Source organism: Eleutherodactylus coqui, chromosome 2 (genome assembly GCF_035609145.1).
Source record: "Eleutherodactylus coqui strain aEleCoq1 chromosome 2, aEleCoq1.hap1, whole genome shotgun sequence".
In the NCBI taxonomy this organism is placed as follows: domain Eukaryota; kingdom Metazoa; phylum Chordata; class Amphibia; order Anura; family Eleutherodactylidae; genus Eleutherodactylus; species Eleutherodactylus coqui.
In genome coordinates, this window is record NC_089838.1 from 328,638,977 (window position 1) to 328,755,902 (window position 116,926).

The 116,926-nt window shown below is 46.8% G+C and overlaps 7 protein-coding genes and 1 long non-coding RNA gene across 11 annotated transcripts; 4 read left to right on the forward strand and 4 right to left on the reverse strand.

Annotated features, from left to right (window-relative positions):
• Positions 1 to 1,621: 1,621 nt before the first annotated feature.
• Positions 1,622 to 31,975, reverse strand: LOC136610316 (uncharacterized; the record flags this gene model as incomplete). Its single annotated transcript, XM_066589547.1, has 23 exons — positions 1,622 to 1,734; positions 1,814 to 1,906; positions 1,978 to 2,068; positions 2,236 to 2,335; positions 2,512 to 2,692; positions 2,825 to 2,875; positions 3,127 to 3,230; positions 3,305 to 3,402; positions 3,713 to 3,882; positions 3,955 to 4,069; positions 4,415 to 4,620; positions 4,694 to 4,811; positions 5,224 to 5,432; positions 5,553 to 5,709; positions 6,338 to 6,555; positions 6,647 to 6,743; positions 6,886 to 7,041; positions 7,463 to 7,525; positions 7,677 to 7,817; positions 7,917 to 8,044; positions 8,116 to 8,208; positions 9,483 to 9,544; positions 31,953 to 31,975. Coding segments are annotated over 23 exons (2,787 nt in total), but the record flags the coding sequence as incomplete, so codon positions are not given.
• RANGRF (RAN guanine nucleotide release factor) lies at positions 13,132 to 20,738 on the forward strand. Its single transcript, XM_066593832.1, has 5 exons — positions 13,132 to 13,452; positions 16,182 to 16,298; positions 17,825 to 17,981; positions 18,114 to 18,208; positions 20,372 to 20,738. The coding sequence occupies exons 1-5, from the start codon at positions 13,373 to 13,375 to the stop codon at positions 20,487 to 20,489; spliced, it is 567 nt and encodes a 188-aa protein (XP_066449929.1). The 5' UTR covers positions 13,132 to 13,372; the 3' UTR covers positions 20,490 to 20,738.
• An 82-nt stretch (positions 31,976 to 32,057) lies between the features above and the next one.
• SLC25A11 (solute carrier family 25 member 11) lies at positions 32,058 to 44,213 on the forward strand. The gene is made up of 8 exons (XM_066593833.1): positions 32,058 to 32,202; positions 35,413 to 35,565; positions 37,492 to 37,698; positions 38,617 to 38,707; positions 38,789 to 38,879; positions 38,981 to 39,080; positions 41,847 to 41,898; positions 42,649 to 44,213. Exons 1-8 carry the CDS (start codon positions 32,132 to 32,134, stop codon positions 42,802 to 42,804), a joined length of 921 nt encoding a protein of 306 aa, XP_066449930.1. The 5' UTR covers positions 32,058 to 32,131; the 3' UTR covers positions 42,805 to 44,213.
• Positions 44,214 to 47,078: 2,865 nt separating this feature from the next.
• Positions 47,079 to 65,750, reverse strand: GP1BA (glycoprotein Ib platelet subunit alpha). 2 transcript variants are annotated; one of them, XM_066593835.1, is made up of 3 exons: positions 62,712 to 65,750; positions 60,180 to 60,693; positions 47,079 to 49,858 (listed from the first exon to the last, which is right to left on the reverse strand). In XM_066593835.1, exons 2-3 carry the CDS (start codon positions 60,675 to 60,677, stop codon positions 48,503 to 48,505), a joined length of 1,854 nt encoding a protein of 617 aa, XP_066449932.1. In that variant the 5' UTR covers positions 60,678 to 60,693; positions 62,712 to 65,750; the 3' UTR covers positions 47,079 to 48,502. The 2 variants fall into 2 exon arrangements, with proteins under 2 accessions (XP_066449932.1, XP_066449931.1); XM_066593834.1 differs by lacking the exon at positions 62,712 to 65,750 and having other exon boundaries at positions 60,180 to 60,845.
• LOC136610317 (antifreeze protein Maxi-like) lies at positions 61,888 to 63,577 on the forward strand. Its single transcript, XM_066589548.1, has 2 exons — positions 61,888 to 61,918; positions 62,721 to 63,577. The coding sequence occupies exons 1-2, from the start codon at positions 61,888 to 61,890 to the stop codon at positions 63,575 to 63,577; spliced, it is 888 nt and encodes a 295-aa protein (XP_066445645.1).
• Positions 65,708 to 100,058, forward strand: LOC136613032 (acetylcholine receptor subunit epsilon-like). 3 transcript variants are annotated; one of them, XM_066593838.1, is made up of 12 exons: positions 65,708 to 65,797; positions 74,131 to 74,267; positions 74,654 to 74,698; positions 87,085 to 87,194; positions 87,691 to 87,846; positions 88,485 to 88,585; positions 88,827 to 89,027; positions 89,854 to 89,968; positions 90,163 to 90,277; positions 91,220 to 91,478; positions 96,499 to 96,632; positions 98,078 to 100,058. In XM_066593838.1, exons 2-12 carry the CDS (start codon positions 74,190 to 74,192, stop codon positions 98,258 to 98,260), a joined length of 1,497 nt encoding a protein of 498 aa, XP_066449935.1. In that variant the 5' UTR covers positions 65,708 to 65,797; positions 74,131 to 74,189; the 3' UTR covers positions 98,261 to 100,058. The 3 variants fall into 3 exon arrangements, with proteins under 3 accessions (XP_066449935.1, XP_066449933.1, XP_066449934.1); XM_066593836.1 differs by lacking the exon at positions 65,708 to 65,797 and adding an exon at positions 70,707 to 70,828; XM_066593837.1 differs by lacking the exon at positions 65,708 to 65,797 and adding an exon at positions 70,707 to 70,828 and having other exon boundaries at positions 91,220 to 91,427.
• On the reverse strand, positions 65,792 to 70,826 carry LOC136613035 (uncharacterized). The gene is made up of 2 exons (XR_010790434.1): positions 70,154 to 70,826; positions 65,792 to 66,135 (listed from the first exon to the last, which is right to left on the reverse strand). It is a non-coding gene; the product is annotated as an uncharacterized lncRNA (long non-coding RNA).
• Positions 98,332 to 106,444, reverse strand: LOC136613034 (eukaryotic translation initiation factor 4E type 2-like). The gene is made up of 6 exons (XM_066593839.1): positions 106,273 to 106,444; positions 102,913 to 103,047; positions 102,732 to 102,836; positions 101,131 to 101,283; positions 100,789 to 100,925; positions 98,332 to 98,587 (listed from the first exon to the last, which is right to left on the reverse strand). The coding sequence occupies exons 1-6, from the start codon at positions 106,339 to 106,341 to the stop codon at positions 98,548 to 98,550; spliced, it is 639 nt and encodes a 212-aa protein (XP_066449936.1). The 5' UTR covers positions 106,342 to 106,444; the 3' UTR covers positions 98,332 to 98,547.
• Positions 106,445 to 116,926: the final 10,482 nt, after the last annotated feature.

Here is a 116,926-nt window from a genome sequence, read left to right on the forward strand (position 1 = left end):
GTGAAGAGAGGTGGACTTTTCAGCGCCAGATCAGGAATTTAAATACACGCACGTCTGAGCAGCATTATAATTTAGTTTATGGTTCTGTGGAGAATGACGGGTTCCCCTCAACCTGTGCCAGCCTCCTTTAACCCCTTGAGTGGCACGCCCAGAAATTTTCCGGGATGAGCTCCACTGCTCATAGCGACATAGTCCGGAAGATTTCCGGGCTATGTATCATCATGGGAGCTGCAGAGCACAATGCCACAAGCTGTGACAGTGTGCTCTGCCTGCACAGACCCACAGAGAACAAAGCAAGGGCTTTGAAAAACCAGCAGAAGATGTCCCCGATATGCCGGCAATCTCCTGCTTTGTTTACAGGTTGCCATAGAGACCATCGGCTTGTCAGAAGCAAGCCAATGGTCTCTGTGGCAGGGAGAGCTTGGTGCTTGGCTGTCAGACGACAGCTAGGTACCAGCGCTTACAGCAGAGATCAGAGAAAACCTCCGATCTCTGCTGTGTTAACCCTTTACATGCTGCAGTCTATGTCACTGCGGCATGTAAAGGGCTGTCACCATCAAACCCCTGGAATGTGATCAGGGGGTCCTGATGGGTCCCTGTGGAAGTCCCCTAAAGGGAAAAAAAAAAAAAATTAAAAAAAAATTATAAAAATACTTGTCTCCCTTTACTTTGTAAAAAAAAATCAAAAATACAATCACACATGTGGTATCCATGCGTCGTAATGACCCAGAGAAGGAAGTTAATACATTATTTAACCCCTTAATGACATGGCCTACGCTCCCCGGGATAACATCATGCAGAAGGGTCCACAAGGACTAACTGCAGCCTGTGTGAAAGTCCCCAAATCCTCCTTGCTTTCAGGTTCTTATGTGGCAGATCTGCTATTAATTTTTCTGCTGCAGGTCAGTCATTGGGAGCAGATCCCTTGGGTTGAGCGGCACACCATAAAACTCTTCACAGCAGGAAGCAGAGTACTGGTACAGTGGGAGGAAGCCCATTGGTGGTGAGCACCAGCAGAACTACTGCTGCTCCCCGCGTCCACCAGCCAGCGGTACTGATTGGCAGCAGTGCAGAGGAGAAACTGCTCCTCCCCTACTATGGCAGCTGTGTGATCAGGATGTGTAATCAAAGCTATTCAATATGGTAAGAAGCAACCCAGAGCCATTCCTCCACAGCTGAAGGCTTGCTGCCGTCCCAATCACATCAGCAGCACAAGACTTGGACCTCCGGTGGTTTCACAACTTGTGTTCGGGAAATGAACCAGGGCCAGATGTTAGTGTTGGCATTATGGCTATTAATGCAAACAATGCCCCTCCAAACAGAATATTTAGCATTTTTCTTTCCATAGACTTGTTTTGGGAGGTGGCAGACACCCCGACATGTGGGATACAACTAAACACCCCACTTCTGGGACTACTGCAGCTCCAATAAGGAGTCCTATAGTTTGACTCTAGCACTATTGCTCTTCCTATAAACAGCCTTTATTCTGCGTTATAGGATAACACCAGTGGGGCCAGTCCTACATGAACGCCATCCAACTCTAGTTCTTAAACCCCCCCCAGCCGATCTCCACTGTAGCAATAAACCCACCAAGTCATTCATTTTAGAAATCATATTTTATTCACTGTATAAAGTTGCGAACAGCAAGGAATACGGCTGCAACAGTAAAAGCAGAGATTATGGCCAGTCCAAGCGACAGCACCCAGGTCCATGTGGACCAAGAGGTTTCTTTGTCTGTAGGGGAAAAGAGAAAGGATGCATTAACCCAATGAGAACTGATGCCTCCAGTGGTGAACTATGGTATGACACGCACCAACTTCCTGATAGACCACACCAGTGTGTCTGGCCATGATTTGGATGGGACCAGCAGATACCACTTCAGTTGGCAGGTGAGCAGATCTCTTACCTTAAAAGCAGAGAATACCTCATTAACATATCAACACTAACATAACGATTCCACAAACTCCCTCCACGTACCCATGAGGCGCTCTGTCTGGTTGCAGGTTTGGGGACAGCCCTCAGGCTGTGTGGTGGCATCACAGACTATGACGGTACAGTGTATCAAGAGCTGAAGAGGAAGGTGGAAACCATTTATGTTACTCAAAAATAAACAAAAGGACTGCAGAAATGAAAGAAAAAAAAAAGTGAATAGCAAAATAAGCATTAAAGACAGAATATGAAGAAAATGCAGCATCAATACAAGGGAAATCCATCACCCCTGCCCCTTTTCCTTACTTGACTGGTTGGGGCTTCATGAAGAGTCACAATGAATCTGGGCGACTGATCAGGAGATGTCTGGACTTCAGAGGAAAAGGTCTCTGCCAGTACACCACATCTAAGGAGTGGAACACAGTAGCGGATTAATATGTCATGAGGGAGGGGAAATCTTTTTAAAGGTCCACATGGAGTTAGCTCCAAGTTACATCATCTTGTTGAGACACACCAGGCAGTATGGAGGCACCAAGTTCAAGTACACACGCTAGAGGTTCTGCACCCTGCAGGTCTACTCACCCATCCACTATCAGATCCCACTGTGTGATCCCATCTTGGCCTGAGGAAGTTGAAGCCCAACAGTCCTTGAGTACAGCAGTAGGTTCAGGACTCTGGACATCTGCCTGGAAGTAGAGAACATCAGCAGGCTGCACCAATACTGGGAAGTCTTCATTCTGGTAAAAGGCTTTGAAGCTTGTATCTGTGGGTAGAGATGACTTATGTAATGTTGACGGACTAGAGATAGTGAAATGGAGGATCCCTCCCAATAAGGTCTATAGCATAACCCAGCGACCATGTGCAAATGCAGAGGCCCTCTACCACTATACCCTACCTTTAGCAAGTTTCAGCTCAGCAACATGAGCCCTGGTCCTTCTCCGCAACACTGGAAGACAAAGCAGTAGTCAAGCCATCTGTTATGTAGGATTAAGTTATGTTAGAAGTTTAACTATTCAGCACCTTTAATTTAAAGAGAGTATGTGGGTTGTAGACCAGTTATGGTTAGTGACCCAGGAACTGATGACCCAGTTAGTTCTATCTCCTTGAAATCTAAGGGCAAGGATGACCAGAAGCCATGAAGATACCAAGAACCCAGAAGAACCAACCCCAGACAGGACACAGGAGATATTTAGTCACCTCTTGATCGGGTCTCTGTAAATCCCGACTTGACAACCCCACTTCTATACTGACCACTCAGCCATAGAGTGTCTCTGATGGGGTATCTGCAGCGCACAGTCAACCTACAATGTGATGGCAAATGTTAGAAGCTGTCTCTGCAAGTTTGAGAGCCATCAGATATGAGAAGTCAGATCACCTGTATGAAGAATCCCTGGAGATGATCGGTTGTTGTGGAAACAGAACCTGACGGTCAAATGTCACTTCATTCTCATATATCAGGTAGTCACTGTCAAACTGGAAGTAGGGAGGTTAGATTTTAGACATCTTGAAGTAGCTTGTTACACAGCACCTTAAACTAAGGGTCCTTAACAGCCTATAACTTTAGATAGTTGGTTAAACTATAGGGACTGGTAGACTACCAGGAGGACTGACTTCACCCCACACCAGGAATCTAGGAACCACTAAAGACCTTCCACCCCGTTTTGGGAGTGGGTGTTAAGTCGATGGTAGTGGCTTATTACAGGACGCTTTGGGAATTCCCTAAAAAGTAATTAACTCTTTAAGACTACTTTACATCAAATTGCAGAAGAAACAAAGTTCTTACCTGGCGTGTGGTCCCACATGTGTAGGCTGCAAAGTTAAAGAGTGCCCTCTTGTTAGTAGCCTCCTGAGGAGTGCAGGTGGGATCCCTTAAATGGGCCATACGGGCATCAAATGCAGGTTTTGTAACTGTGCTGTTGACCACAGCGATCATTGTACCATTGGAGAGGCAGACTAGGATGAAGAGTCAAGTTAGACATTTAGCATTTGATAGGCAATGTGGTCATAAAGTGAAAAGCTACTCACGCAGACTCCTTGTAGGGAATTTGCATCTTAAGGTATGTGAGGCCATCATTTCTTGAGTTTGGTTGTTCCTTAAGGTGAAGTTTAAGCTCACAAGAGAGCCTGACAACTTGACTGCCTGAAGAGTGAATGAAAGTGCAAATCAATGTTGTAAGTTATGATGCTATCTACTCAACCTCCCTAGTGGTTGACCAGGCCAATCTATTGGAAACCCAAACAGGCCATTCATAAGAGCCCATTCATGCGATGCACCTGCTGTGGGGGGACTGATGGCTGGCAGAGTCTACATTTAGAAAGCCCCAACTAGCTACCAGAGGCAGATATTCTACTGCAAGGTCTAAGTGTCTGCTTTTGGACTGGAGGCCAGAAGAACCCTTCCAAATGCATACAAACCCTGATGTATGACCCCCACAAGTCAGTGGTAGTCTGCAAAAATGAGCTGCATCTCTGGGGAGGGGGTTACCTCGTAGATCAAGCCAACAGATGTATAAGGCACCATGATGTTGAGGGAGGTTTCTGAGTTCTGCACAGTGATCCCCTGAGAGGCAATAAGGGCGTTGTTCAGGGGAAGGTCACGGATGTATGGAAGCCAGTAGTAGTCCACGTTTCCTCTTTTCACAGTCACGATTAGCTGGTCCTTTGTACAGGAACTGGTGATGACTGGGGGTACTAGGAGAAACCACAAGTTTGTAGGGTGTCCATACATGAAGTATATAGTTGTACATGGGGGAACAAGACTCACCAACATCCTCGATCTCACATTCCACCACATCTGTGTATGTGAAGTCCTTGTTTTTGTGTATGAGGGTCATGATGTAGGTCACGTAGAGTCTATACCTTCTTTTAAAGCCACCAAGATACTAGAAAGTATTAAGAACATGAATTAGGATATGGTGATCTAAAGTGCCACTATTTAAGGTGTTGTCCCATCAACTGATGGGTGTTCAACTACAAGTTATGAGATTAGAGGATCCTGAAGGTCTCCCATATGACTGGAGAGTTGGACATACATACCACTGGTCTATACATTTGGGGACCTTTGAGATCCCCTGTGAAGATAGAAGAGAGCTGCCTCAACAAATGCAACTTCTTGGTTTGACATCCCTTTTAAGCTCTACAATAGGATGTAATTCTGTATCAGTTGGTTAACTTTTTTTGGTGTTGAGGGGGATGAGATTCCTCCCATGCCAGACTGCACCACACTTGTCCACAGATTGTGAGTTACTGCAGCCCCATTGAATTTAACCCCAGTGGTGACAGTCCAGTTCTTACCATCTGTTCCACGACAGGATCCGAGAATGGTACTGTAAGGTAAAAGACTTGGGTATTGTTGGGATTTATAGCAGTTGCCGTGGTCATCTGTCTTGGCATTAATTCATTAAGGGCGAGTGGTACACCACGGATGATAAAGGACTTCATGTTCACATCAGGATAGAAGTTGCCCAGGGACACGTTAAAGTAGCGGTCGTCTTTTAAGGTGTCTGGAAGAGTTAAAGAGGTAAACAGTCTCATGACTGCAGTAGGTAGACATCCTGTGCCAGGAGTTTATCCAAGCACCACTTCCACCTTGTAACCAATCTAGATTTAAGGCTCATACTTACGGTCCAGAAAGAAAGGACTATGAATAGTCAGTGGGGCAACAATGGGTTTGTAAGAGGTATGTGTGGTGGAGTCATCTTCATTGATGCCCAGCCATTGGCGCTTCAGGAAGAGGTGGATGCTGTATACAGTTGTGTAAGTGTTATTCACAATGTCACTCTGCAAATACAAGACAAGGCCTGGGATAAGTATAAGAGCAATATGATACCCAGGTGGCACTTCCTCTGTAGAAAGTGAGGTATGAAGGCAGGTGGGTTTTTAACTTTAAGTGTCAAAGCAGGAAGGAGAGGGAGGAAGCAAATTTCTATAGACTGCTAAGCAAATTGTGGAGCATTACGATTATGGGGTGGAGTATGTATGACTGCCTTCCAATAGCTTCAGGTTAATAGGAAACTGGCAGAGAGCAAGGCCACCATCGATGAGCCAAAGACTTTATTTAGGGAAGTTAACCCGAGTTAAAGGTCTATGCATCACCTGCATTGATCAATTTGGAGAAAGTATGGGCAAGTTCATCTTTTTTTGCCCCAGGAAAGAAACATGCCTAATACTTGACGTGTCCTGGACTCCTAGAGATAGACAAGCCTAGTTGAAAGGTGTCTTAGTTCCTTATAATCTGGGCTTATCTAATAGTCTAGGGTGGAACCAGTTGAGTACAGCGGTTTATCTCCAGGACTTTAGACCATGTGGCCAACTATCAGAAAACTGGAGGGGGCGCTTACCACTGATTCCAAGAATATTAATTACCCCCCCCCCCTTCCTTGAAAAACTGCATTTTATGTCCACCAACCTCTAGATAGCCACCAGGAGCTCCGTATGGAATGGTCACCTCCACTTCATTCAAGTCATTCTGAAATATGTAGGAGTTTTCCTCAATTACGGATTCGTTTAGGATTTTTCCATTGATCCCCATATCAAGTTTGTTATTACTGACATGTCCACTGACTAGAGTGCTGAGGACTGTCGGAGACAACCAGGAGAGCGCAGAAGCTGTAAACACTGGAGGATCTGCCCAGGATGGAGATCAGTGATTTAGACGCGTATTACGGCACACTTCGAGAAATTGTAGACTCCAACAGGTTTATTTTAGGACACTTACCGTTAGGACAGGCAACTGTCGTGTCCACAATGATCCGAAGTAGTGTTTGAGAATACCACATATTGCTTTCAACAACATCAAGGTGGAATTTACCAACCTAGGAAGAAGTTACGAAGGCAACATGGCCAACATTAGTTCACAGTGGAGTCAAACTCCTGCAGTCATCCCAAGCTTTTAGCTGTACTAGACCAACATCCAGATGATAAAGTTAACCCACCAGTATCACTGGTGCCCCTTACCTCCACAACCTTGGATTCTGAGGTGTTGTATGGGGCCCTGAAGACCACTCTAGTCACCGTTGCATTAACCCCATAGCCCTTGTTGATGGCATCTTTAGCTGAGATAGGTGCATTAGAATTGTTGAACCAAACTTGCCACTTCTGAGGGATACCTTGCTATGATTGTAAAGACAAGTTTCAGAAAAGGTTACTGAGCAGAAGAGATTTCTATGCAAGATAGAGCCATATTCAGTGATAAGAATCCAAGTAGCACCCAATTGGCTTGGGCATCAGTTTGAGAACTAGCAGATGTCTTAAGACCACACTTTGCATAAGGAAACCCAGGAAAAAAAAATAAAAAAAATTTAGAGTGCTGTCTACTTTGGACATTCCCTTGCAACTAGAAATACCAGAATATAGGCCACATCTATAGATCACAAAGTGAATGAGCATTAGACCCTACCCAAGAAAGTCACTAGGTAGCTACATACATCTCCATGGATAGGGTGGCCAGGCAGGTCTCAACCCAAAGTGAGCGCATAGGATTTTTTGCATGCCGTGTTTTTTTTTTGGTCTCCATTCAGGACCCAAGACTCACCACAGGTCCAGTCAGATAAAGACTCTTTAACAAGAAAGGTGGTATAACCCTAGTGACAGACACCTAGATAGAAGGGGGGGGGGGGGGGGGGGGAGAAAAAAAAAAAAAAAAGTTTGGTTAGAACTGTAAATCTGTTAAAACCCAACAGCTGATTTGGGGGATGGTTGAGCAGATAAAGGGCAATTGTGGGATATATAACGTTTATAGACCTCACCTCCATGTAGTTCTCTTCACAGACAATCTCCCTCACATCCCAGGGCTCAACAGGGGTGCAGGACATGGATACTGGATAGATGATGATTAGACCATCTTGGTTAACCCTAAATTGCAACTTCACATCGAACTGCTTATCATTCTAAAGTCAATCCAGAAGAGTAATGGATCAGAAATGGTCAGCGAGGACTTCCCAACCTCATGTAGATAACCTAGGTTCAAGCGTTTTGGGGGAACTTACCGTATTTCTCACCCAGCAGCCAAAGATGGATATCCTGATTTCAACATTGCCATAGACATCTTCAGTAATTGTGTAGCCACATTGTGCGGCCCGGTTTGTCTGCATCACATCTGCAAATCCAGTATCATCTGCAACAAAGAAGCTCATAAGATAACATGGAGATGTCTCCCAGACACAACAGCATGAATGCTTTACTTACTCAGTGCCTCCAGCTGCCATGGCCCAGCTCCAAAGAAAGTTTTGTCCACCCAGATCCAAAACAATCGCGGCCGACATTCTGTACTGTAGACATCTGGTCAACAGGAGTAGAGAAGACCCTCAAAAGCAACTCTGGACAAGTAGAGTCACTCAGATAGTGGTAGTTGTCCTCATACAGAAGAGACAGTTATGGTACTCTAAGAAGGTCTTCCAAGCCTCAGCACTAAGGTGATATCCCCATCTACCCCACTAGACACCCATGGCCAAAACCAACTCAAAAGGTCACCACATGATGTATGCTAGGCCACTAGATGGTTAGTGTTAAAGACATGCCAACCCAATACAAGTTACATGGGGGACATCTACACCAATTCAGATTATGAGGAAGAGCATTTAGAGTGTGCAATGCAAGTCAGTTGATGACATCCTCAGGTTAGGTCATCAATAATTAATCACTGGCGACCCAGCACTCAGGATCCTATAGCTGTCAGTGTAGTGGGGCTGGGAGCATTAGCACCATAGCCAACTACACTCCCATTTCAGTTAATGGAGGTTAAATCTGCTATGTGACCGCCTTCAACTCCGGGGTGGACATTGCTGAAATCACTGGCACTATTCCACTTCAAAGTGAAGCCTGCTATGTGATTTCCACTCCCGATGACTACAGCTAGCCCCACTGATTGTCAAGGATCCCAAGTGGTAGGTCATCAATAGTTAATTGCTGGGGACCCATCAGCAATTTTTGTTCATAAAACCCCTTTAGTTAAAAATTGAGAATAAGGTTTTATTTAAAAAAAACAAAAAACAAACTACTTAGCATTTCCCACTAATGGCAGAGATGGATTCTTAGGTCGCAGTCAGGATGCCCTTTGCAGGCTGAAACCCTGACCAGACCATAATGAGATCTGAACATGCACCAAGTCTGTTGCATGGTATGGAAGGTGGGTATAGTTTTGCAAACTGGACAGTAGAAGGAAGGGGGGGGGATAAGTCATCAGTGGTTGATGGTGGGGATCCATTATCAAGCAGCTATTTGTTGGGCCAGTGCACTGAACTGCATTCTACAGGAAACAGGCAACTCTGTTCCTACCGTAGTGGCCAGACATAGTATTGCAGTCATTGAAATGACTGCGTACTTCGGCTGCAATACCAAGCCTGGCCGCTACACCAAGAACAGAGCTGTCTGCTTCCTACAAAAATCAGCTAAAGTCATGAGCAGGTTGGCCTGGCATATAGCTGCCTGGCAGGGCATACCAGGCAATAGACCACCAATCTAATACTGATTATCCAAGGATAAACCATGAGTAGTTAATAGCTGGACAACTCCTTTGAATAAAAAAAAAAAAAAAAAGAAGAAGAGTCGCTTACCCGGAGGAAGAGTCCGGAGTTGTTGTGCCAAACAGGGGGCGCTCAGACACAGCAAGGCCACTCTGAAAACAAGATAGCCACATGAAGTAACTTGTATATCTAATGTTACAGTGTATCTGCAAAAAGTTGTACTGTGCACCAGAAGAGTCACCAAGAAGTAGTCATGGGGTTATGAGAAGTGGTACTACATATGAACTACAAGTCAAGAGGAAACCTCAGAGGAGGACCAGCACCCCCTATAGACAGCAATGGAAGTTGTACTGTGCAGAGTATACCACATCAAGACAGAAGAACTACTGAACTTGGGGTGGAAGTTGTACCAGGCACCAGCTATATAAACCCAGGATAGAGCGCAAGTAGTATTGGGCACCAGCAAAACCTGAAGGTAGTCAATCAGTGTTAGAAGGACAAGCTAGCCATAGCAGCACTGTCCACCATCCGTATAGGCTCAGAGGAAGAAGCAGTCCAACCTCAAGCTAGGAGAAGTTGTACTAGGCACCAGCTGTATGGGCTCAGGGTACAACACCATGCCAGGCCTGGTGGCACCAAGACAAAACCAAACCTCACAGACCAAGAAAAACTACACTGCTGGAACTTGTAGTACCAGATAAGTAATACAGCCACCCAATATAACCTACCCAGTGAGGAGTGCGGCATACATGGCTAGGGCACCTGGTCCAACAGGAGCTCAGCCAGGCAGGATGGAGCAGGGAGCGCCCGGGCGGCTCTTATAACGGGGCGGCAGGTGGCGGCAATTATAATCACTAATTACTAATCAGGGCCTCCCAGTGGGGCTGCTGTATGGACTGCTGTGGGGTGCTATGTTCCTATAGGATAATGTGTCGTGTCATGTGATACGATCGCCAAAATCCGTACAATGTTGGATTCTTCGTGCTCATCGTGAATTGCGCGCGTCTAAGGCCATGTTCACACCGGGCGGATTTGCAGTGGATTTTCCATGCGGACCCTCTACACAAACAGCAAAGTGGAGGAGATTTTCGAAATCTCATCCACACGCTGCAGAAGAAAGATGCGCAAAACCTGTGCTGGAACTGACATGCGGTGCGGAATTTAATCCCCCAGTATGCCAAATGGTGGCGGTTTTTTGGCCGACTTTCAGCTGCGGATGTCCCTCGTAGACATTCTGCAGAGCATCCTTCCCATGTGACGTGCGCTCGGGTGCGTTCACACGGCGTATTTAACGGGGCGGAAAAAACCTTCATCAGAATACGCTCCTGTGAACTCTTGGTTTTGAGCCGCGGATACGTGTCAAGATAGACGTCTCGCAGGTAAGAACACAGCCAAAGCCGCGCCATTTAGGTGTTGTGGAATCGCTATAGGATTCCATTGTGGAATGCCTGCAGTGATCCCGCCATGTGAGAAGGCGGCCTTATTCACACGAACGCCATGAAATGTCGGCCGACAATCGCGACCATCTGAAGCGTTGGATTCCAATGCACTTCTTCACATGGGCGATTTTCTGGCGCGTAAAATTGGCCGGCCGGATGAGATAGCATATACGGTGCCGATTCCGGCCGGCTGCCTTTACGCGGGCCGGAAAAGATAGGTCTTGCCCATATTTTGGCTGTGATCACGCTCGTGCTGCTAGACTCCCCCCACCTCCCTCTACCAGCAGCTCCTATAGGCTTCTATAGGAGCTTCTATCACCGCGATCAGCCGGCCAGGGGAGGGGGAGACAGCGTAGCTGCGCTAAACTGTCCCCCAGCTGACGGAATACAAGGCTGTGGTGTATACATGCCGCGCTGAACCGTCTGAATAGGCGACGAAACGCGAGATTTAGTTGTGATGTGGTTGCAGCTTTCCCTCATTCATGTGATTTTTCCAAAAATCGCAACGTCCGTGTGAATGAGCCCCGTGCCTGCAGGACCGGTATGGCAATTGTTGGGCAAATACAAGCGCTGGTGGCCGCTGCCAACACGTGTATAATCGCACTATAAAGACTCGTATCCTCACCGCGGCCGAGCGTATTTGCGCACGAACATGTCAAAAACAGTTTTTTTACCATTTAAACTTTGCAATATGGCGCGCGGTAAAGAACGGAAAAGGAAAGATGGGTCCCGCCCATATACCAACTACTGGGCGCGTCCGGCTTCCTCCCGCGTAGTGATATCACGCCAGAATCCCGCTAGTCAAAACGAAACCAGTGAAATCAACGATTTTGTTTCATGATGTTCTGCGGGCGTGATTAAGGACACGCGGTCATGTGTTTACGCCCGGAGGCCGGCTACACGCGGATGTATTTGTGGCCTACTGTGCAGAGAATAGATCCCTTTCATTTCAATGGCGTTGCTTACATTTCCGTATTTTGTGTGCGCATTTTGGTTGCGCAAAAGAAAAATAGAACATGTATTTTTCTGAGTATTTGCGCACCAAGGTTCCCATAGAAGTCAATGAGGGTGCGCAATACGCAAGAAGATGTATGAAACACTGCAAAATTGCGCAGGAAAAAGAACACACCCGGAATTCATTAAGACTAATTAGCCACTTCAATCGGCGCATCTTTGTTTGCCTCACGTAGATGAACATGTCTTGGGGTGCAAAAAGTACAGTAAAATACGCCGATGCGTGCGCAATAAACCACAGCTCATTCTCCAGAAATGCCACGCTCATTAACGAGCAAATTCGCGTACGCGCCTGTGGAGTCGGCTTACGGCTGCGTTCACACATGGCGATTTTGATGCATTTGTGAGCCGCAGTGGGAAAAAAAACTCATTAAAAACCACGTGCTTTTTTAATGCCTGCGTTTACTACAATAGCACGCGATTTTAATGGCCGCACACGATTTTTAGAAACTACATCTTTTTGATTGCATTTTTTGTGCTGCGGTTCACAAACGCATCAAACTGACAGCCGAAACGCCATGTTTTTACCTTAAACAAGGCTTGTTTGTAAATAGCAGAGAATCGCGATGTGCTAATGGCGAGCACTTGATAATTCGCCCAATCAGAACTAACCCCCAGCGCTGCCGTAGCAATGCGGCCGACAACAGATTCCCGTATCACGAAGGAGATCCCACTGTGTCACCTGGTCGCCGCAGCGTCTGTTGCTAAGCAACAACCCGCTCGTGCTGGCGGAGCCCCCTGCTAAACCACAATGGAGGGGAAAATATACGTTTTTTATTGGACTCTCCCCATAATAACAAACAGCGGCGCCGCGACAACGCGACCTGTTTATCCGGGAGACGCGCCGTTCTGTGGGCTGAGATGCTGCTTGGGTAAAATGTGTATGAAAAAAGCAGCTCATCGTAACCATGACGATCACGAAGACGCAAACGTAAATGGCGAGATTGTATGAAGGCAAGCCTCCCTTACAGTGGGCCCGCCCCTGCGGTCTCCTTACAAGTACACCACTACTTTATTGATTGGTGGGAAAAAATGGCGTAAACCAAGTGAAATTATTTAATTTTGTTGCATTGTTTTGGTTAAAAAAATTATGACAAGAAATGGCAACGGCGGTGCAAAAAATAAAGGACATAAAACAGCGACATTTTTGGGAACAAATCTACAATACTATTATAGTAACTGTGATGAAAGGGTTAATCGGCGAAGAGTTGTAACTGCGCATGTGCAGTGCCCTTACAGTTATATCCGGGTGTTAAACCGTTGCAAACGCGCATGCGTACAGTCCACACTCGCTATGGCAGCACGTGACCTCGTCTCCACGTGACTTAGTGATTCCTTAGTTCTCCATAATTGTAAATTCCAATTCTACACAATTGTATCAGAAGTCGGAGAAGAGATCTGAACACGTTCTAGGACCGGAAGTAGCCAGACCTCTTCCCGATGCATGACGGGAAATGTAGTTTTATGTCACTTCTCTGCTTGTAGAAGTCGTGCGGGCTTCTGCTGGCTCCAATCACCGGTATAGCAATGGCAGGAGGTGCTGATCGGCGGCCTCTGTTTGGGGGAGCGTTCTCTGCTGTTCTGCCCACCAATATACAGGATATCAGGTATGGATAGTCAGCTCCTATGGTTCTATAAGTGATGGGTATATATCTCCTGTGGGGTCACTCCTGCATTAGATGGTCAGCTCCTATGGTTCTATAGGTGATGGGTATATATCTCCTGTGGGGTCACTCCTGTATTAGATGGTCAGCTCCTATGGTTCTATAGGTGATGGGTATATAAATTATGTGGGGTCACTCCTGTATTAGATAGTCAGCTCTTGTGGTTCTATAGGTGATGGGTATATATAATTACTGTGGGGTCACTCCTGCATTAGATGGTCAGCTCTTGCGGTTCTATAGGTGATGAGTATATATCTCCTGTGGGGTCACTCCTATATTAGATGGACAGCTCTTGTGGTTCTATAGGTGATGGGTATATATCTCCTGTGGGGTCACTCCTGTATTAGATAGTCAGCTCGTGTGGTTCTATAGGTGATCGGTATATATAATTACTGTGAGGTCACTCCTGTATTAGATGGTCAGCTCTTGTGGTTCTATAGGTGATGGGTATATATCTCCTGTGGGGTCACTCCTGCATTAGATGGTCAGCTCCTATGGTTCTATAGGTGATGGGTATATATCTCCTGTGGGGTCACTCATGCATTAGATGGTCAGCTCTTGTGCTTCTATAGGTAATGGGTATATATAATTACTGTGGGGTCACTCCTGTGTTAGATGGTTAGCTCTTGTGCTTCTATAGGTGATGGGTATATATCTCCTGTGGGGTCACTCCTGTGTTAGATGGTCAGCTCTTGTGGTTCTATAGGTGATGGGTATATATAATTACTGTGGGGTCACTCCTGCATTACATGGTCAGTTCTTGCGGTTCTATAGGTGATGGGTATATATAATTACTGTTGGGTCACTTCTATATTACATGGTTAGCTCTTGCGATTCTATAGGTGATGAGTATATATCTCCTGTGGGGTCACTCCTATATTAGATAGTCAGCTCTTGTGGTTCTATAGGTGATGGGTATATATCTCCTGTGGGGTCACTCCTGTATTAGATGGTCAGCTCCTATGGTTCTATAGGTGATGGGTATATAAATTATGTGGGGTCACTCCTGTATTAGATAGTCAGCTCTTGTGGTTCTATAGGTGATGGGTATATATAATTACTGTGGGGTCACTCCTGCATTACATGGTCAGTTCTTGCGGTTCTATAGGTGATGGGTATATATCTCCTGTGGGGTCACTCCTATATTAGATGGTCAGCTCTTGTGGTTCTATAGGTGATGGGTATATATCTCCTGTGGGGTCATTCCTGCATTAGATCGTCAGCTCCTGTGGTTCTATAGGTGATGGGTATATATCTCCTGTGGGGTCACGCCTGTGTTAGATGGTCAGCTCTTGTGGTTCTATAGGTGATGGGTATATATAATTACTGTGGGGTCACTCCTGCATTACATGGTCAGTTCTTGCGGTTCTATAGGTGATGGGTATATATCTCCTGTGGGGTCACTCCTATATTAGATGGTCAGCTCTTGTGGTTCTATAGGTGATGGGTATATATCTCCTGTGGGGTCATTCCTGCATTAGATCGTCAGCTCCTGTGGTTCTATAGGTGATGGGTATATATCTCCTGTGGGGTCACGCCTGTGTTAGATGGTCAGCTCTTGTGGTTCTATAGGTGATGGGTATATATCTCCTGTGGGGTCACTACTGTGTTAGATGGTCAGCTCTTGCGGTTCTATAGGTGATGGGTATATATCTCCTGTGGGGTCACTCCTATATTAGATGGTCAGCTCTTGCGGTTCTATAGGTGATGAGTATATATCCCCTGTGGGGTCACTCCTGTATTAGATGGCCAGTTCTTGTGCTTCTATAGGTAATGGGTATATATAATTACTGTGGGGTCACTCCTGTGTTAGATGGTCAGCTCTTGTGGTTCTATAGGTGATGGGTATATATCTCCTGTGGGGTCACTCCTATATTAGATGGTCAGCTCTTGCGGTTCTATAGGTGATGAGTATATATCCCCTGTGGGGTCACTCCTGTATTAGATGGCCAGTTCTTGTGCTTCTATAGGTAATGGGTATATATAATTACTGTGGGGTCACTCCTGTGTTAGATGGTCAGCTCTTGTGGTTCTATAGGTGATGGGTATATATCTCCTGTGGGGTCACTCCTATATTAGATGGTCAGCTCTTGCGGTTCTATAGGTGATGAGTATATATCCCCTGTGGGGTCACTCCTGTATTAGATGGCCAGTTCTTGTGGTTCTATAGGTGATGGGTATATATAATTACTGTGGGGTCACTCCTGTATTAGATGGTCAGCTCTTGTGGTTCTATAGGTGATGAGTATATATCTCCTGTGGGGTCACTCCTATATTAGATGGTCAGCTCTTGCGGTTCTATAGGTGATGAGTATATATCTCCTGTGGGGTCACTCCTATATTAGATGGTCACCTCTTGTGGTTCTATAGGTGATGGGTATATATAATTACTGTTGGGTCACTTCTATATTACATGGTCAGCTCTTGCGGTTCTATAGGTGATGTGTATATATGTCCTGTGGGGTCACTCCTGTATTAGATGGTCAGCTCTTGTGGTTCTATAGGTGATGGGTATATATCTCATGTGGGGGTCACTCCTGTATGAGATGGTCAGCTCTTGTGGTTCTATAGGTGATGAGTATATATCTCCTGTGGGGTCACTCCCTCATTAGATTGTCAGCTCCTGTGGCTCCCAATCAGATAATGGCCATTTTTGCCTTGTTTCCGCTCAGCGACCTCCGGGAGATCCCCGACAACCAGGAGGTGTTCGCACACGCTGCCACTGACCAGAGCATCATCGTGGAGCTGCTGGAGTATCAGGAGGGGATGTCGGACCCAGAAGCTGCCAGGTGAGCTATTTGAGGTTTGCCACTGATTGCAGTTCTCACATTGGCCACTAGATGTCAGTGCAGCCTCATAGACGGACACATTTTGCGCTCCTAATACGCAGTGAATAGAACCCTCTGCTTTCAATGGGTTCGTTCACATGAGTGTTTTTGTTTATTCATTGTAGAACCTCATGGAGTGAAGGGGCGGGTGCAGATACAGAGTGCATCATGAAAACACTCCAGAGCGGCCCAAAACGGGTGTGATTCCTGGTTGTGTGAATGCGCAGCGTAGTTTTACGACAGACCTCTTCCACCCCTGTGAACCGGCCTTAATTCTGACCCCCATAGTGCAGAATTAGCTGCAGTAGTAATGGTGTCCACTATAGTAGCCCCGGGCAGCTGCACCCCCTACTGGCCAGGCAGCATCCCTACAACCTTTGGGCCTCTCTCACACAGGCGACAGCGATATCGCAGTTGTGTTCTGTGTAATATTACTGCATTTTCTCATGGCGATATCGCAATTTTGTGTTGCTACAAACTCACACGACTTTGTAGGGCTCTTTTTTTTTGGGGGGGGGGGGGTGAGCCTTGAAATATAAACCCAGACCCCAAAATAAGCCCTATCTGCCATTAAAGAAATATATAAAAGTAATGCATGACCTAACAGGCGCTGTCCGCTCCGCCGCACTTCTTCCTCTGAACCTCCTGCACTTGCTTGTAGTTTTCAGCCAGCGCTTTCTGGTTTGGGGGTTCAAAATTCCAGGCCTCCAGGAAGCGCTGGCTGTGATTGGTGCTCGAGAGCTGCAGCTAAGCCAATCACTGCAGTGCTTGATAAACCAATCACAGCCAATCAATGCAATGGCTGTGATTGGTACATCAAGTGGTGCAATGATTGGTTCTCAAGCTCCACAGCTCAGCCAATCAGAGCCACTGTTTCCTGGAGGTGGGGTTTTAAACGTCTCACCAGGAAGCGCTGGCTGAAGACTACAGACAAGTGCCGGAGCTGCGGAGGAGGAGTGCGGCAGAGCGGTCAACAAATGCGATGCAACAAAAAGGAAGCCTCTATTGGGAAACATGGGCTACAGAATGCTGCAAATTGCGGCAGTATAGAGCATACCACAATTCTGTATTCTCTCAGTGTAGCAGCCTACAAAACATCGCTCAGCAGTCACTGACTTTGCACTGTGCCGCCACACCAGAGAAGAAGCAGCGCCCCCTGTAATACATCAGGGTCACAGCGAAGGCAGCAGCTCCAACCCCTGTATAGCGGGCGGCACTCGTAATTGCAAGCGCAGGTCTCACAGCGAGTGCAGCACCTGCAGTTACAAGCGCTGGCCACTACCATCTCTCACCCCGATGTATCCCGGGGGGCACTGCCGGGATAGCCCCTCAACTAAGTAAGGCCGTGGACACACATAAAATGAGGCAGCGGACCTTGTTTTTTGACTCACCTCCACATTACAGGATGGCTGGGTGTAATGATCGGGCCCCCCCCACGGGTACTTGTTGCCCCCTCCGCACCCAAACCTCCCCATTCTCAATTGCAGATATCACTTTGAAGATGTTGCTGCAAGCAATGATGCTCAGAGCGCAGCGGAGGTGGTGAGCGTGGAGCCCCTTCCCCTGGCACAGCTGTCCCTCACCAGCTGCTCCAGCGCCTGGGCACTTACAGGGCACCAGCGAGTCTCCAAGTTCAATGAGGAGGTAAGTACTGTACACTGTATATACTACCACAACCCCAGCAGGCACTGACATATGTAGTAGACCCAAGCTGCAGGTGACTGACGTGCCGTACGGGAGAAGCTCCCACTTATATACTAATGTCCTCCTCCGCAGGCGCAGAATACCGTGATGATGCATATGGCGCTACTCCGTATACAGCAGCACGCCACCGACCTCCTGGTTACCTTCAATGACCCTGTTGCTATCCAGTAAGTGATGTATACAGAAGGGGGCTATGAGTCTGCTCCTCCCCCTGCAGGGTGATATATACAGAAGGGGGCTATGAGTCTGCTCCTCCCCCTGCAGGGTGACATATACTGAAGGGTGCTATGAGTCTGCCCCTCCCCCCTGCAGGGTGATATATACAGAAGGGGGCTATGAGTCTGCTCCTCCTCCTGCAGGGTGATATATACAGAAGGGAGCTATGAGTCTGCTCCTCCTCCTGCAGGGTGATATATACAGAAGGGGGCTATGAGTCTGCTCCTCCTCCTGCAGGGTGATATATACAGAAGGGAGCTATGAGTCTGCTCCTCCTGCAGGGTGATATATACAGAAGGGAGCTATGAGTCTGCTCCTCCTCCTGCAGGGTGATATATACAGAAGGGGGCTATGAGTCTGCTTCTCCCCCTGCAAGGTGATATATACAGAAGGGGCTATGAGTCTGCTCCTCCTCCTGCAGGGTGATATATACAGAAGGGGGCTATGAGTCTGCTCCTCCTCCCCCTGCAGAGTGATATATACAGAAGGGGGCTATGAGTCTGCTCCTCCTCCTGCAGGGTGATATATACAGAAGGGAGCTATGAGTCTGCTCCTCCTCCTGCAGGGTGATATATACAGAAGGGAGCTATGAGTCTGCTCCTCCCCCTGCAGTGTGATATATACAGAAGGGGGCTATGAGTCTGCCCCTCCTCCTGCAGGGTGATATATACAGAAGGGAGCTATGAGTCTGCTCCTCCTCCTGCAGGGTGATATATACAGAAGGGGCTATGAGTCTGCTCCACCCCCTGCAGGGTGATATATACAGAAGGGGGCTATGAGTCTGCTCCTCCTCCTGCAGGGTGATATATACAGAAGGGAGCTATGAGTCTGCTCCTCCCCCTGCAGGGTGATATATACAGAAGGGAGCTATGAGTCTGCTCCTCCTCTTGCAGGGTGATATATACAGAAGGGGGCTATGAGTCTGCTCCTCCTCCTGCAGGGTGATATATACAGAAGGGAGCTATGAGTCTGCTCCTCCTCCTGCAGGGTGATATATACAGAAGGGAGCTATGAGTCTGCTCCTCCTCCTGCGGGTGATATATACAAAAGGGGGCTATGAGTCTGCTCCTCCTCCTGCAGGGTGATATATACAGAAGGTGGCTATGAGTCTGCTCCTCCTCCTGCAGGGTGATATATACAGAAGGTGGCTATGAGTCTGCTCCTCCTCCTGCAGGGTGATATATACAGAAGGGAGCTATGAGTCTGCTCCTCCCTCTGCAGGGTGATATATACAGAAGGGAGCTATGAGTCTGCTCCTCCTCTGCAGGATGATATATACAGAAGGGGGCTATGAGTCTGCTCCTCCCCCTGCAGGGTGATATATACAGAAGGGGGCTATGAGTCTGCTCCTCCTCCTGCAGGGTGATATATACAGAAGGGAGCTTTGAGTCTGCCCCTCCCCCTGCAGGGCGATATATACAGAAGGGAGCTATGAGTCTGCTCCTCCCCCTGCAGTGTGATATATACAGAAGGGGGCTATGAGTCTGCTCCTCCTCCTGCAGGGTGATATATACAGAAGGGAGCTATGAGTCTGCTCCTCCCCCTGCAGTGTGATATATACAGAAGGGGGCTATGAGTCTGCTCCTCCTCCTGCAGGGTGATATATACAGAAGGGGGCTATGAGTCTGCTCCTCCTCCTGCAGGGTGATATATACAGAAGGGAGCTATGAGTCTGCTCCCCCTCGTGCAGGGTGATATATACAGAAGGGGGCTATGAGTCTGCTCCTCCCCCTGCAGGGTGATCTATACAGAAGGGGGCTATGAGTCTGCTCCTCCTCCTGCAGGGTGATATATACAGAAGGGGGCTATGAGTCTGCTCCTCCCCCTGCAGGGTGATCTATACAGAAGGGGGCTATGAGTCTGGTCCTCCTCCTGCAGGGTGATATATACAGAAGGGAGCTATGAGTCTGCTCCTCCTGCAGGGTGATATATACAGAAGGGGGCTATGAGTCTGCTCCCCCTCGTGCAGGGTGATATATACAGAAGGGGGCTATGAGTCTGCTCCTCCCCCTGCAGGGTGATCTATACAGAAGGGGGCTATGAGTCTGCTCCCCCTCGTGCAGGGTGATATATAGATATGATATGAGTATAATCTATATTGTCTCCTCTTGCAGTCCGGCCAGCAGCAGTACGGGTGCTGAGACTTCTGGGAACACTTCTGCTTGGACCCTTGATGATTTCCATCGTCTTCTGTTGAGTTTCCAGCTCCACGATCCGGGTGTGTTTGGATGATGATGATGATGATGATGATGACGACTACTGGTCTCCCATTCTGCTCTAGCATGTTGGCACCAGCTATTTGCCCCTCCATTGTCCGTCGTCAGTAACTGGGTGGCTTGCACTGGGTGATGTCAGACAGGAGGCTGCAGCGCATGATGTGTGATGGGCGCTTCTAGAACTGACCTAGAGCGCAGCAGAGGACCCGGATATAAAGCTTCATCTACCGACCGAGAGAGTGTAATAATAAAAGATTTAACAGACCTGTTATGGCATGGAATGATGATGTATAAAAAGTATTCACACCGCAGCTAATACAAGGGACAGCGGGCAGTAATATAGTAGTTATATTCTTGTACATAGTGGGCAGTATTATACTAGTTATATTCTTGTACATAGGGGGCAGTATTATAGTAGTTATATTCTTGTACATAGGGGGCAGTATTATAGTAGTTATATTCTTGTACATAGTGGGCAGTATTATAGTAGTTATATTCTTGTACATAGGGGGCAGTATTATAGTAGTTATATTCTTGTACATAGGAAGCAGTATTATAGTAGTTATATTCTTGTACATAGGGGCAGTATTATAGTAGTTATATTCTTGTACATAGGGGGCAGTATTATAGTAGTTATATTCTTGTACATAGGGGCCAGTATTATAGTAGTTATATTCTTGTACATAGGGGGCAGTATTATAGTAGTTATATTCTTGTACATAGGGGGCAGTATTATAGTAGTTATATTCTTGTACATAGGGGGCAGTATTATAGTAGTTATATTCTTGTACATAGGGGGCAGTATTATAGTAGTTATATTCTTGTACATAGGAGGCAGTATTATAGTATTTATATTCTTGTACATAGGGGCAGTATTACAGTAGTTCTATTCTTGTACATAGGGGGCAGTATTATAGTAGTCATATACTTGTACATAGGGGGCAGTATTATAGTAGTTATATTCTTGTACATAGGGAGCAGTATTATAGTAGTTATATTCTTGTACATAGGGGGCAGTATTATAGTAGTTATATTCTAGTACATAGGGAGCAGTATTACAGTAGTTATATTCTTGTGCATAGGGGCAGTATTATAGTAGTTATATTCTTGTACATAGGGGGCAGTATTATAGTAGTTATATTCTTGTACATAGGGGGCAGTATTATAGTAGTTATATTCTTGTACATAGGGGGCAGTATTATAGTAGTTATATTCTAGTACATAGGGGGCAGTATTATAGTAGTTATATTCTTGTGCATAGGGGCAGTATTATAGTAGTTATATTCTTGTACATAGGGGGCAGTATTATAGTAGTTATATTCTTGTACATAGGGGCAGTATTATAGTAGTTATATTCTTGTACATAGGGGCAGTATTACAGTAGTTCTATTCTTGTACATAGGGGGCAGTATTATAGTAGTCATATACTTGTACATAGGGGGCAGTATTATAGTAGTTATATTCTTGTACATAGGGGGCAGTATTATAGTAGTTATATTCTAGTACATAGGGGGCAGTATTATAGTAGTTATATTCTTGTGCATAGGGGCAGTATTATAGTAGTTATATTCTTGTACATAGGGGCAGTATTATAGTAGTTATATTCTTGTACATAGGGGGCAGTATTATAGTAGTTATATTCTAGTACATAGGGAGCAGTATTACAGTAGTTATATTCTTGTGCATAGGGGCAGTATTATAGTAGTTATATTCTTGTACATAGGGGGCAGTATTATAGTAGTTATATTCTTGTACATAGGGGGCAGTATTATAGTAGTTATATTCTTGTACATAGGGGGCAGTATTATAGTAGTTATATTCTAGTACATAGGGGGCAGTATTATAGTAGTTATATTCTTGTGCATAGGGGCAGTATTATAGTAGTTATATTCTTGTACATAGGGGGCAGTATTATAGTAGTTATATTCTTGTACATAGGGGCAGTATTATAGTAGTTATATTCTTGTACATAGGGGCAGTATTATAGTAGTTATATTCTTGTACATAGGGGCAGTATTACAGTAGTTCTATTCTTGTACATAGGGGGCAGTATTATAGTAGTCATATACTTGTACATAGGGGGCAGTATTATAGTAGTTATATTCTTGTACATAGGGGGCAGTATTATAGTAGTTATATTCTAGTACATAGGGGGCAGTATTATAGTAGTTATATTCTTGTGCATAGGGGCAGTATTATAGTAGTTATATTCTTGTACATAGGGGCAGTATTATAGTAGTTATATTCTTGTACATAGGGGCAGTATTACAGTAGTTCTATTCTTGTACATAGGGGGCAGTATTATAGTAGTCATATACTTGTACATAGGGGGCAGTATTATAGTAGTTATATTCTTGTACATAGGGAGCAGTATTATAGTAGTTATATTCTTGTACATAGGAGGCAGTATTATAGTAGTTATATTCTTGTACATAGGGGCAGTATTATAGTAGTTATATTCTTGTACATAGGAGCAGTATTATAGTAGTTATATTCTTGTACATAGGGGCAGTATTATAGTAGTTATATTCTTGTACATAGGGGCAGTATTACAGTAGTTCTATTCTTGTACATAGGGGGCAGTATTATAGTAGTTATATTCTTGTACATAGGGGCAGTATTATAGTAGTTATATTCTTGTGCATAGGGGCAGTATTATAGTAGTTATATTCTTGTACATAGGGGGCAGTATTATAGTAGTTATATTCTTGTACATAGGGGCAGTATTATAGTAGTTATATTCTTGTATATAGGGAGCAGTATTATGGTAGTTATATTCTTGTACATAGGAGGCAGTATTATAGTAGTTATATTCTTGTACATAGGAGCAGTATTATAGTAGTTATATTCTTGAACATAGTGGGCAGTATTATAGTAGTTATATTCTTGTACATAGGGGCAGTATTATAGTAGTTATATTCTTGTACATAGGGGGCAGTATTATAGTAGTTATATGCTTGTACATAGGAGGCAGTATTATAGTAGTTATATACTTGTACATAGGAGGCAGTATTATAGTAGTTATATTCTTGTACATAGGGAGCAGTATTATAGTAGTTATATTCTTGTACATAGCGGACAGTATTATAGTAGTTATATTCTTGTACATAGGGGGCAGCATTATAGTAGTTATATTCTTGTACACAGGGAGCAGTATTATAGTAGTTATATTCTTGTACATAGGAGGCAGGATTATAGTAGTTATATTCTTGTACATAGGGGCAGTATTATAGTAGTTATATTCTTGTATATAGGGAGCAGTATTATGGTAGTTATATTCTTGTACATAGGAGGCAGTATTATAGTAGTTATATTCTTGTACATAGGAGGCAGTATTATAGTAGTTATATTCTTGTACATAGGAGCAGTATTATAGTAGTTATATTCTTGAACATAGTGGGCAGTATTATAGTAGTTATATTCTTGTACATAGGGGCAGTATTATAGTAGTTATATTCTTGTACATAGGGGCAGTATTATAGTAGTTATATTCTTGTACATAGGGGCAGTATTATAGTAGTTATATTCTTGTATATAGGGAGCAGTATTATGGTAGTTATATTCTTGTACATAGGAGGCAGTATTATAGTAGTTATATTCTTGTACATAGGAGGCAGTATTATAGTAGTTATATTCTTGTACATAGGAGCAGTATTATAGTAGTTATATTCTTGAACATAGTGGGCAGTATTATAGTAGTTATATTCTTGTACATAGGGGCAGTATTATAGTAGTTATATTCTTGTACATAGGGGGCAGTATTATAGTAGTTATATGCTTGTACATAGGAGGCAGTATTATAGTAGTTATATTCTTGTACATAGGAGGCAGTATTATAGTAGTTATATTCTTGTACATAGGGAGCAGTATTATAGTAGTTATATTCTTGTACATAGCGGACAGTATTATAGTAGTTATATTCTTGTACATAGGGGGCAGCATTATAGTAGTTATATTCTTGTACACAGGGAGCAGTATTATAGTAGTTATATTCTTGTACATAGGAGGCAGGATTATAGTAGTTATATTCTTGTACATAGGGGGCAGTATTATAGTAGTTATATTCTTGTACATAGGAGCAGTATTATAGTAGTTATATTCTTGAACATAGTGGGCAGTATTATAGTAGTTATATTCTTGTACATAGGAGCAGTATTATAGTAGTTATATTCTTGTACATAGGGAGCAGTATTATAGTAGTTATATTCTTGTACATAGGGGGCAGCATTATAGTAGTTATATTCTTGTACACAGGGAGCAGTATTATAGTAGTTATATTCTTGTACATAGGAGGCAGGATTATAGTAGTTATATTCTTGTACATAGGGGGCAGTATTATAGTAGTTATATTCTTGTACATAGGAGCAGTATTATAGTAGTTATATTCTTGTACATAGGGGGCAGTATTATAGTAGTTATATTCTTCTACATAGGAGGCAGTATTATAGTAGTTATATTCTTGTACATAGGGGGCAGTATTATAGTAGTTATATTCTTCTACATAGGTGGTAGTATTATAGTAGTTATATTTTTGTACATAGGAGGCAGTATTATAGTAGTTATATTCTTGTACATAGGGGGCAGTATTATAGTAGTTATATTCTTCTACATAGGTGGTAGTATTATAGTAGTTATATTTTTGTACATAGGAGGCAGTATTATAGTAGTTATATTCTTGTACATAGGGGGCAGTATTATAGTAGTTATATTTTTGTACATAGGAGGCAGTATTATAGTAGTTATATACTTGTACATAGGGAGCAGTATTATAGTAGTTATATTCTTGTACATAGGAGGCAGTATTATAGTAGTTATATTCTTGTACATAGGGGGCAATATTATAGTAGTTATATTCTTGTACATAGGGGGCAGTATTATAGTAGTTATATTCTTGTACATTGGGGGCAGTATTATAGTAGTTATATTCTTGTACATAGGGGGCAGTATTATAGTAGTTATATTCTTGTACATTGGGGGCAGTATTATAGTAGTTATATTCTTGTACATAGGAGGCAGTATTATAGTAGTTATATTCTTGTACATTGGGGGCAGTATTATAGTAGTTATATTCTTGTACATAGGAGGCAGTATTATAGTAGTTATATTCTTGTACATTGGGGGCAGTATTATAGTAGTTATATTCTTGGACATAGGGGGCAGTAATATAGTAGTTATATTCTTGTACATTGGGGGCAGTATTATAGTAGTTATATTCTTGTACATAGGAGGCAGTATTATAGTAGTTATATTCTTACTCATAGGGGCAGTATTATAGTAGTTATATTCTTGTACATAGGGGGCAGTATTATAGTAGTTATATTCTTGTACATAGGGGGCAGTATTATAGTAGTTATATTCTTGTACATAGGGGGCAGTAATATAGTAGTTATATTCTTGTACATAGGGGGCAGTATTATAGTAGTTATATTTTTGTACATAGGAGGCAGTATTATAGTAGTTATATTCTTGTATATAGGGGACAGTATTATAGTAGTTATATTCTTGTACATAGGAGGCAGTATTATAGTAGTTATATTCTTGTACATAGGGGGCAGTATTATAGTAGTTATATTCTTGGACATAGGGGGCAGTATTATAGTAGTTATATTCTTGTACATTGGGGGCAGTATTATAGTAGTTATATTCTTGTACATAGGAGGCAGTATTATAGTAGTTATATTCTTACTCATAGGGGCAGTATTATAGTAGTTATATTCTTGTACATAGGAGGCAGTATTATAATAGTTATATTCTTGTATATAGGGGGCAGTATTATAGTAGTTATATTCTTGTACATAGGGGGCAGTATTATAGTAGTTATATTCTTGTACATAGGGGGCAGTATTATAGTAGTTATATTCTTGTACATAGGGGGCAGTATTATAGTGGTTATATTCTTGTACATAGGGGCAGTATTATAGTAGTTATATTCTTATACATAGTGGAGCAGTATTATAGTAGTTATATTTTTGTACATAGGAGGCAGTATTATAGTAGTTATATTCTTACTCATAGGGGCAGTATTATAGTAGTTATATTCTTGTACATAGGGGGCAGTATTATAGTAGTTATATTCTTGTACATAGGGGCAGTATTATAGTAGTTATATTCTTGTACATAGTGGAGCAGTATTATAGTAGTTATATTTTTGTACATAGGAGGCAGTATTATAGTAGTTATATTCTTGTACATAGGGGGCAGTATTATAGTAGTTATATTCTTATACATAGGGTGCAGTATTATAGTAGTTGTATTCTTGTACATAGGGGGCAGTATTATAGTAGTTATATTCTTATACATAGGGTGCAGTATTATAGTAGTTATATTCTTGTACATAGGAGGCAGTATTATAGTAGTTATATTCTTGTACATAGGAGGCAGTATTGTAGTAGCTATATTCTTGTACATAGGGGTAGTATTATAGTAGTTATATTCTTGTACATAGGAGGCAGTATTATAGTAGTTATATTCTTGTACATAGGAGCAGTATTATAGTAGTTATATTCTTGTACATAGGAGGCAGTATTATAGTAGTTATATTCTTGTACATAGGAGGCAGTATTATAGTAGTTATATTCTTGTACATAGGAGGCAGTATTATAGTAGTTATATTCTTGTACATAGGAGGCAGTATTATAGCAGTTATATTCTTGTACATAGGAGCAGTATTATAGTAGTTATATTCTTGTACATAGGAGCAGTATTATAGTAGTTATATTCTTGTACATAGGGGGCAGTATTATAGTAGTTATATTCTTGTACATAGAGGGCAGTATTATAGTAGTTATATTCTTGTACATAGGGGGCAGTATTATAGTAGTTATATTCTTGTACATGGGGGACAGTATTATAGTAGTTATATTCTTGTACATGGGGGGCAGTATTATAGTAGTTATATTCTTGTACATGGGGGGCAGTATTATAGTAGTTATATTCTTGTACATGGGGGGCAGTATTATAGTAGTTATATTCTTGTACATGGGGGGCAGTATTATAGTAGTTATATTCTTGTACATGGGGGGCAGTATTATAGTAGTTATATTCTTGTACATGGGGGGCAGTATTATAGTAGTTATATTCTTGTACATGGGGGGCAGTATTATAGTAGTTATATTCTTGTACATGGGGGGCAGTATTATAGTAGTTATATTTTTGTACATGGGGGGCAGTATTATAGTAGTTATATTCTTGTACATAGGGAGCAGTATTATAGTAGTTATATTCTTGTACATAGGGGGCAGTATTATAGTAGTTATATTCTTGTACATAGGGGGCAGTATTATAGCAGTTATATTCTTGTACATAGGGGCAGTATTATAGCAGTTATATTCTTGTACATAGGGGGCAGTATTGTAGCAGTTATATTCTTGTACATAGGGAGCAGTATTATAGTAGTTATATTCTTGTACATAGGGAGCAGTATTATAGTAGTTATATTCTTGTACATAGGGGCAGTATTATAGTAGTTATATTCCTGTACATAGGAGGCAGTATTATAGTAGTTATATTCTTGTACATGGGGGCAGTATTATAGTAGTTATATTCTTGTACATGGGGGCAGTATTATAGTAGTTATATTCTTGTACATGGGGGCAGTATTATAGTAGTTATATTCTTGTACATAGGGGGCAGTATTATAGTAGTTATATTCTTGTACATAGGGGGCAGTATTATAGTAGTTATATTCTTGTACATGGGGGCAGTATTATAGTAGTTATATTCTTGTACATGGGGGCAGTATTATAGTAGTTATATTCTTGTACATGGGGGCAGTATTATAGTAGTTATATTCTTGTACATGGGGGCAGTATTATAGTAGTTATATTCTTGTACATGGGGGCAGTATTATAGTAGTTATATTCTTGTACATGGGGGCAGTATTATAGTAGTTATATTCTTGTACATGGGGGCAGTATTATAGTAGTTATATTCTGGTACATAGGAGGCGGTATTATAGTAGTTATATTCTTGTACATAGGGAGCGGTATTATAGTAGTTATATTCTTGTACATAGGGGACAGTATTATAGTAGTTATATTCTTGTACATAGGGGGCAGTATTATAGTAGTTATATTCTTGTACATAGGGGGCAGTATTATAGTAGTTATATTCTTGTACATAGGAGGCAGTACTATAGTAGTTATATTCTTGTACATAGGGGACAGTATTATAGTAGTTATATTCTTGTACATAGGAGGCGGTATTATAGTAGTTATTATAGTACTGCCCCCTATGTACAAGAATATAACTAATTGGTTATGTGATAGTATCTGAAGTCTGTGCTTCAGCTTTGACCTTATGCTCAGTCCTTTCTGCTCACACCCTGCTCCTGTTATGTAAGCCTCTACAGTAGGAACAATGTCCACATTTGATTCCCGCTCAGGATGAGGTGACACGATGCAGTACCGGCCGCTCCCTCTCTCTTATTCAAAACTACTCTGAACGCTGTGATCCTATAAATGAGGGTTTATGTGTCACACGGTCCTGTTAATGTGGTTGTCTGGGACTTTTACTATTGATGACGTGTCCTCAGAAGGAGCTAACCGTCCACATTTGTTAATCACAGCCATAATTCAATCATTGTTACAGTTGTCTGGACGCCGCTCCTGCCACTTAGTGACGCGAATACAGCAATTTTTAGTTTTTTTTACTCTTGTAGAGGGAGATTTTCATCTCCACTTCTGAACAGCCATAACTTTACTCTGCATTGGCAGGAACATACGAGGGTTTGGTTTTTGCGTGACGAGCTGTAAATATTTTTTTTGGCTCTATTTTCGTGTACATCCGGTTTTTATGATCACTTTTATTGCATTCTTTTTGGAAGTGAAATGAACAAAGAAAGCATTTAGGCCGGGTTCACACCGGGCGGATTCCGGGCAGAGATCTCGTGGTTTGGCCACAGCAAAAAAACCGCGAGATTTCCGCCGGGAATCCGCTGCTTTAAAACCCTCGGCACTTAGCCGCGGGTTTTGCAGTGGCTTGGCTGCACGCTCTTCCGATGCGGCCGGCGCTCCCCTAGAGGAGATCGCAGCCGCAGTGGAAGAAGAAAAAAAAATTTAACATGCTGCAGCCGGTGAATCTGCGCCGCAGTGTCGGCTCCTGCCAGGCTCGCCACGGCAGATTCACCGTCCTGTGTGGACAAGATTTCTGAGAAATCTCGTCCACATGGCTGGCCAATCCCGGGCTTAGCGGCCGTTTATCTCCCTAGTGTGAACCCCGTCTTAGGCTCCGTTCTTTAGGTGGTGTGTTTTTTTTTTTTTTGTTTTTTACTTTTGTTTTTGCTGCACTTGAAAAACACTGGGTTTAACCACTTTTTTTAACAGAATTTTTATGTCCCTGTAGGGGACTTGTACCCACACTTGTATGATTGCTGTGTTAATGCACAGAAGCACAGCCCTATTGCAATGCACTATCACTATTGCTAGCAGTCACATGCCGTAGCAGACCCGGCAACCTGCGAATGAGATATCTTGTTGCCATGACAACCAGTTGGCCCTCTGAAGTGATATGGCAGTGGGCCACTGCTGACACGAAGAGTGCACGTTCTCTTTGTGAACTCTTTACAGTCCGAAATGACTGTTAATCGAGGCATCTAAGAGGTTAACAGTGGGTTTGGGTTATCTAAGGGGTTAACAGCGGGCAGGGTGGGTTCATACGTCGCACATAAACCAACTCGCTGCCTTGCAATCAGTGAATTACAGTGTAACCCCGCAGCGCCCCCACACATATAGCCCGAGCTGCGGATATTACAGTCATTATTTACAGGCGCAGTTTCCTTGCGTGAGTTCTGTCCAAATGGGATCTGGATGGAACTCCCACCAGAAAATAACCCCTTGTCTTTATTCACGCGGTTGCTCTCGCATCAAAGATCCGTGAAAGAAGAATCGCAGCGCCTCCTGTTTTCGGGGCAATATGCCAATTATTTTCTATGGGAGGAAAAAAAAGTAGCATTGCGTCGCATCCGCTAGTGGATGCGATTATCGCGTGACTGCAGCGTTTCTTTTAGTTCTCGGTAAAAGTGTATCTGCAGTTTTCTCACAGAACAGACCGCAATCGCAGACAATCCATGTGCAGATGCAGCCTTGGGACTTGTGCGCACGGGCGGAGGTGGGTTTTGGTTGCGTAAATGCGCCGCGAGCAAAAAAAAAAATTCATAGGAGGGCCCAGTGATTTGCGGAGCACATACACAGATATCTTGCGCATTCGCTGCATATTTGCGCCCGCCCTTTCACTTCATTGGCCGATCGCGGTGTGTAATATCACCATAAAGGACACGCTGCAGTTTTGTTTTCACGCGACCGAACATCACATGACAAAATAAAGTCCATGGATTCTACTCACGGCATATTACGCGTGTAAATATGTGCGTGTAAACAAGCCCTCGCTCTGTTCTACAGTTTTGTGCTGCAAATTTGCAGGTTTGTTCCTCGCCGGTCCCTTATATTGTGATGTTCGTTACCAAAGAATTGTGGCGCCAAATCCGCAGTACCTCCGCCATGTCTGACCGCGTCCTGTCTGCCGGTCAGAACGTGTCAGCATGTCTGGCTAATCTGTGGCAGCTACAAGAAGGGTCCTGTCCGCAGGGGCCGATATTCCTGCAGAATCTAGTGGAATCCATTCCCTGGTGAATTGCTGCGGCTCGAGATGGGGGTCTCTAATATACTGGCCGCTCACTGTGCCTATTGCGTGCCGATGGCCGCCACGATCGCCGCTGATTCGTCTTCATGCACTTTTGCTGACAAATTATCTAGTGATTGTCGTTAATGATTGACGCTCACACATCATTAGGCCGGACGCCGAGCAATATCCGTTACTAATGAGATTATTACACTGTGTGATAACTACAAAGGTCAACATGCCAGAAGACGGCGCGGCTGCGCAGGGTAATACCGCCATGTGGGGACATAATAAGGGACCAGTGTGCTTAGGGGGCCGCAGGAGGGTACAGTGACGGATACACGCTGCTGAAGAATATGGAGAGTCACGTGACGGCTGTGGGCGACTGTACTGTAAGAAAATATTGCGCCTCGTTTGTGTATTGCACATTGGATTTTACTCAGTCGTCTGCCCGCGTGGTCACGCAGCGGCAGCGCAGTACGACTTTTATCGCATTGTGCACACAACAATCATAGTTGAGGAGGGACCGTCATGTACGTTCTGGCAGCAGTTCACATTACTGCGTTTCTACGGTTGGAGTCATGTTAAGAAAAAAACAAAAAAACTGTCCTTTTCCTAAATCCTTGAATTTTCAAGAATTTCCTAGCTGCAAATTTCAATAGAGAATTAAAAACTTTATTACGCTACACAAACACTTCCCATATCCAAGATGGCCGCCGCTGAGGTTTGCCCTTACCCGAAAAGGCGGGACGTTCCTATCCTACATGTTGGCCTCGCGGTGTAGAACTTGCCCCCCCCCCCCCCCCCCAAGCGACCCCGCTGATTCCCCCAGCCCCCCCATATCAAGTTTTCTCTAAATTACCTCAAGCTATCGTGGAATTGTCGCTACTCCCACATCAAACATGGCGCCCGGTGCGCTGCTGCCCTCTTCCAATATGTCCCCTGCGCTCTGCCGACCTTACGTCAGCAGACCACGCCCCTGGCTGTGCTCCCACACCTCCCGTGTCACCTTGGGGGTCTCTCCGGTCAGTCGGTGACAAGATGACGGCGGCAAGCGGCAAGGAGAGGAGCTCCCCGAAGGCCATCAAGTTCCTCTTCGGGGGACTGGCAGGGTAATGTGCGGGACTGAGACCGGGGACCCCGGGGGAAAGCATGGGGGTCCTCATACTGTTTGACGTCATCACTGTGTGCTCCTCGCACTGTATGACGTCACGTGGGGGGTATTTTCCATGTTATGAAATATGTGACCCTGTCAGCCAGTAGGAGTCCTCATGTACCCCCCGGCGGGGCACCTCACTGCTGGAGGACCGACCTGTCAGCGTAACCCACCTGCTTACTGATGGTTTCCTTACCAGGAAAGGACACTTCATCACAGTAACCCAACTAAATGCGACAGTACTGACCAAAATACTGCTACAGCCGTGTGTGGGGTGAGAAAGGGGTAATCCCAGCGCCTCATCCCTGGTGGCCCTGACAGCACCCGCAGCCCCCTGCCCGGCCGCACTGACAGCCCCCGCCGGCCCCCCCTGCCCGGCCGCACTGACAGCACCCGCCAGCCCCCTCCTCGGCCGCACTGACAACCCCCTCCGGCCCCCTCCTCGGCCGCACTGACAACCCCCTCCGGCCCCCTCCTCGGCCGCACTGACAGCCCCCGCAGCCCCCTGCCCGGCCGCACTGACAGCCCCCGTCAGCCCCCTGCCCGGCCGCACTGACAGCACCCGCAGCCCCCTGCCCGGCCGCACTGACAGCACCCGCAGCCCCCTGCCCGGCCGCACTGACAGCACCCGCAGCCCCCTGCCCGGCCGCACTGACAGCACCCGCAGCCCCCTGCCCGGCCGCACTGACAGCCCCCTCCGGCCCCCTCCTCGGCCGCACTGACAGCACCCGCCAGCCCCCTCCCCGGCCGCACTGACGGTGGCCCCTGGTTGCTCCTTCCCCTGAGGGCCCCCGGCGGCTCCTCCACCTGATCGGCCCCCGGCGGCTCCTCCACCTGATCGGCCCCCGGCGGCTCCTCCACCTGATCGGCCCCTGGTTGCTCCTTCCCCTGAGGGCCCCCGGCGGCTCCTTCCCCTGACGGCGGCCCCCGATTGCTCCTTCCCCTGATGGCCCCCGGCGGCTCCTCCACCTGATCGGCCCCAGCGGCTCCTTCCCCTGACGGTGGCCCCCATTTGCTCCTCCCCCTAATGGCCTCGGCAGCTCCTTCCCCTGACAGCGGTCCCCGGCGGCTCCTTCCCCTGACGGCGGGCCCCGGCGGCTCCTTCCCCTGACGGCGGGCCCCAGTTGCGGCTCCCCCTGATTGCCTCAGCGTCTCCTTCCCCCGATGGTGGCCCCTTTCCTTGATGCTGATGACAGCCATTTTCCTTCACAGCGCCAGCGGCCCAGCAGCTGCTTTTCTCAGCAGCTCCTGCTCCTTGACAGTGGTGGCCGCCCTTCCCCGCCGTCCGCTTTCCTCGGTAGCGCTGATGGCCCGGCAGCCCCCCGTAGCAGTGGTGGCCGCCCTTCCCTGCTGTCCGCTTTCCTCGGTAGCGCTGATGGCCCGGCAGCCCCCCGTAGCAGTGGTGACCGCCCTTACCCGCCGTCCGCTTTCCTTGGTAGCGCTGATGGCCCGGCAGCCCCCCGTAGCAGTGGTGGCCGCCCTTCCCCGCCGTCCGCTTTCCTTGGTAGCGCTGATGGCCCGGCAGCCCCCCGTAGCAGTGGTGGCCGCCCTTCCCTGCTGTCCGCTTTCCTCGGTAGCGCTGATGGCCCGGCAGCCCCCCGTAGCAGTGGTGACCGCCCTTACCCGCCGTCCGCTTTCCTTGGTAGCGCTGATGGCCCGGCAGCCCCCCGTAGCAGTGGTGGCCGCCCTTCCCCGCCGTCCGCTTTCCTTGGTAGCGCTGATGGCCCGGCAGCCCCCCGTAACAGTGGTGGCCGCCCTTCCCCGCCGTCCGCTTTCCTTGGTAGCGCTGACAGCCCGGCAGCCCCCCATAGCAGTGGTGGCCGCCCTTCCCCGCAATCCGCTTGCCTCGGTAGCGCTGGTGGCCCGGCAGCCCCCCGTAGCAGTGGTGGCCGCCCTTCCCCGCCGTCTGCTTTCCTTGGTAGCGCTGATGGCCCGGCAGCCCCCCGTAGCAGTGGTGGCCGCCCTTCCCCGCCGTCCGCTTTCCTTGGTAGCGCTGATGGCCCGGCAGCCCCCCGTAGCAGTGGTGGCCGCCCTTCCCCGCCGTCCGCTTTCCTTGGTAGCGCTGATGGCCCGGCAGCCCCCCGTAGCAGTGGTGGCCGCCCTTCCCCGCCATCCGCTTTCCTTGGTAGCGCTGACAGCCCGGCAGCCCCCCGTAGCAGTGGTGGCCGCCCTTCCCAGCCGTCCGCTTTCCTCGGTAGCGCTGATGGCCCGGCAGCCCCCCGTAGCAGTAGTGGCCGCCCTTCCCAGCCGTCCGCTTTCCTCGGTAGCGCTGACAGCCCGGCAGCCCCCCGCAGCAGTGGTGACCGCCCTTACCCGCCGTCCGCTTTCCTTGGTAGTGCCGGCGGCCCCCCGCAGCAGTGATGACTGCCCGTACCCAACAGCGCTGCAGCCAGACCCGATCCTGCACACACAACTGTCTTCTTGCGCCCTCTTGTGCTGTGGGTTGGTAACACTCAGCTGCACCAATACATTGTAGCAACCTGCCGCTGTGTGAGCAGCGAAGCTTCCATCTGCTGACAGCAAGCAGAGGTCTCTAGTATTGTAGCTGTCGTTCACACCCAGAGGCTGCTCACCCGTCCTGACCTTATCCTTCCCGTGACCTGTCCTAATTCACCGCGGGGGTCATTAATAAAGTACTAATGGAGACCGCGGGATTTCCACAGTGAAATTACGTGATCACTTGCGGGCACTCGTGTCTTTAAACGCAGTACTACTGCGGCAGAAATTCACAGGCGTATCCCGCTCCGTCCGTGGAGATAAGCCCTAAACTAGTAAGACTTGGGGTTCGCTGGCCACCATCAAAATACCTAAAGGGGGCGCTGGGCTGAAAAAGGCAGAGAACCACTGGTCAAGGAGATGAGCAGGCAGAACTCCAGAGCGGGACATGTAACCTGTGCTGATACATTGTAACGGACCCCCAGCTGAGTGAGGAGATGGTGACTGTAAGTCGTACCTCTGAGCACAGCGTGAAGCGCAGGACTGTGGGGCTGATGTAGGTACCCTTCTGCTCCCCCTCCCTCCCCAGATTAGTCCCTAATGGTCTCCAGTACCTACATGTGACTTACCTCTCTGCAGCCGCACGTCATGTGGTCTCAGGAGCCGCCATCTTGTTGTCTTTAATATTGGGTGTCAGCACTGTTACTAACGAGCTCGTCTCCCGGTACAGGATGGGCGCCACCGTGTTCGTGCAACCATTGGACCTGGTGAAGAACCGCATGCAGCTGAGCGGAGAGGGGGCCAAAACCAAGGAGTACAAGACCAGCTTCCATGCCGTGTCCACCATCCTGAGGCAGGAGGGGCTGCGGGGCATCTACACAGGGTGAGTCTCCGAGGACCAGCCTACCACCCTTCAGGGGGCGGAGCCAACTCATAGCCCCCTTCTGTATATATCACCCCGCAGGAGGAGGAGCAGACTCATAGCTCCCTTCTATATATATCACCCCGCAGGAGGAGGGGCAGACTCATAGCCCCCTTCTATATATATCACCCTGCAGGAGGAGCAGACTCATAGGGCCCTTCTGTATATATCACCCTGCAGGGGGAGGAGCAGACTCATAGCCCCCTTCTATATATATCACCCTGCAGGAGGAGCAGACTCATAGGGCCCTTCTGTATATATCACCCTGCAGGGGGAGGGGCAAACACATAGCTCCCTTCTGTATATATCACCCTGCAGGAGGAGGAGCAGACTCATAGCCCCCTTCTATATATATCACCCTGCAGGAGGAGCAGACTCATAGGGCCCTTCTGTATATATCACCCTGCAGGGGGAGGGGCAGACACATAGCTCCCTTCTGTATATATCACCCTGCAGGAGGAGGAGCAGACTCATAGCTCCCTTCTGTATATATCACCCCGCAGGAGGAGGAGCAGACTCATAGCTCCCTTCTGTATATATCACCCTGCAGGGGAAGGAGCAGACTCATAGCTCCCTTCTGTATATATCACCCTGCAGGGGGAGGAGCAGACTCATAGCTCCCTTCTGTATATATCACCCTGCAGGGGGAGGAGCAGACTCATAGCCCCCTTCTGTATATATCACCCTGCAGGGGGAGGAGCAGACTCATAGCTCCCTTCTGTATATATCACCCTGCAGGAGGAGGAGCAGACTCATAGCTCCCTTCTGTATATATCACCCTGCAGGAGGAGGAGCAGACTCATAGCTCCATTCTGTATATATCACCCTGCAGGGGGAGGAGCAGACTGATAGCCCTCTCTGTATATATCACCCTGCAGGAGGAGGAGCAGACTCATAGCCCCCTTCTGTATATATCACCCTGCAGGAGGAGCAGACTCATAGCCCCCTTCTGTATATATCACCCTGCAGGAGGAGGAGCAGACTCATAGCTCCCTTCTGTATATATAACCCCACAGGAGGAGGGGCAGACTCATAGCCCCCTTCTGTATATATCACCCTGCAGGAGGAGGAGCAGACTCATAGCTCCCTTCTGTATATATAACCCCACAGGAGGAGGAGCAGACTCATAGCTCCCTTCTGTATATATCACCCTGCAGGGGGAGGAGGAGCAGACTCATAGCCCCTTCTGTATATATCACCCTGCAGGGGGAGGAGCAGACTCATAGCCCCCTTCTGTATATATCACCCTGCAGGAGGAGGAGCAGACTCATAGCTCCATTCTGTATATATCACCCTGTAGGAGGAGGAGCAGACTCATAGCTCCCCTCTGTATATATCACCCTGCAGGGGGAGGAGCAGACTCATAGCTCCCTTCTGTATATATCACCCTGCAGGAGGAGGGGCAGACTCATAGCTCCCTTCTGTATATATCACCCTGCAGGAGGAGGAGCAGACTCATAGCCCCCTTCTGTATATATCACCCTGCAGGAGGAGGAGCAGACTCATAGCTCCCTTCTGTATATATCACCCTGCAGGAGGAGGGGCAGACTCATATCCCCCTTCTGTATATATCACCCTGCAGGAGGAGGGGCAGACTCATATCCCCCTTCTGTATATATCACCCTGCAGGAGGAGGAGCAGACTCATAGCTCCCTTCTGTATATATCACCCTGCAGGAGGAGGAGCAGACTCATAGCTCCCTTCTGTATATATCACCCTGCAGGAGGAGGGGCAGACTCATATCCCCCTTCTGTATATATCACCCTGCAGGGGGAGGGGCAGACTCATAGCCCCCTTCTGTATATATCACCCTGCAGGGGGAGGGGCAGACTCATAGCCCCCTTCTGTTAATCATCGTCTATAACGTTTCCTTGCTCCGCTCCTCAGGTTATCTGCTGGTTTGCTGCGTCAGGCGACCTACACGACGACACGTCTCGGTATTTACACCATTCTCTTTGAGAAACTCACGAAGGCGGATGGAACACCCCCCAACTTTTTAATGAAGGCAGCTATAGGCATGACGGCCGGGGCCACGGGGGCCTTTGTGGGGACTCCTGCTGAAGTTGCACTGATCAGAATGACAGCAGATGGGAGGTAAGATGTGCAGAGAGCGCCCCTAGTGGTGGTCTCCTTAAGGCCCTTTTACACGGGACGATTATCGTTCTGGTTGTTGAGGCTCTTGCAGGGTTTTGAGCTGTAGTCGTCCCGTGTAAAAGCATTCAGGGACCGAACGCCTGGATGAGAGTTGTTCAGTTTTCAGCATGCTTAAAGTCCTGAATGACGACTGTTCAGTACTGAATGGCCGCTGCTTAGGCTGCGTTCACATGGGACGGAAATCCTGCGGAAATCTCGCAGTTTGGCCGCACCGAAAAACCATGAGATTTCCGCAGCGTCAAAACCTGCGGCATTTCGCCGCAGGTTTTGGAGTGGTTCAGCCGGCGGCATTTTGCTAAATCTCGGCCACGTGGCTGGTGAATCCCAGGATCAGGAGCCGCGGGCAGAGATTTTGCGGCAATTCTGTCCCTTGTGAACCCAGCCTTACAGCCAATGGAGGTGGGTGCGGGAGAGAACGCCCCTCCAGCCGCCCTGTTGTCAGCGTTGCTCGCTCCTGTGTAACAGCACCGCAGCGAGTATACACGGGGATGAGTGGCACGCCTCGTTTGCTGACAGCTCGTCCCGTGTAAAAGGGCCTTCACACAACCTCTTAGCGTCTTCCATGTTTCCGAATGTTTCAGGTATTTTGATTCCTCGCTGTTTTCTACATCTCTGCTTGCTGCTGTTTTTTCAATCTTGAATTTTTTTTTATTTTCCATCCCAAAACTGAAACCCTTTCTTGAGCTGAGAGTTTGCTACAATTGTATCCAGCCTCGATAATCCTGTGTGAGCTCGGGACTGATACACTGTAACAAACTACCAGGACAGGAGAGCGGTGTCTGCTGCTGATATACTCACCTTAGACTCAGCCCTGTTTTACTATTACATGACTACTAATGGCGTCCTCGTTCCCTGCAGGTTACCTCCGGATCAGAGGAGAGGATACAGTAACGTCTTCAATGCTTTGGTCAGGATGAGCCGGGAAGAGGGCATCACCACGCTGTGGAGGGTGGGTGTAGTAGTGCGTACTGTACACATCATGGCGTCCTGGTCTGCCATTATCCTTAACCACCTTGTTTCTTCTCCTCAGGGTTGTATACCTACTATGGCGCGGGCTGTGGTCGTCAATGCTGCCCAGCTGGCATCTTATTCCCAGTCCAAGCAGTTCCTTCTTGATTCAGGTGAGATGATATTGTGTGGCTGCAGTCAGCCTTTAGGGAGTGTGGAAACTGTCAGCAAGGAGGTGTCTGACCAGTTGCTCATCTCTGTCCTTGTCTTGTAGGCTATTTCCGGGATGACATTCTGTGCCACTTCTGTGCCAGTATGATCAGTGGACTGGTTACCACCGCTGCTTCAATGCCGGTAGATATCGCCAAAACCAGGTGAGTGTCCGCTTACATCCACGGCGCCCTCTGACAGGAGGAGGGAACTATATATTTGCCCTGTTATGGCTCTTTTACACGGGACGATCTGATGGGCAACGGATGCCGACGCGTCAAGCAAAATGTGATTGTTCTCAGCAAGAGAAACCACGTAATCTTGTAGATGTGAGACCTTCTAATGGCTAACAAAAATACATGATGTTACAGCGAGCTTTCCAACCTACTCGGGGTTCTTCCTCAGGCATAAATGGAATAGATCTGAAGAGGTGTGTGTGTGTATAATATATATATATACACACACACACACATATGACAAGGAACAGATGGGGTGTGATTGATTTGTACTAAAAACCGATACCAGAACAGGAGTGTAAATACTTAATTAGCCCACTGGTAAGGGATGTGAACGTTTTATGGCCTCTGAATTGGTGTTAGGGGGTCACCAGGCCAGCGTGTTATCTGTGCTATAGATTTCTCATCTTCTCCACTCTTCTATGACATTTTTTGTAGTGTTCAGGCCGGTGTTGAGAGAATCAAAGATGGTTATAAACTTGTACTCCCAAATTATTCTGTGATGCCGAGATCTGAAGTTGCCTTTCAATATAGTAACCTTCATACGTTGTGTCCGTGACTACAACGCTGCTCAGCCGCAGGTAATTCTGTCTTTCTTTCTTTAATCGCCGGACCCTCTCCTCCTATGATAGGCTGGTCTCACACGGATGGGTAGGATTCTGCATGCGGTAGCCCGCATTGGAATCTGACCCTGTTCCCGGCCGGCGACCGTACATACCTGTCTTTTTCTGAATTGCGTATAACCGCAGTGAGCTGCCGTCCGTCATGCGCACTACAGATCATTTTCCAAGTCTTTGTTTTTCCCGTGGCGCCGCTAGACGATGACTCGGGTACCCGCGACCTATCCGCACTAAAATAGAACATGCTGCGATTTTATATCCACGAGCGGAAATCGCGATCACTGTCCGCTCATGTGAGCGGCATGCGAATGATCTATTTCTTGAACACCACGGATGGTCTGCGCAGGTGATGATTGCGGATTCCACAGTTCAAATCCGGTCGTGTGAGACCGGCCTTACAGCAAACCTCCTAATTTATAATCAGGGGTGCATTGCCCTATAATGTAAGGAGCTGTAAGACCTGCTGACATGTACAAATCCCCAACACACAGCAGGACCATAAGATCCCGGGGACATTCACATGTTCCACGTCTGATGTTGTGTACCTGATCATGTGCAGTAAACGTCCTGTTGGGGGGCTTTATGTCAGAGAACAGGACACAAACTGACAGCCAGGATGAGATCTCATCGCCACACGATTAGATACAGAATTCCCTGGGGCGGAGCATTTTTTTGTAGTCACGGACACCGCATACAACAAATGAAAGTTACTATAATAAAAGGCAACTTTAAATCTCAACGTCACAGAAGAGTTTTGGAGTCCAAGTTTATAACCATCTTTGATTCTCTCAACACAGGAATCAACATTTCAAGTGGTTTCTTTCATCAGTGGAGATTATGAGAAATCTGATATCACGCTGGCCTGCTGACCCCCTAACACCAATCTAGAGACCATAAAACTTTCACATTCCTTTATCAGTGCACTAATTAAGTATTTACTCCTCATCCTGTTCTGGTATATCACACCGTGCCGATGCCTTGTCATATGTGTGTATGTATAATATATATCTGGCTAAATGGAATAGATTTCTTCAGATCTATTAGCCTGAGGAAGGATCCTGAGAGGTTCTCAGCTCGCTGTAACATCATGTAATTCTGTTAGCCATTAAAAGGTATCAGATCTACAGGATTACTTGGTTTCTCTTGCGGAGAACAATCACATTTTAGAGTTAAGGCTGACGCATAAAGTGACAGCTCACTAGGGGGAAGAGAAGGTTGGGGGGGGGGGGAGGGGGGAGGCCGGCTGTTCCAAGAGTCCTCACTTTAGTAAGAACTGTAAAATTCCCTGTTACAGTGCCCCCTAGTGGTAGAGCCTACATACATATACATGCTGGACCAATATTCCTTGATGTCGGAGGAGTTTGGAAATCCTAAATGAGAATGCTACTGATGATCTTTCCATCTGATTGGACCTCCTTACATGGGATGTGAATGGAAGGGATGGTGGTTAAAGGAGATGTCCCGCGCCGAAACGGGTTTTTTTTTTTTTAAACCCCCCCCCCCGTTCGGCGCGAGACAACCCCGATGCAGGGGTTAAAAAAACCACCCGCACAGCGCTTACCTGAATCCCGGCGGTCCGGCGTCTTCATACTCACCTGCTGAAGATGGCCGCCGGGATCCTCTGTCTTCGTGGACCGCAGCTCTTCTGTGCGGTCCACTGCCGATTCCAGCCTCCTGATTGGCTGGAATCGGCACGTGACGGGGCGGAGCTACACGGAGCCGCTCTCTGGCACGAGCGGCTCCATAGAAGACTGCTGAAGACCCGGACTGCGCAAGCGCGGCTAATTTGGCCATCGGAGGCCAAAAATTAGTCGGCACCATGGAGACGAGGACGCTAGCAACGGAGCAGGTAAGTAAAAAACTTTTTATAACTTCTGTATGGCTCATAATTAATGCACAATGTACATTACAAAGTGCATTATTATGGCCATACAGAAGTGTATAGACCCACTTGCTGCTGCGGGACAACCCCTTTAAGGGAGGGGGGTGTTTGGGGTCCCCTAAACATTAAGAAAGGGTCTATTGAACACAGCCTGATAACTAGTGATCCAGAATAGCCTCTTCTTCCCCACAGGATACAGAACATGCGCATGATCGATGGGAAACCGGAGTACAAGAATGGACTGGTGAGTGCCTGATGACTGAAGGCCCCATAATGCAGCTGAGGGTATATGCGAGCCCCCGTGTATGTGCTGCCGGTCCACAAAGTGATTGAGGAGAATCTGCTTGCAGGGTGTTCCCACCATGTTCTAGTGTATACCCATCTACATATAATCAGTTAGAGCCTATATTATACTCCAGAGCTGCACTCATTATTCTGCTGAGTACATACAAACCTGTTGGCACCATTAGGGGGCAATCTATATAAGCTGTTCGAGTTGGACTAATTAGGAGCTATACCCAGTCCCCCCCCTTAGTGGCAATAGTAAGCAACTGATATATTTGTATGACACACGAATGGTGACACACGATACGGGAAACAAACCGCAGCACGTCCTATCTTTTGGGTATGCCCTCGCAGCACCGCCCCACATGGTAGGTGAACGCGATGTGATGCAAGGTTTCCCTATTGAAAATCATGGGAGAAACTCTGCAATCTGCCACGGCGGCGGATCGCTATTTCCCCGAAGTAACGCAAGGTTGTTTTGATATAAACCGCCTGGCATCCGTGGGTAAATGGCATGTTGGCGAGCCCAATATCCGGTCGTGATTCACAGCCGACATCTCGCTCGCCCGTGTTAGCCTATGTAGATTAGATAGCTCCCTGTATCGTCTCCTGGCTGGCCATTAGTCGGTCTCCTATCTACAAGATCACTTTGCTTCTCCTCCCGCCCGCGGATCCGCCGCACATTAACCCCGTTCTCTTTTGGCCGCAGGACGTTCTCATGAAGGTGATCCGACACGAGGGGTTCTTCAGCCTTTGGAAGGGCTTCACCCCCTACTACGCCCGGCTGGGACCTCACACGGTGTTGACTTTTATCTTCCTGGAGCAGATGAACAAATACTACAAGCAGTTCTTCCTGAGCGGATGATGGGATCAGACCGGGACCCTTTCTATCCAACCTACAGGCACAAACCCTACAGCCAAAGTTGTCACCCACCCCTCACCCCCTGTACCCCTCCCACCTGCAAGGAACGCCCCCTACAAACTTATCAACTATTCTTTCTCTCCAGCTCTCCTGGTACGGAGTATTGGGTTGGGGTATCCGTTCTATCAGTACATGGATATTTAAAGGGGGCTTCCATCCAAAACAAGACTGGGATCAGCACTGAAGCATAAAAGAAAAATCCCTTTCTTTACTTTTTTTCTTCTTCTGTTGTCCTGAAATTCAGGACCATGATGCTTTGCAGTTAGTACCAAATTCACACCTCTCCTAGAGGGGGCAGTGCTGCCTCTCAGGGTCTTTAGCCCCGCCCCTTCAGAGTGTCGTGCAATATGAACCCTGTTTGTAAAGGGGTGTGTTTTACGTGGACTTGCCCTTTTTGACGTCCTCGCTTTAATTTATTGGTCTTCACTTCTGTAGCACATTGCTTTATACTTTACGGGTTTTTCTTGAACTCCACCCCCATTCTTTAATGAATAGTCGGGGGTCTGCCTGAACACAAGCAGGGTCTCTCATATCCCAACCTCCTAGTTTAGGTTTATTTTTGGGTATTCTGTCGCTTTAAGAGGCTGTGTAGGACTACAACTTCCAGCAGTTCTAGCCTGCACAGACTCGTTTTACAGGTTATGGGTATAAAATACAACGCTTCTCGTACGGCGGTGCAATTGATGGAGACATCAGGGATAGGACTTAGTGCTTTATCTGTGGGAAGGGGGTAAACCCCGGCTCCACTTGGTTTAGGGGGTTAATGTTGACTTCTGCCGTCAGCTTTCATAAAAAAACAAATCTAAGAGGTGAAACGGCACCAAGTAACGAATCCCAGCTTTGCCCCTTTAGATTTAGGGCAGCCATCTTGTGGGTGTGGCCTGCGATCCTGAGGTTTGCTCCTATTACACCGAGGTGGTAGAAGCCTCAGGTTTGTAGGTACGAAACAAAAATGGTTGTTTTTTTTAACACATCATGAGTAAAAAATCGAATAGTCTAGGATCCCCTTACATGGCCCTCCCCCTCGTTAAGATCGGTCGTAGGTGCTTGATTTTGTATTTATTTCGAGGTGTAAATATCCGCGCCCCCCCCCATGTAATATAGAGATGTATATGCGCTTCGAGAGGTGTATTTTTTTATCAGGCCTCACGGGGCGACCATAATAGTCCCACAGTCTCCAATGGTCTGCAGTAAAATGGCATCTCCTAAATAATGGGCGGGTGTATGTCGCTAGTGGCAGCGTGTGGCCCGTTCGCGTGGGACGGTCACCACCAGCATTTTTGGGTATTACCATCATGTCGGCTTACAAGGGTGAAAACGTAAAAGAATCAAAATAAAATGTTTTGTTGCAAGACTGAGCTAATTACTTTCTACGACACAAACACTGGACCACATGACCTCAGGAATGTCTGATTGTTTGGTGACTACCATGATGGAGAGTGCAGAAGCCCCGCCCACTTAAAGGCGTTGTCCATAGACTAACTTTTGGTCTCTGAAGCGGTCTACAGCCTCACGATACCCAAATGACGATCAGCTATACTCTTTGTTCCTTGTGGATTAGAAGGCAGTTAAAGGGTTAATAAAATTGCTGCAGACGATAAAGCATGGTGCCGTATTGTTTGACCTGTTACCATATATAACAATTATTTGTAGAGTTGAACTGTAGCTCCGTTATGCAGCTTATCCCCCCAGTATATAGAAGTGAGCTGGTGTTACCTTGGTTAGTTAGTTCTTTCTGTCTGAGACTCCCGCCTCTTCCTTCAGTCATGTGATCTCAGTCCTGATCGGCTCAGATCTACTTGGGGTTATAGATTCATTTTCTAGTTGGATTCTCAGTCTGTGTGATGCTGTTACAGGGAAACACCATAGACACTGCCTAGAGCGGCACACAGGTACTGATGTCACACAGGTATAATAGAGGAGATCACAGCTCATCCTCCTGACTGTATACATATGGGCTGTAGCTTTTGTAGGTGAATACAGAATGTAATGATGATTAAACTGCCCCCCAGCAGGCAGCATGGTATAGCTTCTGCCTAATGATGTGCTGATGCATCTTGGGATTGATGCAAAACTAAGTTTAAAGAAAAAACTCTCTGTCAAGATGATGGCTGCTAAGTGTCAGACAGGGGGCTGCAATACATAGAGGAGACCTCTAGAATCAGATCAGGGGGAGGGATGAAAGATTGTGTTTTCGCCAGAGTGGCACTTTAAAATTTCCATTATGTATCAGTAGAGGGAGCCCTTCAGCCCCACCACAACCACCACCACCACCACCACAACCACCACAACCACCACCACCACACACACAACCTCTCCCCAGGAAAGTTAGGCAAAGCAGAGCATCACTTTTGGCTGAGAGGAATCATCAAATATGTGTCCCCCCTCCCCTATTGTACTGGAATCAATACTAATTTCGTATTTAGGTGACCATGATTTTCTTCGCTATAGAAGAGACTTCCTCTCTGACTGCACAGACTTGTTTTGAGTTTCAAGTAACTGGTTGGATAAGAAGACTACAAGAAAGCTGGAGGAGAAGGGTCCTGAGAGAAGAGGCTGAGGGAAAGCCAACTGTTCTTGGGAATACATCACCCTGGAAACCAACCTGATGAAGAACATAGTAACCAAATCTGTTATGAAGCCTCACCATATCCTTCGTTAGACCACTTACCCTTTTTTCTTTTTTTTTTTTTAAATGAACAAACCTTTAGAAATTCTTCAGATTTGGGAGACCTCTAGAGGACAACTTGGAGGTGTCTGTTATGGAGCTACGAGAAGCCACCACCAAAGTTCTGTCCTCTGTAGGATCTGTGTATTTTTGTAATAATCAGGGATGGAACCAATCAGAGGGGATCTGGTACTTTGTCAGGATTCATTTGTGTTTTCAGACAAAAAAATGTGGTCATGTTACCCTAGTGGCCTAGTCTGAGGTTCGAAACAAAGCAGGAGACCACACAGCACGCATTTATTGATCTCGGGAAAACGGATAAAGCAAACCCTTGTGGAGAAGTTGTGACCTCGGCTGATAGACCGTCCATCCATGACCTCTACCACAGAGAACACTCTTACCTAAGGTCAGCTCAAGGTCAAGCCCAAGTAGTCTGAAGAAATTCCCCAGAATAGCAAGTAGTTAACCATATCTGTCTTGAGAAATGTTTTATGACCAACGGATCATAATGTTTTGGCTTATCTGAGATTTTGGCAAGCTTATGGTAACATGAGAAGGTGGAGAATCCCTAGCATGACTACTCTACACACTACAGTGAAACCTCCAGCGAGAACTAGAAAAATAAACTTCCATTTCTTGGAAAAGTTTCATGGTTGAAATGGTAGAATTCAGAAGACCTTTGTATTCTTCCACCTCACCGTAGGGTTTTAAAAGTTCCATGAGTGAGTCAGTTTTGGCCCACCACCAATAGCACTTCGCAATGATGCCTAATCGCACTCAGCCCTGCTCCATCTGCCTCTTTTGATCCATTCGTAGAGCAGCTATGGTTCCCACTGGGCACAAGGAATGCGAAGAGGACAGTAAAGGAAGGGTCACTAGGAAGCAGAGGAACTTCTCAGACTCTTCATCGAAGTCTCCACCTCCTCTGCAAATTGTTGAAAACTTGCCTGTGATACATGCACTACCACCAATGACCGGCAGATGGTGGTATGTTACAACTTTCCTGAGCCCCCTAATCTTGGGCATTGGATTGACTCTACATTATAGGATCTATGGGTTTTAAATGAAGTTTCTACTTGAGTTGTAAGGAATGCTGTAAAGCAGACTCTTCATTGCTGCAAAAATGGATATGTTTTTTAATTCCTGCATAGTTGACGCGTTTCACAGCTGTGTGCAGTACAGTGACATGAATATGACTTGATGACAGACCAGTGGGTTGTCTGAACTACTGGATGCTTCACATCATGACATCTGTTATATACGGTGACTTTCCATCCTGTGATGTGGATGATGACTACTCTCAGCCTGCGCAGGTTTTACTTCTTAGGCCTCATGTCCACAGGGAAAATCGGGCCCGCTGCGGATTCTCCATGCAGGATTCCGTAGCGGGTCCCTCCTTTCCCGGGGACATGAGGCCTAAAAATAAGAATAAACTCACCTGTCCGGATGCTGCGGATCTTCCCACCGTCGCGGCCGGATCTTCTTTCTTCAGCCCGGCGGATGTGCTTGGCGTGCCGCGCGCATGCGCCAGGTACATCCGCCGGGCCGAAGAAAGAAGATCCGTCCGCGACGGAGGGAAGATCCGCAGCATCCGGACAGGTAAGTTTTATTTTGGTACGGGTGTTCCGCGGACCCGGACGGCTTCCATAGGCTTCAACCATCTTTTTCCCGTGGACATGAGGCCTAAGGGCCCTTTTAGACGTAACGATTATCATGCAGGTAGTTATTGTCTCGCGCAAAACTGAACGATAATCCTCCAGTGTAATCCCAGCCAACGACTGAACGGCGAACTAGAATTCATTCACTTATTGTTTGTCATTCATTATATGTAAGCGAGAAAACCTGATGCTGATCGGACCGGACAACTGCCTGTTTACTGTGAATGAAGGCGGGCGGCCGGAAGAGACCTCCGACACACTTGGTCTCCATTCAGTGAGTGAAAGTGCTGGAGTAATGATTGCTGAGGCAATGGTGGGGCGCTTAAGACCTTGACAGCCGTCCAACCGTGAGGGCCCTTTTACATGGGACGACCTGTTGGGCGCAGATTCCCGACAGCCGTCCCAGCGATAATTGTTCCTGCACTTTTACACAGGAATGAGCATTGCTCAGTGAATGGAGGCGGAGCGGCAGGGAATCATTCCAGCCCACCTGTCTCCATTCACAGTAAACAGGCAGTCGTTGATAATGGTACTGCCTGGTTACATGAGTTGATCCGTTCAGTTTTCTGCATGCCGAAACTGAACAATGAACTTGTTCAGCGGGGCATGCATTTACACTGAAGATTTGTCAGCCCGTGTAAAAGGGCTCTTACTTTACCAGAATTTTCTTGTAGCAGCTATGTAAACAGTTCTCCCTTCTAATACTGGATGAAGCAGCTGATTGTCTCCCTCTCACAGCGGGAAATCCCAGCAGTATGTGAAGCACTTGATGAGGTCACTGGACCGGTGGTGGGCTGCTGCTTCTAGTATTGTTATCCTTGTGCTATTTCATGGCCTTCATGCCGGATTAATGGATATTCTGGAATATAATGGAAAAAATGTGGAGAGAAGCCCCTCCCAGTCACCATCCAATAGTACTTTACATCTTAAATCTGACTACAGCCTAAAGATTGAGTTGGGAGGAGAGGGCAAGAATATGGAAACCCTACAGTAGACTGGTGAGATAACTTTATGATCGGAAGTCGTAATCTGCTTGTGAACAATATTTTCTTTGATCCATCCTGGATTATACAGATGAGGCAGATGCCATGTGCATAGCTGCAAACAGCAGTGTAACAGCACCTCCTAGAGGTCACATCATGAACTATGATAATAAGTAAAGAATAGGAACTGCATATATAACTCACAACTTTTGTAACCGCAATAGTCCAAAATCGGCAACTGGAGTCACACAAATAAAACCAGGGGTGAAACCCATCAGAATAGGAGTCATCCGTGTTATTTTTGAGTCGTCACATGACCTGCCCCCTGTATTTTACAAAATGGCAGATGTATATCTTATCTCTCGCTGTTGAGTATGAGACTCTAGAACCAGCATTTTAGTGACGCCAACCATTGACTGGTCTCTGAAGTGGGATTCAACGGCTCCGTTGTTAACGAGTAGGATATCTTCATCGCTCATGGGCACCCTCATACTGTATCGGATCAACCGTATCCCTGGAAGCCATTGTAGAAGATCCCGATTACAACAGTAGACCCAAAGCAAACATGCCATCGTGATCATCATCTCCACTAGGAGCAGGAGGATACATAAACCATAGATGATCACATGGAGAAGACAACAGTGTTCAAGGATGAACTTCGCCAACCAATCTATGCCAGCTGCTGTTGCTCGGGATCTTCTGGCTGGCAGCATGGTGTTGATTAGATTTTGGGTGTATTCACTTGTAGCAGTCATTGTTGACAGTTTCACTCTTTCTTTACTGGTTGGTACCTCACTTGTGCTTATAACATCTGTGGTTACCATAATGCGAAGAGTTGTGCTTGGCTTCTCGGTGGTGATTCTAACCTTGGTAGTGGTCATCATCTTCAGTGTTGTTGGGTAAGGTGTTGTGGTTGACCTTACCGTGGTTCTTGGACTTGGCTTCAAAAACTCTGTTGTTCTTGTGGATTCTAATATGGTGGTTGTTTCTGTAGTTGGTGTTGTGGTTGTTTCTGTAGTTGGTGTTGTGGTTGGTAATGTGGTGGTTGTTTCTGTAGTTGGTGTTGTGGTTGGTAATGTGGTGGTTGTTTCTGTAGTTGGTGTTGTGGTTGGTAATATGGTGGTTGTTTCTGTAGTTGATGTTGTGGTTGGCCAATGTGTTGTAGTTCTTAGCTGAGTTGTTTGCTTTTCGGTCTTCAAAAGCTCAGTGGTTACCAATGGTGTGGTTGTCTGCAGCGGTGTGGTCAGCGGCTGGGTTGGTACTGCCTTTATGGCCGCCTCAGTCTTTCCAGGATTTACAGGAGCTGAATTGATGTTCCCATCTCCTTTCTGCCTTATTGAGCAATGGCTCATCTCATATTCGATCAGTGGGATCCCATTATGGCAAACCACACTTTTTTGATTCTTTGTTGGGCCATCTTTGGAGATTTCATAGACTCTGTTTTCATCTTCCTCCAACCAGTTCTTAAAGTACTGGAGAGCGCAGTCACAGTGCCAAGGATTCTTCTCCAAATACACATAAGTCAGTTCCAGATCCGCAAAGAACTGATCAGGGATGTTTGTAAGACGATTCCCGGATAAGTAAAGAATTTCAAGGTTCTCAACATTGGAGAGAAGATGATCAGGAAGCATCCACAGCTGATTGTGTGACAAATCCAGACGTATCAGGGACCGCAAGTCCTCAAATACCTGAGGGACAGTAGTAGATGAAGTACAGTTATATATTTTTGTACATTGTGGGCAGTATTATAGTAGTTATATTCTTGTACATAGGAGGCAGTATTACAGTAGTCATATTCTTGTATCTACGGGGCAGTATTATAGTAGTTATATTCTTGTACATAGGAGCAGTATTATAGTAGTTATATTCTGGTACATAGGGGGCAGTATTATAGTAGTCATATTCTTGTATCTACGGGGCAGTATTATAGTAGTTATATTCTTGTACATAGGGGGCAGTATTATAGTAGTTATATTCTTGTACATAGGGGGCAGTATTATAGTAGTTATATTCTTGTATCTAGGGGGGCAGTATTATAGTAGTTATATTCTTGTACATGGGGGGCAGTATTATAGTAGTTATATTCTTGTACATAGAGGGCAGTATTATAGTAGTTATATTCTTGTACATAGGGGGCAGTATTATAGTAGTTATATTCTTGTACATAGGAGGCAGTATTATAGTAGTTATATTCTTGTACATAGGGGGCAGTATTATAGTAGTTATATTCTTGTACGTAGGGGGCAGTATTATAGTAGTTATATTCTTATACATAGGGGGCAATATTATAGTAGTTATATTCTTGTACATAGGGGGCAGTATTATAGTAGTTATATTCTTGTACATAGGAAGCAGTATTATAGTAGTTATATTCTTGTACATAGGGGGCAGTATTATAGTAGTTATATTCTTGTACATAGAAGCAGTATTATAGTAGTTATATTCTTGTACATAGGAGCAGTATTATAGTAGTTATATTCTTGTACATAGGGGGCAGTATTATAGTAGTTATATTCCTGTACATAGGGGGCAGTATTATAGTAGTTATATTCCTGTACATAGGGGGCAGTATTATAGTAGTTATATTCTTGTACATAGGGACAGTATTATAGTAGTTATATTCTTGTACATAGGGGGCAGTATTATAGTAGTTATATTCTTGTACATAGGAGGCAGTATTATAGTAGTTATATTCTTGTACATAGGGGGCAGTATTATAGTAGTTATATTCTTGTACGTAGGGGGCAGTATTGTAGTAGTTATATTCTTATACATAGGGGGCAATATTATAGTAGTTATATTCTTGTACATAGGGGGCAGTATTATAGTAGTTATATTCTTGTACATAGGAAGCAGTATTATAGTAGTTATATTCTTGTACATAGGGGGCAGTATTATAGTAGTTATATTCTTGTACATAGAAGCAGTATTATAGTAGTTATATTCTTGTACATAGGAGCAGTATTATAGTAGTTATATTCTTGTACATAGGGGGCAGTATTATAGTAGTTATATTCCTGTACATAGGGGGCAGTATTATAGTAGTTATATTCCTGTACATAGGGGGCAGTATTATAGTAGTTATATTCTTGTACATAGGGGTAGTATTATAGTAGTTATATTCCTGTACATAGGGGGCAGTATTATAGTAGTTATATTCTAGTACATAGGAGCAGTATTATAGTAGTTATATTCTTGTACATAGGAGGTAGTATTATAGTAGTTATATTCTTGTACATAGGGGGCAGTATTATAGTAGTTATATTCTTGTACATAGGAGCAGTATTATAGTAATTATCTTCTTGTACATAGGGGGCAGTATTATAGTAGTTATATTCTTGTACATAGGGGGCAGTATTATAGTAGTTATATTCTTGTATATAGGGGGCAGTATTATAGTAGTTATATCCTTGTACATAGGGGGCAGTATTATAGTAGTTATATTCTTGTACATAGGAGGCAGTATTATAGTAGTTATATTCTTGTACATAGGGGGAAATATTATAGTAGTTATATTCTTGTACATAGGAGCAGTATTATAGTAGTTATATTCTTGTACATAGGGGGCAGTATTATAGTAGTTATATTCCTGTACATAGGGGGCAGTATTATAGTAGTTATATTCTTGTACATAGGAGGCAGTATTATAGTAGTTATATTCTTGTACATAGGGGGCAGTATTATAGTAGTTATATTCTTGTACAGAGGGGGCAGTATTATAGTAGTTATATTCTTGTACATAGGAGCAGTATTATAGTAGTTATATTCCTGTACATAGGGGGCAGTATTATAGTAGTTATATTCTTGTACATAGGAGGTAGTATTATAGTAGTTATATTCTTGTACATAGGGGGCAGTATTATAGTAGTTATATTCTTGTACATAGGAGGCAGTATTATGGCAGTTATATTCTTGTACATAGGGGGCAGTATTATAGTAGTTATATTCTTGTACATAGGGGGCAGTATTATAGTAGTTATATTCTTGTACATAGGAGGCAGTATTATAGTAGTTATATTCTTGTACATAGGAGGTAGTATTATAGTAGTTATATTCTTGTACATAGGGGGCAGTATTATAGTAGTTATATTCTTGTACATAGGAGGTAGTATTATAGTAGTTATATTCTTGTATATAGGGGGCAGTATTATAGTAGTTATATTCTTGTACATAGGGGGCAGTATTATAGTAGTTATATTCTTGTACATAGGGGGCAGTATTATAGTAGTTATATTCTTGTACATAGGGGGCAATATTATAGTAGTTATATTCTTGTACATAGGGGGCAGTATTATAGTAGTTATATTCTTGTACATAGGAGGTAGTATTATAGTAGTTATATTCTTGTACATAGGGGTAGTATTATAGTAGTTATATTCCTGTACATAGGAGCAGTATTATAGTAGTTATATTCCTGTACATAGGGGGCAGTATTATAGTAGTTATATTCTTGTACATAGGAGGTAGTATTATAGTAGTTATATTCTTGTACATAGGGGTAGTATTATAGTAGTTATATTCCTGTACATAGGAGCAGTATTATAGTAGTTATATTCCTGTACATAGGGGGCAGTATTATAGTAGTTATATTCTTGTACATAGGAGCAGTATTATAGTAGTTATATTCTTGTACATAGGGGGCAGTATTATAGTAGTTATATTCTTGTACATAGGAAGCAGTATTATAGTAGTTATATTCTTGTACATAGGGGGCAGTATTATAGTAGTTATATTCTTGTACATAGAAGCAGTATTATAGTAGTTATATTCTTGTACATAGGAGCAGTATTATAGTAGTTATATTCTTGTACATAGGGGGCAGTATTATAGTAGTTATATTCCTGTACATAGGGGGCAGTATTATAGTAGTTATATTCCTGTACATAGAGGGCAGTATTATAGTAGTTATATTCTTGTACATAGGGGTAGTATTATAGTAGTTATATTCCTGTACATAGGAGCAGTATTATAGTAGTTATATTCCTGTACATAGGGGGCAGTATTATAGTAGTTATATTCTAGTACATAGGAGCAGTATTATAGTAGTTATATTCTTGTACATAGGAGGTAGTATTATAGTAGTTATATTCTTGTACATAGGGGGCAGTATTATAGTAGTTATATTCTTGTACATAGGAGCAGTATTATAGTAATTATCTTCTTGTACATAGGGGGCAGTATTATAGTAGTTATATTCTTGTACATAGGGGGCAGTATTATAGTAGTTATATTCTTGTACATAGGGGGCAGTATTATAGTAGTTATATTCTTGTACATAGGGGGCAGTATTATAGTAGTTATATTCTTGTACATAGGGGGCAGTATTATAGTAGTTATATTCTTGTACATAGGGAGCAGTATTATAGTAGTCATATTCTTGTATCTACGGGGCAGTATTATAGTAGTTATATTCTTGTACATAGGGGGCAATATTATAGTATTTATATACTTGTACATAGGGAGCAGTATTATAGTAGTTATATTCTTGTACATAGGAGCAGTATTATAGTAGTTATATTCTTGTACATAGGGGGCAGTATTATAGTAGTTATAGTCTTGTACATTGGGGGCAGTATTATAGTAGTTATATTCTTGTACATAGGAGCAGTATTATAGTAATTATCTTCTTGTACATAGGGGGCAGTATTATAGTAGTTATATTCTTGTACATAGGGGGCAGTATTATAGTAGTTATATTCTTGTACATTGGAGCAGTATTATAGTAGTTATATTCTTGTACATAGGAGGTAGTATTATAGTAGTTATATTCTTGTACATAGGGGGCAGTATTATAGTAGTTATATTCTTGTACATTGGAGCAGTATTATAGTAGTTACATGCTTGTACATAGAGAGCAGTATTATTGTAGTTATATTCTTGTAGATAGGGAGCAGTATTATAGTAGTTATATTCTTGTACATAGAGGGCAGCATTATAGTAGTTACATTCTTGTATATAGGGGGCAGTATTATAGTAGTTACATTCTTGTATATAGGGGGCAGTATTATAGTCGTTATATTCTTGTACATAGGAGGCAGTATTATAGTAGTTATATTCTTGTACATAGGGGGCAGTATTATAGTAGTTATATTCTTGTACATAGGGGGCAGTATTATAGTAGTTATATTCTTGTACATAGGGGCAGTATTATAGTAGTTATATTCTTGTACATAGGGGGCAGTATTATAGTAGTTATATTCTTGTACATAGGGGGCAGTATTATAGTAGTAATATTCTTGTACATAGGAGGGCAGTATTATAGTAGTTATATTCTTGTACATAGGAGCAGTATTATAGTAGTTATATTCTTGTACATAGGGAGGAGTATTATAGTAGTTATATGCTTGTACATACTGTAGGTGGCAATATTATAGTAGTTATATTATTGTATATAGTAGGCAGTATTATAGTAGTTATATTCTTGTACATAGGGGGCAGTATTATAGTAGTTATATTCTAGTACATAGGGGCAGTATTATAGTAGTTATATTCTTGTACATAAGAGCAGTATTATAGTAGTTATATTATTGTATATAGTAGGCAGTATTATAGTAGTTATATTCTTGTACATAGGGGGCAGTATTACAGTAGTTATATTCTTGTACATAGGAGCAGTATTATAGTAGTTATATTCTTGTACAGAGGAGCAGTATTATAGTAGTTATATTCCTGTACATAGGGGGCAGTATTATAGTAGTTATATTCTTGTACATAGGAGGTAGTATTATAGTAGTTATATTCTTGTACATAGGGGGCAGTATTATAGTAGTTATATTCTTGTACATAGGGGGCAGTATTATAGTAGTTATATTCTTGTACATAGGGGGCAGTATTATAGTAGTTATATTCTTGTACATAGGAGGCAGTATTATAGTAGTTATATTCTTGTATATAGGGGGCAGTATTATAGTAGTTATATTCTTGTACATAGGGGGCAGTATTATAGTAGTTATATTCTTGTACATAGGGGGCAGTATTATAGTAGTTATATTCTTGTACATAGGAGGTAGTATTATAGTAGTTATATTCTTGTACATAGAGGGCAGTATTATAGTAGTTATATTCTTGTATATAGGGGGCAGTATTATTGTAGTTATATTCTTGTACATAGGAGGTAGTATTATAGTAGTTATATTCTTGTACATAGGGGGCAGTATTATAGTAGTTATATTCTTGTACATAGGGGGCAGTATTATAGTAGTTATATTCTTGTACATAGGAGGTAGTATTATAGTAGTTATATTCTTGTACATAGGGGGCAGTATTATAGTAGTTATATTCTTGTATATAGGGGGCAGTATTATAGTAGTTATAGTCTTGTACATTGGGGGCAGTATTATAGTAGATATAGTCTTGTACATAGGAGCAGTATTATAGTAATTATCTTCTTGTACATAGGCGGCAGTATTATAGTAGTTATATTCTTGTACATAGGAGCAGTATTATAGTAGTTATATTCTTGTACATAGGGGGCAATATTATAGTAGTTATATTCTTGTACATAGGGGGCAGTATTATAGTAGTTATATTCTTGTACATAGGGGGCAGTATTATAGTAGTTATATTCTTGTACATAGGGGGCAGTATTATAGTAGTTATATTCTTGTACATAGGAGCAGTATTATAGTAGTTATATTCTTGTACATAGGGGGCAGTATTATAGTAGTTATATTCTTGTACATTGGAGCAGTATTATAGTAGTTATATGCTTGTACATAGAGAGCAATATTATTGTAGTTATATTCTTGTAGATAGGGAGCAGTATTATAGTAGTTATATTCTTGTACATAGGGGGCAGTATTATAGTAGTTATATTCTTGTACATAGGGGCAGTATTATAGTAGTTATATTCTTGTACATAGGGGGCAGTATTATAGTAGTTATATTCTTGTACATAGGGGGCAGTATTATAGTAGTAATATTCTTGTACATAGGGGGCAGTATTATAGTAGTTATATTCTTGTACATAGGAGCAGTATTATAGTAGTTATATTCTTGTACATAGGGAGCAGTATTATAGTAGTTATATGCTTGTACATACTGTAGGTGGCAATATTATAGTAGTTATATTATTGTATATAGTAGGCAGTATTATAGTAGTTATATTCTTGTACATAGGGGGCAGTATTATAGTAGTTATATTCTAGTACATAGGGGGCAGTATTATAGTAGTTATATTCTTGTACATAAGAGCAGTATTATAGTAGTTATATTATTGTATATAGTAGGCAGTATTATAGTAGTTATATTCTTGTACATAGGGGGCAGTATTACAGTAGTTATATTCTTGTACATAGGAGCAGTATTATAGTAGTTATATTCTTGTACATAGGGGGCAGTATTATAGTAGTTATATTCTTGTACAGAGGAGCAGTATTATAGTAGTTATATTCTTGTACATAGGGAGCAGTATTATAGTAGTTATATTATTGTATGTAGTAGGCAGTATTATAGTAGTTATATTATTGTATATAGTAGGCAGTATTATAGTAGTTATATTCTTGTACATAGGGGGCAGTATTATAGTAGTTATATTCTTGTACATAAGAGCAGTATTATAGTAGTTATATTCTTGTACATAGGAGGCAGTATTATAGTAGTTCTATTCTTGTACATAGGGGCAGTATTATAGTAGTTATATTCTTGTACATAGGGGGCAGTATTATAGTAGTTATATTCTTGTACATAGGAGGCAGTATTATAGTAGTTATATTCTTGTACATAGGAGCAGTATTATAGTAGTTATATTCTTGTACATAGAGGGCAGTATTATAGCAGTTATATTCTTGTACATAGGAGGCAGTATTATAGTAGTTATATTCTTGTACATAGGGGCAGTATTATAGTAGTTATATTCTTGTACATAGGAGGCAGTATTATAGTAGTTATATTCTTGTACATAGGAGGCAGTATTATAGTAGTTATATTCTTGTACATAGGAGCAGTATTATAGTAGATATATTCTTGTACATAGGGGGCGGTATTATAGTAGTTATATTCTTGTACATAGGGAGCAGTATTATAGTAGTTATATTCTTGTACATAGGGAGCAGTATTATAGTAGTTATATTCTTGTACATAGGGGGCAGTATTATAGTAGTTATATTCTTGTACACAGGGGGCAGTATTATAGTAGTTATATTCTTGTACATAGGGGGCAGTATTATAGTAGTTATATTCTTGTACAGAGGAGCAGTATTATAGTAGTTATATTCTTGTACATAGGGGGGCAGTATTATAGTAGTTATATTCTTGTACATAGGGGGCAGTATTATAGTAGTTATATTCTTGTACATAGGGGGCAGTATTATAGTAGTTATATTCTTGTACATAGGGGGCAGTATTATAGTAGTTATATTCTTGTACATAGGGGGCAGTATTATAGTAGTTATATTCTTGTACATAGGGACAGTATTATAGTAGTTATATTCTTGTACATAGTGGGCAGTATTATAGTAGTTATATTCTTGTACATAGGGGGCAGTATTATAGTAGTTATATTCTTGTACATAGTGGGCAGTATTATAGTAGTTATATTCTTGTACATAGTGGGCAGTATTATAGTAGTTATATTCTTGTACATTGGGGGCAGTATTATAGTAGTTATATTCTTGTACATAGGAGCAGTATTATAGTAGTTATATTCTTGTACATAGGGGGGCAGTATTATAGTAGTTATATTCTTGTACATAGGGGGCAGTATTATAGTAGTTATATTCTTGTACATAGGGGGCAGTATTATAGTAGTTATATTCTTGTACATAGGGGGCAGTATTATAGTAGTTATATTCTTTTACATAGGAGGCAGTATTATAGTAGTTATATTCTTGTACAGAGGAGCAGTATTATAGTAGTTATATTCTTGTACATAGGAGCAGTATTATAGTAGTTATATTCTTGTACATAGGAGGCAGTATTATAGTAGTTATATTCTTGTACATAGGGGGCAGTATTGTAGTGGTTATATTCTTGTACATAGGAGGCAGTATTATAGTAGTTATATTCTTGTACATAGGGGGCAGTATTATAGTAGTTATATTCTTGTACATAGCGGACTGTATTATAGTAGTTATATTCTTGTACATAGAGGGCAGTATTATAGTAGTTATATTCTTGTACATAGGGGGCAGTATTATAGTAGTTATATTCTTGTACATAGGAGGCAGTATTATAGTAGTTATATTCTTGTACATAGGAGCAGTATTATAGTAGTTATATTCTTGTACATAGGGGGCAGTATTATAGTAGTTATATTCTTGTACATAGGATCAGTATTATAGTAGTTATATTCTTGTACATAGGAGGCAGTATTATAGTAGTTATATTCTTGTACATAGGAGCAGTATTATAGTAGTTATATTCTTGTACATAGGAGCAGTATTATAGTAGTTATATTCTTGTACATAGGGGGCAGTATTATAGTAGTTATATTCTTGTACATAGGAGGCAGTATTATAGTAGTTATATTCTTGTACATAGGGGGCAGTATTATAGTAGTTATTTACTTGTACATAGGATTCAATATTACAGTACTTATATTCCTGTACAAAGGTGGCAGTATTATAGTAGTTATATTCTTGTACATAGGAGGCAGTATTGTAGTAGTTATATTCTTGTACAGAGGAGGCATTATTATAGTAGTTATATTCTTGTACAGAGGAGGCAGTATTATAGCAGTTATATTCTTGTACAGAGGAGGCAGTATTATACTAGTTATATTCTTGTACATAGGGGGCAGTATTATAGTATATTCTTGTACATAGTGGGCAGTATTATAGTATATTCTTGTACATAGGGGGCAGTATTATAGTAGTAATATTCTTGTACATAGGGGGCAGTATTATGGTAGTTATAATCTTGTACATAGGAGCAGTATTATAGTAGTTATATTCTTGTACATAGGAGGCAGTATTATAGTAGTTATATTCTTGTACATAGGGGACAGTATTATAGTAGTTATATTCTTGTACATAGGGGACAGTATTATAGTAGTTATATTCTTGTACATAGGGGACAGTATTATAGTAGTTAAATTCTTGTACATAGGGGACAGTATTATAGTAGTTATATACTTGTATATAGGAGGCAGTATTATAGTAGTTATATTATTGTACATAGTGGGCAGTATTATAGTAGTTATATTCTTGTACATAGGAGCAGTATTATAGTAGTTATATTCTTGTACATAGGGGGCAGTATAATAGTAGTTATATTCTTGTACATAGGGGGCAGTATTATAGTAGTTATATTCTTGTATATAGGGGGCAGTATAATAGTAGTTATATTCTTGTACATAGAGAGCAGTATTATAGTAGTTATATTCTTGTACATAGGAGGCAGTATTATAGTAGTTATATTCTTGTATATAGGGGGCAGTATTATAGTAGTTATATTCTTGTACATAGGAGCAGTATTATAGTAGTTATATTCTTGTACATAGGGGGAGCAGTATTATAGTAGTTATATTCTTGTACATAGGAGCAGTATTATAGTAGTTATATTCTTGTACATAGGAGGCAGTATTATACTAGTTATATTCTTGTACATAGGGGGCAGTATTATAGTGCTTATATTCTTGTACATAGGAGGCAGTATTATAGTAGTTATATTCTTGTACATAGGGGGCAGTATTATAGTAGTTATATTGTTATACATAGGAGGCAGTATTATAGTAGTTATATTCCTTTACATAGGAGCAGTATTATAGTAGTTATATTCTTGTACATAGGGGACAATATTATAGTAGTTATATTCTTGTACATAGGGGCAGTATTATAGTAGTTATATTCTTGTACATAGGGGGCAGTATTATAGTAGTTATATTCTTGTACATAGGAGGCAGTATTATAGTAGTTATATTCTTGTACATAGGGACAGAATTATAGTAGTTATATTCTCGTACATAGGGGGCAGTATTATAGTAGTTATATTCTTGTACATGGGGGGGGCAGTATTATAGTAATTGCATTCTTGTATTGAGGGGTGCTGGAGAATTATGTGTGGTCTCACCTCTTCGTGAAGGGAATAAATCTGGTTATGCTGAAGCTCCAGCCTCGTCAGCTTTTTTAGCCCCTTGAAGGCATTATCTGGAATATTGGAAATAAGGTTGTTGGAGAGTTGCAGAATAGTTAAACTTGGTAGCTGAGACACCTTTGGCAGTGTCTTCAGTGTATTATTGGCCAGGTTTAGTTCTTCCAACATCAGTGGTAAGTCTATTTCAAAACTGGTCATCCCATTGTCCGTTGCCTCTAACTCTGTCAAAGCCTTCAGACCCTTGAAGCTGGAGGTGGAGAGTGACTTGAAGTTGTTGGAGGACAGGATGAGGATGGCAGTCGTCGGAGGGATGTCAGTTAGTGGGAGGATGGACAAGCCAAGATTTATACAAGACGTTTCTTCCTTGTTTTTGCTGAAGTTTTTCTCTGTTGAACAAGAAGTTTGAGAGAAGACTTTATGGACTCCGATGAGATTGAAGAGGCCAAAGGGAAGGAAGAAATTCATGATGAACATGGTGGGAGTCTGTGACCTGAAACACAAAGATGAAAATGAAAAGAGAAGCTGGAAACATCTTGTCTTATGATGTTGGACACAGACCCTGAGATTTTCCCACATTCTCTACAGCGTTGGTCCTGACATCTTCATATCTTCTGAGCTTTAGTCTACTATTGCATCATCCTATTTCCACATCAAACAGCCCAGCTCTTCTCTAAATCTAACTTATATTATACCTTTCTCCAGATACTGTTATAGAGAAGTGACATCACTACTCTCCAGATATGTTGTATTGTACAGCAGTGACATCAGAGTCCTCTTCAATGACATCACTAGTGTTCACTATAAATTATACAGCAGTGACATCACTGCCCCTACGATATTAGTCCTAATATAAAGAAGTGACATTCTCTCTGACAAGCTCTAAGTTAAAGTGGTTGTCCGAGTTACGGAAATCCCTGTCACTGGGTCCCTATTGCCTTAAAATAAAAAAATCAGCGGTTACATCTCTCCCCTGTTTGTTCCCCACCGCCGGCTCCAGTCTCTGCTGTCTGTTTACAGGCAGCTGTCATGTCCCGTAAAATTGCTGTAGCAGCGAATGACAGCCCTCAGCCATGATCGCTGAGCCCTGTCATTGGCTGCAGCAGTTTGTTTGTAGACAGGGTCAGCATCTAAAGTGACGTCACAGTAAACACTGGAGCCAGTGGCAGAGGATAAATGGGGGAGAGGGGAGTAACCGCTGATTTTTTAATTTAAGGCATGGGGGACCCAGAGACAACAGTGTCCTTAACTCGGACAACCACTTTAAATTATACAGGAAGCGACTTCACTGATTTCCAGACGTGTTATATTATCTAGGAAGTGACATAACCGCTCCTTAGATATGTTATACACTAGTTGACACTACTTGTATCTGCTCTATCTAGTCACAACACTGTGCTCTAGATATACAGGAAGTGACATCACTGCTCTCTAGACATATTCTATTATCTAGGAGGTGACATCACCACTCTCAGGAAGTGACATCACAACTCCAGATATGTTAGGCAGTAGCGATATCACTGCTTTCTAGCTAGATTAAACCGGGTGTAGTCAAAAAGCCGGATCTAGCGTTATATCTGACTACTGGTGTCCTGTGTTGAAATAACTATAGTGCACTTGAATAGGAAAGCATAGGTGCGCTACATCAGTGTCTCCCAGCTCCAGTCCTCAGGGACCCCAACAGGTCATGTTCTCAGGATTTCCTCAGTATCCCACAGGTGATGTAATTATGGTCAGTGTCCCAGACATTGCCACAGGTGTTCTTACTATAGGGTATCCTGAAAACATGACCTGTTGGGGGTCCTGAGGACTGGAGTTGGGAAACACGGATCTATACGATGGTATAATGCACGGGGCCCTGGAACATGGATCGCAATTTTGTGTTTTGACCCCTGTAAGAGACGGAGAGTAAAACCCAATTGCGATTTTAACATTACAGTCCCATTAACTTTTGCGATGAAACGTTGCGCTATTTCACCACAGGTGGCGGCGATGCCAGATTATCCTCCAAAAAAAGGGCGCTGGCGCTCACAAATCGCAGTGAATAAAGAGGCGATTTTGCCGCAATTTTCTTGCAGCAAAATCGCGATCGCCCGTGTGGAGCTAGCATTAGAGAGACGCGAAAGGCGGATTTCTGCTTCTCACATGCTCCTCTTCAGCTTTGCAGTTAGGGTTTACTCTCCATCTCTTGCAGGAGCCACAACACTAAACTGAAATCTATGTTCCGGGGCCCCGTGGACAGTACCGTCATGTAGCACATCCATGTTTCCTATAGAAGTGCGCTATTATTATCTCAATATAAGACACCCGTACTGAGATATATCACTGGATCCTTTCCACTACACCCCCTGTTATACAAGAAGTGACATCAGCGCCCCCAGATATGTTACTGTATATTCCACAGCTCAGATATAAGCTATATTATACAGCAGTGACATCGCCTCTCTCCCTTGGATATAACTGATACTATCCCGTGCAGTCATAAGTTATTATACAGTGTCTGGTCCTCACCTCACTCAGGCACCGCTCTCCTCGGTGTCTACCGCAGCTCAGGCGACGCTCTCCTCGGTGTCTACCGCAGCTCAGGCGACGCTCTCCTCCGTGTGGACCGCTTCTCAGGGACGCTCTCCTCGGTGTCTACCGCAGCTCAGGAGACGCTCTCCTCGGTGTCGACTGCTGCTCAGGAGACGCTCTCCTCCGTGTCGACAGCTGCTTATGAGACGCTCTCCTCCGTGTTGACCGCTACTCAGGAGACGCTCTCCTCCGTGTCGACAGCTGCTTATGAGACGCTCTCCTCCGTGTTGACCGCTACTCAGGAGACGCTCTCCTCGGTGTCGACCGCTGCTCAGGCGACCCTCTCCTCGGTGTGGAACGCTGCTCAGGCGACCCTCTCCTCGGTGTGGAACGCTGCTCAGGCGCCGCTCTCCTCCGTGTTGACCGCTGCTCAGGCACCGCTCTCCTCCGTGTTGACCGCTGCTCAGGCAGCGCTCTTCTTGGTGTCCACCGCTGCTCACGCGCCGCTCTCCTTGGTGTCCACCGCTGCTCAGGCGGCGCTCTTCTTGGTGTCCACCGCTGCTCAGGCGGCGCTCTACTTGGTGTTCACTGCTGCTCAGGCACCGCTCTCCTCCGTGTTGACCGCTGCTCAGGCGGCTCTCTCCTTGGTGTCCACTGCTGCTCAGGTGCCGCTCTACTTGGTGTCCACCGCTGCTCAGGCGCCGCTCTCCTTGGTGTTCACTGCTGCTCAGATGGCGCTCTCCTTGGTGTTCACTGCTGCTCTGTCCACTTCTTCTGCCGCTTTGTGGTCTTTGAACTTCTCCGCTTATCACATGAAGCCGATGTTTCCTGGAGTTATATTCGACTGCTGGAAACTCGTGTAACACTCTTGTGGTTTGTGTGAAGGGAAGCGCCCTGCCTATATTATATGGACACATACAGATGTAGCAGAGCCGGTCTTGTTATGTACTGCAATACCTATCGAATGTAAGAGAGTGCAATAGATTTTCCTGCAGCCCCATGTAAATCCACTGATCCCTAAGGCCAGGTTTTTGTCGTGGTAAAAAATCTGACAAAGATGACTTCTTCTAGACTTCTGTCCCCTCCATGTGGCCGCTGTCTGCACAATCCCACGGGGACACAAAACTGAAATCATTTAGGTGGAAAAAGGAAACTAAAATAATGTGGTTGCATAAGTGTTCACACCCTGTTATATCCGGGGATCTGATGGTGTTCAGAATCAGCCAATCACATGTGACCTCCTGAACACAAGTAGTCTGCACTCCGCTGCCATTGTTTACAGGGAATCCTATTCCCCATATAAAGTTCAGCTCTTCTAGGAGGATTTTCCTGACATTTCCTTAGTTGGTCAATAAATATCTTCTAGATCATCAAAGGGGTCTGATTGTTGGAAGGCATCAGTCAGGAGGAGGGGGGCAAGACATCTCCAAGACATTACATGTACCATGGGGCACAGGGGAGACCGTCAGCAAGAAGGAGACCACAAGATCTCCAAGGCATTACATGTACCATGGAGCACAGGGGAGACCGTCAGCAAGAAGGAGACCACAACATCTCCAAGGCATTACATGTATCATGGAGCACAGGGGAGACCGTCAGCAAGAAGGGGACCATAACATCTCCAAGGCATTACATGTACCATAGAGCACAGGGGAGACCGTCAGCAAGAAGGGGACCATAACATCTCCAAGGCATTACATGTACCATAGAGCACAGTGTAGAAGGGGATTATATTTTGGCACAACAGTGACGTTACCAAAAACCGAACGTCCCTCAAAAATAGATAAAAAGACCAGGAGACAATTGGTCCAGGAGGCCAAGAGGCCGATAGCAACAGCAAAGGAGCTGCAGAAGTTTCTGGCAAGTCCTGGCTGTGTAGTCATGTGACAACAATCTCCTGTGTTCTTCATATGTCTGGGCTGTGGGAGAGAGGGGAAGACGGAAGCCATATCTAACAAAGAAGACCATCCAAGCCCGACCATGTTTTACAAAAACCTTAATCCCGTCTGCCAGACGTCTGTGGGGAACGTGTTCTGTCTGATGAGACTGAGGGGGAACTTTTTGGCCAGAATCCCAGGAGGGATGTTTGGTGTAAAGCTAACACCACCATCACCAGAAGACCCCCAGACCGCAGTGACACTAGTGGGGGGCAGCATTATGTGGGGGGCTGTTCTGCTGCTGGAACTGGGGCTTTAGTCAAGGGGGAGGGAACTATGGTTTAAATATTAGCCGATTTTGGCTCAAAACCTTCAGGCCTCGACTAAAAAGCGGAAGATGAAGAGGAATTTCACCTTTCAGCAGACAACGACCCAAAGCAGACCGCCAAATCACCAAGAGAACGGCTTCACCAGAAGAATATCAAAGTTTTGCTGTGGTCCAGCCATAGCCCAGACCTGAATCCCACTGAAGATCTGTGGGCGGCCTGAAGAGGGCGCTACACAACAGTGGGTGCTTTAAATAGACAGGAGGAGCTTGTCCAGATTCGACAGAGATGGAAAAGCTGGGTGGATGTGCGACCCATTAATAGGTGGACAGTGATGTGCATGCTCCCAACAGACACCAGGATACTAACAGTTGACAAGACGGGGGACATAGCGCAGGGCGCAATGATGGTCGGAGGAGGTATGGGGCGCTGTCATCCGCGACTGGCCACTATAGCAATTAGTATATGTGGAGGAGTAAGGAGGGCATCTGAGACCAACAAGCCAGAGCGGTGTGCTGGAGAAGTAACACATGGAAGATCTAGGACTATCGACTGCTTTGTGGAGAACGGAAGACATCTGAGGATGATAAATGACTGAGGCTTGGAGCAAAAGAAGGATGTGTGATGAACATGGAAGACATCTGAGGAAAGTGCATGATGGATGCTGCTCACCAGGGATTGGATGATCCTCTATAATTCTCTATATTGGCTTATGCTTCCATAAGGATGTTCATAGGGATCATTGACGTCCACATGTCCTATCTCCTGAGTGGGGCAGGTCGGTACCGCACTAAGGTTTCTTCCCGTAGTAGACTAATATCACAGGAACAATGGGCTTAGACTTTGAGGAAGAACAAGGAAAATAGAACATCAGTTTCTGGTAATAGGATGCTTTAATTAAAAAACTTTAGAGATCATTAGGCTTCATTTTAAGGCTGAGGGTGAAGCTTACTCTGTGTGTAATATAATGTGCTGCTGAAGAAGTGGAGAAGATCTTGTGCTATTTTAAGACTTCATTAACCTTGAAGTGGTCATGACTTAGGCTCGAAAAGATTCTTGTTTCCTATCTCCCATTCATTCCTTCAGCTCAGACAGCATTCTGAAGTTCATCTGCATCGCTATAAACCATTTGCTGTGTCTGCAGACTGCTGCACACATCCCTGTCAATCACCAGCCGGGGAAGGAAATTCTCTTTTGTTGTTTTTCTGTGTTATTGCACTGAAGAAAGAAGGAGGCAAAATGTGAAAAACCATTGGCAGAAATATATAATTACTATAATACTGTCCCTAATGTACAAGAATATAACTACTATAATACTGCCCCCTATATACAAGAATATAACTACTATAATACTGCCCCCTATGTGTAAGAATATAACTACTATAATACTGCCCCCTATATACAAGAATATAACTACTATAATACTGTCCCTTATGTACAAGAATATAACTACTATAATACTGCCCCCTATATACAAGAATATAACTACTATAATACTGCCCCCTATGTACAAGAATATAACTACTATAATACTGCCCCCTATGTACAAGAATATAACTACTATAATACTGCTCCCTATGTACAAGAATATAACTACTATAATACTGCCCCTATGTACAAGAATATAACTACTATAATACTGCCCCCTATGTACAAGAATATAACTACTATAATACTGCCCCCTATGTACAAGAATATAACTACTATAATACTGCCCCCTATGTACAAGAATATAACTACTATAATACTACCCCCTATGTACAAGAATATAACTACTATAATACTACCCCCTATGTACAAGAATATAACTACTATAATACTGCCTCCTATGTACAAGAATATAACTACTATAATACTGCCCCCTATGTACAAGAATATAACTACTATAATACTGCTCCTATGTACAAGAATATAACTACTATAATACTGCATCCCCATGTACAAGAATATAACTACTATAATACTGCTCCCCTATGTACAAGAATATAACTACTATAATACTGCCCCCTATGTACAAGAATATAACTACTATAATACTGCCCCCTATGTACAAGAATATAACTACTATAATACTGCTCCTATGTACAAGAATATAACTACTATAATACTGCCACCTATGTACAAGAATATAAATACTATAATACTGCTCCCTATGTATAAGAATATAACTACTATAATACTGCCTCCTATGTACAAGAATATAACTACTATAATACTGCCCCCTATGTACAAGAATATAACTACTATAATACTGCCCCCTATGTACAAGAATATAACTACTCTAATACTGCCTCCTATGTACAAGAATATAACTACTATAATACTGCCCCCTATGTACAATATAACTACTATAATACTGCCCCCCTATGTACAAGAATATAACTACTATAATACTGCTCCTATGTACAAGAATATAGCAAGATGTGATACAGAGGGTTATGGAGGGTCTAGTACCTTGTTGGCCTAGCTTAGATATAAGATGTGTAATGGGGAGGCATGGAGGATCTTGTACCCTGTTGTACGCCTCTAGCTTGAATACAAGATGTGATACTGGCGGTATGGAGGCTCTAGAACCCAGCTGTACCATCTCTAGCTTGGATACAAGATGTGATACGGGGGGCGTGGAGGCTCTGGTACCTTATTGTACTACCTATAGCTTGGATACAAGATGTGATACAAGGTAGGCATGGAGGCATACTGGTTCTGTGGCATATTGCTCCCGATTTGCTGTAACTGAGCCTCTAGATCGTGCAAACTTGTAGGCTGTGGATGTTGGCATCCCAGATGGCCCCATACATGTTCTATTGGTGATAAATCTGGCGATTGGGCAGCCATGGAACTGTGCCAATGTTGTGGGGGCTCCTTGTGAGTGCGTCTGAGCATTATCCTGCTGCCTCTTGGAAGCCACTATGAGAGGAACACATGTTGCTGCAGGATGTCCTGAACATATCGCTGAGCTGTCATTGTCCCTCGTACCACTACTAGGAGTGACAGACTGTCATATGTGTTTCCCCCCCAGACCATCACACCAGCAGGGGACAGTGTCACTCCACAGTAAAGGCAGGATTGAGGCGCTCACCCCAAGGTCTCCAGACATGAACACAGCCGTCGTCAGCGTCCAAACTAAACTTACCAAACGGAGGAGATGGTGGGTTTCAGAGACTGTATACGTAATAGGCATTGTGAGACCAAGTCTCCTTCAGTCAATAGCCTGAAAATGGTTCTGACAGACACAGGGGTATAACGATGGTGCCCCCTGTCTCTGGATGGATGAAACGAAACTTTTGGAGGCGCTTGTCGGACGGTCAGACGCTCTCTCTTCTGGTGGTCTGTAAGGGGCGGCCAGAGCCTGGTCACCTTGTGTGCCCCCATCCACTGGTCCCAACACCTCCTAACAGCATGGTCAGACGCTCCTCTCTACTGGTGGTCTGTAGGGGGGGGTCCTGAGCCCAGTCACCTTGTGTGTCCTCACACATCCACTGGTCCCAACACCTGCTAACAGTCTGGTCAGACTCTCCTCTCTACTGGTGGTCTGTAGGGGGGTCCTGAGCCCGGTCACCTTGTGTGCCCTCACACATCCACTGGTCCCAACACTTCCTAACAGTCTGGTCAGAGCAGCCGGTGGGGGACAATTCATAGATACGACCCTCCATCTTCTCACATCCCAATAATGCGCCCCTCTCAGACTAACAGGGTGAAATCTCTTCTCTGCGTTGTAGAGGTGTCTAGTGGTCAACAAGCTCTACAAGCGGAAGAAGAGGTCACTACACACAAAGAGCCTCCGAAAGCCTCTTATAGGGCAATTGGGAAACCACTATTAGGGTCTCACCCACTGGTGATATTTTCTTTCTTGCGCTGCGAGAGCACTAGAAAAATCTCGCATCGCAGCGCAAGAATGAGGCCGGTATAGAACCGGCATATCGCAAGTGCTTTCAATGGGGCTAGCGACAGCAGCGCTAGCCCCATTGAAAGCATAGGGAGAATACCACGGACTTCTGCCACACCTGTGACAGCTGTGGCAGGAGTTTCCTTCATCTCCGCGGGGACCGCAGGGATGAAGGAATTCTCTGCCACAGCTGTCACAGCTGTGGCAGAGGTCCACAGCATTCTATTCTATTGCTTTCAATGGAATCAATGGTTTCAGCCAAGCACCGCAGAATGATTATCGGGGAAGGGCTTGAAATATAAGCTCTTCTCTGATAATCATCAAAAAGTGTGAAAAAAAAAATTTTAAAAAATCATACTCACCTCTCCTGTGCTCAGCCGCGTCCTCCTGCTCGCTCCCCGGCTCTGCTATGAAACTCTTTCAGCAGTCGGGGATTTAAAAATCCCCGCCTCCTGAAAGAGCTGTGCAGATTGGCTGAGGGCTCAGCCAATTTCAGCTACTGCTTAGCTATTGGCTGAGCGCTCAGCCAATCACACATAACTAAGGGCTATGTGTGATTGCCTGAGCGCTCAGCCAATAGCTAAGCAGTAGCTGCTGTTGGCTGAGCGAGCCCTCAGCCAATCTGCACAGCTGCAGGAGAGGTATGATTTTTTTAATTTTTTTTTCACACTTTTGGCAGATTAACGGGGAAGGGCTTATATTTCAAGCCCTTCCCTGATAATCATTCCGCATGGCTTGCAGAAAGCAGTGCTTTCAATGGGATCGGCAGCAGTGCCGATCCCATTGAAAGCAATGGAATAGAATGCCGGGGACTTCTGCCACAGCTGTGACAGCTGTGGCAGAGGATTCCATTATCCCCGCGGTGCCCGCGGGGATGAAGGAAACTCCTGCCACAGCTGTCACAGCTGTTACAGCTGTGACAGAAGTCCTTGGCCCTTAGGGCCTCTGGTGACAAGACCGTTCATCTCATCACCACAACTCTCATCATTTGTATATCGGACTGCGATGGAACTGCAGGACGAGGTTCACAGCAAAATGACAACTTCTTCTAGTGGCTGGATGGTTTTGACAATGAGCGTAATCCTCAGTGCACTTAAAAGTCCAACTGATACATTGTGATAAACTTGTGACAAGAGAAGGATTTGTGTCAGCTATCTGGGCTCCATGCAATTGTTACAACCCGCTCAGCTGTCAACAGCATTAAGTTACTTTTTTCATTCAATTACAGCAAGCAGAGTTTGAACAATTGATTTTGACAACATTAAAAACATTTAGTCTTGGTGGCCGTTATCTGCTATTCTCCTTCTCGAGAAGGTTCATGAGCTGGAATGTGTATAATTCATGTCTTACCTCAAGAAGTCTTGAGGTGGACTGTCCAGTCTCGGACCATTTCTTGTCTTGTATCTCATGTTTCGGCCTTCGTAAACCAGATGGCAAAGTGAGAAACTTTCAGCCAACTTGCCCTGAAGTTCTAAAGTCTTGTTAATGAATATGAAGCTAGGGTCCCTATGGAAAAAGAAACCAGTGAGCGAGGGGCCCAGGAAGCTCTGACTCTGGGACAAGAAACACAGTCGCTGAGCCAAAAAGATTGAGCCTGGCTGCAGTCCACAACGGACACCAAATCTTCAGAAGACCCAAACAGAAGTTGGAACATACTGGAGGAACACTTTGGTGGCCCAGAGATGACTAGCTGACACTTACTACATACATTGCATGAACCCACGGACTTGTGGTCATGAAGAGGTTAAAGAAGGGGTCTTCTATTGGCACTAATTGGTGACAGCTGTACATGATCCTTTTATATGGGCAGGCAGGGGGGGTCAGTTGGCATCACATACAGAGTGAGGCGAAGAGGTTTCGGAAGATGATATTCTCCTCCTTTCGGAAATAACATATCCTGTCTTTAAATAACTCCATCCTTACGATTCCTCCCCTCCAGCGAGTCCCACAGGACAGATCGTCCCAGGAGCTGACACTCTATAAACATGGGCTGGAGGCTCCTCGTCCTGCTGCCGCTCCTGAGCTGTGAGTCACTTGTGTGTGTGGGTTATATATAGTTCGTGGGTTCCTATAGATAGACGTTAGTCCTGTGTCTCGCCTGGGGGTCTGCAGTCAGTGAGCGATAAAGTCCCCCCATTATAGGCCTTGAGGCAAGTTCAGGCTGATATAGTAATATATGTCCTGAGAAACAGCCCCCCATCGCAGTGTATATAGGCCAAACGTGTAAATGCCATGGAGTGGATTGTGACCCTATCGTAGGGAGACAAGTGACGGCCAGGCCCAAACGTTACTTCCAGCATCCTGTCTCCACCATAAGGGCATAGTCGATGGAGCACAAAAAATCCACATCAAAATACGCCCTGTGAACTCTCCCTTTTTAGGCGCCAATACACATCCAAAGCTGGTGGTGCCTATTTTGACATGGACTTTGAAGTCTCGTATCATTGCAGTGTCACGGGAGAGGACCCCTTTAAAATATAACCTTTAATTAATGCAATTTAAAAACTTTAAATATGTTTTTTAGGACCAGTAGCAAAAGACAAACAAACATGTATCAGGTGAGGCTGATGCAAGAAAATTGCATCCCCCCCGTGCATATACACTAGTGGTAGGCTATGTACTATCCTGAGCACCTACAATAAAGGTGCTTACAATAGCCTACAGAACTCTCCCCTTCACCTATGTAATAATGACTACGGTGCCAGTGTGAACTTGCTTCTGGCAGCGTAAAAGAGGTGATCAATATATATGTCTCCACCTCTCTCAAAGTGCAAAATCGTGAGTAAGCACCCTGCCGGGTAGTAATCGGCAATGTGGGAGGATATTACTCAGCAATCGTATATAGAGACTGCACGACTCATCATAGCTGTGAGGTGCTGCAATGCTTAAATAGGGGCATTGGAGGTCTGGTAGATAACCCCCTTTGTTTAGGAATATTCAGGACTGGGCATACCGACAAAGGTGTGCGGTCAGGATATAACATGACCTAAAGCGGTTTAACCCTTAGTCTGAGAAGCCAACTCCAAATGGAGATAAGGAAAAGGTTTGAGTGGCAAATCAAATTTCTGGTTCAAACTCAACATGGATGATGGGTTCAGTGAGTTGGACCAGCAAGTCGGTTCGCTAAAGGGTTCAGATTTGGTTACAAAATGTAATTCATACTCAGATCTCGGTTCAGTTTGTGGTTCTACGCGTTTCGTCGCGTCGCAGCTCCCTGGCCGGTAATCACTCAGCAACGCTGATCCCGATGCACACTGTGACGTCAGTGTGCACCCCGGATCCTCCTCCTTAGTTCCGCAGGAGAGGACAAGGGAGGAAACGTTACAGGATCAAACACTGACATCAGTGTGCACCCGAGCTCGATGCCGAGAAGAATAGGAGCAGTGCTGACTGCATGGAGGAGGTAAGTATATGAGTTGAGGAGCTATTACTACTGGGGCTACTGTGCGTTTAATATTACTGGAGCTATCTATTGTGTGGTTAATATTACTCGGGATACCTACTGTGGGGTTAAAATTACTGAGGGGGTTTATATTACTGGGGCTACTGTGAGGTTAATATTATTACTGGGGCTATTATGGGGTAAATATTACCGAGGGGGTTAATATAATTACTGGGGCTGCTCTGGGGTTAATATTTTTACTGGAGCTACTATGGGGTTAATATTACTGAGGGAGTTGATATTATTACTGGGGCTACTATGCGTTCATATTATTACTGGGGTTAATATTACTACTGGAGCTACTGTTGGGGTCACCATTACTACTGAGGCCACTGTGGGGATCACTATTACTACTGGGGCCAATATAGTTGACGCTATTACTACTGGGGCTGCAATAGGGGTCTCTATTGCTACTGGGGCCACAATAGGGGTTGCTATTATTACTGGAGCTACTGCAGTGGTCACCATTACTACTGAGGCCACTGTGGGGGTCACCATTACTACTGGGGCCAATATAGTTGACGCTATTACTACTGGGGCTGCAGTAGGGGCCTCTATTGTTACTGTGGCCACAATAGGGGTCACTATTACTATACAGGGCCAATATAGGGGACGCTACTACTACTGGTGCCACCAATATAGAGGGTCACTATTATTATATGGGGAGGATTTGCTACAGAATTGCTGAAGCAGCAAAGTGTATGAGTTTTTGAAAATATCATCCACATGCTGTGGAAAACATCTGCACAAAACGCGTGTGGATATTGGCATGGGGTGCGGGATTTAATTCTGCAGCATGTTTATTTTAAATATAATGTAGATCCGTAGCCCATCCAGCGCTCCGGCGTTCCTTCTTGGTTTCTTTGTTAGTTTTTTTAAACAGCCCAGTCCTTTTTATAACGACGGAGGTAAAAATCATGTTGTGATAAGCCCCGCCCCTAACCCCTCTCTTGACCACACCCTATGTCCTACTTTGGGGCTCAACGAGGAACTTTTGCTTCAAAATGGGCTCCATGGCTGAAAAAGTTTGGGAACCACTGAGATAGACAGATAGACAGACATAGATAGGAGACAGATTACAGTACTTACTACCGCCTCCGCTCCCCGACACTGCCGGACGGACCAATCACTGACAGACTGCAGGTGTGACTAAAACAACTGCAGCTTCTCACCATTTTGGGGTACACCATTACATATGACTTTTTTTGATTTTATTTAGTTTTTTGGGGGACAAAATGAGTAAAAAAAAGCATTTCCACTGTAGGAGCATAAAACCTGTAAGGCTATGATCTCTCTGATAATACACTGCATCACAATCACAGGCCATGGCAGGCCATCAGCCCTCTGCAATTACATGGTGGAGGGCCGATGATGCCCCGGGGGGACGCCTTCCCTCTGTGAACACTTTACATGCCGCGATCAACATTGATCCATGCTTTTGCAGCGGGAGGCCAGCTGTCAGTTGAAGCCGACTCCCGCTGCGGAGGGCACAAGCTCAGTTTCCGATCCCACTCCATCCATTTGCGATAACCCCTTCCAAGCTGGGGCGTACCTTTACATCCTGCTACGGAAAGGGGTACTTTTGCTAACCCCCTGTATATATCTTATTCCACAGCGCCATCATGTGGCATATTTGTCGCAGACCACACCTTCCCGTTTAAACCACTTATCACCTCCAGGTTTAGAAAGCTATCACAACCCCACGGCCTTGCTGCGGGGGCTGCCGGTGGCTGTGTGTGGGGGTCATTACCTTATATTACGGACCAGTACCCTGACAGTCCTAGACTCCTCCTGCACAAATAACTCTTCCCAAAAGCCTCTGTCGAGGACTCTCCCCCGCTTCTCTCTACTTCAGCTCCAAGTGGCGTCATGTCTTGTGTTTTAGGTGCGTTGGCGAACGAGGAAAAACGACTGCTTAACGATTTATTCTCCAATTATGATAAAATGTCGCGACCCGTCAAGAACATCAAAGACATCATCGTAGTCCGACTCAAACTCACCCTGACCAACCTCATCTCCCTGGTAAGTAATAGTCTACCAGTCACCCAGTGGCACAGGGGAGGAGTGTGCTGATCTTAAGGAGGGGAGGGGTACTGTTTCTACTTGTGGAGAGCGCCAAGTTATAGGCCATGCAATGCTCCTCTGGGAAATTTGATATGCAAATGAGAGATGGTATAATGCTTTAGCAGCGCCACCTATTGGAAAGCAGCTTCCCCACAAGTCAATTTCCAAGCTTCTTACAGCCCTTGTTGCATGACTTCGAATATAGGCCAAACCAGAAGGAGGAGGTCCCATCCTCGGTGTTACATCGTGGGAGGACAGTGTGCCCCAGCAGCACAGAGTATTTCAGTACACGATGCAGTAACTTTTGCTTTATCGTCGTTATTCTTGTTTTTTTCTTTTGTTAGAAAGAGAAAGAAGAGACGATGACGACCAACGTGTGGCTGCAACTGGTAAGGCTGGAGATGACCCAATATACAGGAACTGTGTGCATATATATGTATACAGTCCAGTCACATTATTATGACCACCTCCTACTTTTGACGTTGGCAGTTCATGAAGGAAGTGACGTGTGGTGGGCTGGCTTGGTGGCTATATAAGGGGTGCGATAAGCTGTCTGCTCACATATCATTCGTTGGGTAAAAGGGGGGAGTTATCAGAGTTCCAATAAGGGATGATTATTGGTTTTCGGGCCGAGGGTGGACGTATTTCTCAGACATCGCTGCTCTGGTGAAAGTGTATCAGAAGCGGATAAATGGCACCAATGGGGATAACCAGCATGGAAACTGCAGAGCCACTGATAACCACATGCCATTGATGTGACTGCTGAACGTTGGCTATGAAGGTGCGCGAGGGCCGACCCATATGTTTCCATAGAGCAGCTGTAGTGGCCCAAAGTAGGGTCCCTCCATCATTTGCAAGTCTGTTTGTCTCTCTGTCTCGTCGGTGGGTTGTGACCAGAGGTTTGAGGAGAATAGGGAGGATTTAGTAAGAGAGCGGTGTAGTAGTGTGGTGTGTGTCGTTGGAGAAGGAGGTGGGCTGATGCTCCTGCCTGGGCTAGGCCGTGGCTATGTCTCTACTGCTGGAACGTCTCTTTCCTCCAGGGATAAAGGCGCAGGAGATGGGAATGCAAGAGTTGTACGCCCCCCTCTCCTTCGCGAAAATACATATGGAGGGGAAGCGTAGAGGTACTACTGGAGCCACTGTGAGATGTCACTATTATAATAATAACCTTTATTTGTATAGCGCCAACATATTCCGCAGCGCTTACATAGACAAGGGGAATACAGAAAGACAAAAGTACAAACATTACAGAACCACGGTTTCATAGTAATCAGTTGATGGAAACAATAGGGGTGAGGGTCCTGCTCCAACGAGCTTACATACTACAAGTAATGGGGGGGATACAGAAGGTAAAGGGCTGGAGATGTGCACGGTATGGAGGGGTGGAGAGTGAGGGATGCTATACACATAGACAATGGTCAGACATTTGGCGGTGTGACGGCAGAATCGGTATGACTGCAGGAGCCGTTTATCATGGCTAGCAGGGATTGCAGTCAGTAGGTCAGGGAGCATGTTATCAGGTGGAGTACAGAGGGGTTTGTTTAGGGAATGCGGTATGCCTCCCTGAAGAGGTGCGTTTTTAGAGCGCGCCTGAAGTTCTGCGAGTCCTGGATTGCTCGGGTAGCCTTTGGTAGTGTGTTCCAGAGGAGCGGTGCTGCTCTAGAGAAGTCTTGGAGGCGGGAATGAGAAGTTCGAATTAAAGGGGCGCTCAGTCTGGTTTCATTAGCAGAGCGGAGAGCCCGGGCTGGGTAATGGATTGAGATGAGGGAGGCGATATAGGGGGGCGCTGCGCTGTGGAAAGCTTTGTGGATGAGGGTAGCGAGTTTAAATTGAATTCTGTATTTAACGGGCAGCCAGTGCAGTGACCGGCACAGGTCAGAGGCGTCCGAGTAGCGGCTGGACAGGAAGATGAGCCTGGCTGCCGCATTCAGGATGGATTGGAGAGGGTAGAGTCTGGTGCAGGGGAGGCCGATCAGCAACGAGTTGCAATAATCGAGCCGGGAGTGGATGAGGGCAACAGTAAGCGTTTTCAGCGTGTCTATTGTGAGAAAAGAGCGGATTCTTGCGATGTTCTTGAGGTGCAGCTGACATGTTCGGGCCAGAGATTGGATGTAGGGGGTAAAAGAGAGATCAGAATCAAATATGACCCCAAGGCAGCGGGCGTGTTGTCTAGGAGTTATGGTGGCGCCACACACTGAGATGGAGATGTCAGGATGAGATCGGTTAGTGGAGGGTGGAAATACCAGCAGGTCAGTTTTAGGCCGCCTGCAGACGGGCGGAAATCCCGCGGGATTTCCGCCACTAAAAGCCTGCATAGGAGTGCATTATAATACACACTCCTATGCAGACGGCCGCGGTTTGGCCGCGCAAAATGTCGTGCGGCAAACAAACCGCGGCATGTCCTATTTCTGTGCGCGGCTCGCAGAGCCTCGCACAGAAACGTCACTCACCCGGCCGGCAGCTCCGGTCTGCGCATGCGCCGGCTGCCCGGCAGCCGGCACATGAAAGAGCCGAGGCCGCCGGGCACGGGTGAATACGCGCTCCTGCCTGCTGGGGTCGGGTCCCGCGGCGAGAATTCTTGCCGCCGGATCCGACCCGCCCGTCTGCATTCGGCCTTAGAGAGGTTTAGTTTTAGGTAGAGAGAGGACATAGTGTTAGAGACAGCGGACAGACAGTCAGTGATGTTTTGGAGTAAAGGTGCAGAGATGTCACGGGCAGAGGTGTATAGCTGGGTGTCATCAGCGTACAGGTGGTATTGGAGGCCAAATCTCCTGATGGTTTGTCCAATAGGGGCTGTGTAGATAGAGAAAAGGAGGGGGCCGAGGACCGAGACCTGGGGGACCCTAACAGCAAGGGGAACAGAAGGAGAGGTAGAGCCAGCAAATGAGACTCAGGAACCACTGGGGCCACTCTAGGGGCTCAGTATTACTACTTTGGTCGCTGTGGGATATTACTATTACTACTGGGGCCACTGTGGGATGTCACTATTACCACTAGGGCCACTCTGGGGGCTCAGTATTACTACTTGGGTCACTGTGGGATGTCACTATTACTACTGGGGGCCACTGTGGGCTGTTACTATTACCACTGGGGGCCACTGGGGGCTGTTACTATTACTACTGTGGCCACTGTGGGATGTTACTATAACTATTGGGGCCATTCTTTCATGTCACTATTACTTCTGAGGTCAGTTTGGGTTGTCACTATTACTACTGGGGCCACTGTGGGATGTCACTATTTCTACTGGGGGCCGCTGTGCAATGTTACTATTACTGCTGCGGACACTGTGGGGGGGTCATTATTACCGCTGGGGCCACTGTGGGGTGTCAATAGTACCGCTGGGGCCACTGTGAGGGTCACTGTTACTGCTGGGGCCGCCGTGGGGTGTCACTATTATTCCTGGGTCCACTGTGGGATGTCACTATTACTACTGGGGGCCACTGTGGGCTGTTACTATTACTACTGAGGGCCACTGGGGGCTGTTACTATTACTACTGTGGCCACTGTGGGATGTTACTATAACTATTGGGGCCATTCTTTCATGTCACTATTACATCTGAGGTCAGTTTGGGTTGTCACTATTACTACTGGGGCCGATGTAGGGGGTTACTATTACTACTGGAGCCTCTGTGTGGGTCACCATTACTACTGAAGCTGCTGTGGGGGGTCACTATTACTGCTAAGGCCGCTGTGGGATGTCACTATTACTATTGGGGCCGCAGTGTGGGAGTCACTATTACTGCTGCGGCCACTCTTGGGAGTCAATATTACCACTGGGGCCGTGGTGAGATGTAACTATTACAACTGTGGCCGCTGTGGGATGTCACTATTATTACTGGGGCCACTGTGGGATTTCACTATTACTATTCGGGTTGTTGTGGGATGACACTATTACTACTGAGGCCATTGTGGGATGTCCCTATTACTACTGGGGCCGCTGTGGGATGTCACTATTACTATTGGGGTTGTTGATGGATGTCACTATTACTACTGAGGCTATTGTGGGATGTCAGTATTACTACTGGGGCCGCTGTGCGATGACACTATTATTACTGAGGCCACTGTGGGATGTCACTATTACTACTGGGGGCCACTGTAGGATGTCATTATTACTACTGTGGCCGCAGTGGGCTGTCATTATTACTACTGTTGCCGCTGTGGAATGTCACTATTACCGTTGCAGTCACTGGGGGGGGGGGGGGGGGGTCACTATTACCACTGTAGCCACTGTGGGGGGTCACTAGTACCGCTGGGCCACTGTGAGGGTCATTGTTACTGCTGGGGCCGCCGTGGGATGTCACTATTACTACTTGGGTTGTTGAGGGATGACACTGTTACTACTGGAGTTGTTGAGGGATGTCACTATTACTACTGGGGTTGTTGTTGGATGTCACTATTACTACTGAGGCTATTATGGGATGTCACTATTACTACTGGAGCAGCTGTGGGATGTCATTGTTACTACTAGGGCCACTGTGTGAGGTCACTTTTACCACTGGGGGCAACTGTGGGATGGCACTATTACCACTGGGGCTATTCTGGGGGCTCACTTTAACTACTGGGGTCTTGGAAGTCACTTTAAATACTGGGGTCACTATAACTATTGGCTCCGTTGTGGGATGTCACAATTACTACAGAGTCTATTGTGGGATGTCACTATTACTACTGGAGCCGCTATGGGATGTCACTTATTACTGGAGCCGCTGTGGGATGTCACTATTACTACTGGGGGCCAATGAGGGATGTCACTATTACTACTGTGGCCGCTCTGGGATATCACTATTACTACTGTGGCCGCTGTGGGATGTCACTTTTACTACTGGGGGCCACTGAGGGATGTCACTATTACTACTGGGGCCGCTGTGGGATGTCACTTTTACTACTGGGGGCCACTGAGGGATGTCACTATTACTACTGTGGCCGCTCTGGGATATCACTATTACTACTTAGGCCACTGTGGGCTGTCACTTTTACTGCTGCGGCCACTGTGGGGGGGGGGGGGGGGGGTAAATATTACCGCTGGAGTCACTGTGGTAGTCACTATTACTGCTGGGCCATTGTGAGGGTCGCTGTTATAGCTTGGGCCGCTATGAGGATCACTGTTACCACTGGGGCCACCGTGGTGTGTCACTATTGCTACTGTGACCGCTGTGGGATTTCACTATAACTTTTGTAGCTATTCTGTGATGTTACTATTACTTCTGTGGCCGGTTCAGGATGTCACTATTACTGCTGGGCCATTGTGAGGGTCGCTGTTATAGCTTGGGCCGCTATGAGGATCACTGTTACCACTGGGGCCGCCGTGGTGTGTCACTATTATTACTGGGGCCGTTGTGGGATGTCACTATTACTACTGGAGCCGCTGTGGGATGTCACTATTACTACTGTGACCGCTGTGGGATTTCACTATAACTTTTGTAGCTATTCTGTGATGTTACTATTACTTCTGTGGCCGGTTCAGGATGTCACTATTACTACTGGGGCCGCTGTGGGGGGTAACTATTACTGCTAAGGCAGCTGTGGGATGTCACTATTACTACTGGGGCTGCTGTGTGGGAGTCACTATTACTGCTGCTGCCACTCTTGGGGGTCAATATTAGCACTGGGACCAGTGTGAGATGTCACTATTACAACTGGAGCCGCTGTGGGATGTCACTATTACTACTGGGGCCACTGTGGGATGTCACTATTACTACTGGGGCCACTGTGGGATGTCACTATTACAACTGGAGCCGCTGTGGGATGTCACTATTACTACTGGGGCCACTGTTGGATGTCACTGTTACTACTGAGGGCTGTTGTGGGATGTCACTATTACTACTGGAGCCACTGTTGGATGTCACTGTTACTACTGAGGGCTGTTGTGGGATGTCACTATTACTACTGGAGCCACTGTTGGATGTCACTGTTATTACTGAGGGCTGTTGTGGGATGTCACTGTTACTACTGGGGCCACTGTGGGATGTCACTATTACAACTGGAGCCGCTGTGGGATGTCACTATTACTACTGGGGCCACTGTTGGATGTCACTGTTACTACTGAGGGCTGTTGTGGGATGTCACTATTACTACTGGAGCCACTGTTGGATGTCACTGTTATTACTGAGGGCTGTTGTGAGATGTCACTATTACTACTGGGGCCGCTGTGGGATGTCACTATTACAACTGGAGCCACTGTGGGATGTCACTATTACTACTGGGGCCACTGTTGGATGTCACTGTTACTACTGAGGGCTGTTGTGGGATGTCACTATTACTACTGGGGCCACTGTTGGATGTCACTGTTACTACTGAGGGCTGTTGTGGGATGTCATTATTACTACTGTTCGCGCTTTTGGCTGTCACTATTACTACTGGGGCCGCTGTGGGATGTCACTATTACTACTGGGGCTGCTGTGAGACTTCACTATTACTACTGTAGCTGCAGTGAGATGTCACTATTACTACTGGGGCCGCTGTGGGATGTCACTATTACTACTGGGGCTGCTGTGAGACTTCACTATTACTACTGGGGCCGCTGTGGGATGTCACTATTACTACTGGGGCCGCTGTGGGATGTCACTATTATTACTGGGGCCGCTGTGGGATGTCACTATTACTATTGGGGCCGCTGTACTGGGTTACTATTACTACTGGAGCCACTGCAGTTGGACACCATTACTACTGGGGCCACTATAAGGGTGACTACCCACTAGGGTTTTTTTTATTGCGAAATTCGCAATGTTTTTTTTTTTCTGCAGAGGTCTATGTGCTATGGGACTTGTAAATCTAAAATCGCGATCACGCAAAATCGGAATTTTTGCGGTAAATCGCGATTTTGCACGATCGCGATTTTAACATTACAAGTCCCATAGACCCCTGCAGAAAAAATAAACGCTACGAATTTCGCAGTGAAAAAAAACGCTAGTGGGTAGTCACCCTAAAGTGGGTCACTATTACTGCTAAGGCTGCTGTGGGATGTCTCTATTATTACTGGGTCCGTTTTAGGATGTCACTGTTACTACTGGGGCCGCTGTGGGATGTCACTATTATTAATGTGGCCACTGTGGGATGTCATTATTACTACTGTGGCCACTGTGGGATGTCACTATTACTACTGTGGCCACTGTGGGATGTCGCTATTACTACTGTGGCCACTGTGGGATGTCGCTATTATTACTGTGGCCACTGTGGGATGTCACTATTACTACTGTGGCCGCTGTGGGATGTCACTATTACTACTGTGGCCGCTGTGGGATGTCGCTATTACTACTGTGGCCACTGTGGGATGTCACTATTACTACTGTGGCCACTGTGGGGTGTCGCTATTACTACTGTGGCCACTGTGGGATGTCACTATTACTATTGGGGCCACTGTGGTATCACACTACTGAATGCGCTACCTACGCAAGTAGCGCGGTGACTTCACCCGGCAGCGACGGATGCGTTCCAGCGTGGAACGCGGAAGTAACATATGAGAGTAGGTACGGCCGATCACGGCTCCCCATGTGACGATCGGCTAGGTGCTTTGCACATATCTGGAACAGCGCTATTGTCTGGACTTTAGTCTATACCAGAATAGTGATCTGGTAAGTACAAAGATGAATGGATTAATTTGCTATTCAACTAGATAAGTGGAACCCGCCCCAAAAGGGAACCCATTGGTTAATTGTGGACAGGCCCCCGGAAATGGGAGGAGCCACACCTCTATTTAATCCTTGCTGTGAGCTCTGGGACTTCATTGCCAGCCGCTCACCATCAGAGCCGCAGGCGCTATACTTTTTCTCCTCTTTTCCATCCGCTATATACCCCCCCCCCCTTACTACTAGGGCTGTGCAGCTCTGTCCGGCACGTGGGGCATTGCTGCCAACCCAATTAGGCGCATTGGTTTATTTATCCATCCCTGTTTTAGGGACCAAGTAACAGACAGTCCTTTACAGGCGGCAGGCTGTAATAGGACATTGGTCCAGTATCTGTGGGTGTGAACCAACAGATCTATCCCACTAGCCCTGTAGTATCTCTGGGCATGATACATACTGCGCCATAGGAGAGAATCGGTTTCCTAGGTTCCTCCGGGGGGAAGGGAATTGGTACATCCAACTCTCACTTTCTCGCCTCGAGACTCATATATGTTAACCGGTCTCGATGCATTGAAAAATGGTCTCAGACTAATACTTATAGGCTATCACTGGTCTCTTTGCGAACCTTTATAGCAAAGCGACTCCCTAAACTAAGTCTCTGAGCCAAGAGAAAGAGGGAAGTAGCAATAGGAGAACCCCATTTTTATCAGGGATATAGTCTTATTCCCTCTTAATCGAAAGGACTATCAACAAGGGTCTTATCTACTACGATAGGACTAATAGGGATAATCACGTAAATTCTAGGGCAACCCTTGGCCCTGCTCTTGAGGAACCGCCCCAGACAGAGGCGGAGAAACGCGTTGAGCAAGCAATTACCCTATTGAGCAAGCAAAATATCCTATTCTTTAAAAGTTGAAACACAGTTAAAAGTCGTCATACGTTAAGACACTTTAAGCAGTCGCCCACGTCTGGAGCAATTACTTTATCTCGAAACGTTAATAGACGTAACACACATGAGCGACTGCTTAGCAATTCACTCTATTTGTCAACGGTGGATTACACATAATAGTATCTGAGTGGGTGTTTACCATATAAACCAATTCTTCCAGTACCAACGCTGTAATACCCAAACCCTGAGTGACTACGGACTTCATACTGTGTAACATATACATCTGATCAAATACATGAATCCCTACTGTATTCAGATATATTGAAAGCGGCGACAAAAAATAAGGTCAGCTGGTTTCCAGCCTCTAATCATAAATGGAGGTACCCTGTTCTCCCTAACCGGAAACCGGATAAATTCTGACCAACTTTTTGCTTCGTGACGTACCGCTACAAACCAGTGACCCAGTCCCCTAATATTGTCAATAGGGGTTAACCTGACTGGCTGTTAGAAGGGAATCGATACCCTCATATCATTTGATCACTGGGTCTTGTTATATGATCCATGTTGTTAGTCCACGTCTGTCTTTGTTTGTTATATGATTTATGTGGCCCCAATTTTAACTAGTTATTAATAAAAGTTATTCATTTTAATTTTAATCTATATCTGTGAAGGGTGCCTATATGACCATATAGATTTGGAATACCACTGTGATTTTTTTTTTTTTTTTTTTTTTTTTCACTGTGGAAGGTCACTATTACTACTGGGGCCACTGTGGGATGTCACTATTACTATTGGGGCCACTGTGGAATGTCACTATTGCTACTGTGACCGCTGTGGGGTGTCACTATAACTTTTGTAGCTATTCTGTGATGTTACTATTACTTCTGTGGCCGGTTCGGGATGTCACTATTACTACTTGGGCTGCTGTGGGGGGTAACTATTACTGCTAAGGCAGCTGTGGGGGGTAACTATTACTGCTAAGGCAGCTGTGGGATGTCACTATTACTACTGGGGCAGCTGTGGTGTGTCACCATTACTACTGGGGCAGCTGTGGTGTGTCACCATTACTACTGGGGCCACTGTGGGCCATCACTATTTTTACTGTGGCCGCTGTGGGATGTCACTATTACTACTGGGGCCACTGTGGGATGTCACTATTACTACTGGAGCCGCTGTGGGATGTCACTATTACTACTGTTGCCGCTGTGGGCTGTCACTATTACTACTGTAGTAATAGTTACATCCCACAGCGGCCCTATTGCTAATAGTGACATCCCAAAGCAGCCCCAGCGGTAATAGTGACCCCGCACAGTGGCCACAGTGACCCCCCATAGTGGACTCAGTGGTAAGTGACCCCCAACAGTGGCCGCAGCAGTAATAGTAACTTCCCCATAGTGGCCCCAGTAGTAATAGTGACATCCCACAGCAGCCTTAGCAGTAATAGTGACCCCCCCCTTAAGCAGCCCCAGTAGTAATGGCCAGCTACCACAGCAGCCCCATTAGTAATAGTAACCCCTACATTGTCCCCTGTAGTATTAGTTACATCCCACAGCAGCCCTAGTAGTAATAATGAAATCCCACAGTGGCCCCAGTAATAATAGTGACATCCCACAATAGACTCTGTAGTAATAGTAAAATCCCACAACAACCCCAGGAGTTATAGTGACATCCCACAGCGGCCAAAGCTGTAATAGGGGCAGCCCACAGCGGCCCCAGCGGTAACAGTGACCCTCATAGTGGCCCAACCCATAACAGTGACCTTCACAGTGGCCCAGCGGTACTAGTGTCCCCCCCCCCCCCCCCGCAGTGGCTACAGCGGTAATAGTGACCCCCCACAGTGGCTACAGCGGTAATAGTGCCCCCCCCCCCCACAGTGGCTACAGCGGTACTAGTGCCCCCCCCCACAGTGGCTACAGCGGTAATAGTGTCCCCCCCCCCACAGTGGCTACAGCGGTACTAGTGCCCCCCCCCCCCCCCCACAGTGGCTACAGCGGTAATAGTGACCCCCTACAGTGGCTGCAACAGTAATACTGACATTCCACAGCAGTAATAATGACAGCCGCTGTGGGATGTCACTTTTACTACTGGGGATGCTGTAGGGGGTTACTATTACTACTGGAGCCACTGCGGTGGGTCACCATTACTACTGAGGCCACTATAAAGTGGGTCACTATTACTGCTAAGGCTGCTGTGGGATGTCTCTATTATTACTGGGTCCGTTTTAGCACGTCACTATTATTACTGTGGCCGGTGTGGGATGTCACTGTTATTACTGTGGCCACTGTGGGATGTCACTATTACTACCTGGGACCACTGTGGGCTGTCATTATTACTACTGGGGGCTGCTTTGGGCTGTCACTTTTACTGCTGCGGCCACTGTGGGGGGTCAATTTTACCACTGGAGTCACTGTGGGGGTCACTATTACCGCTGGGCCATTGTGAGGGTCGCTGTTATAGCTTGGGCCGCTATGAGGATCACTGTTACAGCTGGGGTCGCCGTGGTGTGTCACTATTATTAATGGGGCCACTGTGGGATGTCACTATTACTACTGGGGCTGTTGTGGGCTGTCACTCTTGCTACTGTGACCGCTGTGGGATGTCACTATAACTTTTGGGGCTATTCTGTGTTGTTACTATTACTTCTGTGGCCGGTTCAGGATGTCACCATTACTACAGAGGCCGCTGTGGGGGGTAACTATTACTGCTAAGGCAGCTGTGGGATGTCACTATTACTATTGGGACTGCTGTGGGATGTTACTATTACTATGGGGGCCGCTGTGGGATGTCACTATTACTACTGGGGCTATTGTGGGATGTCACTATTACTACTGAGGCCATTGTGGGATGTCACTATTACTACTGGGGTTGTTGTGGGATGTCACTATTACTACTGAGGCCATTGTGGGATGTCACTATTACTACTGGGGTTGTTGTGGGATGTCACTATTACTACTGAGGCCATTGTGGGATGTCACTATTATTACTGGGGCCACTGTGGGATTTCATTATTACTACTGGGGCTGCTGTGGGATGTAACTATTACTACTGGGGACAATGTAGGGGTTACTATTACTAATGGGGCCGCTGTGGTAGCTGGCCATTACTACTGGGGCTGCTTAAGGGGGGGGGGGCACTATTACTGCTAAGGCTGCTGTGGGAGGTCACTATTACTACTGGGGCCACTATGGGGAAGTTACTATTACTGCTGCGGCCACTGTTGGGGGTCACTTACCACTGTGTCCACTGTGGGGGGGGGGGGGGGGTCACTGAGGCCACTGTGCGGTGTCACTATTACTGCTGGGGCTGCTGTGGGATGTCACTATTACTACTGGAGCCACTGTAGGATGTCACTATTACTACTGGGGCCACTGTGGGATGTCACTATTACTACTGGAGCCACTGTTGGATGTCACTATTACTACTGGGGCCACTATGGGATGTCACTATTACTACTGGGGCTGCTGTGGGATATCACTATTACTACCGGGGCCACTGTTGGATGTCACTATTACTACTGGGGCCACTATGGGATGTCACTATTACTACTGGGGCCGCTGTGGGATATCACTATTACTACCGGGGCCACTGTAGGCGGTTACTTTAACTACTAGAGCCACTGTGTGGGTCACCATTACTATTGGGGCCGCTGTAGGAGGGTCACTATTACTGCTAAGGCTGCTGTGCGATGTCACTATTTTTACTGGGGCCACTATGGGGGAGTCACTATTACTGCTCTGGCCACTGTCGGGGGTCCCTATTACCGCTTCGGCCACTGTGGCGGGGGGTCACTAGCACCGCTGGGGCCACTGTGAGGGTCACTGTTACCACTTGGGCCACCGTGGCGTGTCACTGTTACCGCTGGGGCTGCTGTGGGGGTCACTATTACCACTGGGGTATGTTTAAACATGGCAGAAATGCTGCAGAATGCCCCTAGCGGAAATTTAAATGGCCAATTCTGCAGCATTTTGACATCCAAAAAAGCAGTCAAAATCTGCATGCTGTCTATTTTGAAGCGCCCTGTCATTTTTATAACGACGGAGGTAAAAAAAATCATACATCGTGATAAGCTCCGCCCCCTGATGTGTTGGCACTTTGTGATAAATAAGTGGGTTTTGGGTCACAGTTTGGGCATTCTGGTGCTCCCCCTGGTGGTGGTCAGAGCACAGACCTTTATACAGACATGTTAAGAAATTAGTTAGCACAGAGTTTTGGACCTGATGATAAGAAGCGGAGATGCCTTTTAGGGTGAAATTCCCTTTGCCCTAATTTGTGATGTAACAATATGGCAGTTGTGTTATTTCTCTAACCACCATGATATCTCTCTCAGGAATGGGATGACTATCGCCTGATGTGGAACGAGTCAGAATATGGTGGGGTCGGGGTGCTGCGGATCCCACATGACATGGTGTGGCTGCCAGAAATCGTTCTGGAGAACAAGTAAGTCACATGTGGAGCCGTCTGTCTTTCCCAACTCTGTACTGACGTGGAAGTATTCGTTATGGCGGTGCTCTCTTTTAGTGCCAGCTAGAAGATGGTGGAGAAGAACTAGCATGGGGTCATTAATGTTAGCCATCAGCAAACCTAACATGGACAGTTGGGTTTGCTGGCAGGTAACATTCCCGATCCCATGCTAGTTCTTCTCAACCATCTTCCAGCTGGCACTAAAAAAAAAGCACCGCCATAACGAATATTTCCAATGGTGGCCATATGGGACTCAGTTTGGAGGTGGGCTTTTCCATGCATCCATATCACACACTATTTGTGGAACATGGCATTGGAGGAGATCATGAATTGCTTGGTACCTGGTCTTACCCTTCTTTAAGCAATGGATGGCACTCATGGCTCTCAAGGGTAGACAACAGGTATTGAGGATTTTTAGCTTCCATTTCTCATACCCTCCATAGTAAGTAATCCATCTTGTGTTGACTTCCAGCATTGATGGACAGTTTGATGTTGCGTACTACGCCAACGTTCTCATCTATAGTACCGGGTACATGTACTGGCTCCCACCTGCCATCTTCAGGAGTACATGCTCCATCGAGGTCACCTACTTCCCTTTCGACTGGCAGAACTGCACACTGGTGTTTAGGTGAGGACACGTAACTTGTTTTGGGTGCCTTCAAGTGTATGACATGAGGAGCATCTTTTCCATAAAGGTTGTTTTTGGGTCTTCAGTTTTGCTGTTGGTCATCTTCTTAAAGTTCGGAACATCTCATAATTTGTGCCTTCATACATTTTATAAAGCCAAAATTATGTGAACAGCCCTTCTAATTATTGGTGTTAAGTGTTTCAGTCACTACAGAGCATCAAACTGCTTCTGGAAGTGACATCCGCAGAAGAAATATGTGTTGGGAGCTTCAAGCTTCATGAAATAGGTTTCCATGGTGAAATAGGTGGTGCTGTAGAGCCATTGTTCCATCTTCCCATTGGCATATTTCCCATAGGAGCGTTGATGGCCTTATAAGTCTCCTCACACCTTCTAGGTGCTCTTACTAGGAGAAATGATACCATTCCTGACCCTGGAATGAGTAATCACCTCTCACTATCTGGTTGTCTGTTGGATTCGGTTTGGCGGACCTCTGGAGAACGCTACCTACCAGAATGCATTATGTCTACTGTAAAATGTGGAGGAGGGGTAAAGCTGTGGGACAGTTTTGGAATTGGATAAGTTTGACAATATAGCGTACATATAGCTTGGGAAGTTCTGAGTACTCTGTCTCATTCTAGGTCTCAAACCTACAATTCCAAGGAAGTGGACCTGCAGCTGGCGCTTAACGATGATGGGGTCCCTTTGGAGAGGGTTGATATTGATCCCGAGGCTTTCACAGGTACCATCAAGTAGAGGAAGACCGCAGAGCTGCCTCTAGACATTAGACTATTGTTGGTGGAGCTTAGTGTCTCTCCTTGGCCAAAAATGGGGGGGTTTGGATAGACAATAACACTGCCAATGTTGAAGGTGCCAGTCAGTGGGGGCATTTTTGACCAGGTGTTATTGGTATGGGCAGCTCATCTTTGTCTGTCCTTGTCCTACGAGTTTCCACGCTTAACCCATGTACTCCTCTCTTTCAGAAAATGGGGAATGGGCCATCAAACATTGTCCAGCCTGGAAATATGTGAACCCCACCTACACGGAGGATGACCTCCAATACCAACAAATTATCTTCGGTCTGATTATCCAAAGGAAACCACTTTTTTACGTTGTCAACATCATCGTTCCCTGCGTCCTCATCTCCTCCCTTGTGGTGCTTGTCTACTTTCTGCCGGCCAAAGGTGAGGAACCCCTTAGTGATAGTCAGTGGTCGCGCTGCCAAAAACATCCTTAACCCCTTAATCACGTGGCCTGTTTTACCTTTGGATTTGCAAAAAATTATTTTCTGCCGCCATCTTCTGACCAACATAACTGTCTTAATTTTGTGTTGACATAGTTGTGCGAGGGCGCCCCGTAGTTTCTATAGGTGCCATTTTGAAATGCATACGACTTTTTGATTGCTTTTCATTACATTCTTTTATGAAGACAGGATGACTAAAAACTTTTTGGAACTCATTTTTTGTTTTTTCAGTCCCCACAGGGCCTTTGAGCTTGCGATCGTTTGATCACTCATGCAGTATAATGCAATACTGTAGTACTGAGTTATACCGTGATCTGCCAGACAGTCAGATAGGCAATCAGCCATGACAGCCCTGGGGGCTTCAGAAGGCTGTTGTAGCAACTGAATGGCACCTTGCAATCTCATTGCGGGGGGTTGTTTGGCACCCCAGAAATACCAGTCGGGCATTTAAAGGGTTAACAGCCACGATCAGCATCCATGCTCATCGCGGCTGTTATGATTGGGTGTTAGCTGTCGAAGACATCCCGCGCTTGCAGTGTATGGAGCGGGAACAGTTTAGAGGGCAACTTTACCTTAATTTATCTTGCCACATGGACTCCCAAAAGAGCGTTAGACCGGTGGGACCTTCTACCGATCCCAAGACAGACTGTTTCTCGCCACCAATGGGAAAGTGACTGTCTCCATAGTTAGCTGGGACTGGAACCAGTATGTCATAAACCCATGAAATAATGGACAAGCCCTTTAACTCCTTGCCTCTCGTCCTCCAGCTGGTGGTCAGAAGTGTACAACGTCCATCTCAGTCCTCCTCGCCCAGGTTGTGTTTCTCTTCCTCATCGCTCAGAAGGTCCCGGAAACTTCTCTGAGTGTCCCATTAATTGGAAAGTAAGTGACCCTACACTTCATGATGAAGACCCCTGTAGTGGCATAGAAGTGCTGTCCTTTCACTGAGCTACATCATAGCATGCTCTAGTGGCATTCGGTGCTGACAGACACTCCCCTAGCCTCCTAGCTGAGCTCAGATGTGCACGGCGCCCTCTTCTGCACATGAGGAGAATGATATGTAACTTCTATTGCAGGTACCTGATCTTTGTGATGATTGTGTCCACGATCATCGTCCTTAGCTGCGTCATCGTCCTCAACGTATCACTGCGGACGCCGAGCACCCATAACCTGACAGCGGCCATGAAACACGTGAGAAATTCACTCGTAAACGGGCCATTACCCCTATAGTCAGAAGCTTTTAATAGTGAGACCGCATTATAAGAGGAGCATCTCACATATGGAGGCTCTCAGTACTGGAGATAGCAGAACATGGGGGTGGGGAGGGATTTTTTGGTAGTTCCTGTCACTCATCCCATTAAAGAACACATAGTCAGCCTCTCCTCAGGTCGCAATGGCTGATAAGGGAACAGTATGCCTCACTTGCAATACCAGGCCTGGCCATGTGTTCCATCAGCAGCACTGAGCACATAGGACTAAAGTGGTAAAACTAATTAATAGAACCCGAGTTCTAACTACATTGTGTCGCTGTGTAAAATGTAAGTAAGGGCTTCTTCACGCGGCCGTGTGTGCAGAACACCCAAAATAGAACCCATTGACTACTATTATGTACGGTAAGTGGTGGGATAGTCAAAGTCTTCACTATTTTACGTTGAGGAACATTTTTTTGAAATTCTTCCATAATTTTTAGATGCAGTTTTTCACAGATCGGTGACCTCTGACCATCTCTGCTTCTGAGAGACTCGGCCTCTCTAACATGCTCTTGTTATACGCAGTCATGTGACTTAGTAGAAAATCGACTCTCCAGCTTTTTTTTTTATTAGTACCACTTCCTTTTCCAGCTTTTTGTTACCTGTCCCAACTTTTCTGAGATGTGTTGCTGCCACAAAAGTCTTATTTGTTTAAATGGAATCTCCCACCTTCTGATGAGTTCTGTTGTGACTAGATTATGGTTAGATGAGGTTTCCAACCGTTGCATCCTTCTTTTGCTTTATATTTATTTACATTTTACACAGCGGCCTTTTTTGCAATTGTTGTTGCAGTTTTATTTAAATTGAGCTGAGCTGCAATACCAGACACAACCCACAGACAGGAGGTGGCGCTGTGTCGGGTTTGATTCTCCGTCTCTTGCAGAGGCTTTTGGAGGTGTTGCCTCGATACCTGCAGATGAAGATCGAGCCTTGTGAGGGAGAAGAGGAGACCCCACGGGAGAGGAGGAAGAGCTCCCTGGGCATAATGCTGAAGGCGGAGGAGTATGTGCTCAGGAAGCCACGGAGCGAGCTGATGTTTGAGCGGCAGAGAGAGCGGCACGGGATGAGCCGGGACGACCGCGGCCACAGAGGTGAAGAAAAGGGATCCAAAGGCAGGAAGGGGCAGTGGAGGTGGCAGATAGGTAAGGAGAGGGGGACAGGAAGCTGCAGGAAGCTTACAGCACGGCTCCACCTTTGCACAGCAGCCTGCAGGTTGCTTGCCTTGTCTTGTACTGCTCCTGGCTTATGTCATGTCTTACAGTCTAGCAACATCCAGAGCAGCATTCATAATTCTGCTAGTTTCCACTTCCACTCACATAGCACTGTGCTGATATACACCCATTGTCAGTAATATCCCTCCCCTTCTAGGAGTGTGTGTATGTATGTATATATATATATATATATATATATATATATATATATATATATATACCGTGTTTCCCCGAAAATAAGGCACCCCCTGAAATTTGCAGAAGTCCCAAATATAAGGCACCCCCCGATAGTAAGGCATAGTAAAGTGTGCAGGCAAGTCAAGATGCCTGTCCCCTGCTGCCATCCCGGTTGTCTCCTACCTCCAGTCTCCTACCTCCAGATGTATAGATAGATCTGCAGACAGTCTGCTGTTATCCTGTCCCTGCTGTGCTGTACGAGTGTGCTGTTGTGAGCTCCCCTTGCTGGCTGGAAAAGTCCATACTGTACGTTCTGTTTCTGCTGTACATGTCTGCTGTGATGAGCTCCCCCTGGTGGCCGGAAGCTGCAATACCATCCCTGCTTACAAGTGGTACAGGAACTTCTGTCTGCAGACAGGTACGTTACTTTACAGCCCTTATTTTTTATGGCTCTGTGTGTGAGTCAGGCAACCTGTGTGTGATTCTTAAGGCTGGGTTCTCACAGAGCGTATTTCCAGCGGAAATCTCGCAGTTTGGCCACAGCGATAAACAGCGAGATATCCGCCAGGAAAGCGCTGCTTCAAAACCCACGGCACTCAGCCGCTTGTTTTGAAGTGACCTGGCTGCACGCTTTTCCGTTTCTGTGGCCGGTGAATCCGCACCACAACACCGGCTTCTCCCAGCTTTGCCGTGACAGATTTGCTGTCCCATGTGGACGAGATTTCTGAGACATTTCGTCCACAAAGCTGGCCAATTGAGGGATTAGCGGCCACAGACGGATTTGCCGTGGCGAAATAAGACACCCCCTGAAAATAAGACGTAGCGCATATTTGGGAGCAAAAATTAATATAAGACGCGTCTTATTTTCGGGGAAACAGGTATATACACACGGTCATTGTCAGTAACATCCTACCCCTAGAAGGAGCATATATGTGTGTGTGTGTGTGTGTGTGTGTGTATACATATATATATATATGGATACAAGATGTGATATGGCCAAGCATAGAGCCCCACCAGGGCTGACATGCTGCCGTTTTTTTCATTTATTTTGTTTTCATCTCTGATTCAGCTTGTGCTGCTAGCTATTTAGCTGTACTAGATCTTATCACTTAACCGGGTTGGGTTATATCTAGTTCAGGCCAGGCTTCAACTTAGTGACCAGCCAGCATTGTACTCACTCCAGATACCGTAGTGGAGAGTAGGGTCTGGATCACAAGCATTACAATATCACGGCGTGAATGACATCAGGACTTTATCTTCTATCATACTAGTCCTGTCTGATTAGGAGGGGGATTGATTTTTCATCCTTCACTCCTCTCAGCATTTAGCTGTACCTAATCGTGATCTGTCTTAGGATCTACCAGCTGATATATACATATCTGCATTGGCCAGTTTACCTGGACCAATACCTCTTTTGGGTCGTTATTATCCGATCCCTCAGATATGTACTCTTTTTAGCCACTATTTGATTTATTTGAAATTTAATCTTTCAGCAATAATCTTCTGAGCCATTATTCGGTTTATTACGACCGGAACCATCTAAATTCTCTTGCCCCTGAGGAACCCATTCGTGGGGGAAACGCGTAGGGACAAACTCACCGCTCAGGTCTTTTCTGTAGTAGTCACCCAGTTATAGAGGTGACACCTGTGCTGTAATCACCGCTATTAACCTAGTTACCCTCCAGACTGATTGAAAAAGTTGGATGAGCGTCCATTATTGGAGCCTAACCAAATCAGTCACTATCCTCGTGCTCTAGTGGCTCTAACCGGATTATTTTTAATAATCACTTCCTGCTATTTGTATTTGTTTGTCCTTCTATACCTTTTAAAATTAATAAGAATAAAAGTTATATTTTATGATTCTTGTCCAACCAAGTTAGCCTCTTGAATGTTATAATTTTTGGACTTATACTGCCGCTGTGATACTCCGCAATTTGTGTGGGAGAAGTGAGTACCCACCTGATGAAAGCCCCCAGTGTGAACGTGTTTTGGAATCCATCCAGTTGAGAGAGATCCATCAGATAACTGTGACTGTGGATATGTGACCTTGGGAAACCCGAACTGCATTAGAGTACGGGCTCCTACCCACTTGCGTATTGTTAGTGATGAGTTAACGCTGCGTTTTTTTAACGCGGTTGTCAATGGGACTTTCTAATGTTAAACACGCATCGCACAAAAATCACAAAGCGCCAACCTCCGATACGTTTTTAACATTGGGAAGTCCCATTGACAATTACGTAAAAAAATGCAAGTGGGTGTGAGGCCTAAGGGAAAAGGCGAGAGACGTAAGCCTACAATTAATCCACCACTGTTAACGTGACTGCGAACAGGTCGCTTCCTTGTTATAAGCAATAAGAGAAGCTTAAGTAAAAGAATAAGGCCGCACGTTCCCGGTTCTTGTTGAAGAAGTACTTTCTGTGTGTGGACTGCTCTGTATTAAATCTGGGTAATCCGCCGCGGATTTAGGAACATTGGCGTCATGGTGACTAAATATGAATTTAAGGTAACCCAGGTTACTAAACGTGATCTCCCCTGATTAGTAACGAGGTCGGGTTCTTAGCCAGCCTTTTGGAGGAGACAGTAGAGCCCCGTGACAGATTGCTATTACATTACCCCGCTTTCTCCTCAGCCGAGGGCCTGCTCCTCGGGCGCTGCATATGGAGGCTCTAGTACCCTGTTGTACTGCCTCTAACTTAGATATAAGATGTGATACGGTGGCATGGAGGCTCTAGTACCCTGTTATACCTCCTCTAGCTTGAATGGAAGATGTGATACGGGGGAACGGAGGCTCTAGTACCGTTATATCTCCTCTAGCTTGAATGCAAGATGTGATATGGGTGATCATGGACGCTCTAGTACCTTTTTGGGCTGCCACTAGTTGTTGCTGCTTGTTGGACAGTCAGATGCTCCTCTTTACTGATGGTCTGTTGGGGCATCCTGAGCCCGGTCACCTTGTGTGCCTTCATCCACTGGTGCCAACACCTAACAGTCTGGTCAGATGCTCCTCTCTACTGGTGGTCTGTAGGGGGTCCTAAACCCGGTCACCTTGTGTGCCCCCATCCACTGGTCCTAACTAGAGATGAGCGAACGTACTCATATAAGCACTACTCGTCCGAGTAATGTGCTTTATCCGAGTACCTCTCCGCTCGTCCTGAAAGATTCGGGACGCGCTGCAGAGCGGGGAGCTGCAGGGGAGAGCCGGGAGGAACGGAGGGGAGATCTTTCTCTCCTTCTCTCCCGCCCGCTCTGCCCCAATCCCCGCTGCGACTCACCTGTCAGCAGCGGAGCGCCCCGAATCTTTCAGGACGAGCAGAGAGGTACTCGGATAAAGCAAATTACTCGGACGAGTAGTGCTTATCCGAGTACGTTCGCTCATCTCTAGTCCTAACACCTTCTAACAGTCTGGTCCAATGCTCCTCTCTGCTGGTGCTCTGTAGGGAGCATCCTGAGCCCGGTCACCTTATGTGCCCCCATCCACTGGTCCTAACACCTCCTAACAGTCTGGTCCGATGCTCCTCTCTGCTGGTGCTCTGTAGGGAGCGTCCTGAGCCCAGTCACCTTGTGTGCCCCCATCCACTGGTCCCAACACTTCCTAACAGTCTGGTCAGACTCTCCTCTCTACTGGTGGTCTGTAGGGGGCGTCCTGAGCCTGGTCACCTTGTGTGCCCTCACACATCCACTGGTCCCAACACCTCCTAACAGTCTGGTCAGACACTCCTCTCTACTGGTGGTCTGTAGGGGGCGTCCTGAGCCCGGTCACCTTGTGTGCCCTCACACATCCACTGGTCCCAACACCTCCTAACAGTCTGGACAGACACTCCTCTCTACTGGTGGTCTGTCGGGGGGTCCTGAGTCTGGTCACCTTCTGTGCCTCCATTCACTGGTCCCAACACTTCCTAACAGTCTGGTCAGACTCTCCTCTCTACTAGTGATCTGTCGGGGGCGTCCTGAGCTCAGTCACCTTGTGTGGCCTCACACATCCACTGGTTTCAACACCCCCTAACAGGCTGGTCAGATGCTCCTCTCTACTGGTTGTCTGTAGGGGGTCCTGAGCCCCCTGGTCACCTTGTGTGGCCTCACACATCCACTGGTCCCAACACCCCCTAACAGTCTGGTCACAACGGCCGGTGAGGGACAATTCATTGATACGACCATCCAGTTTCTCACATCCCTATAATGCGCCCCTCTCAGACTTGGTAAGGGGGTGAAATCTCTTCTCTGCGTCGTAGAGGCATCTAGTGGTCAACAAGCTCTACACAAGCTGAAGAAGAGGTCAAAACACACAAGGAGCCTCCGAGAGCCTCTTATAGGACAAGGGGGAAACCACTATTAGGGCATCCGGTGACAAGACCGTCCATCTAATAACTCTGAATGTAACTACAGTGATATATTATATATAATATAGAATGGTAAATGCAGCTCTGGATGTGACTATAGTACAAGACAATGTAACAACGCAGTACTTCAAGTTGCTCTGAATGTAATATAAAAGACATGATGTAACAGCAGAATGGTGAATGCAGCTCTGGATGTGACTGCAGTAAAACCCTGCTGTAACTCCAGATTAGCACTAGATATACCAGCCAGTACTTATGTGACCTTGTGCAGTGATGTTTAGAAGTTGAGTCCTCACTTTGAGAACTGATATTTGGGTAGGAGACAAGGGTCAAGGAGAGACAAAGACAGCGGCAAGTAATTAGTAAGGATACAACTAATGAAGGGGCGGGGCATAATGTTGAGACGCTGTATAAATCATCCTCTCCTTGCATTACAGTAGACAACTTTGATGTTGGGGTAACCACCCCACTGTTCAAGAACCTGGCACACTGCGCCCCAGAAATAAAGGAGTGCGTGGAGGCGTGCAACTTCATCAGCAGCAGCACCAAAGAGCAGAACAAGAGCGGCGCGGTGAGTGCAACAGGCAAACGACCACCCCAAAACTTCAGGACCGCCATGTTTATGGTGGGAAAACATGGGTGAAATTGTCAGACTGTGTGAATACAATGTGTAAATCATACACAGTGACTCCACCAGCAGAATACGGAGTGCAGCTCTGGAGTATAATACAGGATGTAACTCAGGAGCAGTACAGGATAAGTAATGTATGTATACATTGACTCCACCAGCAGAATAGTGAGTGCAGCTCTGGAGTATAATACAGGATGTAACTCAGGATCAGTACAGGATAAGTAATGTATGTACACAGCGACTCCACCGGCAGAATAGTGAGTGCAGCTCTGGAGGATAATACAGCATGTAACTGAGGATCAGTACAGGATAAGTAATGTATGTACACAGTGACTCCACCAGCAGAATAGTGAGTGCAGCTCTGCAGTATAATACAGGATGTAACTACGGATCAGTACAGGATAAGTAATGTATGTACACAGTGACTCCACCAGCAGAATAGTGAGTGCAGCTCTGGAGTATAATACAGGATGTAACTCAGGATCAGTACAGGATAAGTAATATATGTACACAGTGACTCCACCAGCAGAATAGTGAGTGCAGCTCTGCAGTATAATACAGGATGTAACTACGGATCAGTACAGGATAAGTAATGTATGTACACAGTGACTCCACCGGCAGAATAGCGAGTGCAGCTCTGGAGTATAATACAGGATGTAACTCAGGATCAGTACAGGATAAGTAATGTATGTACACAGTGACTCCACCAGCAGAATAGTGAGTGCAGCTCTGGAGTATAATACAGGATGTAACTCAGGATCAGTACAGGATAAGTAATGTATGTACACAGTGACTCCACCAGCAGAATAGTGAGTGCGGCTCTGGGGTATAATACGTGATGTAACTAAGGATCAGTACAGGATAAGTAATGTATGTACACAGTGACTCCACCAGCAGAATAGTGAGTGCAGCTCTGGAGTATAATACAGGATGTAACTCAGGATCAGTACAGGATAAGTAATGTATGTACACAGTGACTCCACCGGCAGAATAGCGAGTGCAGCTCTGGAGTATAATACAGGATGTAACTCAGGATCAGTACAGGATAAGTAATGTATGTACACAGTGACTCCACCAGCAGAATAGTGAGTGCAGCTCTGGAGTATAATACAGGATGTAACTCGGGGTCAGTACAGGATAAGTAATGTATGTACACAGTGACTCCACCGGCAGAATAGCGAGTGCAGCTCTGGAGTATAATACAGGATGTAACTCAGGATCAGTACAGGATAAGTAATGTATGTACACAGTGACTCCACCAGCAGAATAGCGAGTACAGCCCTTGAGTATAATATAGGATATAATTCATACATTTTGGGCGCTGCACTGACACCGCACCTGAGACACATCAGCTTTGTAACCTTCATGTCTCTCTTCCCCACCAGGAGATGGAAAACTGGGTTATGATTGGGAAGGTGCTGGACGTCCTGTGCTTTTGGGGGGCACTCCCCCTCTTTGTGGTGGGGACCTTGGCCATTTTTTTCATGGGACATTTCAACAATGCTCCAGAGCGCCCCTTCCCAACCGGTGATCACATCTTCCCCGCTTGCTCCACTACAGCGGACTGAGGTGGTCGGTGCGAGGGGGACGGTTCCTCGGGGGCGGTGACCTCACTGGGTCCAGTAATAAACCAGAAGACTAGCGGAAAATACTTTATTGTCCTCCTGTATATGAATTACAAAAACCCTGCAACAATAAGAAAGAAGAAGAGCGGGACCGTCCAGCCCGACCCTCTCAGCCAACGAGCGGAAGACTCCAGCGAGACGTCCAGTCCAGACCCTCCACACGGGGGCGTCACCTCTCCATTCTGCTGGACTCTCTGTGGGGGTCATCACACCTTCCGATGCGACGATCACTAGAGCGTGAGCTTCGTGTTCCTGAAACTTGAGTTGTCTCTGTAGGGAAACAGTGGGGGGGGGGGGGAGCATTATATGGGTGACACCGAGTCATAGGATTCCAGGAAGCTGAGCTTTGGGGTGCTGTATGCAGGGGCCTAACACTAGAGTTAAGGCTGAGGGACAGGTAAAGTGACCTTCCAGGCCCGGACACACCAAGATGACCACAGCCCTCCTTGACCTACCTGATGAACTGTGCGTCCATAGTCTAAGACACCATGTGGGCGAATCAGAGCTGTGGGTAGTGTCTAAGGCTCCTTTTACATGGAGCGAGAAATCATTTGCGCCAATTTCGCGCAAATGCTGAAGTTGCATCCGCTGAATCATTCAATACGGACCAAATTAGGACTTGCTGCAATTTTTGTCATTCACGAGAAAAAGACGCGTCTGACTATCCCAATGCGAATCAGTGGGCTTTATACTGTCTGCATTACACGCAGAGAGAATACACGCGTGATAAGGACCGCAAACACGCCAGTGTGCATGAGCCCTTCCTCTAGTGTTGGGCCCCTACATGCAGCACTCCGCATCTCAGCTTCCTGCTCCCTACGACTGGGGAGGATGGGTATCACCCCCATAATGACATGCAGTAATGAGCCCCTACATAATGTGCATCCGATTAACCCTCGCATAGCTGGGGGCTTGTTACTATGTATCAGTACAGACCAAGCGCAACAGCTGACACACTGCAACCAGCCCATCAGCTGTGTGAGCGGGACGAGGCCAATAGGAGTGCTCAGCTGTGAGATGTCAGCAAGCAGCTCAACTGCTCACCGCTAACAACTCTTATTGCTGTCAGCAAATAGAAACAAGCCTGGACAGCGGAGGGGCTGTTACACTGCATTGCTGCAGACAATTCTCCGTGAGTTATTCTCTCATCTGTCATGGACGCTGGCCTGACAGATCTCAAGCCCTCAGCGGTGGAGAAGGACTAACTGACAGCAAGCAGAGATCTAGTAATACCAAGGTATATAACCCCTTATACGTTTCGTCTGGATGTTGCAGGAGCAGAACCTAAGCACGCGCCATTGGCAGCAGGAGCTGGCTATGAACGATAGTCGGCCTCCCGCTGCAACAGCAGGGATTAGTGAGAACACCAATCCCCGCTGTTAACCCCTTACATTCTGCAATCAATGTTAAGGGGTTACGGAAGAGGGACACAACCTCCGCGTGACGTCATCGACTCTCCACTATGTAATGGCACCCGGGTCTGCCATTGCTTGTGATAGTTATGATTAGCGATAATACACTGCAGTACAGAATTACTGCAATTTATTATCAGAGTGATCATAGCACCGCAGGTTCAAGTCCCACGCAAGGCCATTTACTGAGGTCTCATGAGAAACGGTTCCAATCGGCCTGAGAGAAGTCCTGCCTCTAGAGAGACGTCACGGTTTTTAATTACCAATGATAATAAATGTGAGAATTATAATTCGAGTGAAACGTCTTTAAATAAAATAAATAAAAACAATTTCCCAAATAAATTGGGTTTTTATTGCCCAAATGTGGAAAAAAATCGTTTTGATGTTGTAAAAAACGTATCCTGTTGTTTATGGTGTGATTCTAGGGGCTTTCACCAAAATGACTATTGATGGTAAGTCCTCAGGTCAGGTGCTCAATAGTGGATGTGCCAGGGCCCGCCACCGAGCGGATCGAGCGACAGCTGACCACACCGGTATACACTCAGGTCAGAGCGGAAGCCACTGCACCGACCCCTCTGTGGTGGCCGTCGCTTGTAACTGCAGGCTGAGGTCTCATTGAAATCAGAAGGAGCTGCACCTGTAATTACAAGTACCGGCCACTACAGAGGGGTCAGTGCAGCGGCTTCCGCTCCGACCTGTGTATACCGGCGCTGTCAGCGCTGGGCGGCGGGCCGTGGCCCATCAACTATTGAGCACCTGTCCTGAGGATTTACCATCAATGGTATTTTCATGGAAAACTTCTTTAATACTGTAAAAAAAAACAATGGCAGAACTGATGTTTTGTCTCCCATCTGTTTATATGAAGCCAAACATGGTGCCAATAAGAGCGGCAGCTCGCCACGCAGCAGACAGCCCGCCACGCGGCAGACAGCCCTCATACGGCCATAAAGAAGTTGCGGCTTTTGTAAGGCGGAGATGAAAATCCACCCCAAATAGTTGCGTCCTTATGGCCAAAACAGGCCGTGTCACTAAGGGGTTAATAGAGGAGGGCCCACTTACTTGAGGCTGTCGTTGTGAGTCTTGTACTCCATGATGGTGTTTGGAGGGAGGTTGAGGACTCTCCTTAGGGTGTCCCGGATGCGGATGGTGCTGAGCTGGTCATTGGCTGTCTTGTTCCAGATGGAGAGGATGTCCTCCTGCAGGGGGCGGCACAACCGTAAGAGGAGGAGGAGTCAGTAGTGTCATGCCCCACCCCATGTGTAGAGCCTGTGATGTGGGCGGAGCATGACAATTCCTACTCCAGGATCAGAGAATGGCAGTTGATTCCCAGTAACGGAGCAACAGCCCCTCAGACCAGGTAAGCTGCATGCGGGGGAGGGGTATGTGTGACCTGGAACCTACCTGAAAGCGTATGGACACGACCACGCCGCAGATCTCCTCTCCCACCATGAACTGCTCCCCCACCATGGCCAGGATGATGTTCTCCCAGAACCTGGACGCCAGGCCCTTCCGAAGGCGGATTATCCACTTACCGCCGTTTTTATTGGCGTCATCCTGCGGGCGGTCACATACATGATTTCAGTGCGATGCAGCAGAGGTGACGGGTTAATAATGGGTTAATAATGGCTACAGGGGGGCGAGTGTAAAGTACATTCAGCAGATAATATAAAGTGATGAAAGTTCTGTAACTTTCTAATGGGGGTTCAATCCCTCACAACATAAATTTCTGCTTGCTGTCAGTGAATAGTAACATTTCTGTTTAGTTGTAAATCCCCTCCTGACCCAATACTTCTCACAGCTGAGGATTTGTTACATTTCTATCCAGTCCAAACAGCTGCAGCACAAATCTCCCTCCTGTCCTGAAAGTTAGTTACAATGTATCGGTTTAGCTCCCCGAGTATTACCTAGATCCGTGATGGCAAACCTATGACACACGTAGCCATAGTCGCTGACACGCGGCCGCTCACCCTGTTAGTGAATACAGGCAGGGGCCGCGGCTCCCCTGCTGGTATTCACTAACTAGCACTACTAGCAGCGCTGATCCCGGCGCACACTGTGATGTCAGTGTGTAGCTGGGATCCTCCTTCCCCCTTCCCCCGACGTCTCTTACTTGTTGGCTCCGCGGGAGCGTCCGGGGAAGAGGCGTCCTGCAAAACACTGACGTCAGTGTGCACCGGAAATCATCGCTGCTGGCGGTGCGCCGGGCACAGGAGGAGCGGAGCATCTACGAGGTAAGTATGTGCGTCTCATGGGGGGCAGTCACCACTGGGGGGCCGCTGTAAGGGGGGGCGGGGCCGCTGTAAGGGGGATAGATACTGCTGGGGGGGGCACTGTAAGGGGGGCAGATACTGCTGTGAGGGGCCGCTGTAAGGGGGGCAGATACTGCTGGGGGGCCGCTCTGGGTGGTGCCGTCGCTGCTGGGGTGGGGGGGGCGCTCTGGGTGGTGCCGTCGCTGCTGGGGGGGGGGGGCGCTCTGGGTGGTGCTGTTGCTGCTGGGGGGGCTGCTCGCGAATTTATGGATTTTTTTTCTCGAACAGTTATGCTCCGTTTTTTGGCGAATTTTGACACACCGAGCTCAAAAGGTTGCCCATCACTGTCCTAGATTGTACTATATCAAACCTTCTCAGCTGTGAGAAGTATTGGGCTGCCTGTCCACGGGCGTAGCGATATCCCCTGGCCGCCAGGGAGCAGGAGCCAGCTGACGGATAGGCTCACCGCAGAGAACCGCGGCATGCCGCACGCGAGCAGAGATTCGCTATGATTCTCCGCTCGTGGACAGGGGGCTGCGCTTTTCATAGCAACGCTATGGAAAGCGTTCACTGCGTTCCCCGCGGCCAGATTATGGCCGAGGGGAACGCAATGAAAATATGGCTGTGGACAGGCAGCCTAAGGTGAGGACAAGACATCAACCTCTGAATGTGAAAACAAATTGCATTCAATCACAGCAAGCAGAGATCCTAAAAATGGTGGCACACAAAGCAGCAGGGGCGGACTGCACTCACCTCCCACATAGGTTTGATGCCCTCCTTGAACAGATGGAAGTCGGTGTATCCTGAGAGGTCTCCAGGCCGCACTAGGTGGCTGTACACTCGCCAGAACTGCTCCACCTACAGGACAGCAGAGGTGAGGGGCACCGGCGCAGCCATCACTGCCGGCAACCCACACAGAGGAGGCGATACTCACTGATGCCACTGTGCCAAACTGTCGGATGTTCTGCTCGTAGTTGTGAGTGCTGGCCGGTCGGGAGGGCGTTCTCCGGGAGTACCAGAAGGTGTAGCGATACTGCAGCGGGTGCTCCCCGGGGGCCACGGCGACCTCCTGCACAACAAGAAGCAGAAGTGTCATACCTGGAAAGCATCTACAGACCCCGACCCGCCCCTCCAACACAGACATGCACTTCTTTACAGCAAACAAAAGACGGGACTCGGCCGCCGCTTCCCTCTCTCTCTCTGCGCGGGAGGACTCGGACGCCGCTTCCCTCTCTCTCTCTGCGCGGGAGGACTCGGACGCCGCTTCCCTCTCTCTCTCTGCGCGGGAGGACGAGGACTCGGACGCCGCTTCCCTCTCTCTCTCTGCGCGGGAGGACGAGGACTCGGACGCCGCTTCCCTCTCTCTCTGCGCGGGAGGACGAGGACTCGGACGCCGCTTCCCTCTCTCTTTCTGCGCGGGAGGACGAGGACGCCGCTTCCCTCCCTCTCTCTGCGCGGGAGGACGAGGACTCGGACGCCGCTTCCCTCTCTCTGCGCGGGAGGACGAGGACTCGGATGCCGCTTCCCTCTCTCTCTCTCTGCGCGGGAGGATGAGGACTCGGACGCCGCTTCCCTCCCTCTCTCTCTCTCTCTCTGCGCGGGAGGACGAGGACTCGGACGCCGCTTCCCTCTCTCTCTGCGCGGGAGGACGAGGACTCGGACGCCGCTTCCCTCTCTCTCTCTCTCTGCGCGGGAGGACGAGGACTCGGACGCCGCTTCCCTCTCTCTCTGCGCGGGAGGACGAGGACTCGGACGCCGCTTCCCTCTCTCTCTCTGCGCGGGAGGACGAGGACTCGGACGCCGCTTCCCTCTCTCTCTGCGCGGGAGGACGAGGACTCGGACGCCGCTTCCCTCTCTCTCTGCGCGGGAGGACGAGGACTCGGACGCCGCTTCCCTCTCTCTCTGCGCGGGAGGACGAGGACTCGGACGCCGCTTCCCTCTCTCTCTCTGCGCGGGAGGACGAGGACTCGGACGCCGCTTCCCTCTCTCTCTCTGCGCGGGAGGACGAGGACTCAGACGCCGCTTCCCTCTCTCTCTCTGCGCGGGAGGACGAGGACTCGGCCCCCGCTTCTCTCTCTCTGCGCGGGAGGACCCGGCCGCCGCTTCTTTCTCTCTCTCTCTGCGCGGAAGGACCCGGCCGCCGCTTCTCTCTCTCTCTGCGCGGAAGGACCCGGCCGCCGCCGCTTCTCTCTCTCTCTCTCTGCGCGGAAGGACCCGGCCGCCGCCGCTTCTCTCTCTCCTTGCGCGGAAGGACCCGGCCGCCGCCGCTTCTCTCTCTCCTTGCGCGGAAGGACCCGGCCGCCGCCGCTTCTCTCTCTCCTTGCGCGGAAGGACCCGGCCGCCGCCGCTTCTCTCTCTCCTTGCGCGGAAGGACCCGGCCGCCGCCGCCGCCGCTTCTCTCTCTCCTTGCGCGGAAGGACCCGGCCGCCGCCGCTTCCCTCTCTCTCTGCGCGGAAGGACCCGGCCGCCGCCGCTTCCCTCTCTCTCTGCGCGGGAGGACCCGGCCGCCGCTTCCCTCTCTCTCTCTACGTGGGAGGACTCGGACGCCGCTTCCCTCTCTCTCTCTGCGTAGGAGGACTCGGACGCCGCTTCCCTCTCTCTCTCTGCGTGGGAGGACTCGGACGCCGCTTCCCTCTCTCTCTCTGCGCGGGAGGACGAGGACTCGGACGCCGCTTCCCTCTCTCTCTCTGCGCGGGAGGACGAGGACTCGGACGCCGCTTCCCTCTCTCTCTCTGCGCGGGAGGACGAGGACTCGGACGCCGTTTCCCTCTCTCTCTCTCTCTGCGCGGGAGGACGAGGACGCCGCTTCCCTCTCTCTCTCTCTGCGCGGGAGGACGAGGACTCGGACGCCGCTTCCCTCTCTCTCTCTCTGCGCGGGAGGACGAGGACTCGGACGCCGCTTCCCTCCCTCTCTCTCTCTCTCTCTGCGCGGGAGGACGAGGACTCGGACGCCGCTTCCCTCTCTCTCTGCGCGGGAGGACGAGGACTCGGACGCCGCTTCCCTCTCTCTCTCTGCGCGGGAGGACGAGGACTCGGCCGCCGCTTCCCCGTCTCTGCCGCGCGGGAGGCCGGGGACTCGGCCGCCGCTTCCCCGTCTCTGCCGCGCGGGAGGCCGGGGACTCGGCCGCCGCTTCCCCGTCTCTGCCGCGCGGGAGGCCGGGGACTCGGCCGCCGCTTCCCCGTCTCTGCCGCGCGGGAGGCCGGGGACTCGGCCGCCGCTTCCCCGTCTCTGCCGCGCGGGAGGCCGGGGACTCGGCCGCCGCTTCCCCGTCTCTGCCGCGCGGGAGGCCGGGGACTCGGCCGCCGCTTCCCCGTCTCTGCCGCGCGGGAGGCCGGGGACTCGGCCGCCGCTTCCCCGTCTCTGCCGCGCGGGAGGCCGGGGACTCGGCCGCCGCTTCCCCGTCTCTGCCGCGCGGGAGGCCGGGGACTCGGCCGCCGCTTCCCCGTCTCTGCCGCGCGTCTCTGCCGCCGCTTCCCCGTCTCTCGCTGCACGTGGGAGGACCCGGCCGCCGCTTCCCTCTCTCGCTGCACGTGGGAGGACCCGGCCGCCGCTTCCCTCTCTCGCTGCACGTGGGAGGACCCGGCCGCCGCTTCCCTCTCTCGCTGCACGTGGGAGGACCCGGCCGCCGCTTCCCTCTCTCGCTGCACGTGGGAGGACCCGGCCGCCGCTTCCCTCTCTCGCTGCACGTGGGAGGACCCGGCCGCCGCTTCCCTCTCTCGCTGCACGTGGGAGGACAAGGACTCTGCCGCCGCTTCCTCTTCTCTCTGCGTGGATGAGGACTCGGCCGCCGCTTCCCTGTCTCTGAGCGTGCGGGAGGACGGGGACTCGGCCGTCGCTTTCCTGTCTCTGCCGCGCGGGAGGACGGGGACCCGGCCGCCGCTTCCCTCTCGCTGTGTCGGGGATACAGGCAGAGATGGGAGGACGGCGTACCTGTGTAACCTCAGCTGCCTTCACTTCTCTAGGCTCTGGGAGAAGACAGAGTGGCGCCATGCTTGGTCCCATAGACGTGAAGGCAGCCGGGGGTTACACTGGTACAGACTTGTGGGGCGCTCATTCCCAGCTCAGTGATGATAAATGCAGGTGTGGGACTACAACTCCCAGCAGAGCTGCTGCTGTCACACGTGTTGAACCTTCATTACCTATTACTTTTCAGCCAATCAGAGCCGCCTACTGCGGACACGTGGTGTTCTAGCAGTATAGACACACAAGCCCACATGGCAGCAACTTCCGGCGCACGCGGTGACGTCACCACACAACCGGAAGTGCCCTACGGTTATCCGCCTCGGCTCGCACCTTGGATCTGGCGGCGACCTTGGACTCCTCTTCCGGGACGGTAATGTCGCCGTTCCCTGAGACCCCCATGTGGGGCCCTTGGTGCCCGCCGGACGCGCTGTTCGTCCTTCTCTCAGTATCCCGGATATGCGCGCTCTCCCAGCTCTGCGTTCTGACGGACGAAGGGACGTAATGACGTCAGCACGTTCCGATGCGGAGGCGTGGTGTCTGACCATGATGGGCGGGGTAGTGTATTAATAGGACTGCGGAATCTTTCACCGCGCCCCCTGCTGGTAGAGTGTTGCTCCTTGAAGTCACTGGAGACGGAAACGTTTAATTTTAGCGGCGCCCCCTCCCCGCGGATCTGCGGCACGTTAGTGGGAACTCCTCAGCAGATCCGCCTGCGTGAGCGCCGCCTGCTGGCCAAGGGCAGATGTCTGGCGTGCCATGGGAAACTGATTCTTAATGCGCGCGAGCGGGAGCCAATTGCGGTTTCCACAAGCGGAGGAAAAATCGCGCCATGCGCCCTTTTTGCGCAAATTGTGAAGTCGATGGCCGCCGTCCGATCCGTCCGTGGTGATTGTGGGGCGGTGGCGGCGCTGCAGGGAGAGCAGAAGGTGCAAAACCAACCAATCAGTAGTGTGCGAGCCGAGCGGACCGACCGCGGCACAGATGAGGCAGCAGGAACGGGCGAGTGCCACTGCGGGCATGCAGGATCCGGCACTGCCATGTGCAGGGGCCACAAACAGCCCTGACCCGTGGCCCCAATAGTAATAGCATGCCCCTACCAGTGGCCCCACTATTAATAACGCCCCTTCCCAGTGGCCCCAATAGTAATAGCGTGCCCCTGCTAGTGGCCCCAGTAGTAATAGCGCCCCCTACCAGTGGCCCCACTATTAATAACGCCCCCTCCCAGTGGCCTCAATAGTAATAGCGTGCTCTTCCCAGTGGCCCTGGTAGTAGTAGCGCCCCTTCCCAGTGGCCCCAGTAGTAATAGCGCCCCCTACCAGTGGTCCCAGTAGTTATAGCGCCCCTTCCCAGTGGCCCCCAGTAGTAGTAGCGCCCCTTCCCAGTGGCCCCAGTAGTAGTAGCGCCCCCTATCAGTGGCCCCAGTAGTAATAGCGCCCCCTGCCAGTGGCCCCGGTGGTAGTAGCGCCCCTTCCCAGTGGCCCTGGTAGTAGTAGCGCCCCCTACCAGCGGCCCCAGTAGTAGTAGCGCCCCCTGCCAGTGGCCCCGGTAGTAGTAGCGCCCCTTTCCAGTAGCCCCGGTAGTAGTAGCGCCCCTACCCGAAGGGTCGTAGTGCACCTCTTTAATGGCCCTAATACTAATAGTGCCCCCAATAGCATTTTGTAGAATTTTGGTGCAATTTCTGGTGTAAACCCCCTCCTGCCAGCCGACTGGATGACCCTCCTCCTCCTCGGTACTGCAGTGTATTGTTACATGAATCCCCCCAGCTCTCCCGCACTTCAGATCCTCACAGCAGCAGACGGAAGGGGGCGACGGTGTGAGAAGAGAAAAGCTGGGTTCTGCTGCCTTATTACTTACGGAGCTTGGTCCTATTGCTGTATTTATGCATCAGACTTGGATCTGCTGTTATTTTTCTGTTATGAGCGTGGTCCTGGTATCGTATTTATGCTATGGGCGTGGCTCTAGTACTCTACTCTATGAGCGTGGTCCTGGTATCGTATTTATGCTATGGGCGTGGCTCTAGTACTCTACTCTGAGCGTGGTCCTGGTATCGTATTTATGCTATGAGCGTGGTCCTGGTATCGTATTTATGCTATGGGTGTGGCTCTAGTACTGTACTCTGAGCGTGGTCCTGGTATCGTATTTATGCTATGGGTGTGGCTCTAGTACTGTACTCTATGAGCGTGGTCCTGGTATCGTATTTATGCTATGGGCGTGGTCCTGGTATCGTATTTATGCTATGGGCGTGGCTGTAGTACTCTACTCTATGAGCGTGGTCCTGGTATCGTATTTATGCTATGAGCGTGGTCCTGGTATCGTATTTATGCTATGGGCGTGGCTGTAGTACTCTACTCTATGAGCGTGGTCCTGGTATCGTATTTATGCTATGAGCGTGGTCCTGGTATCATATTTATGCTATGGGCGTGGTCCTGGTATCGTATTTATGCTATGGGCGTGGCTGTAGTACTCTACTCTATGAGCGTGGTCCTGGTATCGTATTTATGCTATGAGCGTGGTCCTGGTATCGTATTTATGCTATGGGTGTGGCTCTAGTACTGTACTCTGAGCGTGGTCCTGGTATCGTATTTATGCTATGGGTGTGGCTCTAGTACTGTACTCTATGAGCGTGGTCCTGGTATCGTATTTATGCTATGGGCGTGGCTCTAGTACTCTACTCTATGAGCCTGGTGCTGCGGTTGTATAGTACTCTCGGGTTGCTCATCACTACAATGAATATATATAATTTTTTTGGGGGGGGGGGGGTGCGTGTTGAAATCCAATGGGATGCCATCTAACCTGCGGCGGCCCTGAAGGGCATACTAGGGTAACTGCGATTTGCAGCCACCGGACTTGGGCGTAACCCACATTGCACCCGTGAGCTCTCTGACACAACATGTCCCGTTTCTCATCCGTGAGGCAGGAATAGGGCGTCCATGTGTAGCGCCTCATAGGCTGCAGTGGGGCCATGTACACAGACAGCACTCACCCCCAAAACACTCCGATGCGCCCCATAGCTTCTAGGAACATGTCCTGCAGTCGTCTCTGTCCAGCGGTCGGGGGCTGTAGCCGCTCCTGGCTGTCCTGCGTGCTCATTGGCCCGGGTCCTGTAACTTGTAGCCACAGAGCAACGACTACTAAACTGTGCATAGGGGACAAGTGCCTGGGGTCTGACTGCTGGACAACCCACCGATCCTTAGAATGGGGGTCCTGAAGGTCCCACCCATAGTGCTGGTCACACATTCATTTCAGTAGGAATCACAGATTTCCCAGTGCTTGGGCCCGTCTGTCTCCGGTGGTCCCGCTGAAATAAACGGAGCGGCATTGTGCAGCTGATACTCCATTTGTGCAGGGACCTTCAGGACCGGTGGGGGTCCCGGAGTCATCTGCTATCCAGAGCCTTGCCTGAGAAGCCACATGAACTGGGCTCTCCAAGGTGGGGGTTGCGTTTAGAGCGGTCCAGCCTCCTCCGCATCGGTAGAGGACAGTTCCTCTGGCTTCTTCTTGACTCCGGAAGGATGACCCTCGGTCGCAGGCGGCTTCCTTGACCTTCCGGGCTCAGAGGCTATTAGAACCCACCAGTTTCTAGGCGGGAAGACAAGACCGTGGCCTCATGTCTAGTCGTAAGCCGCGCGGCATCTGGGACCTCTTCAGACACAACCGATAGAGGTGAGACCCATGGAGGAACTCCCTGGTCAGACCCTCAGATCATGTCTGCAGACCAGTCACTTCAGCGGTGGACAGACCTGAAGAGTGGCAAGAGCGTGGCAAGAGCATGGCCCAGTGCAGGACCACTAAGTCATCCCAGACAGATGTCTGTCCAGCCTTTGTTTGAACACTTCCATTGAAGAAGTCTTGGGTTTATCAGATGCCGTAGTCTGCACCCTGCTGGCCGCCCGAGGAACGGCAACCACTAAACTAGCAACATAGTCCGGCTTCACAGCGTGGTGTAAAGAAAGAGGGCGCCTGGCAAAGGCACATTCCTTGAGAGATCTCCTGCAGGATGGATGTGAGAAGGCGCTAAGCCCCATTATAGTCCAGCGTTTACTCTTTCTGCATATCAGGGTAAGTATCTACCTAAAGAACCTCTGCTGTAGTCGCCATTCAGAAACTGCGGCCACCTAGTGGCAGACCGCTGCTAAAACAGTCTTTCTGGTCTTAACAAGGATATGTGACCGTCCCTTTAAACCTTTCCGGGAGGCAGACCTGGGTGTAATGCTCTCCTCTTATTCTGTATATATACCGCACAGTACCGTTTACCCTGTCATCTATGGATATATATTTATGTATATAACTGCAAAGTTTTAGGCAAGAGCCGGAAAAAGGTTCAGAGTAAGAATGCAAAGGGAACTGAACAAAAAAATGTAAATCACAGCAATATTCGGTGTGACCGCACTTTATCTTCACTCCAGCATCAATTCTACATACTCTTGCACACCGTTTTTGAAGGAACTCTGCAGAGAAGTTGTTGCAGACATCTTGGAGAATTGAGCACAGCTCTTCTGTGGATTTCAGCTTGCTCCAATCCTTCTATCTGTTCATGTAATCCCAGACAGACTGGATGATGATGTGAGATCCGGGCTCTGTGGGGCCGTATCATCACTTCCAGGACTCCTTGTTCTTCTTTATGCTGACGATAGTTCTTCATGCCATTGGCAGGATGTTGGGGTCGTTGTCCTGCTGCAGAATAAACTTGGAGCCGATCAGACGCCTCCCTGATGATATTACATGATGGATAAGTATCTGCTGGCATTTCTTAGCATTGAGGACACTGTTAATCCTCACCAAATCCCCAACTCCATTGGCTGAAATGTATGAACCCTTCACATGTAAGAACCCTTCACCATGCTTCACTGCTGCCTGCAGACACTCATTATTGTACCGCTGTCCACCATGCTTCACTGCTGCCTGCAGACACTCATTATTGTACCGCTGTCCACCATGCTTCACTGCTGCCTGCAGACACTCATTATTGTACCGCTGTCCACCATGCTTCACTGCTGCCTGCAGACACTCATTATTGTACTACTCTCCACCATGCTTCACTGCTGCCTGCAGACACTCATTGTATCGCTATCCACCATGCTTCACTGCTGCCTGCAGACACCCATTATTGTACCGCTATCCACCATGCTTCACTGCTGCCTGCAGACACTCATTATTGTACCACTATCCACCATGCTTCACTGCTGCCTGCAGACACTCATTATTGTACCGCTCTCCATCATGCATCACTGCTGTCTGCAGACACTCATTATTGTACTGCTCTCCACCATGCTTCACTGCTGCCTGCAGACGCTTATTATTATACCACTCTCCACCATGCTTCACTGCTTGCTGTAGACACTCATTATTGTGCTGCTCTCCCCATGCTTCACTGCTGCCTGCAGACATTCATTATTGTACCACTCTCCACCATGCTTCACAGCTGCCTACAGACACTCATTATTGTACCGCTCACCACCATGCTTCACTGCTTGCTGTAGACACTCATTATTGTACCACTCTCCACCATGCTTCACTGCTGCCTGCAGACACTCATTATTGTACTGCTCTCTACCATGCTTCACTGCTGCCTGCAGACACTCATTTTTGTACCGCTCTCCACCATGCTTCACTGCTGCCTGCAGACACTCATTATTGTACCACTCTCCACCATGCTTCACTGCTGCCTGCAGACACTCATTATTGTACCACCATGCTTCACTGCTGCCTGCAGACACTCATTATTGTAACGCTCCCCCCATGCTTCACTGCTGCCTGCAGACACTCATTATTGTAATGCTCTCCACCATGCTTCACTGCAGACACTCATTATTATACCACTCTCCACCATGCTTTACTGCTGCCTGCAGACACTCATTATTGTACTGCTCTCCACCATGCTTCACTGCTGCCTGTAGACACTCATTATTGTACCGCTTTTCACCATGTTTCACTGCTGTCTGCAGACATTAATTATTATACCGCTCTCCACCATGCTTCACTGCTGCCTGCAGACACTCATTATTGTACTACTCTCCACCATGCTTCACTGCTGCCTGCAGACACTCATTATTGTACCGCTATCCACCATGCTTCACTGCTGCCTGCAGACACTCATTATTGTACCGCTCTCCACCATGCTTCACTGCTGCCTGCAGACACTCATTATTGTACCGCTATCCACCATGCTTCACTGCTGCCTGCAGACACTCATTATTGTACCACTCTCCACCATGCTTCACTGCTGCCTGCAGACACTCATTATTGTACCGCTCTCCACCATGCTTCACTGCTGCCTGCAGACACTCATTATTGTACCGCTCTCCACCATGCTTCACTGCTTGCTGTAGACACTCATTATTGTACCGCTCTCCACCATGCTACACTGCTGCCTGCAGACACTCATTATTGTACCGCTCTCCACCATGCTACACTGCTGCCTGCAGACACTCATTATTGTACCGCTCTCCACCATGCTTCACTGCTGCCTGCAGACACTCATTTTTTTTTTTAATTCAAATCTTTCACAATACAGTAAACAAAATCAGACCTTGAACAATTTTCGGTCTGGTACAGTACACTCTTGAAAACACTTCTGCTTTCTGACAAATGCATCACGGGGTACTGGGTATATTTGTATTTAAAGTCCAAAGCCAGTCTTAAGACAGACAAAACAGAATGGTCGGATGTGCGGCTTAACTAGTCAGGAGGGGGTATATATAGCGTGACACATAACTTCTCATAACCCAAATTTGGAATCCTGTAGGGCGTAATCCCTATTCCTGTAGGTTAATTAGACGCGTCTACCCCACAGGGGGCGCCGCGCCCATTCTGGACCATTATCTACAGAATTCTTCTGGGAGGGTTAACTATCTTGGGCCTAACGCATGGCCTTATAACTCTACATTTAATATATAACACATAAGACATTCAACCTAGGGTCGGGGGGGTGGGGGAAGATAGGTAGGGGGGGTAGGGGGGGAGGGAGGGAGTGTCATAGTGACGATGGTACCTCCAATTTTGCTTCTCGTGGGGGGAGGGAGGTTCGTGGAAATTTTGCTCTCGATCCCCAGGTGACTTTAAGATCGGGGGGAGCCGATACACGAATCAGGCGCTCCCCTCGGGTATCCCTCGCAACGGGTCTTCTTCAACGTCCGGGGTGTGCTCTCACCGCATGTCTTAGCATAGTGTTAGGCTCTCCAAAAGGACAGGGAATCTCCTCTCCTCTGGGGGAGACGAGAGGAATGTGGGCCTGAAAGTACCTCCTCCCATATCCAGTAGGGGGAGGGGGGGTCTTTCCCTGACAGGGACATAAGCCCCGTATCAAGGTTCAGCAAATGCGCTTCCACCACTCCCATTCCTTAATAAATTTCTCCAGACACTCATTATTGTACCGCTATCCACCATGCTTCACTGCTGCCTGCAGACACTCATTATTGTACCGCTATCCACCATGCTTCACTGCTGCCTGCAGACACTCATTATTGTACCGCTCTCCACCATGCTTCACTGCTGCCTGCAGACACTCATTATTGTACCGCTCTCCACCATGCTTCACTGCTGCCTGCAGACACTCATTATTGTACCGCTCTCCTCCATGCTTCACTGCTGCCTGCAGGCACTCATTATTGTACCGCTCTCCTCCATGCTTCACTGCTGCCTGCAGGCACTCATTATTGTACCGCTCTCCACCATGCTTCACTGCTGCCTGCAGGCACTCATTATTGTACCGCTCTCCACCATGCTTCACTGCTGCCTGCAGACACTCATTATTGTACCGCTCTCCACCATGCTTCACTGCTGCCTGCAGACACTCATTATTGTACGGCTCTCCACCATGCTTCACTGCTGCCTGCAAACACTCATTATTGTACCGCTCTCCACCATGCTTCACTGCTGCCTGCAGACACTCATTATTGTACGGCTCTCCACCATGCTTCACTGCTGCCTGCAGACACTCCTTATTTTTTAACTTTGCTTTATTTTCATTAAAAGGGGTACACAGTGCAGAATAGATAAATTGTTGTTAGATGCATGGTATTCAGCAGAAGTTGTAACCTGTACTTTAGTGTCTAATACAAATGGATACAAAACATTTTCTGTAATTAAATTAACAATTGTAATAAACTTTTTAACAACAATATACAGTCCATGCTAGTCGTGTATATGTTTTAGATGATGAGAGTTAAAGGACGGGGGAGGGGGGGGGGGGGAAGGGTAAGGATCGTGGCTCACTGGATTTAATCTATAGATCAGGTGGAATGATTATCCAGCCAGCAACTCCATATTCCATGGAACTTTTCCGAGCAACTTCTATTATAGTAAATAACCTTCTCATAAGGGATTACGGGGTTTATCATCTGGATCCATTGCGACAACGAAGGTGGTTCTGTGGCCCTCCAGTGCATGGCTACCATCTTACGTGCTAAGAACAGGACTTCTCTCAGAAATATGCCAACATATTTTGGCCATGGTTCTTCCTCTAGTAGACCAAGCAGGATTATCTTGGGATCCAAACTTATATTGAAAGGTGGTGACAGAAGTGAGTTTATAAAGGTGACAATGTTAGGCCAAAAGTTGTTAACAGCACAGCAGTCCCATATCAGGTGCCAGAAGTTCGCTTCTGGTTGACGACACTTATGGCAAGAGTTGAAGGAGATATTGCCCATTTTGAAAAGGCGACTAGGAGTGAGGTATGCCTGATGTATTATATAGAGTTGAATTAGCTTGTTGTCTATAGCAGGGGAAACTAGAAGGTGGGACTCTGTGACGTCCGACCACTTCTCGAGTGTTAGGGATGGAATAGAAAGTTTCCACCTCCTCAAAGACTGGGAGTGGATCAGGGCTTATCCTTGCCGAAAGTAGGTGCGTACATAGTCTTGAGATTAGACCTTTAGGTACCTGGGATTTAAGAATCCCAATTGTGGGGTATTTAGAGATTTGGGTAGAGGCAGGGGGAAATTGAGTGTTTAGTGCGTGTCGCAATTGAAGAATCTAAATAATTGGAGCTGTGGGTAGTGTAGCGTCTCACGAAGGTGGGCAAATGTAGGAAACACACCGTCTGTGTATATGTCACCCAATGAGACAACCCCCAGGTTAATCCAATATTGGGGGTCCGGAAGTGACTGTAAGGCTGCTAGGCCGGGGTTGTCTCAGAGGGGGAGGTCAGACACCAGATCCTCAAATCGTTGAAGAGACTCTCCACACGCACATCGCTAGTTGGTGTATCGGTAACACATCAGACAAGTTGGTGCATTCTGGGAATTCCAAGTAATTTAGCAAGTTGTTACCCTTTACTTGGTTCGCCAGGTATTGGTCTGTAATGGGCATTTCCTGCTTTGAAAACCACGGTTGAATGTTTCGTAATTGCCCCGCCAAATAGTATAAATGAAGGTCCGAGGGGGCCATTCCAGCTTGGTCCTTAGGCCTTTGCAGTGATGAAAGGCTTAGTTTAGAACGGGAGGAGCCCCATATAAACGATATGATGAGGGAGTTAAAGGAGTGGAAAAATGTTTGGGGATGTTTATTGGCATGTGTTGTAGCACATATAGACATTTGGGCTGTACAGCCATTTTGACAAGATTTATGTGACCAGCTACCGAGAGCGGTAATTTGGACCATCGTTTGAATTAAAATTTTATAAATTCTTGTAAAGGAATAATATTTTCTGTCAAAGCATTATAGTGATCTCGGGACATGTTTATTCCTAGGTATCTAAATGTAGAGACCACAGCCAGTCCGTATCTGGAAACGCAGGGGTCAACTTTTGGGTTTTGGTCCGTATATAGAATTGTAGATTTCGACCAGTTGACGTTGTAGTCCAGAGAATTGGGAGAATTTATCTATATGAATCATAGCTTGAGAGAAGGAGGCCTCAGAGTTCGTTAAGAAAAGGAGTGTACCATCCACGTAGAGACCCAACTTACTCTCACCCCCCCCCCCCCCACAACTAATGCCAGTCACAGAAGGGGTGCACCTCAGACGAATCGCCAGGGCTTCTATAGCTATGGCAAACAAGGGGCATCCTTGGTGGGTGCCTCTTGAGAGCGGGAAGTCAGCAGAGGGAATACCATTTATTACGACGTTGGCTCTTGGGGATTTGTATTTAATTTTCACCCATTTCATGAAACAAGGTTCAAATCCAAAGCGTAAGAGGCAGGCCTCTAGGAAGTCCCATTCTAGGGAATCAAAGGCTTTCTTCATATCTAAGGATACAAGAGCCCAAGGCATATTAAACTGTCTACCCAACTGTATGACTGTCTGAGCTCTACGGTGGATTTCACTGGCATAAAGCCCGTCTGATCGGGGTGTATAATAGATAGTGACTTGATTTAATCTGGTGGCCAAGATTTTGGTTAAGATTTTGTAATCTGCATTGACTAATGAGATGGGGTGATAAGAGCCACAATCCATCGGGTCCTTATCCGGTTTGAGTATGACTATAATAGCTGCCTCATAAAAGGAGGGAGGTAAGGAACCCTCCAGTAAGGCTTTATGTAGAGTATCAAGCAGCGGTGGAGATAACTGGTCGTTATATTTTCGGTACACTTCCACTGGGAAGCCATCAGGGCCAGGGGATTTATTAAGGGCCATATCTTGAATTGTTGGTTGGATTTTGTCTAAGGTGATTGGGGCTTCCAGGAACTCTACTTGTTCAGCAGTTAGTGTTGGAAAAGTCAAATCGCGCAAGTCGTTTAGGGCATCTGGGGTGGAACTATTAGTGGAGGACCTATAAAGGTTATCATAAACTCCTTAAAGCAGACCATTATGGATTGGGCGTCAGTAAGTATATCCCCTTGCGAGTTTTTTATCTTCAGGATGGTATTCGTTTGGTTTTCTTGTTTGATCAAGTTTGCTAGTAAGTGGCTAGACTGGTTGCCCAACTCAAAATAGTATTGTTTAGTAAAAAATAACTTACGTCTGGTCTTCATATGAATTCGATGTCTGTGTAGACGGGAAAGGCCAAGCCAATTTGCTTTATTAGAGTCTGTGGGGTCAGAGATCT

Bases quoted from the DNA above. Each gene is read 5' to 3' on its own strand.
- SLC25A11 (XM_066593833.1), top strand. From the start codon at position 32,132: ATGACGGCGGCAAGCGGCAAGGAGAGGAGCTCCCCGAAGGCCATCAAG. The intron at 35,566-37,491 runs GTGAGTCTCCGA...TCCGCTCCTCAG, and splicing joins CTGCGGGGCATCTACACAGG to GTTATCTGCTGGTTTGCTGC. The intron at 37,699-38,616 runs GTAAGATGTGCA...CGTTCCCTGCAG, and splicing joins AGAATGACAGCAGATGGGAG to GTTACCTCCGGATCAGAGGA.
- LOC136613032 (XM_066593836.1), top strand. From the start codon at position 70,789: ATGGGCTGGAGGCTCCTCGTCCTGCTGCCGCTCCTGAGCT. The intron at 74,268-74,653 runs GTAAGTAATAGT...TTCTTTTGTTAG, and splicing joins TGACCAACCTCATCTCCCTG to AAAGAGAAAGAAGAGACGAT. The intron at 91,479-96,498 runs GTAAGGAGAGGG...CTTGCATTACAG, and splicing joins GCAGTGGAGGTGGCAGATAG to TAGACAACTTTGATGTTGGG.
- GP1BA (XM_066593834.1), bottom strand. From the start codon at position 60,779: ATGTGGGAAAATCTCAGGGTCTGTGTCCAACATCATAAGACAAGATGT. The intron at 49,859-60,179 runs GTGAGACCACAC...ACTGTCCCTCAG, and splicing joins TTTATTCCCTTCACGAAGAG to GTATTTGAGGACTTGCGGTC.
- RANGRF (XM_066593832.1), top strand. From the start codon at position 13,373: ATGGCAGGAGGTGCTGATCGGCGGCCTCTGTTTGGGGGAGCGTTCTCT. The intron at 16,299-17,824 runs GTGAGCTATTTG...TCTCAATTGCAG, and splicing joins TCGGACCCAGAAGCTGCCAG to ATATCACTTTGAAGATGTTG. The intron at 17,982-18,113 runs GTAAGTACTGTA...CCTCCTCCGCAG, and splicing joins TCTCCAAGTTCAATGAGGAG to GCGCAGAATACCGTGATGAT.
- LOC136613034 (XM_066593839.1), bottom strand. From the start codon at position 106,341: ATGGGGGTCTCAGGGAACGGCGACATTACCGTCCCGGAAGAGGAGTCC. The intron at 103,048-106,272 runs GTGCGAGCCGAG...CTTGTTGTGCAG, and splicing joins AGGTCGCCGCCAGATCCAAG to GAGGTCGCCGTGGCCCCCGG. The intron at 98,588-100,788 runs GTAAGTGGGCCC...GTTTCCCTACAG, and splicing joins ACTCACAACGACAGCCTCAA to AGACAACTCAAGTTTCAGGA.
- LOC136610317 (XM_066589548.1), top strand. From the start codon at position 61,888: ATGTTCTCAGGATTTCCTCAGTATCCCACAG. The intron at 61,919-62,720 runs GTGATGTAATTA...CACCTCACTCAG, and splicing joins ATTTCCTCAGTATCCCACAG to GCACCGCTCTCCTCGGTGTC.